At 46.3% G+C, this 124277-nt stretch overlaps 5 protein-coding genes across 9 annotated transcripts; 2 read left to right on the forward strand and 3 right to left on the reverse strand.

Moving 5' to 3' along the window:
* The first annotated feature begins 27029 nt into the window (after window positions 1-27029).
* On the forward strand, window positions 27030-39666 carry Nelfcd (negative elongation factor complex member C/D). 2 transcript variants are annotated; one of them, XM_006976026.4, is made up of 15 exons: window positions 27030-27206; window positions 31098-31213; window positions 31772-31881; window positions 33073-33182; window positions 34015-34122; window positions 34533-34685; window positions 34829-34959; window positions 35525-35690; window positions 36105-36239; window positions 36601-36740; window positions 37420-37534; window positions 37858-37953; window positions 38498-38638; window positions 38940-39069; window positions 39151-39666. In XM_006976026.4, the coding sequence occupies exons 1-15, from the start codon at window positions 27120-27122 to the stop codon at window positions 39183-39185; spliced, it is 1773 nt and encodes a 590-aa protein (XP_006976088.1). In that variant the 5' UTR covers window positions 27030-27119; the 3' UTR covers window positions 39186-39666. The 2 variants fall into 2 exon arrangements, with proteins under 2 accessions (XP_006976088.1, XP_006976089.1); XM_006976027.4 differs by having other exon boundaries at window positions 27043-27206; window positions 31101-31213.
* Window positions 39654-51618, reverse strand: Ctsz (cathepsin Z). The gene is made up of 6 exons (XM_006976028.4): window positions 51333-51618; window positions 50737-50900; window positions 45394-45573; window positions 41155-41305; window positions 40650-40815; window positions 39654-40044 (listed from the first exon to the last, which is right to left on the reverse strand). The coding sequence occupies exons 1-6, from the start codon at window positions 51479-51481 to the stop codon at window positions 39934-39936; spliced, it is 921 nt and encodes a 306-aa protein (XP_006976090.1). The 5' UTR covers window positions 51482-51618; the 3' UTR covers window positions 39654-39933.
* A 10948-nt stretch (window positions 51619-62566) lies between these two features.
* Window positions 62567-75044, forward strand: Tubb1 (tubulin beta 1 class VI). The gene is made up of 4 exons (XM_006976029.3): window positions 62567-62739; window positions 68069-68177; window positions 70964-71074; window positions 71180-75044. The coding sequence occupies exons 1-4, from the start codon at window positions 62683-62685 to the stop codon at window positions 72259-72261; spliced, it is 1359 nt and encodes a 452-aa protein (XP_006976091.3). The 5' UTR covers window positions 62567-62682; the 3' UTR covers window positions 72262-75044.
* A 394-nt stretch (window positions 75045-75438) lies between these two features.
* Window positions 75439-78543, reverse strand: Atp5f1e (ATP synthase F1 subunit epsilon). Its single transcript, XM_006976030.4, has 3 exons — window positions 78384-78543; window positions 76886-77012; window positions 75439-75587 (listed from the first exon to the last, which is right to left on the reverse strand). The coding sequence occupies exons 1-2, from the start codon at window positions 78413-78415 to the stop codon at window positions 76889-76891; spliced, it is 156 nt and encodes a 51-aa protein (XP_006976092.1). The 5' UTR covers window positions 78416-78543; the 3' UTR covers window positions 75439-75587; window positions 76886-76888.
* On the reverse strand, window positions 76981-88036 carry Prelid3b (PRELI domain containing 3B). 4 transcript variants are annotated; one of them, XR_013050987.1, is made up of 7 exons: window positions 87875-88036; window positions 83850-84018; window positions 82821-82910; window positions 81808-81878; window positions 81603-81705; window positions 80278-80489; window positions 76981-77774 (listed from the first exon to the last, which is right to left on the reverse strand). XR_013050987.1 is itself a non-coding variant. In XM_006976031.4 (6 exons), the coding sequence occupies exons 1-6, from the start codon at window positions 87904-87906 to the stop codon at window positions 80367-80369; spliced, it is 588 nt and encodes a 195-aa protein (XP_006976093.3). In that variant the 5' UTR covers window positions 87907-88036; the 3' UTR covers window positions 79706-80366. The 4 variants fall into 4 exon arrangements, 2 of the variants coding, with proteins under 2 accessions (XP_006976093.3, XP_076427437.1); XR_013050986.1 differs by lacking the exon at window positions 87875-88036 and adding an exon at window positions 87361-87510; XM_006976031.4 differs by lacking the exon at window positions 76981-77774 and having other exon boundaries at window positions 79706-80489.
* Between the last annotated feature and the right edge of the window lie 36241 nt (window positions 88037-124277).

Below are 124277 nucleotides of genomic sequence, written 5' to 3' on the forward strand. Positions count from 1 at the left end.
CTCGGATCCCTGCTTCTTTTTTCTTTTCTTTCTCTAAGGTTTGGGCACTTTTCTGCTGGAATTTTACTGAATGGGTTTTCTGTCTTTAGTTGGTGTCTTAGCCCCTCCTACTCATTATATTTGTGCTCACTCTTGCTGTCTCTTCCCATCTTGCTTGCTGTGTGTCAGGCTGACTCAGAACATACCATGGAACCCAGGCTGGCATCAGTCTCCTACATCAGTCTCCCGATTGCTGGGTTTGCAGACATGTGCTACCATTTCTGGCAGGACTGGTCTCTTGACTATCTCCCAGAGTTCTTGAAAGTTGTGATCATGCTGGGATATTCTTGTCTTTGTTGTTACCTGAATTCAAAATTCTTTCAACCATGCATTCCATTACTGGTCTCCTCTAGTCTGCTTATGTAGTCTGTTGATGATATGTCCAACATTTCCTTTTGTCTTCGATCCAGAATCTTCCTATCTCTGAGTTTCTCATCCACATTGCTGCCTTTCTCATTCAGGTCTTAAACTGACTTCCTTAACCTGTCTGTTTATTTGAATCCCCTTTGAAGTCACTTATTTTAAAAATTAAACCTGCAAACTCCATGCCTTGTATTTTGACCATTTCGGTGTTTTAGGGTTCAGTTATTAAGAAGTCATGAGGTTTGGAGGAGTCCTGTCACCTTGCCTTTTCTTGTTTCTTGCATTTTAACCCTGGAATTCATGCTCAGTGTGAAGTGCGTCTCCACTGGTTTAGCCTCAGCTGGCCTGTGAATTGTGGATAGCGCTTGCCACCCAAGCGAGTCTGTCTGTGGATCTGAGCTCAGGTCCCAACCAGTTTCCTGGTCCCAAACTGTTCTTTGGATGGGTGCTCATTTAGTCAGGGGAGGATGCAAAGGCCTTTAAAGTTTGGAGACGTAAAAATTCAGGGAGTTCTGATTTTTGTGGCCAGGAATTTTGACTGTAAGAGCTGTGAAGGTGAATCTCTGGTGAGCACCATCAAGCAGGCAGGGGCTCTTCTCTGCATCTGCAGCCTGGCCACCTTAACCCTTACCTCCACAGACCTGCCACCTTAACCCTTACCTCCACAGACCTGCCACCTTAACCCTTACCTCTGCAGACCTAACACCTTAGCCTTCACCTCCACAGACCTAACACCTTAACCCTTACCTCCACAGACCTGCCACCTTAGCCTTCACCTCCACAGACCTAACACCTTAACCCTTACCTCCACAGACCCACCACCTTAACCCTTACCTCTGCAGACCTAACACCTTAACCCTTACTTCCGTAAGTGCCTGTCCATGTGCCTATGGTTCTTCCCCGGCTTCTCCTTCTCTCTTTGGCTTGCCACCCAACTTAGAAAAATTCCCTTTTTGCTGTAGTTTTGCCTAATATCCTATGTTAGGGTCTGTGTTTCCTTCAGCAATGTAACGTTCAATATCCCTGTCTTCTTCCAGGTGTCTAGCCACGGCTCTGCCTCCCATCTCCTTTTTGTGCCACCCAGGGCTCCCTGCAGCCACAGACTTCTCCTTTTATTTCAGATTCATGAAGATGTGAAAGGGCAGGGTGTCTGATCTACCATCCTACCCCGGGGCTATTTTTAAATTGAGCCATTTGTCTTTTCACTCTGGAGTTCTCCGAGTTCTTTCCTGCCCTACACAGCAGACCTCGACAGCCATGCTCCCCAGGAGTGCGATTAGTGGCGAGCCAGGCCTCTTTGTGGATTGGATTTCCATTTCCTTGGTTCTGTTCTCTGAAGCACTGGAGTTTTCAATTAGGAAGTAGAGTTTAATGATTTTTCTGTAGCTGATTGTACTTTCCATATCATGTTTAAGATGCTGACAGCTAGTCTAATTTCAGAGCAATTCATATCTACATTTTCTCTGGAAAATGTCTTTGTTTTAGCCCTTGCATAAGGGTGTCAGATCAATTTTGAGTTGACTATTATATATGGTGTAAAGTAAAGAGCTAATTTGTTTTTCTCTTTTTGAGAGAGGATTTTATGTAGCCCAGGCTGGCCCCAAACTCTCTGTGTAGCCAAAGACGACTGAGTTTTTGACCCTCGTGAAGGATGGACTATAGGCCTGCACCACACAGCTGATTCATGTGTGCTAGGGATCAAACCCAGAACATCATACATGTTTTGTAAGCACCTACCAGCTGAGAGACATCACCAGCCCATGTCTCCAGGTCCTGCTCTGTTTGGCAATGAACTCCACTGAACACTGTTTAGTGGTCTGTTAATCATGAGAGAGTCCATCCCATTCTTGTAATCAGAAAACCCCCCAGTCTTTGCTTGGAACCTTGCTTCTTCTAGTGAGTCATACCTTCAATAATGCAGAAGGCCATTACTCAGCTCTAGCCTTCACTCCCTTCACGTACAGAGCCTCCAGGTGAGTCAGGCTCAGAACTGGGAGCCTCCTCGGGTCACTCTTGCAGGATATCATAGCCTCAGGCACATGCACAGCCCTGGACATGTGCTGTTCAAAGCCCGTGAAGCTGCTGGCTCTAGTTTCTTCCTTCAAGTTTTTGGTGAGCCTCAAAGTTAGCACCCACTGTTGCTGACTTGCACAGGCAGGAGGTGTCACAGCCTCTAATTGTTTCAACAAATGCCCTGGAGGACAAAGCTTTCTGTAAGAGGTGCTGAGTTCCTAGTCAACACAAATGCAGTCTGTCGGAGGCAGGATGGTGGCTGTGGACAAGGATGGGGTACTAAAGGCTTTCTGGGAAGGCCTACTCTCTCTGCTCCAGAGGCTCCTGTCTTCATTGGTTCATGGTTACTGCAGAGCTGGGGAAGGAGACTGGAGGTACTGCAGGCTAGGATGCAATGCCATCGACCTTAGCCAGTCCAGCCATTTTTCTTCCCCAGTGAACACTTTCCAGGGTGCTGCAAACTGGATCTAATTTCCTGAGTTCTAAGGATGCTGGTTCTGCTGGTTCAAAGTTTTCTCTTTTAGGAAAAAAAAAAACTTTGAAATCTTTTAAATGTCCCTCCTGCCCATTCTGCTAATATCACTGCCTTAAACTTTGCTAAATTTTTTGGTTTTAGTTTTAGTTTTTCAAAACAGGGTTTCTCTGTGTAGCCCTGACTGCCCTGGAACTCACTCTGTAGCCCAGACTGGCCTCAAACTCAGAGATCCACCTGACTCTGCCACCTGAGTGCTGGGATTAAAGGTGTGTGCCACAACTATGCACCCACCTCCCCCAAAATAATCTTTTGAGACAAGATTTCAGGTAGCCCAGACTAGCCTTAAACTCACTGTCTCACTGAGGATTTCCTTGAACTCTGAAGGTTTGTGCCATTGTGTCTGGTTTTATACAGCCTTAGAGTTCCAAACTAGGGTTTCACGAATGACAGACAGCACTCTACCAAGTGAGACACATCCAAGCTTACTTTTAAAATGGATTCAGTACTGTCTCTCTATCTCTCTGTCTCTCTCTCTCTCTCTTTCTGTGTGTGTGTGTGTGAATGATGTGTGGAGTTGGTTCTCTCTTTCCACATTTCTGTGGTTCCTAGAAATTGAACTTTGGCCACACGGTTGTACAGTAAAATGCCTTTACTCTGGGAACCGTCTCACTGGCCCTGAACCCTACTTTATCCCCTAAATTTAAAAAGTGTACATTTATTTACTTGTGTGAGTGTGTATGTGTGTGTGTGTGTGAGAGAGAGAGAGAGAGAGAGAGAGGCAGAGAGAGAGGCAGAGAGAGAGAGAGAGAGAGAGAGAGAGAGAGAGAGAGAGAGAGAGAGAGAGAGAGAGTGCTTTATCCACTGAGCTATGTCATTGGTCCTAAACCTTGATAGGAAATATTTTAGGTAAACTCAAAAATGTTATATAGTTATTTAAAACATAAAAAAAATAAACTACAAAAAATTTAAATGATATTAAAAAGAATCTAATAATCATGTTTTAAAAAGTTTTTCCATTCAACCAGTTGAAAAGAGTGAAATTCTTCAGTGTGAGGCACCATTTTGCTTCAGTGATTGAAGGCAGTTCTTATCATGACCCACAGACAACCTGATCTCTTCATGCTGATGCTGTGTGGTGAGGTTTGGTGTATTCACCTATGAAAGTGCACTTTTCTGGTGTACACACCTCATGTGTGATTTCAGTTGAGCGTACTCATCATGTGAGGGGTGAGGAGCATTCACATGACTCTGTTGCAGCCTTTTCTTGGGGTCTGGCTTTGCTGTGTCATCCCATTACATATTAATCACTTGAAATTGCATATTGTACTGAGCTGCCTCTGTTGAAAGTTAACTAGGTTTTTTGTTTGTTTGTTTCTCGAGATAGGGTTTCTCTGTATAACAGAGTCCTGGCTGTCCTGGAACTTACTTTGTAGCCCAGGCTGGCCTGGAACTCAGAGAGATCCTCTTGCCTCTGCCTCCCGAGTGCTGGGATTAAAGGCGTGCGCCATCATGCCTGGCTTATTAACTAGGTTTTGAAGCACATAAATTTCTTCTTATCTATCAAGTTCTGAAAAACACTACTGGTCCCAAGGTATGAGCTCCACAGATAATTTTATTGGGATTTGTGTAGGGATGGAGAGTTTCCCTACACAAATTCAATTATATGTATATATTTTATATATTATATATATTAAATATATATAATATATATTTAATATATTTTATATATTAGATTTATTTATTTTATGTTTATGAATGTTTTGCCTGCATGTATGTATGTGAACTATGTGCAGGTCTTCAAGAGTGTGTGTGTGACTGGGAAATGAAGCCAGGCTTCCACAGAGATCAGAAGAGAGTGTCAGATCCCCTAGAACTGGAGTTATGGATGATGGCTAGGAGGACTGTGTGGGTGCCTGGAGCTCAACTTCAATCCTCAGCAAGAACAACAAGTGCTTTTAACCACTGAGCCTTCTCTGCAAGCCCTAGTTTAATTTTTTAAGTACATTTAAATTTTATTTATTTATGTGTGGGTGGGTGTATGTGTATGCATATATGTATGTGCGCATGTGCATGCTGGTGTGCATCCATGTGTGTGCATATGCACATGGAAGCCCATGGTTGATATCAGGTATCTTTCCTCAGTCTCTCACTGAACCCAAAGCTCATCTGTCTGACTAGAATGGCTAGCCATGAGCTTCAGGGTCCCTCCTGTCTCTTCCTGGCCCTACAGCAAGGCCAGGGTTACATGCTGCCATGTCTGCCCTTGTTGGGGTGGGGGAGGGGGATTGTGTGCATGCATGGCTGTACATCATATCTACGCAGTGCCCTGAAGGCGGGAAGATGTTGAGTCCTATGCAACTGGAGTTATAGATGGTTGTGAGGCACCATATGGATGCTGGGAACTGAACCAGGTCCTCTGCAAGAACAAGTGCTCTTACACACTGTGCCGTCTCTCCAGCCCCCATGCCTGGATCTTTACATAGATGCTGGAGCTCTGAACTCAGGTCTTCAGGTTTGTGCTGCAGGCACTTCAGTGACTGAGGCATCTGCTGAGCCCTGTGTTTAAGCTTTCATCAATGTGGAAAGAGTACAAAACAGCTTAAAGTGACTTGTCAGTCAAACAACATCAGTAAAGTCAATATGCCTTTGCCACAATATGGGTTTGCATATACGCATGGATTTGCCTTTCTAATGAGCCTGGGGTCATTGAAAACATTTTAAGTACACAGTAAAATCCAATCTCCAAACATTTATTATAATAGCAAGTGTGTAAGAGGGCCCTTCTTGTTTAGAGAAATTTGTTTTCTCTCTGAGCTCAAAACATCTCAATGAAACTTGAGAACATTAACAAGCCCTCAAAATCTGCATGGTGAAATGAGTCGAGATGTCTTGCCTGGTTTGGACAGAACATCATGGTACAGATTGAAGTCCACAAGAGTAAACCAGTGTTGGCAGTGCTGGCTCAGCGCACACTGGAACGGTTCGGACATTCTCCTGAAAATAACCACTGATAAATGATACAAGTTCCCTTAGGCTTAATGAACGGTTCGGACATTCTCCTGAAAATAACCACTGATAAATGATACAAGTTCCCTTAGGCCTAAGGTCCTCACACTTCTGCGGATGTCATGTGCTCTCTCAGCTAAGCCTGCTCTGTTGCCACCAGCTGTCACACATCTTAGTGGAGACCACTTCCAACCATATCAAGTGATGTTTTTTCTCAACCCTTCTCTTCCTCTTCATTTTGAAGCAAGCTCTTACTGTATCGCTCAGGCTTGTATGAAACCACTGACTGAATCCACCCTCGTCTTCAGTTTTCCGATAGCTGGGATTACAGGCATTCAGCAGCATGCCAGGTCTTCAAGTGTGTGTGTGGTACTGGGAAAGGAAGCCAGGCTCCCACGTTCTTCACCAGCTGAGCCCAGCCCCGGCCCCTCTTCAGCTTCTTTAAAAATACTCTCACCTGTTGTTGTTCCGTGAAAACTATTCATAGAAGCAAATGCTTCAGCCTACACTTCACAGTCCGCGTGGACATCTAAGGGAACAGCTGGACATCAAAGTGGGCCTTGTGTTTAAAGGACTTGTCACCATGCTCAACGTGTGCCTGATATTTTCAAACAAGCTTCTTTCCTTCTGGATACACTTATTTGGCTCTTGCAATCAAATATTTTTCCATGAACTTAAATATATCAGCAGCCTTCTTTCTTGGCTGGCAAATAGATGTTTGCAAACTCACTCTCAAAGGGGAGCTTGATCATTTTAGGTTGTGTGTTTCTTTATGATGTGCATGTGTGTATATGTGTGTTTCTGTAAGATGTATATGTGTGCATTTCTGTGTGATGTGCATGTGTGTTTGGTGTGCATATGTTTGTGGTGTGTGTATGTATATATGTGTGCATGTGTGTGGATAGTTGTGTGTGGTATGCCTATGTGTGTGTAGTTAGTGTGCATGTTCATGTGTGTGTGTGGTGGGCATGTGTGTATGATATATGTACATGTGTGTGGTGTGCATACATGTGTATGGTGAATGTGCATGCTTGTGTGTGTGATTTGTGTACATGTGTATTGTGTGCACGTGTGTGTGGCTTGCATTTATGTGCATGTGGTATGTGTGCATGTATGCAAATATGTGTAGCTGTACTTGCTAGTATGGATACACATGGAAACTAGAAGTGGTCAGTAGGGTCTCTTCCTCAGTCTCTTCTCATCTTATGTCTTGAGGCAGGATCTCTCACTGACAGAATCTGGAGCTTGCTCTTTCTGTGAGTCTGGTTGGCCAGTGAGCCGCCAGGGTCCAGATGTCTTTGCTCCACCTAGTGCTGGTGTTGCAGGCATGTGCTGCCACACTCAGGTTTTACCAGGTGCTGGGGATATGAACTCAAATCCACATGGTTGACCTGTTAGCTTGTGACTCCCGGAGCCATCTCCCCAGCCCTCATTTTTAGTTTTTCTGAGGAAATCCCACCATGACATGATCTTAGATGCTGATGTCTCCAAGACCCACTTGTCCAGCTATGACATCATTGCAAAAGAAGCACATGTTCCTCCATGACATCCCATAATAATGCAGGCCATACTGGGGATGCTCTGCAAGCACAACAAAGCCTACTTTGGTCCTCTGTTGTTTTGAAGTGAAGGATACCTGCTCATTTTTTGTATCATACGTGGCACCCAAAATGCTGTTGGGTCCTTGTAACCACAACAGTTCCAGTGGCTATTACTGCACATAATCAAATCAGGCAAAACCCCAGCATGCAGGGGGCATTCTCAAGTCCCGCCCATAGCTGAGAAGCTACTGGCAACTGGAGGCTGCTGGGACAGTTTTCTTTTTCAGGAATGTGGGCCTGGGATGGAACCCATGCTCCAGGAGACTGTCCTACACTGTGCACATACAGCACTAAGGAGACTCAGTGGGTGTTAAGGTTTTGAGTGGGGGGATATGAAGTCTGGAGGAAAAAGTTGGGGTGATAAGGGAAGAACTGAGGGTGAGAGAGTGGGAAAGGAGACCAGATTCAAACATATGAAATGCATCTATGAATATTAAGTAAAACATTTAATTTTTAAAAAGCCCTTTCTACCAGATAAACTATTTAAATAGACCAATAACCCCTAAAGAAATAGAAACAAATTAAAAGTCTCCCTACCAAAAAAAAAAGCCCAGATGATTTCAGTGCAGAATTCTACCAGATTTTCAAAGAAGAACTAATTCCATTACTCTTCAAATTGTTCCACACAATAGAAACAGAAGGAACATTACCAAACTCTTTTTGAGGCTACAGTTACCCTGATACCCAAACCATACATAGATGCAAGAAAAAAGAGAATTACAGACCAATCTCCCTCATGAACATTGATGCAAAAATACTCAACAAAATATTGGCAAACTGAATCCAAGAGCACATCAAAAATTATCCACCATGACCAAGTAGGTTTTATCCCAGGGATGCAAGGATGGTTCAACATATGAAAATCTGTCAATGTAATACACCATATAAACAAACTGAAAGAAAAAAAAAACATATGATCATCCCATTAGATGCTGAAAAAGCCTTTGACAAAATCCATCACCCCTTCATGACAAAGGTCTTAGATCAGGAATACAAGGAACATACCTAAAAATAATAAAGGCAATTTACAACAAGCCAACAGCCACCATCAAATTAAACAGAGAGAAACTTAAAGCGATTCCACTAAAATCAGGAACAAGACAAGGCTGTCCACTCTCCCCATATTTATTCAATATAGTACTTGAAGTTCTAGCTAGAGCAATAAGAAAATAAAAGGAGATCAAGGGGATAAAAATTATAAAGGAAGAAGTCAGACTTTCACTATTTGCAGATGATATGATAATATACATAAGTAATCCTAACAATTCTACCAGGGAACTCCTACAGCTGATAAACTCCTTCAGTAAAGTGACAGGATACAAGATTAACTCAAAAAAAAAAAAAAAAACAATCAATAGCCCTCCTATACACAAATGATAAAAGGGATGAGAAAGAAATCAGAGAAGCATCATCCTTTACAATAGCCACAAATAATATAAAATACCTTGGGACAACACTAAACAAGTGAAGGACCTGTTTTATAAGAACTTTAAGTCTCTAAAGAAAGAAATTGATGAAGATATCAGAAAATGGAAGGATCTCCCATGCTCATGGATAGGTAGGATTAACATAGTAAAAATGGCAATCTTACCAAAAGCAATCTACAGATTCAATGCAATCCCCATCAAAATCCCAACACAATTCTTCACAGACTTGGAAAGAAAAATACTCAACTTCATATGGAAAAGCAAAAAACCCAGGTTAGCTAAAAGAATCCTGTATAATAAAACAACCTCTGGAGGCATCACCATCCCTTACCTCAAGCTCTACTATAGAGTTATAGTAATAAAAACAGCTTGGCACTGGCATAAAAACCGACATAAGGACCTGGAATTGATTGGAAGACCCTGACATTAATCCACACACATGTGAACACCTGATTTTTGACAAAGAAGCCAAAACTATACAATGGAAAAAAGAAAATATCTTCAACAAATGGTACTGGCATAACTGGATGTCAACATGTAAAAGATTACAAATAGATCCATATCTATCATGATGCACAAAACTCAAGTCCAAGTGGATCAAAGACCTTAACATAAATCCAGTTACACTAAACTTAATAGAAGAGAAAGTAGGAAGTACTCTTGAATGCATTGGCACAGGTGATCACTTCCTAAATATAACACCAGTAGCATAGACACTGAGAGCAACAATTGATAAATGGGACCTCTTGAAACTGAGAAGCTTTTGTAGCGCAAAAGACACGGTCAATAAGACAAAAAGACAGCCTACAGAATGGGAAAAGACCTTCACCAACCCCACATCTGACAGAGGACTGATCTCCAAAGTATATAAAGAACTCAAGAAACTAGACATCAAAATACTGAACAATCCAATTAAAACATGGGCTAAAGAGCTAAACAGAGAATTCTCAAAAGAAGAATCTCAAATGGATGAAAGACATTTAAGGAAATGCTCAACATCCTTAGTCATCAGAGAAATGCAAATCAAAACGACTCTGAGATACCACTTTACACCTGTCAGAATGGCTACGATCAAAAACACCAATGACAGTCAATGTTGGAGAGGATGTGGAGCAAAGGGAACACTCCTGCACTGTTGGTGGGAGCAAACTTGTACAACCACTGTGGAAATCAGTATGGCAGTTTCTCAGAAAATTGGGAATTGATCTACCTCATGACCCAGCCATATCACTCTTGGGCACATACCCAAGAAATGCTCAATCATACAACAAAGATACATGCTCAGCTGTGTTCATAGCAGCATTATTCGTAATAGACAGAACCTGGAAACAACCTAGATGCCCATCAACTGAAGAATGGATTAAAAAAATGTGGTACATATACACAATGGTACATATACACTATTCAGCAGAGAAAATGACGGCATGAAATTTGCAGGCAAATGGATGGAACTAGAAAATATCCTGAGTGAGGTAACTCAAACCCAGAAGTACATGGTATGTACTCACTCATAAGTGGATTCTAGATATAAATCAAAGAACATTCAAACTGCAACCCACAGAACCAGGGAGGCTATATAGCAGGGGGGACCCTAGGATGACTGTGGCTTATAATAAGTGTTGGTTTTACCCAATCACTGGGCAAGCTTCAGTGAAACATTTCACTATTAGGATAGGAATTTGTACTGTACCAAGCTGATAATAGAAATAAAATAAAATAATAATAAAGAATTAAAAACTGAAAAAAATAAATGAATAAATGAGAAAGCCCTTTCTAACTGGAAACAAGTGGGTTTCAGATGACTGAAAACTGATCTGCCTGGACTTACTCTACAAGTAAGTCTGTATGGATCACAGCAGATCCAATGGCTGGATTTCACATCTGAGAGAAAACCTGTGGTGTCTTTCTTTCTGAATCCAGCTTATTCGGTTAATGTGGTGACCTCAAGTTCTACCCCTTTTCCTGCCACAGTCACAGTTGGTTCTTCAGAGCTATGGTTGAAGAAGAGAGGTTGACAAGATGGAGCACCTGAGGACCAGAGCCCCCCATCTTCTGGGTGCTTTTCCTCAGGAAGGAAGAGAACCATTTTCCCACACCCTCCTAGCCTCATCTGTGTTTGGCTATAATGAAAATCTGATTCACCATGGTTCCAGAGAGACAGGCACAGTAGAGAAGGGAAATTCAGAGTTATATCTTGAATGAAGAGAAGAGTCTCCTACTCTACTCATAGCTCTTGGATTTGCTTGGGAGACTGGACTTGGAGGGAAGCATTCTCAGACAATGGTCACTGAGCTGGGTATATCCTCATAAGGAAGAATGAGCAGCTGTCTTCACACTTTGCAGTGTGGATTGATTGAAAGCATCTCTGTTCAAAATGGCCTGGCAAAACCCAACACGCTTTGGCTTAAGATAGAGAAAAGAATCTGAAGACGTCAGGAGTTGAGCATGCCAAATTGGAACTGCCCTGTGCTTCTCACTCATCCCACAGCCCCCACCTCAGTGTGTCTCCCAAAAGGGGGTTGTCCTGCCTGTTTGCCTTGAGTACTTGATTGGTAGGCTATGAAGTAGGCTCTGATTGGCAATTCTTTTACCCTGGGACACTGGAGATCATGTCACTAACCTCAGTGTAGATGTGTAGAATGGGTAACTTGACCCAGGGGGCCTTTGTCATGTGCCAGGAGCAAAGTAGACCTAGTTATCATGATTGGCAACAAGGCAAGCAAGCTTTTTGTTTTCACAAAATGGTACAATGCCCAGAGAGCTTCCACCATGGTTAATTAATTAGAGAGTTCCCAGGAATTAAAGCCACAGGTGGCCCATGTATTCTTCTGGCCACAAAATAAAGTCCAGATCAACTGAAATGAAGCTTGGATTGAGAAACTCAAAACAAAGAAGCTGGGACCTATTGTTTAATCCCTTGTGATGGGTTTCTTTAGTGTCTGTTCAGTGTCCTGTCTGTGGCCCTTCAGTCTCACTATGTGTCAGGAACCCTTGACATCCACATGAAGATAAAGCAATAGCAGTGTGTATCTGTGTGGGAGTGTGTATCTGTGTGTGTGTATCTGTGTGTGAGTGCATGTGTGTGTGTATGAGTGTGTGTGTGTATCTCTGTGTGTGTAGGTCAAAGGAGAATCTTGGATGCTGATCTTTACCTTGCACCTTGTTTGAGGTAGATTCTCTCTTGCTCACTGCTGCTAGCCTGCATGCTTCCAGGATCCCTGTATATTCACCTCCCATCCCACTGTGGGAGCGCTGGGGTTGCATGGATTCCGGAGAGCTCAGCTCAGGTCCTCACACTTGCATGGCAGCACTTTACCCACTGAGCATCTGCCCAGCCCCAGCTGCCGTTCTTCTTCCTCACCTTCCTCCAAAGAGAAACGTGCTCAGGGAGACAGGCATGCTCTGGCCTTAGGACTACTGAATCCTAGACTCAAGTAACTGCAGCAGTTGGGGTCCTAGGAGTCCTGAGATCACCATGATCCACCATTTAGAGAGAGGTCCACCGAGCTCTAACACGAATGGGTCAGGGTCAAGATTGCCAATGGTAAACCCATTTTGAAGTTGTTTTTGCAGATAGAAACAGCTGGCCTTTCTGTTAGGGAGAACAGTTAGGCCTTTCTGTCACTGTTTTGCTAGGATATGGAGTGGGTAGGACCATTGCAGTCACTGCTAAAAAGAGCCTAGAACTCCCTGATCCCTCCCTGCTGGGAGCATAGGGTGGTTTTGCTGGCCACTGCTTCTGGAAAACTGTCACCTTCATCTACAGTCAGAGGACACTGCAGAGCACCTGTTCCTCTCGCCAGAGCCGGGCCTAGGACAAGTGAGCCCCATCGCAGGAACATTTTAGATGGAAAGATACAGAAAATCTCACTCAATGCCCCATGGAGGGAGACAATGGTGGGGCCTCCATCAAATACTTAGTACAAAAACGTAATATAGTCAGGTGTGGGGTACACACCTGTCATCCCAGGAGGTCAAGGTCATCTGAGGCTATATAGTGAGACTGAACTAGCCTGGGATTTACAAGCCCTGTCTCACAAATAAAGCAAAAACAATTAAAAAAAAGCAAAATCTGCATTTATTTTTCAAGTTTGTGTGAAGATGACCAGGTAAATTCATATTCCAGGAAATAAAACAAACACCAACAAATTTAAAAGATGCAATGATGTACACCAGACTGGAAATTATTAAGAAGACATTCAGAATATTTTGCAATGATATGTTTTGTAAAGTTAGAAGTATCTCTTTGGGAATTAACATGTTTCTACTTAACCCACAAGTCAAAGAAAAGTCACTTGGGAATTATGAATATTTTCAAATAATTAAAGTGAACATATAAGCTGTCTGTAGTTGTAGGATTCTGTTCAAAGCTCAGGGGGCCAGAGAGATGGCTTAGTGGATAAAGACACTTGTCACCTTTATCCTGACGACCTGAGTTCAATCCTCAGAGTCCACATGGTGGGCCTGAGTTCAATCCTCAGAGAAAGCTGATTCTGTCTTCATATCTCCATGTGGGGGCATGTGTGCTGTGGTGTGCATCATGCCCTCTCCCACAATAAGTGTGAAAATTTCTACTTTAAAAAGCAGTGCTTAGAGGAAAATTGAGAGTATTAAAGTATAGTAGAACAGTATCTATCCACTGACCTTAGCTGTCAACTTACAGAACTATGGAAATAGTAAAATAAACCCAAAGTTGGCAGTGAGAAGTAAATAATAAAGAGTGGAATTCAAGGAAATTGACAATAGAAAAAAAAAACACAGAGAATCAATCAAATCCAAAACTTGTTCTTGGAAATACTGATAAAGTCCATAAACTCCTGGCATGGCTGTCAAGACAAAAGAAAACATGGCTGTAAAGAGCATTAGCAATGAAAAACTGTGCACCTTAGATCCCAGCTGCTAAGGACCAGGGAACATTTGCAGCAAAATCAGATGAATTAGAGGAGATGAGACAGTTCATGGGAATCCATGAACTTCCCTAGCTCCTTAAGAGAAAATAGATAAGCTAAGTAGTCCTATACATGTATGTCAACGAAATTTAATTTGTTTTTTTGTTTTTTTGTTTTTTTTTTTTTTTTTTTTTTTTTTTTTTTTTTTTTTTTTGGTTTTTCGAGACAGGGTTTCTCTGCGTAGCTTTGCGCCTTTCCTGGAGCTCACTTGGTAGCCCAGGCTGGCCTCGAACTCACAAAGATCCGCCTGGCTCTGCCTCCCGAGTGCTGGGATTAAAGGCGTGCGCCACCACCGCCCGGCCTTAATTTGTTATTTTTAAAAGTCCCAATAACAACAAAAACTCCTCCAGGCCTGGCTGGCTACAGTGATGAGTCTATTAAACATGGAGGGACCAAAGAACACAGATTTTCATGTAAATTTTATGCACTCAAAATGAATATTAGGGGACTGGTGGGATTGTTGAGTGGGTAAAGCCTGCTGCTCAAACCTGATAACCCATATTTGATCCCTGGATCTCATGGTAGATGGAAAGAACTGATTTGAAGGTTATATTCTGAGCTTTGCATATGTGTTGTGGTGTGTATGCACAACAATAAAATAAAAAACAATTTTTTGAATTAGATTAGAAAAAGCACACAACTTACTGGAAGTTGGATTCAGAAAAAGCAATGCTTAACAGAAAATTGGTCTTATTAAATATGTATTAGGACATCATAAATTCTTCTTATAAGAATATTAGAAAGATAGGAAATCAATGATCTTATAAATTCTTCCAGAAAAATCAAAGAGAACAAAATGCTCATCAACCTATTTTATGAGGCTATTACACAAATGTCAGCCAAAAGGTAAATGCGACAAGAAAAAAATCCTTTAGACCATTATCCCTCATGAACACAAATACAAAAACACTCAATGAAATACTGACACGTTAAATTCATCAATCCATTAAAAAGGACAAATACAGGGCAAGTGAGACGGGTGTGTGGGTAAAGGTGCTTGCGGCTAAGGATGACGGCCTGAGTGCAATCCCTAGATCTGCAGGGTGGAAGGAGAGACCCAACTTCCTATGGTTGTCCTCTGACCTCCACATTTGCACTTTAGCACTCATGTGTATACACACACACACACACACACACACACACACACACACACACCAAACAAACAAATAAATAAATATAAATGCAGGCACTTGAAAACTATTAAGTACCACGTCAAAGTGAGAGCAGTTATGTCAGGAATGCAAAATTGGTTCAATATTCAAGAATCAACTAAAGTGTTGGGCGGTGGTGGTGTATACCTTTAATCTCAGCCCTCGGGAGGCAGAGGCAGGTGGATCCCTGTGAGTTCAAGGCCAGCCTGTCTATAGAGCGAGTTCCAGGACAGCCAAGGCCACAACTAATATAATTTAATTGACCAGAAATGGGGGAGGGACAGGTGACCATCTCAACACACACAAAAAAAAGAAAGATAATTTAGCAAAATTAAACATAAATTTATTATAAAAAAAAAACTCTACAAATAAGGAATAGAAGTCCCCAATCAAAGAAAGAAAGGAAGAAAGAAAGAAAGAAAGGAAGGAAGGAAGGAAGGAAGGAAGGAAGGAAGGAAGGAAGGAAGGAAGGAAGGAAAGGCAACTGTAAAACCCCATATTTTGTGGTTAAAACAACAACTAAGAAATTGTTTTCTAAGATCAGGAACAATATGAAGAGCCTTGGAAAGGAGCTCACTGTGCCAGAGCTTCAGGTTGGTTCATTCTCAGCACGAGAAAAAAGCAAAGGCGCTGTCTTTGTCAACACTGCTCACCTTTGTGACTTGTGTTAAACATGGTACTGGAGATCTCAGCCATTTAGTATAAAGAAAAAAAAACCCAAACAAACAAACAAAAAGAACACTATAATGATAAATGTTTTAATTTATAATGGTAAATAACACATTTGCCACATAGACTGGTGATCAGTAAACTCCTTGATTCACAGATAACATGACTGTTTACATAAAAAACACCAAGAAGCTTGCCTTTCGAAGCTTCTAGAACTGGTACATGTATTTATCAAGGTCACATTATGCAAAGTAACTTCAGTTAGCTGAATTTCTATTCAGTCATGGTGAATAACTAGAAAATGAAAATATGAAGTACCATTTCCAACAACTCTGGAAATAAGGGAATACACAGTCTAAATCTAAAACTGAAACCACTAGACATTGATGAATGTAATACAGTGCGGTGTAAACATTGGTGGTGTTCTTTTTCTTCAAAGAAGTCTAACTTCGCCTTTTTTTTTTAAAGTCAGGATCTCACTGTGTATCCCTAGCTGTCCTGGAACTCACCCTGTAGACCAAACTGACCTGGAACTCAAAGAGATCCACCTGCCTCTGCTTCTCCAGTGTTGGAATTAAAGGCTTGCACCACCATGCCTGTACTTTTCTCTGTTATGGGTTACTTTCTTGGTGGTGTTATACTTTGTCAATTTTTCTTAAATTGTAGTCACTAAGATTTGGTCTGCTATCATGAAAGAGATAGTCATGATTAGAATATTTTCTTAAAACTCACATAAATAAAAAATAAAACTCACATAAAATAAAGTTAGGGGACTCAATTCCTTGATCTCAAAAGTTACTTTCAAGCTCTAATTAACAACCCTGCAAGCTACTGATGTAAAGATGGGTGGGTGGATGGATGGGTGGGTGGATGGGTGGGTGGGTGGATGGATGGGTAGGTAGGTGAATGGGTGGGTGGGTAGATGAGTGAGTAGGTGGGTGGGTGGATGGGTAGGTAGGTGGATTGGTGGGTGGATGGATGAGTGGGTAGGTGGGTGGGTGGATGGGTAGGTAGGTGGATTGGTGGGTGGATGGATGAGTGGGTAGGTGGGTGGACAGATGGGTAGGTAGGTGGATGGGTGGATGGATGAATGGATGAGTATGTGCATCAATGGATGGATGGATGGATGGATGGATGGATAGATGGATGGATGGATGGATGGATGGATGGATGGATGGACAAGTAGTGGGAGAAGATTGCACAGAGATTGCCAATTTATTTTTGACACAGATACAAAGGAAATTCAATGGAGACATGTTTGCCTCTCTAACAAATGATGCCAGGATAATTAGAAATTTTATGAAGAGATATGAAACCTGAGCCAGATCTTATGCCATAATGGAAATTTAACTCAAATCGATTGGATAGAATCACAACACCCAAAATTACAAAAGTCACAGAAGATGTAGGAGAAACTGTATCTTTATAACAAGGAGCCAGACACAGAGCACACAACCTATAAAAGAAGGTGGGACTCCATCTTTCTGTCAACTTCCTGAATGACTCTTAAAGAGGTCACCACAGACTTTAGGATATATTTGCAATGCATATGGTAAACAAAAAAAAAGAAAAAGAAAAAGAAAAAAACTTTCTTGGGGATATATTATTTTTAAGCTCTGTCATTTTTTTTATTAATAAGAAAACAAATTCCCCAATATAAAAATGGACATAATATTTGAACTGAGTGCTGAGATTACAGGTCCTGTACTACCACACTCAGCCCATTGCGTCCACCTTGTTTCACACGCTTTGACTTCATCAACAGAGGCTGGTGGATTCATGTACACTAACAATCACGTCTCCCTCACAAACCTGTTTTCATTGTAACTTGTTGTTGAGTCTTCAATTCTACCTTGTCTGGCACTCATACCCAATCTCTCTTTTAGCAATGCTCCATTTCTGTAATCCTTGTATCTTTGAATTTTCTGGTTTTTCATTACAGACAGCATACTGTTGGGTCTTTGCATTTGGGGGCATTTGCTATACTCACTTTTAATAAGAATCCTGATGTGATTGGATTTATGCTACATTTGGGTCTTTGTTTTTATTTGTTGTGTCTCTTTTGTTCTCCATATTGCTTTAGTTCATGTTAAATGTTTCACGAGCCACTTTGATTTAATTGTTGAGTTTTAACTATTATTTCAGTCTTTTCATTAGCGAGTCCTCTAGAGATTCCAACCTTAACTTAGAGTGAGCTCATTCAGAACAATGCAAAATTAATCTCAGTGAGAAATGGAAACTTTTCTTTCATACATTTCATTTCATCCTGCGCCTTCTTAATGGTATACATGAAGCAATACAGACTTACATTTAATGCTGTGTCCAGCATTCATATATGCCATTTCTGGTATTCTTTACCTTCTTGTGAATTGAAGTTAGAACTTGAAGAATTGCCTTGTTGTCCTTGTAAGATGGGACTCAGCACCTCCTTTCCATCTCTGTTTATCTCAGACTTATCTATGAAGAATCGCCTTGTTGTCCTTGTAGGGCCAGACTCAGAGCCTCCTTCCCATCCTTGCTTATCTCAGACTTATCTTTTCTGCCTTCAGCTTTGATATCTGTTGGATATAGCATTTGGCAGGCAGCGTCCTTCATCCAGAGTCTGATGCAATGCACTCCTCGGCCTTTAGCCTCTGATGCTTCTGTGGAGAATTCACTTTCTCATCATCTAATCCTCTATGCTTTCAAGACAAGGAGCCTGTGCAGACTACCACACCACCAAGCCCCACTGTTTCGCCTTGAGTTTTATTTGGGGGAGGGGCAGTGCCTCAGAATGTGTATGGAGGTCAGAGGGAACCTTTGAGGAGTCAGCTCTTTCTTTCCACACTTATATGGGAGGAATCAAACAGGCCACTGGGCCTGAATGGCAAGCACCTTTACCAACTGACCCTCTCACTGGTCCCATTTACATTTTCTTGCTTAACCTTTAGTGATTTTGATGAATTAATGATTCTCAGTGTGAGGTGCTTTGGTCTACCCCTAGAGGTCCAAAATGCCAAGTTTTGAAAGTTTCCCCTTGTATTTATTATTGCTGATTTGGGGAGACAGAATATGTCAACCTTACTGTATTCTGCCAGGCAGAGAAATGGTTTGTTTCTTCCAAGTGAGATAGGGAAGTCACTGAGGTGAACTTAGCACATGGACCATAAACTCACTGATGGTTTTTGCTGTGGGATGGTATGTATGTCAAATGCTCTGATTGGTCAATAAATAAAACACCGATTGGCCAGTGGCCAGGCAGGAAGTATAGGCAGGACTAACAGAGAGGAGAATTGAGAGAACAGGAAGGAGGGAGGAGACACTGCCAGCCGCTGCCATGACAAGCAGCATGTGAAGATGCTGGTAAGCCACGAGCCACATGGTAAGGTATAGATTTATAGAAATGGACTAATTTAAGATGTAAGAACTAGATAGCTAGAAGCCTGAGCCATTAGGCCAACAGTTTAAACAATATAAATCTCTATGTGTTTACTTGGTTGGGTCAAAGTGGCTGTGGGACTGATGGGTGAGAGAGATTTGTCCTGACTGTGGACCAGGCAGGACTGGAGAAAACTCCAGCTACAGGTTTTTGTCTCTCTGTTTGCAGTACTGGCATTGAATTTATGGGCTCATGTGGATAGGCAAATGCCCTATAACTGAGCTATAGTCTCAGCCCCCAAACTGTGCTTTATTTAACATTTTATTTATCATTATTGTTGCATTGTGCATATATATGTGTGAGAGTGGAGGCACACATATGCCACAGAACCTGTGTGGAGGTCAGACGATAGATTCGGCAGGGTTCTCTAAAGTAAAGAAACCTGTAGAATGAATATCTCTCTCTCTCTCTCTCTCTCTCTCTCTCTCTCTCTCTCTCTCTCTCTCTCTCTCTGGAGATAGATATATAGATATAGATAAAGGGGATTTATTAGAATGGCTTACAGACTGTGGTTCAGCTAATCCAACAATGGCTGCCAATTTAACAGAAGATCCAAGAATCCAGTAGTTGTTCAGCCCACAAGGCTGGATGTCTCAGCTGGATGTCTTCACTACATGCCAGAACCCTGAACAAGTATGCTCTAATACCAGGGGAGGAATGGACTTGCTAGCAAGGACAAGAGCAAGTGGGGGGGAGGGAGGAGGGAGAGACTGAGGAGGGGGAGGGAGGGAGAGAGAGAGAGAGAGAGAGAGAGAGAGAGAGAGAGAGAGAGAGAGAGAGAGAGAGAGAGATTGAGAGATTGAGATTCCTTCTTCCATGTCCTTTATATAGGCTGCTAGCAGGTGTGGTACAGATTAAAGGTGGATCTTCCTAGCTGGAAAGATCTGGATTAAAGGTTTATCTTCCTATCTCAAAGATCCAGATTAAAAACGGGGCTTCCCACTTCAACTTATTTCATTAAGAAAAAAATCCCTCACAGGTGTGCCCAGTCATTTGGGTTTTAGTTAATCCCGGATGTAGTCAGGTGAGGACATCTTAGAGGACAATCCTTGGCAGTCAGTTTTCTCCTTCCATGGTGGTTCCTGGGATTGAACTCGGGTCATCAGGCTGGTAGCAAGCTCTTGTAGCCACTGAGCCATCTTGCCTGCTCTGTGGTTGGTTTGTTTTGAGACAGCTTTCACTATCTATAGCCCAGTCTGACCTTGAACTCACAGTGAGCCTCCTGTCTCAGACTTCTAAATGCTGTGTTACAGGTGTGTGCCACAATGCCTGGCTCTGATTTATGTTTTGTTTGGAGTATAGGTGGGGGAGGGGTTCAGGGCAGGGTTTCTCTGTGTAGCCCTGGCTGTCCTAGAAGTAGCTCTGTAGACCAGGCTGGCCTTGAACTCAGAGATTTGCCTGCCTCTGCCTCCAAAGTACTGGAATTAAAGGTGTGGGCCACTACTGCCCAGCTTCTTATTTATGTTTTAAACAAACACTTCAGATACTCATGTGAGTAAGTTATTGATACATAAGAAATTTTCCATAAATTTATGTTTAAAATAAATATTTTATTATGTTTTTTTTTGTTTGTTTGTTTTTCTGTTAGCCAGGAATTTGCAAAGCATGCCAACTGGATGGCTCTGGTTCAGGGTCTCACGAAAGTGTAGACAAGATGTCAGCCAAGCCTGAACCAGATGTGGAGACCTATCTCAGGCATGCTTAAGAGTAGGAGGCTAAACTTTCTGGAAGCTTCTCAATAGGGCTTTTCATGATTGCATCTGGCCTCCTCTGATGTGAATAGTCCAAGAGTCAATGGCCAAGAGGGAGGTCACATGTATGTATATGACCCAGGCCTCAAGTCTTCTAAGGCTGTTCTTTACTCCAAGGGCAATTTCAAATCAGCACAGGTGAAGGAGACCAAGATTGAGTTCTATCTCTTGAAGAAGTGGGTAAGGGATCTCATGGATCTAAGTTGTAAGTCACCGTGTGGCTGTGAGGAGGGTGGGATGCAGTAAGCCTAGCTTCTCCTTTCTAATTATTTCTTTCATTTCTTAGATTACAATTTAATTATATCATCTCCCTTTTCCCTCTCCTCTTTCCAAACCCTCCTGTGTACCCTCCTTGCTCACTTTTAAATTCACAGCCTCTTCTATTCATTATTTGTGATTACATACATTTATGTATACATATATATATTTCTAAATACATAAATACACCCTGCTCAGTCTGTATAATGTTACTATATGTATGTTTCCAGGGTTAACCATTTGGTATTAGATAACCAATTGGTATGCACTTCCCTGGGGAAGACTGTTTCTCCCTCTCTCAGCATTCTGTAGGTGCCTAAAGTTCTTTGTAGAGGGTTGAAGCCTTCCTGTCCACTCTGGCTTATCTATTGCTGTCTCTGTCAGCTCATGTCTAGGCAGCCATGTTGGTGAGACTTCATGGGTGCAGCTTCTTACATTATTAGGAGATACAATCTCACAGCAACTTCCCTGATCTTCCGGCTCCTTCATTTTTGCTGTCTCCCCTTCTGAAATGCTCCCCAAGCCTTAGATGTGGGGTTCTTTGGTAGATGTATCTGTTGGGACGAGGAACCCAGTTTCTTAAGCTGTAGTAGGAGATTCTCTACCAAGGGAATCACATGACTGAATGTAGGCACCATGAAAAATAAGGAAACAATAAAAGGTTTCTGAGGATACAATGACCAAAAAATGAAAGCAAAATCAAATTTCTAATGAAATTTCCCATAGACCTCAGCCGTACTGCAGTCTGTGGCATCAATTTGGCCTTGATTCTCAACACAGTAGGCACCTCGTCTGCCACTGTGCCATGCATTACACAGACGTGCTGCCTCCAACACTGCACCCCAGTTTGAGACTACTGCCTCATGAACTGCAATCTCTTCACTAGCCATACAAAGCTTTCTGCTTATAGAAACATAGTGGTTTAATTAAGGAAAATAAAAACCAATATTTTTCTATGAACATTTCTCAGCCTGTATCAGGTTAGCATATTTGGGGTTTGTATTGTATTAGAGTGTTTGATTTTTAAAAATTGGTGCTTAAATTGCTGACTTGAGTCTCTCTCTCTCTCTCAAACACACACACACACACACACACACACACACACACACACACACACAAATGATTTTTGAGTTGGGAATAAGACAGAATTCACTACAACTTCTGAAATGGCCTTAAACATACTTCCGCCTCTTTGTACTTATTTATGCGAAGTGGTGTTCTTGGCATTGAAAATTATAAAATCAAAATATCAATCAACTCTGGAAACACTTAAAGATGCTCTACATCCTGTAGGATCAAATCTTCAGCTAAGATTTCATTTCCTATGCAAAAATTAACAAGCACAGAGGTCTAGTTAGCATGCAAATTTGTTTTCATCTTTAACAAATGCTAAAATCACATGTATACCAAAGGATTTTTTTTTTTTGAGGCAGTTTCTCACATAATCCAGGATGGCCTTGAGCTTGCTATGCGGCCAAAGATGACCTTGAGCATTTTATTCTTTTACTTCCGTCTTTCAAGTACTGGGATCACAGGCTTGTGCTGCCACACCCAGTTGATGTGCTGGGAGTTGAATCCAGGGCTTCATGTAGGGCAGGTAAGCATTCTACCGACAGAACCCCATCCCTGGGGGCTTGAGAAGTGATGTAAGAGGATTCTGTGTCACTATCAGTGACTGGTGTGCACACCTATTTTAGGCTCTGCTGCACTCAGTCTTTTTCTTTCCCACCAGCCAGCTCCCAAATAATGACACCAAGACTTATTATTAATTATGAAAGCTCAGCCTTAGCTTAGGCTTCTCCCACTCACTCTTACAACTTAAATTAACCCATTTTTTTTTATTAATCTATGCTCTACCATGTAATCTTTACCTTTCTCCCATTCTGTGTGTCCTACTTGTTCGGCATCTTGACTCTAGTTCCTGTTCATTTCTCTGCCTGGAAGTCCCGCCTATCTCTCCTGCCTAGCTATTGGCTGTTCAGCTTTTTATTATACCAATCACAACAATACATCTTCACACAGTGTACAAATATCCCGCAACTGGGGGTCATGTAAAAATGTCTCAGGTGAGAAGAGGTGAGGGGTGAAAAAACTTAAGAAACCAAGTTAACAGAGCCAGGAGCTGTGTACCAGATCAGTGTGAGCTACTGTAGTCACTCAGGTGAGAGCTGGTGTGAACCTGAACTGAGGTAGTGGCAGTGAAGATGGAGACCTGCTTTAACGTGGGACCTATGTAGTGTTTGCCTTTGGACTGCACAGGAATGGCAGGGATCAGAGGTGGGGGGTGACTTCCAGGTGTCTGATGTCGGTGACTGTGGAGGTAGCCACATGGCCATCTGAAAAAGCAAGAATGCAGATGAGTTTAGCTTGGGGTTCCCATGGAGATGCTGCAGCAATGCCCTTGGGGTCCCTAACATTGAAGAAGCAGTTTGTTGATGAAATACTCAAGTCCAGACACCTAAGAACACATGAAAATACAATTGAGAGATCACAGCCTATAGATGGTTTGGAGGATGAGGAGCAGGTGAGATTCTCCAGGAAAAGAAGGAAGTGGAGGAGAGATCTATGTCCAAGTCTCAGGCCCAAGGAGCTGGACATCAGGAAGAACCAGTGGGGACCCAGGGAGATGGTGCTGCAGGCACTCTCTCCCCTTCCTCCTCAACATTCGGCCATTCTTTCTACTGCAAACTTAATTGTTTAAATGTATGTGATTTGGGGGGTGGGAGGAGGACAAGCCGTGGATGTCATTTCTTTCCTTCCACCACGTCCTCAGGCTGGTGATGAACCCCATCTGACTGGGCACACATTTTCCCTCTTTGCTTTATTCTCATTTTAGCCTTCACTTGAAGACCGAGGTCTCAACATTTCCCTGGAAATCCTCTGCATAACCTGTTTGGGGTTTCCGCTTCTCTTTTCTCGCTTATTTTTCCTAGTGCTTGATAGGCTCTGTGCCCAGCTCGAGTAGATCTTAGTCCGGGACACCCAAGGGGAGCTCAGTAAAGATTTCTTTAATGGATCACGTGAATCCATGGGGCGTCTCCATCAGAGTTCTTAAACAAGGGGACAAATAATTTTGGAGGATTAATCATAGGTAATGAAAGCTAATGAAGTCATTCTGGATGAGTCCAGAAAACAACAGGTCAATAGTATCTCAGGGGGCAAGACCTAGAGATCAGTTATTCCAACAACAGTGATGTAGACCAAATGCAATGCTTCCATTAGGGGTTGTCTATTAATCCAATTCATAAGTAACCTTCTACTTGAAGGAGAAGTGAATTAGATGATCCCTGGCTCTGTAGGTACAATTAATTATTCATACATTAATTTGTCTGCTTTCTACTCAGGCAGTATTAGTTTTTTTAAATCTAAGAGGCATAGTAGGAGTTTAATAGCCACTTATTATTCCCAACATTTTCAGAAAACAAATAAAAATGAGCCCCAAACAAGCCTACAGCAGGGCACCCACGAGCTGAAAACACCTTTGTCATGTGAGCTGGATCTAGATCCTCTGACTTGGGATCTACAAACTGCCCCCACCGCCACCCACAAGGCAGCTCCCCAGGGTTGCCTCCAGTCCACCAGGTTGTAGCCTGAGCTCAACAACCATTATCTTTGGCAGAAACCTACTCTCCTGCTAGGCCACCTGTGGGTACCAAGACTGGAAGTCCAGGTAGCATCTTACTAGACTCTGTTCCTTGCTTGCCCTCCCCCCTCTTTTTGAGGCAGGGTCTTTCTACACAGCCCTGGGTGTCCTGGAACTCACTATGTAGACCTGGCTGGCCTCGATCTCACAGAGCTCTGCCTCCCGAGTGCTGGGATTAAAGGCATTCGCCACCATGCCTGGCCTCCTCGTCCCTTCTTTAGCTCCAACACTGCCAAATGCTCTGCACTTTGCCTAAGTCTCATAGGCCGTGTCACCCCTCGCTGTTCCTAGGGACTTTTTTGGGGGGGTGGTGGATTGAGACAGGCTTTCTCTGTGTAGTTCTGGAGCCTATCCTGGAACTCACTTTGTAGACCAGGCTGGCCTCGAACTCACAGAGATCCGCCTGCCTCTGCCTCCGGAGTGCTGGGATTAACATGTGTGCCACCACTGCCCAGCCCCAGGGCTTCTTAACTAGGACTCTGACCTCCTCACTCCCCTCAGTTAGTCCTCCTCAGCTGTCACAAATGGCTAGACATTCCAGCTGTATCCATCCCATCACTCTCCTTAAACAACTGGGAATCCAGATGAAATTTTATAACAGTTAATATTCACTGATGACCTGCTAACTCTGTGTCTGATGCTTCAATACATCATTGAGTTAGACCCTTGCAAGTGGCCTGTCGTGGCTAATCTTGCTTGTCAACCTACATGGGTCTGTAATTAACTAAAATGCAAGGTGCCACAAAGTCCTGCCATCAGATTATGTGAAATGGGAAGGCCCACCCTGACCACCTGGGGAAAGTCTCTTCTGTCATTACAGAGTATTGGCACTTGCCTCTACCTCTCATTATCTCATTCCTTGCTAGCTCCCTCGATGGAATGTAGGTTGCATTGTGGCAAGGATCATGTCCAATGTATGCATCATTGAGTTCTAGGTGTTAGCTAGGTGTGAACCAGGCACTTGGGAGTTATTCAACAAATACTTGTTGAGTGGTGGGTATGGTGGTATTTTATTTGTGCTGAACTTTTTGGAGAGGTCTCTTGACTGAAGAGGCTAGCTGCAGCAGGCGGTAAGGCTCTTAGCTCTGATCTCTTGGCTTTCTTCTTTGCATTGGTTCTGTGTTTCTTATTTAATAAGATGGTTGGTTACATTTACAGGTGGGAGAAAGGAATGAATAAAATAGCCTCTCAACCACCTCTGCAGACAGTGGCTGATGTCTGTACTATAGGGCTCTTTTGTCTAGACCAGTGGTTCTCAACCTGTGGGTCACAACCCCTTTGAGGGGAGGGGTCAAATGACACTTTCATAGGAGTTGCATACTGGATATCTTGCATATCCGATACTTACATTAAGATTCATAACAGCAGCAAAATTACAGTTATGAAGTAGCAATGAAAATAATTTTATGGTTGGGGTAACTACAACATGAGGAAATGTATTAAAGGGTTGCAGCATTAGGAAGGTTGAGAACCAGTGGTCTAGATTCTCACCATCAACATCCAGAGTCCATGGTGTTAATCTCAAAGCTCATTATTTGGGGCCGCCTGCTAACTGCCAGGAATCCTCTCCAGTAACCATTAGCCTTGGTCTCCAGACTCATCAATGCAGCCAGCCAAGCTTGGAGGAGTTTTTAAAATAACAAACTTTTTAAAATAACAAATTAATTTTGTTTTGTTTTTGTTTTTTGAGACAGTGTTTCTCTATAGTTTTGCGCCTTTCCTGGAACTCACTTTGTAGACCAGGCTGGCCTCGAACTCACAGAGATCTGCCTGCCTCTGCCTCCAGAGTGCTGGGATTAAAGGCGTGGGCCACCACCGCCCGGCTATTTTTTTTTTTTTTAACACACGTGTATAGGACTACATGACTCCAGGCTTCAGTCATGGCTTTTGAAAGCTGTAGGGTCTCCTCCATTGGAAAAACGTTTTAAGTCATGCTCTGCACTACACCGAGTACTTTTTGCCCGTGGTAAAAGACATTTCCGTGAGCTCTAGACACTGTCCAAGGTAGATTGGTGCTCAGTTGGCAGTTGGTTCGAGGTCTTTATAGCAAGTCGAGGCTAACTTGCACTTACGGGTGAGACCCTGTCTCAAAAAGAATTAAAAAACAAAACAGTGACTTGTGTTGGAAACTTCCTAAAAGCTCTGAAACTATACCAGTTCAGCTCTTGCGACATCCTGCAAGGCGTTCCCTCAGCCCAGCAAGCCAAAGCACAGGCCACGCCCCCTCTATGGCCACGCCCCCAGCCATCTCCGCCTCTCCAGCCTTGCTTGAAGGTAGGGAGAGCGGGCCAGAACCACGCATGCGCTCTTTCATTTGTCGCCTCCCGCGCAGGCGCAGTGAAGACGTACGGCAACTATGGCGGGCCCAGCGCCGGGTACAATTATGTCAGAAGACTACTTCGGGAATGCGCCGGAGTGGGGCGAAGAGACAGACGGCGGCCAGGTGAGAGGGCAGTAGGCGTCCCGCCAGGAAGCCGGTTCTCTGCCTTGTCCTCGCGGCGCCCGCGCCGGCCAGAGCCGGGTACAGGGGGCGTGAAGGCTGGGGTCGCAGCCGGCCTGTTGACCCTTGACTCCCTCCCTGACCTCCGACCCCTGAAGGCTTCGGGCCGGTCCTGCCCCTTTTGGGGGCCTCAGTTTCCCCATGTGCGTTGACTCCAGTGACTCCTGGGCTGACCTCTGCCAGGCAAGAGCCATGGTGCCTCCTGGTCCGAGGGAGACGAGGACTAGAGTGATGAGTGAACGAACTTTCTTTTTTTTGGCTTTCATACAGTTTTGTTTCATTCTGATATCTGGGTAGAACCCAGGTCTTTATGTATTCTAAGTACAATGAGCTACTGAGCTACATCCCTAGGCCCTCAGTAGGACTTTGAAAAAAGATACAAAGTAAAGAAACGGAACACTTCCCTCAAAAGTAGTGAACAAACTCTAAACGCCACACTCCAGCATCCCGGGGGCTGGGGGGTGGAAAGGAACTCTGGTGTTGGACAAACCAACTTTTCCCCCACATTCGGGTTGATTTCATCCATCCTTAGAGGACAGGACAGGAGCGATCTTGCAGCTTCGACTGTCCAGGATTTGGGGTGAGAGGGGGGAGTGGCACCATTCAGTTTCCCGGCAGAGACCTGGCCAGGTGTGTGGTGACATAAGCTTCTCAGGTGCTTCTGGACAGCGTGCAGGGGAGCCTGGGGGGCCTGGGGGTCGGCTTTTTTTTTTTTTTTACAGGAAGCCTGATGAGCTTTGAATGAATTTAGGATGCCGCGAGGTAGACCAGCGGTATAGTCGGTTGTGCGGTGAGGGCGATGGAGAAGAGGAGAGGGATGCTGAAGCTGAGGGAAGGCCTGTGTGGTAGATGGTGGAACTGGGGCTCTAGTCACTGGACACAGCTTCCAGGGCTCCTGGAGAGCTGCTGACCAGAAGGGCTCGTTTAAGACTCTGGGCATCTGTGTGTGTGTTAGAGCATCCCGCAGCCTGTGGGGCCTTTTGGAGGATATAAGAAGTCAGAGTTACCTAATATGGAGCTAAGTGCTTTTGTGTGATATTTCATTCTATGGCTCTGGAGTTTGGCGAAATAAGGTAGAAAGACTCAAAACTCTGCCCAGGCCCATAAAACAAAGGAAGACACAAAGTGATGCCCTTTATGTCTCCTGTCACTTAGGTGACTTGTCACTGAGGTGGTCCAGATGAGAAAAATGGAAGGCGTGGGAGATGGCTCAGCAAGCAGTGTGCTTGCCATAAAAGCATGGGGTCCTGAGTTCGGAAACTGGAGCCCACATAAAAGATCAGGCACAGCAGCACTTGTCTGTAACCTCAGCACCTGCGGGGGGGGGGGGGGGGGGGGGGGGTGTCCCTGGAGCTCCCTTGCCAGCCAGTTGAACCTAATCAGTAAACTGAGTCAGTGAGAGATCAGAAAGTAAACTGGAGAGTGACTGAAGAGGGCACCCAACCTTGACCTCTAACCTCTACACACAGACTCCGTACACACAGGAACACATGGGTAGCTCACACAGACACAACAAAGTATACTGTGGATTAGTTTGGTCGTGGCTCTTTTCCATGTTTTGTGTATGTTGAGGGTTAGGAGTCACAGTCTGGCCTAGATTCCACTGAATTTCAGTCTTTTTTTTTTAGTTTTTTGAGATGGGGTTTCTCTGTAGTTTTGGGGCCTGTTTGGGAACTCACTCTGTAGACCAGGCTGACCTTGAACTCACAGAGATCTGCCTGCCTCTGCCTCCTGAGTGCTGGGGTTAAAGGCGTGTGCCGCCGCCGCCGCCGCCGCCGCCGCCGCCGCCGCCGCCGCCGCCGCCACCACCACCACCACCACCACCACCACCACCACCACCTGGCTTGAATTTCAGTCTTAATGACCCTGGTTTGGCTCATTGACCCTCTTGAGTTCTCCGTGATGAGAGTGATGAGCTATCAGGGTGTCCAATCTGTGACTGGGGTGTCCTGAGAGAATTATGTCACTCAACACACTCATAGATGAGAATGTTCTAGTGCAGTGTGAAAAAACTGGACACCTCTGCAGACTGCGCATACACACATGCACACACTTGCTTCATCTCTCCTTGGCTGTGCTTGGAAGGGAGAAAGTCCAGAGAGTCGGAGGACAGTGGCATGAGCTGGGTCCTCTTTGAGTCCAGATGATAGAAGCTGAGAGCTATTGGTTGACAGACACATAGATTAGTTGGGCTGTAGGTTGTGCTTGGGATGACGGTAGGTGAGCCTGGACAGGTAAGCAGAGTAGAGTCATACTAGATCTTAGATGTTTTTCCCCTTGAAGGAGATAGGAAACTTTAGGCAGCTAGATCGGATGTGTGACTTAATGAGGGTAGCACGATTTCAGGGGATGACAGACGGAGGCATGTGGAGGAATTGCTACAGTAAACATACAAGAAAGAAGGGCCAAACCGGACCCTTGTATGGGAGATGGAATCCGGGGTCTTGCTGGCAGGCTGTGGGAGGGAAGTGAGGGGAGGAAAACTGAAGGTACTTCCAAGGCTTCCGGTGACAGGTGGATGGTGGGAGCAGTCCTTTATTAAAATACCATTTGGTGGGCAGATCTGTTTCCAGGGAAAGACAAGATCAGTTGGACTTCAGGAGTTTGGAGTCCTGCTGGAATGCTGAGTGAAAAGAATAGTGTTGCATGCTTGAATCTGAGCAGTTGAGACAAAGGTCCAGGTGAAGGTGTAGATGTGTGAGCAGGGGCATGGCCTGGTGTCAGAAATATTGTGGGGGTGGGGACAGGGTAGAAGCCTGGCAGTGTTGGTACATGTGAGTGGCTCTCAGGGTGAAGCACAGCCTGCAAAGCACCCTTTACATATGCAGTCAGAAAGAATACATACCAGTCCTCAGAACGAAGTCATCGGGGTCTGTCTGCGCACAGCACATTGCTTTCAGAGAGTCCAGGCCAGTGGGAGCAAAGTTTCTGTAAAGACCACATAGTAAATACCTTAGGGTGTATGGGGCTGTGCCACAGCTACTTAACCAGATTAGGGAAATAGTCATGGGTAATAGTACATGACAGTGGATATAAGCGTTTTTCAATAAAGCTTTATTTACAAGAACAGGAAGAGGGCTCAGTTTGGCTGTTGTTTGCTAGTCCCTGGCCTGGCTTCTACCTCATTATGTCAGTTGCCTGGAGGTTGGTCTCCTAGTTTGTGAATTCCTTCCATGGAAAAGCTTTGTCTTGTATTTTCTAGATTCCCAGCCTCCATGCAGTCATTGTTACAGAGCTTGCTGTTATGATGGCTTTGCAGCCAGGCAGACCTGGGGTCACACAGTCCACCATACCACGTAGTTGTCAGCAGGTCAAGCAGCTTGTGTGGATTCAGCCCAAGACTGTGTCCAGCTCTAGCCAGGCCTGCTGACTTGAGGGTTAGTGATCTTGACTTTCTAAGAGTGACTTGGTGGCTCCTACCGTCAGGATCACTTTATCGGTCTTTGCTGGAGAGCATCATCGGGTAGTCCATGTGGAGTAGCAATGGGGACTGGCTGTTGAGCGGAATGTCAGTTGTTATTCTTGACCCTCCTGGAGCTCAGCTTGTGGAATCCTCACACGTGTTGACTGGTATGGCATCATGAGTGCCTTTGTTTAAAAGGACGCCGTGCATAGTGTACCTGGGTCACCACCATGGGCTGGCCATACAGCCTGCTTGGTGCAGTTCCTGACCCTTTGATGTCGCTGCTTGTCCAGCCCACATCATGAGGTTGTTACAGAGTCAGATGAAACCACCTGTGGGACACTTAAAATGGATGTCATTACACATCATTGAGGCAAGATTGCAGGGCATCTGTATAAAGGAACACCTCTCTGGGCTCTTGCCTTTCCCAGCAGCAGGAAGATGATTCCGGAGGAGAGGATGATGCTGAGGTGCAGCAGGAATGTCTGCATAAATTTTCCACCCGGGACTACATTATGGAGCCCTCCATCTTCAACACTCTGAAGAGGTGTGTGAGTGCAGTGTGCATACACAGGGGCTAGAGGTGTGTGAGTGCAGTGTGCACACTCAGGGGCTAGAGGTGTGTGAGTGCAGTGTGCACACTCAGGGGCTAGAGGTGTGTGAGTGCAGTGTGCACACTCAGGGGCTAGAGGTGTGTGAGTGCAGTGTGCACACTCAGGGGCTAGAGGTGTGTGAGTGCAGTGTGCACACTCAGGGGCTAGAGGTGTGTGAGTGCAGTGTGCACACTCAGGGGCTAGAGGTGTGTGAGTGCAGTGGCACACTCAGGGGCTAGAGGTGTGTGAGTGCAGTGTGCACACTCAGGGGCTAGAGGTGTGTGAGTGCAGTGTGCACACTCAGGGGCTAGAGGTGTGTGAGTGCAGTGTGCACACTCAGGGGCTCGGGAGAGGTTTGTGTGCAAAGAAGGTCATCTTAGAATGGAGGCTTGTAGAGTCCCATGGCACCTTGGAAGAACCTTAAACTTGCCCATGCCTTCCTCCTGCCCTCCTGTTCACCCCGGCTCCTCTGTGTCCACTCAGTGGAAAAGCCGCTCTTTTGCTCTTCCCAGGTATTTCCAGGCAGGAGGGTCTCCAGAAAATGTCATCCAGCTCTTGTCTGAGAACTATACAGCGGTGGCCCAGACCGTGAACCTGCTGGCCGAGTGGCTCATTCAGACAGGTGCTTGAGAGGGGGTCCTTGTCCTGGCCTCTCATCCCTTCTGTTGTTTCTTCTTCTTCTTCTTCTTCTTCTTCTTCTTCTTCTTCTTCTTCTTCTTCTTCTTCTTCTTCTTCTTCTTCTTCTTCTTCTTCTTCTTCTTCTTCTTCTTCTCTCTCTCTCTCTCTCTCTCTCTCTCTCTCTCTCTCTCTCTCTCTCTCTCTGTGTCCACGGCACATGTGGGTGTGTATGCATGTGTGTGTGTGCATGTGGAGGTTCAAGGTTGATTGTGAGAGTCATCTTAGATTGCTTTATTACCTTACTTGTTAGAGTGGGGTCTCAGTCAGTGTGACGATGTGGCTAGTCTCACTAGCCAGCTTGCTGTGGGCCACCATGCCCACCTGCTGTCTTTAAATGGATTCTGGGTGTCCACACTCTGCTCGCAGTATTTGCATAGCAAGCATTTTACGCAGTCATCTCCCCAGATCCTACCCATTCCCCTTCCAGGGGCTGTTAGGTCCTTACAACACTGATAAGTTCTGAGCATTCTTGGTCTCCAAGACCCAATGGCAGAAGGACTGACTCCTCCTGGTGTCCTGAGCTCTGAGCTATGAATCAGTCGCTGGATTTGCAGGTAGCCCGCTAACGGAGTTCTCACCGAGCTGCTTCCTCAACCATGGAATTACAGGTCACACAGTGTGTGCTCAGAGTTGCCTTTCAAGAGGCCTGTTAGAGCCAGCACTAAACGATGGATAATTTAGGACTGGCTCGGTGATGGCTTTTAGCTAATGTGATCAAAACAGAGCCTTACTGTAAATCCACTGAACTGGGTGCAGTGACGTCACTCAAGCGCTGTCCGGAAACCAGCTGCCTCGCCGCTGTCAGGGTGCCTGGATCCAAGTGTGGCTCTTGGCTGCACCTGCTCTCTCCACAGGGGCAGAGTGAACTCTCCAGCTCCTCACCTGTTGGCTCTGGCCCTCTGTCTTTGATGAGTGAGAGTCTGAAGATGTCCCTCTCCTAGCCACACAGAAAGGGTAGCCATCTCATGGACTCCTACTGTTTCTTTTAGGGTCTCACCACTGAATAGATCTAGAGACCATGAGGCGTCCCCTTCGCCACTGTTGTGGTTGGCAGCATCTCTGCGACACTGGCAGGCTGGCCATGCTGTTTCTGTGGGGGGATGGGACTGCGGGTAAAGCTTCTGTCTTCTCTCAGGTGTTGAACCAGTGCAGGTACAAGAGACCGTGGAAAACCACCTCAAGAGTTTACTGATCAAGCATTTTGACCCTCGGAAAGCAGATTCTATTTTCACTGAAGAAGGAGAGGTGAGGAGTGCTGAATTTGACAGCACACCCCAGGGCCTTTGCTAGTTAGTTCTCAGGAGTGGGGTGCTTGCATGGGAGGCTGCCAGTGTGAGGCCAAGAGAAGGCCCATTGCCTCTCAGCAGCTCCTAGGTGCAGGTGTGGGGTCAGAAGGCGGGTAGGGGTCCTCCAAGAAACAAGCACTGATATGGCACTGAGCACACTGGAGATCATGGTGCAGGCCTTGTACAGAGTGTGATAAATACTGCAGGAGACTGGGGGCGGGGGATCCAGGCTATGGGTCAGCCCCCGACGGTAGAGGGCAGGGTAGGAAGGAAGGTGTAAGAAACATCTCAGACTATGCTGCAGCTCTCAGGCCTTCCCTCAGGACCAGCAAATGGTCTTAAGTGGCATTGCTGTGGGAGCCCCACTGTGCTCAGACAGTGGCAGGCAGCAGCCACGAGAGCCCGGTCATGGCACAGCCCATCGCACACGCAGGGGAGCCAAGGTACACCTTTCCATGAGCGGAGCCACCGGAACCTTTCTCCTGCCGAGGGCATTGGGCTTGGCAAGCACGAGCTAGCTGTACATGATGTGCCCACGCTCCGTGGGACTTTCCATGTGTCTCCCAGAAAGCATGTTTCCGCACCCTTCCGAGAAGTTAGGCAGATCTTTCAGAAGCTGTGAACAGGCACCCAGGAAGCCTTCCATTCAGCTAACTGTGTGACCATGGCAAGCCCTGCTTCCCCAGAGCTGGGGACACCCCAGGGTCTCTTCCAGTTGGAATGATTGCTAATGCAGCACCGACTTCCGAGACTAAAGTGAGGTCTGTGGCCCGGCCCTTTGTCTCTGGCAGACCCCAGCGTGGCTCGAGCAGATGATCGCACACACCACGTGGAGAGATCTGTTTTATAAGCTGGCCGAGGCCCATCCTGACTGTTTGATGCTCAACTTCACGGTGAAGGTAGGGAGAGCCCTAGAGTCCAGGAAAGAGGAGGAAGGGTACGCTCTGCTGTCTTGGCAGAGTTCTGGGTGGCTTTTCATCTTCTCGCTTTTGTCAGCCTCGCACAGAGCAGGGGAAGCAGAGAACTGGTGTCTGCTTCGATCAGCATTGACTATTTCAAGGTTGGGCACAGTGGAGCTTAGATTGTACGTGTGTGCTCAAGGGCCTCGGGCAGACGTGACCTATCTGCCTCTTCAGACACCAAGAGACTGAGTCTGGCCAGTGAGCACCTCGCTGGTCGCCCAGCAGGAGGCACAGGCAAAGCTGGGGTCAAGACCAGTGCTCACTTGGCTCACTCACTACAAACTGGTAACCACTCTGAAAGGTGGGGAGCCCAGGTGCTGACCCTTGGCTTTCGGGTTATATGGCAGCTCATTTCTGATGCGGGGTACCAAGGGGAGATCACCAGCGTGTCCACAGCCTGCCAGCAGTTGGAAGTGTTCTCCAGAGTGCTTCGGACCTCTCTAGCCACAATCTTGGACGGAGGAGAGGAAAACCTTGAGAAAAATCTTCCTGAGTTTGCAGTAAGCCCCTGTGAAAGTCAGGAGGAAAGGGGCTGCCCCGGGTCAGGCTGCAGGAGATGCCCCCTCTAAGCATCTCCAGGTCATAATCCCTTTTGTCTGCATTTATCACTATGACTGACCTTGGTCTCCCTGCAATCTTCTAGAAGATGGTGTGCCATGGGGAGCACACATACCTGTTTGCACAGGCCATGATGTCCGTGCTGGCCCAGGAGGAACAGGGTGGCTCTGCAGTGCGCAGGGTCGCTCAGGAAGTCCAGCGCTTCGCCCAGGAGAAGTAAGATGTGCTTCTGCGTGCCCTGCTCTTCCTTCTTCCTCAGAAAGACTGTGGTCCTAGTCCGCCACGGCTCAGGCTCCAGCTCAGTCAGTTCTAGTCAGTTCTTAGCCGTGCAGCTGAAGTCAGTGTAGCTTCTGGTGCTCCGGCCTAGCAGAGTGCTGTGCTGATGGCCCTTTGCTCCAGACGTGGTTGCTCTGCTTGGTTGGGTGTGCACTTGTACTTGCGTGTGCTAGGAGACCTCGGCAGCAGACTAGCCCTGGCCTGATCTCCAGTGCCCTGCTTGTTCACGGAGTCCACGGCGCTTCATTTCCTGCTGCCGAGTCTTTCCTAATGAGGTGTGCAGGGTGTGTGGTATGCAGGGTGTGTGAATCCCCGTGGAGGTTACAGCTGCATCCAAGTCTCTCGCAGCTCACTGTAGCTGTTGGTCCCAGGGGTCAGTCAGTCAAAAGGCGAGTGACCGAACTGTGGGAAAGCACAGGGTTCCTGCCCGCTCAGCATTGAACATTTAAAAGTGAAAGGAAAGAGAAAGCTCTTAGTGATGGTGTGTGTGTGCCTTTCCAACCAGAGGCCACGATGCCAGTCAGATCACGTTGGCCTTGGGCACAGCTGCCTCCTACCCTCGGGCCTGCCAAGCTCTCGGCGCCATGCTGTCCAGAGGAGCCCTGAATCCTGCAGATATCACAGTCTTGTTCAAGATGTTCACCAGCATGGACCCTCCTCCTGTGGAGCTCGTAAGCTGCCTACACTTCAGTGAGGCCAGGCACCCCACATCAGGTGTCGGGTGGTTTGGGGAGGCCTCTGAGTTCCCTTCATTCTCTTAAGGCCTTGCTTGCTGGTCCCAGTGAAAACGGTTTTTATTGATGTCGTTAGAGACGAGGTCTCACTCTGGCCCAAGCTGGCCTCACACTGGGCCAGCTATCTTGCCCTAGCTTCCCTGAGTGCTGGGTGTTATAGGTATGGCTACACCTGGCATAAGCCCTCCTCCCAACCTCTCTGGCACTACTGGAATTGAAGCCAGGGCCTGTCTCGCTCCGGGCACATCCTATGCCATGGGACTCTGAGTTTCCATCCTTCCCTCAGCCTCACCCTATCAGCACCCGACAGCCTCCCTCCTTGCACCCACTCCTGAGTGTCCCTCCTCTTAGATCCGGGTGCCTGCCTTCCTGGACCTGTTCATGCAGTCGCTCTTCAAGCCAGGGGCCAAGATCAACCAGGACCATAAGCACAAGTACATCCACATCTTGGCCTATGCCGCGAGCGTGGTTGAGACCTGGAAGAAGGTACTGTCGGTGCTGAGAATGTGTGGGCCTCAGACAGACCAGGGGCCTCCTGGGCTCTGGTGCTGGGTGGGGAGTTGGGCTGCAGGAACTCTCAAGGCTGGCTGCCCAGCACTGGCAGTGTCTTCACCACTGTGCACGAAATACCGAAAGAGCTTGGGGCCTGCAGGAATTGTGTGGCACCTTTCACACTGGGACTGACGAGTGGGATGAATCTGACTCCCCTGAGCCTCCCAAGCAGCAGCCTATGATTCCTGGCCTCATGGGCTGTGTGACTATGCAGTTGGACAGTTGATTGACTTTTGACTCTGGACAGGGAAGGGGCCACACTCCCGTCCTCACTCACCAGCTTGTGTGGTTTCAGAACAAGCGGGTTAGCATTGGCAAAGACGAGCTGAAGTCCACGTCGAAGGCTATAGAAACTGTCCACAACCTGTGTTGTAATGAGAACAAAGGGGCCTCGGAGCTGGTAGCCGAGCTGAGCACACTCTATCAGTGCATTAGGTGAGTGTGACACTCCCCCAGCCGGTCCCCGCAGTGCCGAGTCCTCATGTTCCCGTGGTTAGACTGTGTGTGCTCATGTGGAGAAAGCGAGAAGAGCTTGGGTTTCTCATTCCTAAACATACGTGGAGAACTGTAAGCAGCTGTGGCAGCATGGGTGCTTTTCAGGTGCTTTTTGGCCAGAAAAATCTGTTCAGCAGACCCTCACAGAGTAAAGAAAGGACATCCAGAATTAGAAAAACTGAGTTAAAGAAGTGTTCATTTGTGGTAAAAATGTTAAGCCAACAAGCATTGTCTGGACAGAAGTGATTTGTGATTAAGTACATAAGTGTGTCTTGGGAACTGCAACCTCTTAGGCTCATTTCTTGGGGACCGAGAAAGGGTCTGAAATAAAAGTAACCGTGAGCCCGGGCCGCCAGGCGCCATGCTCTGCATTGATGATTGTTTCCTTTGTGATTAGCGGAGTGGTTTGAAGGAGCTGAGAATCAAATCCCTTGAGAGGAGCTGGTCTCATCAAACCACTTCCGCCATGAGCCGCTCCTGCAGGGCAGAGGGAAAGGAGTATCGTGTGTCCCCAGACTTGGTCTGTTCTTGCTTCCCGACCCTTTATTGCTCCTTGGTGTATTGCGGCCTCATTCCCCCACTCTTGGTCAAAGGAATCCTGTACCTTGTCTGCCTGTAGGTTTCCCGTAGTGGCGATGGGTGTCCTGAAGTGGGTAGACTGGACCGTGTCAGAGCCAAGGTACTTCCAGCTACAGACTGATCACACACCAGTTCACCTGGCTTTGCTGGATGAGGTAAGAGGGCGGGAGGACCACCTGAGAGGTACACAGTGGTCTGTGTCTTGGACCTTTGTCCCGATGTGAGGTTAGTAGATACTCTCTTTGGAGCTGGTGTTTGTGTCCCATGTGAGGCTATCCTTTTAAGGACCTGGTTTCAGTGACTGCAGATGTGTTTATCAAGTGTTATCAGAAGAGAGTCCTAGAAGCTGACAGGTGCTGTCCCCATCAGTGGTAAGCCACCTTGGGTGGCTGTGACAATCCTGTACATTCCCCGTGTGCTGCTAGTAAGCCCAGAGAGCCAGCAGGTGCCTCAGTGATGCGACTTTGGCTATCCACAGATCAGCACCTGCCACCAGCTCCTGCACCCCCAGGTTCTGCAGCTGCTTGTTAAGCTTTTTGAGACCGAACACTCTCAGCTAGACGTGATGGAGCAGGTGAGCTGTGTAGATGTAACCAACCGTCTTATTAAATAAGAAACACAGAGCCAATACAGAGATGAAAGCCAAGAGGTCAGAGCAATGGCTAAGAGCTAAAAATCTTACCCTTCACTGTCGCTGTTGCCCTACCTCTCCGAAAGAGACCCACTTCCTGTGTCTGTCTTTTTGTAGTGTTTCTGTTCTGCCTTCTCATTGGTTGTAAACCCAACCACATGACCTGCTAGTCACTGCCTGTCTGTATAGACCTCCAGGTCTTCTATGGTTGGTATTGAGACTAAAGTGTGTCTCCAATGCTGGCTGTATCCTTGAACTCACAGAGATCCGCCTAGCTCTGCCTCCCAAGAGCTGGGATTAAAGGCATGCGCCACCACCACCCAGCTTCTGCTAAGGCTTGCTATTAGCTCTGACCCCAGGCAACTTTATTTATTAACATACAAATAAAGTCACATTTCAGTACAAATAAAATATCACCATAGAGCTGAGTGTCAGGGCTAGGAGAGTGCCAGCTCTGATCTGCTCCTTTGACCCTGCTCTTCCACAGCTCGAGTTGAAAAAGACCCTGCTGGACAGGATGGTTCACCTGCTAAGCCGTGGCTATGTGCTTCCTGTGGTCAGTTACATCCGCAAATGTCTGGAGAAGCTGGACACTGACATCTCACTCATTCGCTACTTCGTCACTGAGGTCAGTGGCACCTGGGCTTCAGGGGTTACTCCTTCCACTAGCCCAGCCCTTCTGCCTTGACGTCATTCGTGTGGTTCTCAACTCTGAAACCCATGTTGACACTGATGATCTATTAAATACATCTCACCTGTGGGACCTCGGCTGTGTCCCCTGTCCTTGGAGTTGGAGGCTGGGGTGGCTCCAGAGAAGCCCCGGGGTAGGGAGGGCCATCTCACACTGCCTGCCACCTCACTGCCTGCTGTCAAGTGCCATGCCCCACACCAGCAGGTACAGTAACCCTGAGGTCGGTCTCCCTCACTAGGTTTTGGATGTCATCGCCCCGCCATATACCTCGGACTTTGTGCAACTTTTCCTCCCAATCTTGGAAAATGACAGCATTGCGGGCACCATCAAAGCAGAGGGCGAGCACGACCCTGTGACGGAGTTCATCGGTAAGGCTCCTAAACACCCTTTACCGTGACGGCCCGCCCCGCTCCTCACCCTTCTAACCCAGTGCCCGTGTTCCTGTACAGCGCATTGCAAGTCCAACTTCATCGTGGTGAACTGAGAGCATCCAGAGCTGAAGCAGAACCTGCTGGGCCCAGCTCAGGAGGACCAGAGACCTGGGTCAGGATGCTGCTTGTCAAGAGACTCAATCAGCCTCCATGAAGGAAGCGGGGTGTGCTGGGAGGGAGCAGGCAGCTTTTCTTAAAAGGACTGTGTTCACTGTGCCCAGGAGAAGCCACTAATGGTGGGCAGCCCCCTCTTTGTTGTCAGTGTGGCCCTGCACCACGTCACATGCAGGAGTCAGGTGTATGCACCCCCGGGAAGGAACCCAGTAGGCCTCGGGGTAGTGAGGATCCAGCAGCTGGGACACTTCCATGAATCACCCTTAGGGTTTTTATGTAAGTTTTCTACCAATGACCCAGGTGGTTGGTTGTTTTATTGTTTCAATTTGCCAAGAGCAATGATGGGTTGAGCTGTGCGTGTCCTCCTATGCTGTTCCCATGTAAATAAAGCACACAGGCTCAGTGCCTGGGGGGAAGCCAGTCACTTTATTCATCACTTAAGTAATTTAGAATTGTTTCCCTCTCCCTTGGATTCCAGCGTGACATCAGAACTGTTCTTGACCATGCTGTCTTCTCCAGGTGGCTGAAGGCAGGATGAGATGTGGTCCCCCTTACATCTCTTCTTGGGTTGGCTTCTGCAGTCCACACACTCTGGTCCTCGTGTCCACAGCACTGCTTCTAGCTGTCCAGTGTCCATAGTCACCCCATCCCTATCATGGTTACAGTGTTGCGTCTAGAGACGTCTACTTAAACAATGGGGTCCCCATATGTGCAGGCCTCCTCGATGGCGAGGTTGTAGCTGGCACCTACCCCTCCCTTGTAGGTGCTGGTCACGATCCTCATCCAGCCCCTCTCACCCTGTAAGAAGCAAGAACGTGGCATTAGTGCCTCGGGACACATTCCTCTGCTCACCCCTCTGTTTTGCAGACCCAGGCCCTGCCCTGTAAAACCTGCGAGTCCAGACAAAGCTCTGTGACTCAGTCCTCTCGGTCAGTACTTAACCATGAGTGTTTCCCTGTTAAGACCCCACTTGTGGCCATTTAGTAGACATGGCCGACACCGCATCACTTCAGCGTCTTCCCCTTGGCCCTGTTTCAGAGTGTTCCTGTGCCTGGAATGGTTAACAGTTAACACTGTGTCCTAAAAACCACAACCTGCAGTTTTCCTCCCCTGGACTTCTGACCTAACTCAAAAGTATTCCTGAAAAAATGTGGCCGATCACCATCATCAGGACCACTTGGCCCCAGCCTTGGCTGTGGAGTAGTTGGGTTGCTCAGGCTGGGGTTTGGGGAGGAACTCGGGATGCAGAATACTCAGAGATGCACAGGGCAGCAGTAGCCCTGCACAGCTCAGACCCCAGAAGTAGCTTATGTTCTGATGAGAAAGCTGGAGCTAGCCCTTGCTCAGCTGCTGGGGAGAGGTGTGGACTCTGATCTGACCCTAAGAAAGGGAAACTGTCTTACCCAGGGTTCGCCCCACGAATTGCGGACAATCCAGTACTCAATCCCATCACTGCTAACACCCCAGCCAGCCACGGAGATGATGTGGTTGATAAAGGTCTGGTCCTGATGCTCAGCATAGATGCCTCCGGAATAGTTAGCCATCTTCTCTGTTACCATTATCCCGCAGCTGTGAAAAACCATCGGTCAGTAATGCGGGAAGCACATCCGCACTTGTGGGTGGCACTTGGGTCACAGTAATCTGAGTCCTGCGGTAGTGATCCCACCAACATTCCAGACTCACCACAGCCAGGCGCTTCTCTACCTAACTTACACAAAGCTCCCTGGAGCAAGCAGACTGGCTAATAGCTCAGGTTTACTTCTGTAAAGCCAACATCTGTACAGGCAAAGAGGGTTATGTGGTGCTCAAGCTAGGGGATCAAACTGCCAGGTGGGAAGGGTGAACAAGACACAGTTGCATGCATGTGTACAGACCCGGATGTGGTCTCACTGAGGACCTCTCGCTCACCTGATGGGACCATTGGCGTAGATCTCTGCCATCATCTTCTCCCTACCTGAGAGGGAGCCATAGTCACCCACTCTCCAGAGGGTGTAATTCTGGATGGTGTGACACTCCTTGAATTCGGTGCAGGTTCCACACTGGTTAAACTTGTCACAGTCTAGAACACAAGAAGTCAGCATGACACTGTCCCCTCATTAACCCACTAATGAAGCCTACCCCATTCTCTCCACTTTCTAATTTAGCCTGGCATTCATTAGCTGATAGCGGAGGCCATCCCGCTCTCAGGTGCCGTTTAATTACGCGCTCCTCTCAACTGCAAGGAGTGGTGAAAAGCCTCCCCCGGGCTGTGGCAGAACAGAAAGAACAGACTTTGATTAGTACATAGTAGGCACTCTGAAGTTGCCCTTCTCCTCTGCTGTAAAGGCTGGGAGGAGGACCTCACAGCATGCTGTAATTGAAAAACGAGTGCAATCACACTATTAAAATGTAACCAGATGATTCCACCGCTGGCTAGTGACTAAATAGGCCAATACACTTGATTTAAAGAAATGCATCCTCTTGGCTTCAGAAATATCAGAAATATCAGAATTCGGGTTACAGGAATAGCCAAAGCAATCCTAAGGAGCAAGACCATTGTTTGAGGCGTCTCAGTACCTGACCTCAAATTGCACTACAGAGCTAGAGTGACAAAGACTGGTGCTGGCGTAGAAACAGCCAGACAGGCAGACAAGATAGAACCTGGGAATACCTGACAAAGCTATGCCCCTGAATTCATGACAAAAGAGGCATATATTGGAAAAAGCCTATTTAACTAATGGTGCTGGGAAAACTGCATATCCACCTAAGAAAAATAGAATTAGATTTGTACCTTTCATCCTGTACCAAATCCATTCACATTGGATCAAAGACCTTAATTTAAAACCCGAAACACAAAGTTCTAGACAAAAATATAGGGCATACCCCTCAAGATATTAGGGTAGGCTAGAACTTTCTGAATAGAACACCATAGCATAGGAATTAGCCCCAAATAACAGATGAGACCACTGGAAAAGAAAATGTTTCTGTACAGCAAAGGAAACACTCAGCAGAACACAAAGCCCACAGGAGAAAATCTTTACCAGCCCAACTTCAGAGGAGGGGTTGATACCCAGAGTTTACAAAGAACTACAGACTAAATACCAAGGAAGTAAGACTGCCAATCAACAAATGCTGTGGGCTGGAGAGATGGCTCAGAGGTTAAGAGCACCGACTGCTCTTCCAGAGGACCCCGGTTCAATTCCCAGCACCCACATGGTGGCTCACAACCATCTGTAATGAGATCTGGCTACACAGAGAAACCCTGTCTTAAAAAAAAAAAAAAGGATTTTTTTTTTGGAAAAAAGGAACCCTTATTCACTGCTGGTGGGGGTGCAAATTAATACAGCCATTATGGAAATCAGCTTGGAGATTCCTCAAAAATTAAAAACAGAACTACTATATGACCCAGCTGTTACACCCCTGCACATAAACCATGAGAACGCCATCCCCACCATGGTGACACTTGCACGTCCATGTTTATTGCTGCTTTATTCACTGCAGCAAAGAATCGGAATCAAACTAGTTGTTCATCAACAGGAGTGGATAATGAAAATGTGGCACATATAAAACTCAAATACTATTCTGAAGAAAAACGAAAGCACAAAATTTGCACAAAAAATGAATGGACTTAGCATTTATTATTTTAAGCAAAGACCCAAACTCAGAAAGAAAAAACAAAACAGTTCACCTTCAAATGCAGATCCTAGCCCATAATGTATTCAGGTATGCAAATAAACAAATGCACATGTGTACAACATGTGGAAAGACAAGAAAGAATTTAAAAAGGGCAAAATGCTTGCTAGTGGCATCATATCTATAAGACATTTTGTTTAAGTCCTTTGAATGTCCTTTCAAGGAATCACACATTTGTTTTTTGTTTTTGTTTTTTTCTTTTTCGTTTTTTCAAGACAGTTTTTCTGTGTAGCCCTGGCTGTCCTGGAACTCACTCTGTAGACAAGGATGGCCTTGAACTCACAGAGATCCTCCTGCCTCTGCCTCCTGAGTGCTGGGCGTGTGCCACCACCACCAGGTGGAATCATACATTTTAAATACAAAAATGTGCCCTTGATAGGCAGCATCCTCATGTGATTTCATAAGGGGCCATTGCCTCACTGGGGGATCTGAATTGTAAATTTTATTTTGTATTGAACACTCCTGTAGGGCATAGTTCTTTTATTTAATGAATACCAAACTTGTATTCATTAAACAAGAATTTTAGTTGTCCAAATAACAGAATGAGAAAGTTGCTAAAAGTATGTTGATAGCTGGGCGGTGGTGGTGCACACCTTTAATCCCAGCACTTGGGAAATAGAGGCAGGCAGATCTCTGAGTTCCAGGCCAGCCTGGTCTACAAAGTGAGTCCAGGACAGCCAAGGCTGTTACACAGAGAAGCCCTGTCTTGAAAAAACAAAACAAAAACAAAAAAGTTGATAATAATCCTAATTTTATTTATGAGAATGCCTGGGAATAGTGATTTATTGTACCAGAATCTCAAAGAGTAATATGCTAGGAAGTTGGAAATACTCAGAAACCTGCCATTTTTCCACTGTATGTTATAATTTTAAAATGTATCACTGTTGCTGAATAAATGAACTTGGTTTTTAAAAATGAAGGAAAAAAAAAAAAAGAATTAGGTTTAAGGACTGGGGAAATGCATCAGTAAAGTGCCTGCCATGGCAAACTTGAGGGCCTGAGCTTGGATGCTCGTGAAGTGCCCACATAAAGTCAGCCTGGTGGTGCTTGTCTGTAATCCCAGCCCTGGCTGGTGAAGTCTTGTGGCTCTCTGAAGTCTGCTTGCCAGTCAGGTTAGCAAAATGGATGTGCTCCAGGCTCAGTGAGAGAACGAGGTGGAGCGTGACGGAGGAAGACACCCCTGAGGCTGACCTCTGTGTTGTAACTATACATCTGTCCAGACCCTTCCGAGAGGACAATAAACTTCTTGAGGATTACATCATCAGTTCCATTTGTCTCTCAGACACCAGTGCTCAGTGTGAGGTACACCAGGAACATGGCGGCCCAGGGGCCACATCTGTTCCTACAGACAGAGACTGATGAGTGGTTCTAATGAACCCAACCACCTGTGAGTCTGGGGAGGACCAGAGGGACCTAGCTTCAGCTGGATGACACCAGTTTGGGGTGGAGGAGGAAGGATAAGGCCCCAGGGTCATTTCACAAAGCAGTCCTCTGCCTTCCCTGCACCCTGCATCTGTTCCCCTGGCGGGGTCTCTGTCACTTCTGGGTTTACCCATCCTTGACAAAAGACTCACCCAATCAGGCCAGAGAATTCTTTCAATTCTTGGTGGTGAGGCAGCAAGGTCTATGAGGTAGGCAAGGGAACACCATCCACACGGTGGTGAAGAGCGGCCAAGTGCCCTCCAAACCTGAGTCCCTCACAGCATCCTGTTGCAGCCATGAGGGAGGTCTAAGGATCAAAGCTTACAGCCACAAAGGATGGATTTGGGTCCAGGAGTTTCCTTTTCTTTGGTTTCCATAGAAAGTAGCCCCAAAGGGGTGTACCAACCATGGATTTCTGGGCCAGACTGCTCTGCCCATTCATGATCTGTCCAGGACTGCTGGGGCAGGAACCAGGCTGGTGCTACATTTCAGCTGGGCAGGCTAACGGCAGCTCAGAAAGCATCCACCTGCTCTCAGCTCCAGATCGTGGGAAAGGGACGCTTCCTTCCATCAGCTGCTTACCTGTACCGCCCCCTTATAAAAGGCCCATAGAACCATCCAAATGCCATGTATGAGAACACACACACCATATCCAATCCTGGCTATAGGGGTGTTGCTCTGCTTATGTATTTATTATCAATCCTGGAGACTGAGCCTAGGTCCTCATGTATGGCAGGCAAATGCTCTCTCATTGAGCTACATCCCTAGTCTGGAGTGCTGTTCTTCTGGTTTATCTCCATGATGAACTCAACAACTCAACCATGGGCTCCAACTTTCTGTTATCCTAACGCTAACCCACCAGGTTCAGAGTGGCATCAGATAACCCTGGTGTCCGTGCCAGGAACCACCCAGCTCTTCCTGGGGGCTTCAGTCTCCACCCCCACAGCATCCCAGCCACAGTATGACAGACGTGGCATACATGGGCTCTCAGCTACTTTCTCGGAAGAGGAACATAAAGGTGTACAGCAATGTGGGAGCCCGGGCAGAGCCTACCTTGGTCTTTGGCCTGGTAGTTGTTGCAGGTCTCATCGGGGATGCCGTGCTTATGAGCATAGGCCCACACCGGGAGGTCGTTGCCTCCCTCACAGGAGCCAGCATTGCCGCAGTCGATGACGTTCTGCACTGAAAGCAGGGTGGAGGGCCACGCGCCTTTCCTCTTGATGTTGATGCGGTCTGCAACAGTCAGCACCCTGGTCAGCACCACCCAATCTCCCCACAGGCCACAGGGTTCTGCCCACTGGTTCTTCTATTGTGGGGGCCTCAGCTCAACTGTGGCTTCAAAACCATGCTCTGGTCTTCCTTGGGCACCATGATGTCTATGTCTGCAAGTGTCATGAGGCAGGGCCAGATCTGGAAGTCCCAAGAAGCACCTGCCAGGGCACCACTACAGGATGGCAACAAGACCACTTGTGTAAGGAGGCTAGAGACCAGATACAGAAGGCTGGTGTGGGCATCCCCAGGGAAAGGCACAGCCTAGGGAGCCAGATGAGTCCCAGTGAGGGCCAGACATCAGAGCTCAGTGCTCATGTGCTAGGCCCACACACTAAGGGGCAGCTAGAATCATCACAGCATCCACTAGGGGATAGTGACCTGCATCCTGAAAGACCACCTTGCTCTTCACTCTCAAGCTCTCCACACAACACACACCAGCCACGCCCCCCAGGCCTTGTCTCCTCCAGCCTCCTCCACTCACTCCTCCCCTGAAGCCAAAGTCTATCTTTGTTTTCCCTCCATCCTATGGACTTCAGCTCTGAGTCACCTCCCACACTCTCTTCCACTCTAGTCCTGCTCCACAAGGCTGCCATCTAACAGCACAGAACCTTCTAGAACCAGCCCTCATACCCTGCACACACACACACACACACACACACACACACACACACACACACACACACACACTTGATGACCTCAGAGAGCATATCACTGAAAAACTCAAAAGCAGATCTTGTCTTATCACCATTTAGACCCATTTCTATGCCCAGAATGTACTTCCTGTGCCAACGACAGGCAGGCTCCCAGCTGCCCAAGGCACATGGGCCCATCTCCTGTCTCCTTACCCCAGCTTGGCTCCCTATAGCCTTTCCCGGGCACATCCCCAGCAACAGTTCACCTCTCAATGAGGGGCATCCTCAAGCCCACAGACCTGCCTTCTCCAGAGTCCAACCCAAGGCCCCAGGACTTTATGCCTTGCCTCAGCAGCATGAGGTGGGATCCACACTGTCTGTATATCTCTCTTTGGCGGCCCAAGCTGCTCTTGTCCAGGTCCCTATCTCGACACCACCCATCCATCCCAACCCCTCTCCACCCTCATCTGACTGCCTCTTCCAGAGGGTCAGCAGAGGGGCCACTCCAGCCTTCTGGAAGTACCTGGGATGTCTCTTCTGCATTCAGCCCTAGCAGTGTGTTTCTTAAGGCCTTCTGAGAGCCCTTTCCTCCTCTTCCCAGGTCTTTCCCTTCTGGTGACCTCAGCTAAGGCCTGATGGCAGTGACTGGCTGGATAGCCTCAGGCCTGGCGTCTTCTACATTTGACGTAATGTCTAGTTTCAACCTGACCAACTACCTGGCTCCAGAATTTGCAGGCTTCTTGAGATGACCTTTCTACACAATCTACCCTGCCTCTTCTGACTTGGCTTCCTTTTCATTATCAAATTTCCATTCACACCTTCTGTGTGCTGAGCACTGTTCAAGCCATAGAAGCAAGCCAGCAAGGGCAAGCTCTGCTCTGTGGACTTGTGCCACGGCACAGGAGAAGGCAATGGGCAAGCAGAACAGTACAGCAAGGAGATGTTCTGGGGAACATCCAGGGGCTAAGGTATCATGTACACAGGGCAGCCTGGGAGAAGGCCTACTGTGGTTTGAATGAGAATGGCCCCCATCTTCTCACATATATGAATGCTTGGTCTCTTGTTGGTGAACTGTTGGGGAAGGATTAGGATATGTGGCCTTGTTGGAGGAGATGTATCACCAGCCGGTTGGTGGTGCAGCAGCAGCAACAGCAGCAGCAGCAGCAGCAGCAGCAGCCCACGCCTTTAATCCCAGCACTTGGGAGGCAGAGGAAGGCAGATCTCTGTGAGTTCAAGGCCAGCCTGGGCTACAGAGTGAGTTCCAGGAAAGGAGCAAAGCTACACAGAGAAACCTTATCTTGAGAAAACCAAAATAAAAAACAAAAACAAAAACAAAAAAACCCCACACAAATCCTTCAAACACTCCTCCACTGTTGGTGGGAATGTAAACTTGTACAACCACTGTGGAAATCAGTATGGCGGTTTCTCAGAAAATTGGGAATCGATCTACCTCAATACCCAGCCATACCACTCTTGGGCATATACCCAAGGAATGTTCAATCATACCACAAAGATACATGCTCAACTATGTTCATAGCAGCACTATTTGTAATAGCCAAAACCTGGAAACAACCTAGATGCCTGTCAACTGAAGAATGGATTAAGAAAATGTGGTACATATACACAATGGAGTGCTACTCAGCAGAGAAAAGCAACGACAGCATGAAATTTGCAGGCAAATGGATGGAACTAGAAGATATCATCCTGAGTGAGGTAACCCAAACCCAGAAGGACAAACATGGTATGTACTCACTCATAAGTGGATTCTAGATATGAAGCAAAGAACAATCAGACTGCAAACCACAGAAGCAGGGAAGCTATATGGCAGGGGGGGACCCTAGAATGACTGTGGCTTAGAATAAGTTTTGGTTTTACTATAACTAACTAAATAAATAAATAAATAAAAAAATAAAAAAATAAGTTGTTAAAAAAGAAAGAAAAGAAAAAAAAACAAAATAAAAAAATAAAAAGCCCACATCAAGCCCAGGTCTCTGCCTCATGTTTGTGGATCAGATGCCTCAACTACTGTTCCAGTGCCATGTCCGCTGCCATGTTCTCCACCATGATGGTCATGGACTCACCCTCACCCTCTGAAACTCTAAGCAAGTCCCAATTAAATGTTTTCTCAGTTGCCTTAGTCATGGTGTCTCTTCACAGCAAGAGAACAGCAACTAAGATGCCATCCAAGGAGAGAAGTGTGAGGACATGAGGAGAAGAGCAACTTGCAAAAGAAGGTACCTATGCCTCACCTGCTGGTGTGAGGACAAGATGGAGGAGGAGCCAGACTGCAGGCTTCCGAGGTCAGAGAAGGACCTTGTCATTGGTCTAAGTGGAATCCTGAGATGGTGTCAAATAAAGAAATGCGACGGAACTCAGGTTTAACAGACTTATTCTGGGAATCTCTTCTCTGAGACCAGAGAGGAGCAGGGTGCTGGGAGAGACACCACCTAGTTCCTTCATTAGACTGGTGGACAACCAAAGGACCCGTGACCGGTTTGTAGGAGCAACACAAGATGAGAGTCAGATAACCTCTAAGCTTCTCCTGAGTATCCTCAGGGCAAGGATGGGGTGTTGGTGGGTAAGACAGCAAGGATGGCCTGAATGTCTGGGGCCAGCGGATGGGAGCGGATGGGCTCAAAAGCGAGTCTGGGGAAAGGCCACACTGGGAACAGAAGTCAGATGTGTGGGCAGTGAGGAAGGAGGTAGGGAGGCGGAGACAGGGAGTGTGAGACAGCGAGGGTCCGACTTCACCCAGTGGAGGAGGCCGGGGTACACTGACTCCTGAGTCTCGAAAGATGACAAAGGGTGGAGTGGAACTGAGGCAGATGAAGGCCCCAGGGCAGAGAAGAGGAAGCGGGAGGCCCCAGAACACCCAACAGGAGCAAGCAATGGGATGGTCACCTACTGGAAGTGACCGATGAAGGGATAAAGATGACCTCCAGTGATGAGGACAGGTGACCTCATAGAGAGAAGCGTGGATGTTTAGCCACCCAGAGATGGCCAGAGGCAAACTGGTTCCACCGCTGCCCCGCTGGCACTTGGCCAGGGCCCTGTGGAAGTCCCCTTTTGGTGTCTGCTCAGAGAAAGAGGAAGTAAGGCCTTGCCTACTACTGAAGAAGATGTCAGAGATTTAGGAAGAAAGGATGAAGCAGCCATTTTCCCCGAGACACTCCACTCTAGTAACGGGAAGGTGCACCCTCAGCAGGGCCTCGAATCCACCTAAGAGGTCCACGCCCACCAGCCCCCAGCCATCCTCCCTACCCTGCATCATTCTGCACCCTCCTCAGGCACCACAGACCTGCTGACCTGTTCTGCTCCCCGTCACCCTCACCCCGCCCTGTGCTCTGCTGAGAAGGTCTTTTCACTTCCCCAACGCCAGCCCGCGACCCCATTCCTAAGTGCTCCGGACTTTGCTCTGGTCCTCCGCTACGGCCTTCCCCACACGCCCTGCCTACCTGACGAGCACCTCTTGACCTTCCCACACTGAAGCTTCTCGGGCCTCTTTCCTTCTGCCTCCTTCTCGGGGGTTGGCAGTGCATCCCAGACCCCAGAGGTGACTCCACAACGTGACACAGCTACACCTGGCTAGCTCTGCACCCTCAGTCTGGGAACCCCTCACCCTAAAGAGAGTGTGCAAGCAGATGGGTAGAACCCCAGCTGTCACTCATTTCACAATGGAGTCTGGGAACTGAGAGCCAACTGGCAGGCAACAGGACTACATAAGCCCTGCAGGCGTGGGTGCTGCCATTAAACCGTTACTAATCCTCAACCTAGGCTCCACCTACAGCAGGCCAGGCCAGAAAGATACCAAATCAAGAGAGAGGACACTGCCTGTCACACTCCCGCCAGGAGAGTCCCTTCCCAGGGGCTTCCAGGGGCCACCTCTGCAGATGGCAAAACTGAGTCTACATGCTCGAGGCTGAATGGCACTTCCTGGCTCCTGCTTCCTCTACCAAGGAAGGGCAGGCACAGCAGCCCTCTGTGCAGTCCTCAGTGGGGTTCTCTCTTCCTCCTGCACCTTCTTCTTGCCCCTGTGGTGGCCAGGCTAAGATTTAAGGGAGAGAGCTGGCCATTTCAAGCTGGGGACCGTCAATCCCAAATACCAACTGCCGGTGAGAAGCAGTTTCACTTCCGTGACCCAATGCAGGCCGTCAGCTCGGTGATTTTGCAATGCTGCTTCCATCTCGGTGGCTGAAGTCACAAGTTCTGGGGGAGGGGGGTACCCAGGAGCCACTTGTCACAGGGTTCCAGTCCAAGCCTGTTCCACAGAGGCCCTAAGTGGGCCCACAGGACAGAAGTCCAGAATGACACAGTCACATCACTCTGGCAGAGGAAAAAACCCAGCCTGAATCCTGGTACAGATTCGCAGGGCCCTGGAGCCCTGGGCTGTGGCTATCATGGCTCACCTAGAGGCAGCTCCGATGGTGAAGGGCAGCCACCCGCCCTGTCGGGGCCCTGCCCTGAGCTTATCCTGGAGCCCCAGGCCACCCACCTGCCATGGCACTGGTGCTACCGTGGGCCCAGCAGGAGCCACAGTACTGTGGGATGTGCTGGTTCCTGGTGACGCTGACGTAGTTGACACCATCCACATTTCTCCAGTCCCAGGACTTGGGGAGATCCGAGGGGGACAGGTACTCATGCGGCCGAGGGTAGGTCCTGGGAAGAGGTTACCATGATGAAAATCAACCCCGGAACACCTGGGGCCTCCCCTCCCCCACCGGGGCCACAGACCCAGGCAGTCCTCCTGGGACCTTCTTCCCTTTCCCCAAATGTGGGAGTTTCAGAGCTTGTCCCTTCCATCACCAGAAGGGCCACCAGCAGAACTCAGCACTATTGGAGGCTGACGGTGACAGGGCATCTCTGAAATACCCTAGTGCCTACCAACTAAGGCCAGAGAGGTAAGGATTGCGCAATCCAGCAAACACCAAAGCTCTCCGGATGTGAAAGTCATCCCCAAAGGAAGGGATGAGATTTCCCAGGCCTAAGGAGGCAGGGTGCCCAGAGAGAAGCAAGGTCCCGGGTGGCAGGGGGCGCGCGCCTGGCCCAGAAGTGTGCCCTCTTCCTCCCCAGACACAGCCCGGCGCCCACCTTCGCCCCAGCTGGGCCAGCTGGTCCCCGCGCAGGGGCCTGTAGCAAGTCTGGCCCGGGCGGAAGTAGAGACTGGCCCGCGCCGCGCCCGCCAGCAACAGCATCAGCAGCACCAGCCGCGGCTGCTGCACAGACCCCGACGACGCCATGCTCCTGCTCCTGGCCTAATTGGATCCTGGATCACGCGCCGCACCTTCGACCCCTTGACCTGACCTGAAGACCCACGCGCTCCGGCCGCCCCGCCCGGTCCTTTAGGAGGCGCCCTAGTTGGACACACCCCGGGGGCGGGGCCTTCCCGCTGCTCCTGCCCCGGCCCCGCCCGACAGCCCCCAGGGCAGAATCTACTCCCCAGGGATCAGCCTGATCAGCAGAACTTGGGGCCATGAAGGAGGTCCTACAACCAGACCCTGGATCTGACAATGTCACCGGCCACTGTGATCGCTTGGACTGACTGAGCACAAACTTAAAGAGACCCAGGCATTCCGAAGCAGGATAGGGCTCTGCAGGCTTCCATGGCCCACCCAGCCCAAGATTCTTCTGTCTCCCAGTTGGGGAGTGATGATGCAGTTTTAGGCTAGACCTAGAAACACACAGAGATTCTGCGAATCCCGAAGAACGAGGTATGGGTCATCCCAGTCTGGACCCTAGCCTGACTTTCTGAATCCCACTCCCCCAAAGGTTCAGGCTCTTCTTCACAGAGAGGGAAGGCATGATCCTTCTAGAATTATTCTTAAGGGAAATGTTCACTTGGCACATATATCGTGAGCCCCTGGGGTTCTGGCAAAGGGTCCCCGTAGCCGGATTCTTCCAAGATGAGGAACCGAGGAAGAAGTGGAAGCAGGGTCTGGGTTTTGTAATTGAAGAATTTCCCCTTCCTCCTGTGCCCTATGAGTTATAGTCAACAGCCCCAGGCCACAAAGCCATCTCCTCTTTTCTAAGAAAAATCTGCTAGGATTTTAGCTCAGGATCTCTCCAGACAGTGGCTGTCGGGTTCCCAGCGGCCAGCCATGACACCCCCGTTCCTCTGCTTGGAGGCAGTCAGAAATCAAAATGGCTGCTTTGCTGCCTGCCTTTCCAGATCATCAAGAATTCCAGCAGGACTTAGAAAGAAGCCTGCTGGATACCAGAGCAGAACAAGGTCTCACAGGCAAACTCGGGGCTCCCCCTGAACAACACCGGAGTTTGGGTCCCTGTCCCTATAAAGTGGTCTTTGAGGCAAAGTGTGGATACTGAGATCAGTCTGTTGATATCTTTCATCTTGGGGAGTCATGATAACGTTCCTCCTCCTCCAGGTGACAGGCAGGATGGTATAAATGAGGCCCACTCAAGACCCAGCCAGAATCACTCCAGTCTGAACCCCCTAAGGCAGTTCTCCCCAATGTATTGACCATGTATTGACCTCCCAGCCCTGAGATCCACTCTGATGGAGGGAGGAGGAAATGCCATCTCTCACATTGGTTCCACGTGGGTTCTCTCTTGCCTTCATGACAGAAGGAGACCCCAGATTCACAGGAGTGGGAAAGTCAGTCTTGGTGATTCGATGATGTCATTCAGGTAAGGTCTTCTGAATTGGGAAGGGATTGTTGCCCCGGAAGAAAACAACAGAGGTTAGAGATATAATTCAACAGGAGAGTATGTACTTAGCATGCTCAAGGACCCAAATTCAATTCCTGGCACAAATAATGAGTAAAATAAATGAATAAATTAAAAAATAAAGACTTATTTTGATTTTATGTGCATTGGTGTTTTGCCATGGCTGCTGGGTTCCCCGGAACTGGAGTTACAGAGAGTTGTGAGCTGCTGTGTGGGTGCTGGGAATTGAACCCAGGTCTTCTGGAAGAGCAGTCAGTGCTCTTAACCACTCAGCCATCTCTCTAGCTCAAGACCTACTTTTAATAATGTGTGTGTGTCTATGTGTTCTATGTGCATGTGAGTGCAGGTGTCCTTGGAGGTCAGAAGAACATGCCTAGCACCATGGAGGTGCAGTTACAGGCAGTTATGAGCTAACAGATGTGGGTAATGAGACCCCAACGCTGGTCATCTGGAAGAGCAGTCTGTGCCCTCAACCTCTGAACTAATTAATTAATTAATTAATTAAGAGAAAAGAAGGAAGGGAGCAAGCAAGCAAGCTGAAAACACTGTCTGTGAGCGGCAGAGGTTGCCATCATCCCCCGGAAGGCAGCCAGGGTCTTGATGGTGCAAAGTCCACCCCCACATTCCAAGGCACTGCAATCAGCTTGGAGTTATCGGGCAGGCAGGCCTAGAGCTGAACTCCCGTGCTTACAGGCCTCACAATGCTGTAGGCACACACCCTCAACTTATCAGCTCTTCTGGCCACGTGATGTCAGCAGCCCTGGGGTGCCGTGAGCATGCCCTGGCATTGTCACAGTACCCCACTGCACTTAGAAGCTGCCATGAGGACATGGGACTCCGCAGTCTTGCAGGGCCCCAAGCTTGAGAGGGCTCACTTTTCCCTGGCCCCAGAAAATTGAACAGCGGGTATGTTGATCGTGGTGTCATTTGCCTGGCCTGCGGGAAGTCACAGAGGCTAACGGGCACCCAGGGTCTTGTCCTCTAAGCCTTGTCACAGGTTTTCTCACTAAATGCTGCGTAAAGGGGTGTGGGTAGGAGCTGCAAGATTACAGGCTAGTGAGGTGTCGCACCCCAGATAGTTGAGCTGAAGCTCCTCAGAGCTTCCCTAAGACAGAACTCAGGAGGTGATGAAAAGAGAGGTAAGTTAGAGAGAAGGGGGGCGGAGCTCAAGATTTTCAAGCCAAGAAGGAAATGGGGCCGTGACTCACTCCCTGTATGTTATTTCAGCCCCTTGTGATGGGTCAGACTTGGCACAGCGGAGCTGCCAGGGCTCTTCACCTCGAAGTCTGGTGCCAATTGGGTGGTAGGTAACCGCCCTGCACCTGCAGTCAGACCCTACCGGCCACCCTGCTCTGTCATTTTCTAAGTCCATGATAGGAGAACCCTTCCCACAGTTCTTTGTTGTTTTTGGTGCATGTGTCTGTGTCCTGTTGCAGGGACAGCCACCGATCAATCAAAACTCCGTTTACTGCTGCTGCTCCTGAAGGGCCTTAGTGTTCTCTGAAGGGCACATGCATAAAGGGACATGGCTGCTCGGACCTGGGAGGTGTGGGGCATGTGATCTGCCTCTGCCTTGGTCCCATGCACACTGGAGGCTGAGTTCATCCCTGTGGTAGTCTCTCTCTCAAAGCACTGGCCCGGCAGCACAGAGCCACAGCCTGAAAGGTGTGTCCCCTTTTGACATCACCTCAGGTGTCAAGGAGGTCATTTTCAGGGTAGTGACTCATCTTCTGATCTGAGCCTGAAAGGAAGAAGCTCGGGCAGGGCCTGCACCTTCCTGCCTTGGAGGCCCTACTTACCCACGTGTTGCTTCTAGCAGCTGTTTTATGAGCAGCCGTGTGTCTCTGCCACCCAGGCTTGGGGCACAGTCAAGCAGGTGTTCATGAACTGGGCATGTCTCCGGAAACTACTATACAGTTCTTTGCCTGAGTGACTGGCTGTGTGCCCTGGGTTGTTCTCAGAGGGAACTGAATCATTCTAGTTCCAGGTGTTGCTGGAGCAGGTAACTTAGTCCTTCAATTCTTCTTCCTTTCCCGAATGGGAAGGGGTAGATACATGTGGGAGGATGGCACTTCCAGTGAGGTCAGGACTTAGCATGAGGCTTGAGGGTGCAGATCTGAATCTGAGGGGGTTTTTTTGTTGTTGTTTTTTTTAAATATTCCATAAAGTCTCCTGGCAAACACATGATCCAAGGCCACAGACACAAAAGACTATTCATTTCTAAAAATAAGGTTGATTTTCCCCTCGTCCTAATAAAGAACAACATGCATATTTTTGAGTTAGGCCAGGGTCAACCCACCTTCCTAACCCACTGGGAGGGTGGACTAGAGTTCGAGCATGGTGGAGTGGCCTCAGGATCTCTTCTCTCCTTCTTCCTTTGTGCGGTATTGTCTGGCTCCCACCCTGGCGAGCTGCAGACATTTCCTATTATTGCACATTCCTGAGTGGGGCCACATCCTGGAGACAGCGTTTGTTTTGATGGCTGCTGACAGTGTTCCAGAAGCAGACTGGTTTTGCAGGGCACCATGGCTTCCTCACCAGCCACAGGCCTCCTCTTTATTCTCTCGGTCAATGGCCAGAAGCCTGTGCTAACTCACAGACATCCAGGCCGAGAAGGCCTTCTGATCCGGTGGTTCAGCTTTGTCATGGATCCTGCCACTGTCCCCAAGACCATCTTGCTTCATATCCTGACCTGCTGTCGGCACGTGCTTGCCATGAAAGCAGCTTCCTGGAGTCATGTTCATGAGGTTGGCTTCAAGGCCGTTATTCCGGAACATGCTGCCTGCAGTCGGGCACCTAATATATGAATAGCTGATACAGGAATCCACCCTTGAGATCTTTCAAAGGGGCACTTTATCTTTTGTGGGATAGAAGTCACTTGCCCTCTAAAGGTGGGACACCAGAACCTATTTGGTGACTCTCTTTTTTTCTTTCTTTTTTTTTTTTTTTTTCCGAGACAGGGTTTCTCTGTGTAGCTTTGCGCCTTTCCTGAAACTTGCCTTGGAGACCAGGCTGGCCTTGAACCATGCCCCCCACCACCTGGGCTGGCACATGGTAAGAGTCACCTTAGCCGGGCAGTGGTGGTGTACACCTTTAATCCCAGCACTCGGGAGGCAGAGGCAGGTGGATCTCTGAGTTCGAGGCCAGCATGGTCTACAGAGCGAGATCCAAGAAAGGCGCCAAGCTACACAGAGAAACCCTGTCTCGAAAAACCAAAAAAGAAAAAAGAAAAGGTAGGCCGGGTGGTGGTGGTGTACACCTTTAATCCCAGCACTAGAGAGGCAAAGGCAGGCAGATCTCTGTGGGTTCAAGGCCAGCCTGGTCTACTGAGTGAGTTCCAAGGCAGCCAGGGCTATTTCACAGAGAAGCCCTGTCTCAATAAACCAAAACAAACAAACAAACGAAAGTAAGGTAGATGGCACCTGACCTCTACACATCATCTATTCGTGCACACACACTCATACCATACACACACACACACACACACACACACACACACACACACACACGGAGGGTAGCTGAAAGACTGGGGTCTTCTGCAATCATTTTCTTATCCTATGATCTGAGATTCAGTGATGAGGCCATAGCCACCAGCTCTTCTGGAGGGAGACTGATGAAAAGAGAACAGTGTGTGTGTCCAGGCCTTGGTGCATGGAAACAGCTGGCAGCTGTCATAAAGCAGAAGATGCTTGGGGGAGGAGATCTCAGAAGAGTTATCAGAGCACCAGGCTACAGGGAAGGCCCCTGCCACCTCCCACTGCCACCTGAGTGCCTAAAGCCACTTCCACCAGGCTTGTCCATCACTCTTCTGGCTTCTCTGTCCCTCTCCACATCTCCCCACTCAGAGGACTTCTTATACCTGTCTCACAACAGCAGTGCAAGGGTCGGCTTACCTCATGCGATGGCTAATCTTGATTGTCTACTTGATATACCTGGGCAGAGTGAACCTCAGTTGAGGAATTGTTCTGTGGCCATGTCTATGGACCCTTTTCTTGGCTACTAATATAGAAATGTCCATGAGCCCAGAAGCAAGCCAGAAAAATGTTTCTTCATGGTTTCGACTTCAAGCTTCTGCCTTGAGTTCCTTCTTTGGGTTCCCTCCATGATGGACAATAATCTATAAAAGGAAATAAACTCCTTTCTTCTCAAAGTGTCTTTGGTCACGGTGTTTATTCCAGCAAGAGATACCAAACTAAGACATCCCGGTTGTCACTAGTTTCAGGAGAATGGTTGAGAGGACCTGGTAACCGATGAGGAAGGACACAGTCTACTGAGGATTAATTTGAATGCCATGTACGGGAGGGCTGTTGGCAGTGGATGAAGGCATTACTTGGAGAGGTATGGAGAAAGGGCAGGATGCAGCTGTTCATCAGAAGGCAGGGAAGCGTGCTGAGAGAACTCAAGGCTCCCAGGATGTCTGACTGGAAGCCCTCTCTCCAGCCAGTCTTCCCATGCCTTGGACTGAACCCTTGGCTGCATGAGTCTGAAGACCTGCCAAGCTATTCTGAAGTTGGGGTGAGTCAGTTTCTTCCCCCAGCCACCACTTCTGGGCTGCAGCAGAGAGAGGAAGCCCATGCTCCTGTCAGCCCCCAAGTCCTTGGAGGGCAGGGCCTTTTCTAAGGTCCCTCTGATAATATTTGCTAAGTAAATAGATTTTTTTCTGAGACTCATACACCAGCTCATGCAGACAAACCCCGGAGCTTGAAGAACTCTATATTTTTGTTTGGTTTTGGCTCCCAGGTGCTAACGGCTATGAGCTTATCTCTGTTCCCACCACAGATCATTGCTTATCAGTGGCTGCACACCTTGAGAGATGGAAAATGCAATTGAGAAGGCTCGGGATCCATTGCCTTCAGAATCACAGCAGGGCAGGGAAAGTAGTGTGTGTGTGTGTGTGTGTGTGTGTGTGTGTGTGTGTGTGTGTGTGTCCCCTCACATGTCTGACTGTTAATGAGAGAAACCTTGGCTCATGAAGCTGGTGTCAATGTACTGAAGAGGTGACCAGGTTTCTTCATGGGCTGGGGCTGCAAGCCAGATGAGGAGGAGTACCACATACATTTCAGTCTCAGGGGAAAAAGATGGAAGGCTCCTTTGTAGAGCTGGGAAGCCATCCACATCTTCCAGCCCCTCTCTGCTTGAAGTGACTTAGTCCTCCTCGAACTTTCTTTTCGAGTTAGAGACACACATGGAAGCAAGGTGCAGCAGAGTGGAACTCAGCTCATCAGAGGGGCTGCCCACACCCACTGAGTCACTCATAATGGCCTCTCGCATGCCATTTTCCTGCTAAGACATTAGGAAAAATTTCTGCTCCTGAATCACAATCGAACACTATAATTCAACAATCTTCTCTTGAGTTCTTCAAGGAACTTCAATGCATCCGAAGTGAAGAACCAGGGGTGAATAATCAATGAGCGCTCTGAGCACTGTTTGCTCCGCATTAAGTTTCCTTTGCCAAGTGGGAGTCAGGGCGTTCCATGTGACCCCCCGGGACAGCTCCTGGGAGGGAAGTCTGAAAGTGGCTGATTGGGGGCTTCTGTATGACACTGGTGTTTTCTTATCTTCTTGGTTCCATTCCCATAATAGACCCCAGAGTCATCCAGGAAAAGGCTTGCTACAACCATTTTCTTGTGGCCTGCTGATTGTGACAGCCTGTAGGGGAAGGTGCTGCCTGGGAAGGGGTGACCGCCCCTGTTTAAGAATCTCTGTGTCTCCGCTTGGCCTCTCCCTTGCATGTTAAAAAGAGCCCCTGCTTCTGCCCTCTGTGCCCCCGGAGCAGCACCAGGTGAAGCTGTGCGCTTGAATTCAGTCATCGCTAACCTGCCCTTGCCATATCCCTTCCCAGGGGCCAGAGAACGATTTGCCATTCATCACAGAGGGCCACCCTTCATCTCTTGCCACAGATCAGGGCTATGGGGTCACGTTCAGCCTGGCAAGAGATCAGACCTGAGGATGACGCTGTCCTCTCTGGGGACACTGCTCGCCTGCATCTTGAACAGGGCAGTTCTGTTGGTCTGAGGTGTGGCCATATAATCACCCCTTGACTGGCATGTAGCAAATTGGCAATGAAAAGCTCTCTTCCCTAAACAGGTATCTTCATGAACAAGGAGCTGAGATAAGACGCTCGCTCTTCAGAAGTTGTGTGTGTGTGTGTGTGTGTGTGTGTGTGTGTGTGTGTGTGTTCCTATCTCTGGCAGTGTGACTCAGAGATTTGGACCCTGACCATCAGGGATGGCCAGGAGGCTGCATCCACAGGTGGTCTCCATTCAGAAAGCTGCACCCCATTATCCATGAGCACTTACCTCTGAGGTGTCAGGGTCCATCTCACTGCACTGAGGTGTTGGGGTTCATCTCACTGCACTAACTTCTCCAAAGAGATTTGTGACTTTGAGACTGTTAATCCCAGCTTTGCAGATCAAGAAATTCTCAGCCAGGAAGGAGATGGGCCCCTCTCAGGGGCAGCCCTGGGGACCTGCCAGCCCTCTCCTGCCCAGCATCTACCCCCACCCCAGCCTCCCTACAGCCCAGCATCCAAAGTTGAGCACTGGGCCGAGACTGAGTAAACACTGCTGATGATACAGGAATCAAAGCAAACAAGGCCTCTCTTTTTGCCAACTGCCCCATTAACAGAAAAGCCTTTTAAGGGCCCATCTGGAAGGCAGTCTTTCCCCTCCCTAAGCAAACTGAGATGACCAGGAGGAATGTGCTCAAGAGAGGGCCGCTCTGGGGGGACCCAAGCACACTGGGGCCTGGTCATACAGTGAAGAATGAAGACAGGGAAATCAAAAAGCGTTGTTGGAGTCAGTCCTGAGGTCTACACAGCAAGCAGCATGCAGCCACACGGGCCCCTTTCAAGACTCCTGTGCAGAGGCCAGGGCCACCACGGACATGGCTTCCCACAACAGCTCACTGTGGCTGGCTGTTCCCCGCCCAGCTGTGCCCGTCAGCCAAGGTTCTTGGAACACTTTCTGCTTTCAACTTAGACCACCTCTCAGGGGGCGGAGGAAAGCGTCCTTGAGCACTGTGTCCCTACACACCATTACAAGGACACACTCCTGAATGAACACATTATGGGCTTTATGGAAACCTGCCTTTCTGAGCCGGGTTGTTCAAACTCACCCAGCTGTTGGTGATCACTTGACAAACACTGCTGAGGCCCTGCTGTGCGTCGGGTACTTCAGGGTCTCAAAGCTGATATGAGACCGGCAACCCCTGGCTGATGAGGAGATAAGGCATGCATCTGAGTAATTAGCAAACAACTGCCCGTGAGCATTGCACACTTCTGCGCTCTGATCCTAAGGATGTGAGGGGCTTCGAGGATAAGGCAGTTTCCTCTGAGCCATCAGGTCCCAAAGGCAAGGAGGCCGTTGACCGTGAAGTAAGAGGGAGGTTAGAGGGTGTGCTGGCTTCTGAATTGACCTTCCCAGTGCACTTTTTAAATTAATTCTATTGTATAGATTGATTTGTGTTGGAGGACACATGCCACAGTGCATGTGGACATCAGAGGACAATTCGTGGGAGCTGGCTCTGTCCTTCTAGCACATGGGGCCTTGGGGATTGAGTTCAATTTTCAATCTTGATGGATAGTGCCTTCACCCGCTTGTCTATCTCCCTGGTTCTCATTCCTTTGAGACAGGACCTCACTATGTGGCCTAGGCTGCTTGGCCTCTAACTTGTGGTAATCCTCCTGGTTCAGCTTCCCCAGTTGATGGGATGACAGGTGTGTGTGTGTGTGTGTGTGTGTGTGTGTGTGTGTGTGTGTGCCAACACGCCAAACTTGTATGTATTTTTCTTCATTTCCCCCTTTTACATGTATATGGATGGGGGTACATGTGTGTATATGCTTGTGTTCCTGTGTGTGGGTGCACATGTGTGTACATGCTTGTGGAGGCCTGATTTTAATATCAGGAATATTTCTCCATTGTTGTTCTATCTTATTCTTTGAGGCATGGTCTCTCGGTCTAACCCAGAGCTTACCAGTAGAGCTGGTCTTCTTCTCCAGCTTGCTCTGGAATCCCTAGCTCTTCCTTTCAAAGCTGGAATTACAGTTGGGTTTCCACACCCACCTAACACTTTCCATGAGTTCTGAGGATGTGACCTGTGGTCCTCTCGAGTACACAAGCTCTTTAACTGCTGAGCCATCTCCCATCCCCCGTAGCTGTCAATGCGTGAACGATGCTGAGAAACACACAGAAGTGTTCACCTCCCGAGTCTGCACATTCTCCTTATCTGGGGGGGCAGATGGTTGGGGCCGGAACATCTGGAAAGCATGTGGTCATTCCGACAGTGAAGTAGCCTCCAAAGCTGCGTGAGTGGGGCCTGCACTGACTTTGCAGAGAGGCCTCTCTTCAGTAGCATCTTGACGGATCTGCTCAGTGTCCCCTACACATTGTCACTTCTGTGGTCAGCTTCGTACCTGCGACCCAGCGGACGGTCACCTCAGCCAGAGTCAAGACACAGAATGTTCCATCCAATATTCACAGTCCACGTTTGAGTTTTGTTGGCAACCCCAAGTTCTCCCATGACAGCAGCTCCGTCTCTAGCTGTGGAATCCCACTGGGCTTGGGGTCCGAGAGTGGGTACCTTGGTCAGAATGAAGAATGTGCACTTGACCTGGCCCTCTGGGGACAAGGTCTTTCACACAGTTTCTCTTTGGTTTAGAGGCCAGGCCTTTCCACAGGCTGATTCAAATCCTGTGGAGGAAGAGGCTCTTCTCCTGTCTCTCCCTTCTTAGTCTCCTCTCGGGGCATCTGGGGCTCCACTGAGACTAAAGAAAGTTCCTTGGAGACGGCCCCTGCACGGGCCCTGGGAAATAGAGTGTCAGGGTTTGTCCCCTTCAATGTCACTGGCCTAATGTACTTCCAGCCTTAAATCCAGCCTTTGGCTCCCTTGGGTCCGCATCCTATGAGATGGCCTCTCTGGCCTGTCACATCATCAGGTTTCTGAGGCTCAGTCTCTGAAAAAGGGGGCTAGAGGAGATTTTGAGAACAGGTATCACAGGCTGGCCTTGAATTCACTACGTAGCCAAGAATGATCTTGAACTTCTGATCCTCCTGCCTCCACTTCCATGTGCTAGGATTATAGAGATGCACCATAACCCCTGGTTTATGCAGGGCTAGGGATCCAACCCAGAGCTTTATGCACACTAGGCAAACACTCTAACAAACTGAACCAAAGCCCCAGCTCTGAATTTTCTCTCTTAATGGTGATATTTTTCTGTTTAAAAGATTTACTTTATTTTTAACTATGTATATATGTGTATGTGTCTGGGGAGAAGGGGTATGTGCATGTCCCCAAGGCCACCTCAGTGCTGAGGCTGTTTCCCAAATTGTTCTGTAGGTAACATGGCTGAAAATAGGACAAGTCACGGATAGGCAAAATGGTGACTTGGGTGGGGAAAGTCCTTTTGGGGTGGGTCCCGGTTGCCCCTTCAGCCATAACCCATGGATTTATGTCAGTGACACCACCATAGCCCAAGGCTGTTGAGACCAGGTCTATGAGAGGGGCCTCAGTCCGACTCATATCTAGGAAATGACTGGGCGGAGTTCAGGACAGACAAGCACCCCTCTTACCATGACTGTGGAAAACAGGGAAGGCCTGGGGTGGGGCCTTCATCCAGACACACCCTTAGGCCTATTGGGAGAGCAGCTGGGTGGGCTGGTCCCACCAGGGCCATGAAAGAAGCTGCACCCAGCTCACACTGACAATCCAGACTCTCCCAGACTCTGAGACCTAACTAACCCTTGGGTTCAAGGCCAGGATGCGGGAAATCGTGCACATTCAGATTGGCCAGTGTGGTAACCAAATTGGATCCAAGGTAGGTGAGACCAGAGCAGTTTGCCACAGGTTGCTGCCAAATCAGACAGACGCCCAGGTTCCCAGGAGGAGGAGGGCCCTGCAGGTTTGCAAATACTTGCTAAATAGACGGCTTATTAAACAAGGTCTTTTAGCAAAACCATTAGAGTTAGAGTGTTAATTAATGTTAATTTTGCCTGTAATTATATGTGTAAATGGGTACGGGAGCCATTTTGCTTTTAGCATTTTAGAAATGAGCTTTCCACATCTAAAACCAGTAATTTGTTTCAAGAGTTTTCTGAAGCTTTTTGGGAATTTTTCTTAATTTAAATTGTGTATATTATAATTTGTGGTGTGTGTATGGGGGGGGTATGTGGGTGTGTGTGTGGTGTGTTTGTGTATGTATGCTGTATATGTGGTGTGTGTGTGTGTGTGTGTGTGTGTGTGTGTGTGTGTGTGTGCAGGCACCATGTCCCAGCATGCATGTGGATGTCAGAGGACAGTCTTCTCAGTCGCTCCTCTCCTTCCACTGTGGCCACAAGATCGAACTCAGGTCATTAGGTTTGACAACAAGCTCCTTTACCTGGTGAGCCATCTACAAAGCAGTACTTACAAATATTCTTTTGGGGGGCTGGTGAGATGGCTCAGCAGTTGAGAGCACTGGCTACTCTCTCAGAGGACCTGGGTTCAATTCCCAGCACCCACATGGCAGCTCATAACTGTCTGTAACTCCAGTTCCAGGGGTCCTGACACCTTCATATAGATATACACGCAAGCCAAACACTAATAAACATAAAATAAGTATAAATAAATCACTAAAAGATGCTTAAAAATGTTTTTTTGAATTGTGTATTTGGGAGGGTGGGTGCATGCTACTGTGCACTAGTGATGATCAGAGCACAACCTGATGGAGCCGGTTCTCTCCATCAAGGGGTTGACCTCGGGTCATTAAGCTTGGTGGCAAGGGTCACGTTGCTGAGCCATCTTGCCAGCCTTACTTGAAGGTTTTTTGTTTTTTGGGTTCTTTTGTTAATACCCGAGCACTCTAGAGCCTTCCACCTCCCAAACGTTCTTTTTCAAATTTATTCTTTGGCAATTTTAAAATTTAATCAATCAATTAATTAATTTGGTTTTTTGAGTTTCTCTGTGTAGTCCTGGCTGTCCTGGAACTAGCTCTGTAGACCAGGCTGGCCTTGAACTCAGAGATCCACCTGCCTCTGCTTCCTGAGTGCTGGGGTTAAAGGTGGCGCCACCACTGCCTGGATTATTCTTGGGCAGTTTTATTCATGTATATATTGACCAGATCCACCCTTACCTCCCTCCTACCACTACCCCTGGACACTCTCTAATACATCCATCTCCTACTCTCTCTCTCTCTCTCTCTCTCTCTCTCTCTCTCTCTCTCTCTCTCTCTCTCACACACACACACACACACACACACACACACACACACACACACACACGTCTTATAACTCACTGAGCCCAGTCAGTGCTGCCCGTTGGGCTACTAACGAATCTTAGCTTGATGTCCTACAGACAGTCACAGATTCTGTGAATTTGAGTGCAATGGTCATTCAGCGTCTGGAAGACATTTCACAGTACCCTTCACCACCCTCTGACTCTTACATTCTTTCTGCCCCTTCTTCCTCAATGCTCTCTGAGTGTGGTAGGTAGGGCGCATGCTTATATTACAAAGAACTTTTAGTATGCAATAGAAAATTACAGAGATAATTACTTATCTCAAGCACAGAGATAAGTGATTAAAACATTCTGCTCTGTAGATGAGTTTTCCTCTCAACTCTCTGTTCCTCCTGTTGAAGTTCTGATAGAGGCTCTTGACTCCTTCCCCAGGGACACCAGAAAGGCTGGCTCTGGAGGTCAGGACTGGCACTCCTAATTTTAAGATCAACAACGGATCTGTAGCACCTGTGAGGAGAGCGTCCTGTGTTACTGTGGAATTATTGTCATGTGTATGAATTATGGGTTTAAAAACACCATCATGAAAGACCTTTGTTCCTTCATAGCAGTATTGCTAACCATAGCCAAAAGGTGGGACCAGGGGCCAGCAAGATGGCTCTGTGGGTAAAGATGCTTGCTGCCAAGCCTGACGACCTGAGTTCAAATCCTCAAGACCCATGTGGTAAGAAGAGAAAAGCGATTCCTACAAGCTACACTCTGACCTTCACTTGTGTTCTATGACACAAGTGTGCATCCTACCCACAACACAAACAAATAAATAAATGTTAAATAAATGTAAAAAACACATTGTAAAGGTGGAGAAACCCTGAATTTATATAATAGATGAACGCAGTGCATTTTATTTGGCCTGGCGGTGGTGGCACATGCCTTTAATCCCAGCACTCGGGAGGCAGAGGCAGAAGGATCTCTGTGAGTTCAAGGTCAGCCTGGGCTACAGAGTGAGTTCCAGGAAAGGCGCAAAGCTGCACAGAGAAACTGTCTCGAAAAACAAAACAAACAAACAAACAAACCCGATGCATTTTATTCATTATCCTATTATTTTATTATAATGAAACATTATGCAGCTTTAAAAAGAAATTCAAAAGCTTTTGGTGTGGTAAGATGCATGTTGTGAAATTTTTCCTTCTTTGTCATTTTTTGTATGCAAATTAGGTAGTATTGAGTATGCTGTGTAACCCACCTTCAAAATATCTTTCAACTTATAAAATGGAAACTCTGCCCTGTTGAAACTTGACTTCATTCTTCTCTCCCTTCCCTGACAGCTGCCATTCCACTTCAGGTCTTTGTGCATGTCTACCCTTCTAGAGGGACACCTGGAGTAGATCCACGTGACAGCAGGCTTGGGGTCCCCTTCATTTTGAACTGAGCAATACCCTACCATGAGTATGGACCATGTAGTGTTTAACCAAGGGATGGGCTTCTACTGTAAGGAACACAACTGTGAAAAAGTGAAGAAGGTCCCTTCAGTTTTTCTAATTCTCTTTATCTACCTTTGCATTTTCATTCAGATCTACATTGTATCCCTAGTATCCTTCTCCACCCCACCCCCATTTACCCCTTTGCTTCCCCAGGCCAGTTTTACATCTACTTTTACTTTATGTATACATGCATGATTTTATATGACTATATGAACTCCAGGACACACACATGAGAGAAAACATGTAAGATTTGTCTTTGGAGACCAGCTTAGTCTTCTTAATACAATGGTCTCCAGTTTCGACCATTTTCCAGAAAATGACAAAACTTTGTTCTTTGTGGTTGAAAAAAAAATCCCACTGTGTATAATTACATTTCCTTTATCTAACACTTTACTCAGGGAATGGCAGGTGGATTTTATTTCTTAGCTGCTGTGAACAATGCCACAGTCTACAAGGATGCACAATTATCTCTGTGCTGTGTTGACTTGGAGGCCTTCCGGTGAAGGAACACCCAGGAAAGTTAAAGCTGGGTTGCCTTTAGCTGAAGGTCTTTGAGCTCTGGGCAAGACATTATCACTACCTGTCAAACATCAGTCACCTCACGTGCCACAGGAATCAGACCTTCATAACCACCAGAGAAGTGCAGTGGGGAGGGGTCAGGGAGACTGCTCTGACCTTAGAAGATAAGATGGAGAGAGGTCTCAGGGAGGAAGTGCGGGGAAGGACAGGGGATCATCAGCTCCAGCTGCCTTGGGATTGTGCCGTCTGGTGGCTGGAGTCCCGGCCATGACTTCTTGTGGGGCCCCTAGAAAGAGCGTTAAGAAACGTTCTAGGCTGAAGAGCCAGCTTAACTGGTAAAGTTTTTGCTGTGCAAACAAGAAGACGGAGTTTAGATCCCAAACACCCATGTGGAGAACCACATGGGTAATCTCCCAGGCTCTGGGGAGGCAGAGGCAGGCAGCTCCTTGGAGCTTGCAGGCCTGACCAAAATCAATGAGCTCTGATCAGTGAACAGCCCCGTCTTCAAGAGTAAGGTGAAGGGTGAGCGAACCACCAGACCTCGGCCTCTGGTCTCCACACACATACATGCAAGTGTATGTACACCAGCAGGCACATGTGCACACCATCGTGAACACATATACACAACACCAAGACACATTTCATCTGCACTGTCTCAGAACTTCTTTGTACTTACTCTTCCAGTCTTCAAAGCCCATTGTAGCACTGCGCTGCTTTAGTAAGAGTGTGGCTGGAGCAGAGGTGCCGCTTACGAAGTAGGCTAGGGAAAATACCCTGGGAGATTTTGACTCAAGGGAAGGTATTTTTATTGCACTTTAATATGAGAGTTTTCCAGAATGGTCTAATGAAATCATCCCAGTAGCTTTCTCAGTGTTAATAAATGCTGTGGGCCAGCAAGATGGTCCAGCAGGTAAAAGTGCTTGCCACCAAGCCTGATGGCCTGAGTTACATCCCCGGGGCCCACATGATAGAGAAAACTGACTACTACTGATTGCTTTTGCACACATTAACAAACATGCATACAGACATGAATGAATGAATAAATAAATAAAAGGAATAAAATGATTTTCTCATCAGGGTATGATGGCGCACTTAGGAGACAGAGGCAGGCAGATCTAGTCTACATAGTAATCTCAAATGCTGTATGCATGATTGGGAGCATAGAATATCCCAAATAGTTCCAAGACATCAGCTATGCATAATTCTGAATTGTGAGTATGTCTGATGGTCAAAACTCACATTATGTCAGGTTGTGCAGGAGGGCCCTGGGTATGGACTTCTGAGGTGAAGTTCATGGGGAAAAAAAATCCCCAAAGTGAAAGGAGATACTATTGTGAAATCAAATAAGAATTTAGCTTATTTTCTTTTTCCTGGGATCAGCACTTCTCCAGCTCAGGCCAAAGCAAGGTGAAATTTGAGCTCCTTCATCTGAAGTGAGATTCTAAAAGGACCCGCTGTAACGCACCAGGGTTAATAGCAAAATCCAATTTAATGTTTTCTGTGTTTGACATTTCGCTTCAGGAGCTCAGATGGGTCTAAAGCACAGTCTTCATAGTCACACGTAGCGGAGGCAAGAAGAGGAAGAAGAAGAAGGAAGTGTTGGGCAGGGTCAGGCAGCCTCCAGGGCAGCAACATCCTCACAGGAGCCATCCCACTCTTTCTAGTACATTTTCCTTATTACATCTATTTATTTATTCATTTATTTGTTTGTGTGTGTGTGCATGCAAGAGAGAGTGCACATGCCGTGTGTGCATGTGGTGGTCAGAGGACAATTTGTGGGAGTTAGTTCTCACTTTCCAGCAGGTGGGGTCCCAGGGATTGAACTCAGGTCATCAGGCTTGGTGGCAAGCCCCTTTCCCGGCTGAGCTGCTGGGTCACCCCAACGGCTCTTCCTTCCCCAGGTCTCTGAACTGATTTCTCTCCTTCTGCCCACAGTTCTGGGAGGTGATCGGAGAAGAACATGGGATTGACTGTGCTGGGAGCGACCGCGGGGCTTCGGCTCTGCAACTGGAGAGGATCAGCGTGTACTACAACGAAGCCTACGGTAGGCAGAAAGGCAGGGCTGCAGAGTCTAGATAGCAGGTGCCCCACTCCAGTGCAAGGGGCACAAGGGAATGCCATCGCCGATGCTAGCCAGCCATTGCCCACGGGAAGGGAGAGAATCCATGCTCTTGGTGAGATAATGAACCAAACACACAGTAATGAGAGAAGTGGAGTTTTTAAAAGGTATTTTAACAGATTTGTGTCATAGTAGTCTGGGTCAGGTATGATCAGGTATAGATATTAAAATGTCTACCTACCAAAGGCCTCCTTCTAGAACACTTATGTTTTTTGGATCAGTATCCCAAGGATCCATTTTGAGGAAGCATCACATTTTATCTATCTATCTATCTATCTATCTATCTATCTATCTATCTATCTATCTATCTATCTATTTATTTATTTATTTATTTATTTATGGTTATTCCCAAGACAGGGTTTCTTTGTGTAACAGTCCTGGCTGTCCTGGATCTCGCTCTGTAGACCAGGCTGGCCTCGAACTCACAGAGATCTGCCTGCCTCTGCCTCCCTCGTGCTGGGATTAAAGGCCTGTGCCACCACCGCCCTGCTTTTTTTTTTTTTTTTTGAATACCGAATGCTGTTTATTGAAGGAGGGAGGAGGTCTTTTTTTGTTTGTTTTGTTTTGTTTTTTGAGACAGGCTTTCTCTGTGTAGCTTTGAGCCTTTCCTGGAACTTACTGTGTAGCATAGGCTGGCCTCGAACTCACAGAGATCTGCCTGCCTCTGCATCCCGAGTGCTGGGATTAAAGGTATGTGCCACCACTGCCTGGCTGGGAGGAGGTCTTAAATACAGGCTTACAGCACAATGGGATAATCCCAGAGGGCAGAAGTTTGCTACCGATGTTTTACAATCTTGCATCTAAGCTGTTAATGCCCAATATGCAGGATACACAGACAAGGAACTTCCCTTAAGCATTTAGGAGGGTGGAACCCAGCAGGGAATTAGCATAGGGAGGACATCAAGGTCAAGGTCAGCAAGCAAGGCAACAGTGACCCAAAATGGGGGCCAGGACCCTACAGGTCCCTTCTTTTACTAAAAAATGAGCTTCTGACTTAGGTTGTGTGGGACGTCGGCAGGTCACCTTACCTGTGATGGAGACACCTGCCCAGGCCACACAGGCGCTCTGTCTTAGGTTGGTGAGGGCCCTCCAGGCATTACCCATCTCTGAATACTCATTATCATACAGGCTCAATCATGTGTGAGCTGCAGAGTTAACTGCTGCCAAAGATCTCAAAGTGGCACTGGGCTTGCAATCTGTGTGTTTGACACAGAAAAGACCAACAGAAGTCCTAACCCACCCATAGCCAGTAGGCTAAAGGCAACTGAGCCATTCCCTTCCTTAATGAGCCTTACTGCAAATTGGAGTCCTTGTAAGATGGTATCCAAAAAGCAAATGGAACTTGAGTTTATAAGTTTATAATTTTCAAAGCCAATCAAAATGTATATAACTGTTGAATTAAATTCATCATGCCCAATAGAATGGAAGATTAACTAACTGTGGTAGCTACTTTTGCTGCCAGGGTCTCCATTATGCTAGCTGTAGTAACCAATTATGAAATGGCAATTCCAGAAACAGTAGCAGCAGTGGCCGCCACTGCTATAACAGCAATAATGGCAGCAGCGATGTCAAATTCTCTTCTGGAGTGTGTGAGCACCATCTGTGTCTTACTGCCATGGCCCACTGGCATGGACACAACTCCAGGAACATGAACAACCAAGGCCCATTTTTCTTGATCCCAGCATGACTTAAGCTGGCAGCTCTGCAAAAGAACAACTAAGAACCATAAAGAAAAAACAGGCAGCTCACAAGGAGCAGAACTAATGGTCTCATAATGGCTACATTCAGCCTCACAAATTTTAAGATATCTTCAAAGGGGACTAAATGAATTTCAGGAGGCCAATAAATGTTGCACAGAGCCACTCCTGAAAAGTAGGTACTACACCAGCTTGAAGAGGGTTGCAAAATGTGAAAAGGCTTAGCTGGCATGCTGCTGTTAACAAATGGAGGTCAATGACCTTCAGGGTTATCCTTATTCTCTAAGGTGTCTGGGTGACACGTTCTCAAACATACTTGAAAAAGCAGTTACCATACATTACCTTCTGGAGAATCCAACCACATGGCTACAGTTCCTAGACTTATGTTAATGCTTGCCAAAGCTGGCCATATTGGGCTCTCAATCCCGATTGGCATCAGAAGGGGAGAGTTTTTCACGAAGGCCCAATAGGTCTCTGCCATGTTGGGCTTCAGCAGCAGCCACAGGGCGCACACAGTGCTCAGGAACCCAAAGAGGAACCTCATTGTCCCGAGGAAAGACATAAACAGAACCCCGGGCTCACACCAACACCAGATGGGGTCCCCTCTAAGTGCCAGTAGAAAGATCCTTCCTTTGCTCCAGAGGGTGATTTGCAACAGGAGCCCTCCAGTGCTTATCTGCAGTGGATACTCCAGCAGAATCCACCGATAAAAAATTTAAAATATATAAAATAAGGGAAAGAATAGAATGTGGAGAGGAATGAGAAGCATCACATTTTAGAAAAACAATAATATGCAGCCAGTGGTGGCTCACGCCTTTAATCCCAGCACTCAGGAGGCAGAGGCAGGTGGATCTCTGTGAGTTCCAGGCCAGCCTGGTCTACAGAGTGAGTTCCAGGACAGCCAGGAATGTTTCACAGAGAAACCCTGTTTTGAAAAACCAAACAACCAACCAAACACTCCCCCCCCCCAACCTCCACAACCATATGCTGAGTTCTTCCTATTAATCTGCACAGGTAAGAAGTATGTGCCCCGAGCTGTCCTTGTGGACCTGGAGCCCGGGACGATGGACAGCATCCGATCCAGCAGACTAGGAGCTCTCTTTCAGCCTGATAGTTTTGTTCATGGTAGGTTTTTTTTCCAGAATCTTCCAGCAGGAAGAGCTGAGGATGTCTTCTGGTGGTGCTCTGCTCACCTCACCTTTCCCCCTCCCATCCTTCTCCTGGTCATAGGTAACTCAGGAGCTGGTAACAACTGGGCCAAGGGCCACTACACAGAGGGAGCAGAACTGATCGAGAGTGTCATGGATGTGGTGAGGAGGGAGAGCGAGAGCTGTGACTGCCTGCAGGGTTTCCAGATTGTGCACTCTCTGGGTGGGGGCACTGGCTCAGGCATGGGCACCTTGCTCATGAACAAGATCAGAGAGGAATACCCAGATCGGATCCTGAATTCCTTTAGCGTCATGCCATCTCCCAAGGTGTCGGACACGGTGGTAGAGCCCTACAATGCTGTGCTGTCCATTCACCAGCTGATTGAGAACACAGATGCCTGTTTCTGCATCGACAATGAAGCACTCTATGACATTTGCTTCCGCACCCTGAGGCTGACGACACCCACCTATGGGGATCTCAACCACCTGGTGTCCTTGACCATGAGTGGCATCACTACCTCCCTACGCTTTCCTGGCCAGCTCAATGCAGACCTGCGCAAACTGGCCGTGAATATGGTGCCCTTTCCTCGCCTTCATTTCTTCATGCCTGGCTTCGCTCCACTCACGGCCCAGGGTAGCCAGCAGTACCGAGCCCTCTCAGTGGCTGAGCTCACCCAACAGATGTTTGATGCCCGCAACATCATGGCTGCCTGTGACCCTCGCCGTGGTCGCTACCTGACTGTGGCCTGCATCTTCCGGGGTAAGATGTCCACTAAGGAAGTGGACCAACAGCTGCTGTCCGTGCAGACAAGGAACAGCAACTGCTTCGTGGAATGGATTCCCAACAATGTCAAGGTGGCTGTGTGTGACATCCCACCCCGGGGGCTGAACATGGCAGCTACCTTCCTAGGTAACAATACAGCCATCCAAGAGCTCTTCACCAGGGTCTCCGAGCACTTCTCAGCCATGTTCAGAAGGAGAGCCTTTGTGCACTGGTACACCAGTGAAGGGATGGATGTAAGTGAATTTGGGGAAGCTGAGGGTGACATCCACGACCTTGTGTCTGAGTACCAACAATTTCAAGATGTCAAAGCAGAGCTGGAGGGAGGAGAAGAGGACAGGGAAGAGGAGGCAGAAACGGAGACAGAAGATAAAGAACATTAGCCAGGAGAGAAGCTATAGGGCAGCCATTTTTCAGAAATTTCTCCAAAGATTGGTAGCTGTCCTGAAATCCTTGGTACAACCAAGGGGTAGGATTACAGGTGTATGAGTTGGTGATGGTTGGGAGTGGCAGGGCCTTTACCCACAGTTACTAGCCAGGGCTCGACAGCCATTGTAGGATTTTTCTTCTTCTTTTTAAACAGCAAGTGAATCTACTGTAGTGAGCCCCATTTATTTTTCACTAACTGTAGGTAGACATCCAGATGAAGTGTGGAGTTTGCCAGGAGCCCTTTGCAGCTGATGGCCCCTCTTCACCCCTTAGCAGCATTGCTGGGTACCAATAACTAGAGCAGCTAAGATGCCTCACTGAGTCCCTCTTTCACAAAGCCAGCAAAGCTGGGCGGGTGTCTGAAGAGCGTGTGGGAGGTTCAGGGCCAAGGGAAGTGTGAGTCCGCCTCCATGATTGCACTGTGTAGACCTTATGTACTAGTCGACAGGCTGACTGGGAAAAGACAAAGGGAAGCAAGAAAAGCCACGTCTCTCCTCTCAGCTCCCCCCGTCCAAAAGACCAGCAAAAGCAAAGCATTCCAGTCCTTGGACCTTTGTTTCCCAGGAACTGGCTTCCAACGTATTTCTGTGTTTTAAGGTTCTTATTAGAGCTAGATGCCAGTAATTCACTAATGATTGTCCCTGGTTTTCCTCTTAAAGGCTGTTTGTAGATGCCCTTTTCATTTTCCCTCAGCACTCACCCCTGAAGCTCCCGCACAGTCTCTCCATTTTCTGGGAAAGGGCAGGAGGCACACTCAGCAACCATTTGAATGCAGGAATGTAGCCGCAATGCCGCAGTGTCCTCCTTGGTGACAGAGGACATGGTCTCATTAGGGAACTTTTATAGTTCAGATTAATTTGCAGAAGTTGCCATGGACGCTTGCAGGATGACACAGCTTTAACCATTGCATGGCTGTAATCTCACATCACAACAGGACTGAGCACACAGGAGCCAAATCACCCACTCGTAACCTCTTGATTATAGTGTGCCTAGGTCTGAGGTGCATGGGGTCTTAATGGTCTGCTGAAATCATCAAGGAGCTCCTTGACCTCTCCAAAGGGAGTTATTTGCACTGAGTCCTAGTGTCTTAGTTTGTCCCCATGATGCTAGTGATGGAACCCAGGGCCTTGGGGTATGCTAGACAAGTGCTCTGTCACCAGCTCTGTACTCTCTTGGGCCCATTTATAATCAATACTAAAGTGGCAGGTGGACGGCACTCTCCTATGTGCCCTGTGAGGAAATAATTACAATTCATATCTAGAGAAAATCAAGCCCCATTGTTGTTATGACTGACCAGGCTCCTGTTTATATAATCAAAAAAAGCACAAAGTATTTTCAATACTTTCCACTTTGGTATGGATGGAGAAGCACTAACTGTAGTGAGGTATGTACCTTTCCACTCTTTAGATGCTAACAAGGTTAGCTTACAGCCCATGACTCTGCAGGAGTCAGCTGCATGCTTACCTGGATACCTTCATTCTAAACCTCAAAAGGCAGTCACACAGGTGCAAGAAAGATTTACATTCTTCCTAAATCGTTTTCTACATTTATGACTGTGAAGACTTGTTCATTAATAATCATTGAAGTGCAAATAAATTCCATTTTACACAACTAAGTCATTTTATCTCCGATTCAGCAAACTCCTTTTCTTGGAGTCTGACCACTCAGACTGATATCAGGTCTTACCCCTAACTGTTCTAATGGCAAAGTAGATTAAACCACCAACTGACTAAAAGCCCAGGGACACTTGGTCCCTTCAGTGGTATGGTTGCCATAGTGACATCAGTGTAGCTGAAATCGACAGGAGCCCTAAGATTTCAAAGCTCCCTGGATCCCTTTGCTCTGTCTCTGACACCACTGGGTAGTAACAGGCCAGTGAGGGTCTGGCTGGGGAGAGACACCTCATCGCTTGGCAAGTCCTCCTGTCATCCTGAGGTGCTGAACCTGAGTTATTTCATCCCAGTGTTGACTCAGTTTTTAATCTTATTAGATCAGAACGAGTTTCAGAATCTTGATGGAAAGTCAATTCTTTTATTTGGTTATTTTAATCCTTATCCTCAAGTCTCATCTCTAGTCACCCCAGTGGCTCCCCTAATAAACGATTTCCCAAACCAGAAATCCCTTAGCCCTTTGCTTATTAGTTAGCCTAGTTATCCATGGCCGTGAGTCAGCTGTTGCCATCTCTGGTAATGGGAGATGCTTCTTGGGACCTTATCTTGGACAAGGAGGTATGGCTGTAACTTCCTAACTACAGGACTTCAGCCCCAGGCAGATCCCAGGGCAAACCTTTCAGGCCCACTACTGCCTCATTCTGTTAATGTCCCTTCTTGAGCAACCTGTGCTGAGAAGCCAATAAAACTCGCTGGTGAGGTGTATGGAAGACAGGAAGTAGTCCTTGGAGACGAGAGCATCTGTCTTCAACCGCATGTGAGCTGAAGCTCGGATTCCAGTCCTTTCTCTGCTCTTGAGAAGTTACGACGTGCAGTCAACTCTGCAGTGACTCTACTCAGCCAAGCGTATCCACAGAAAACAAAACACTTTGTTCCTGAACACTTAACTAACGAATGAATGGCCATTCAAACATGATCCGACTGCCCTACCCACTAGACTGGCCATTAGGAATCACAGGTTTTAACTGCAGTTCAGCCATCAACACAGGACACAAGGTATTGACCGGCTCTGCCTCATTCCCCGTGAGAAATGCACCCAGAAAATAACTAATAAAAGGAGAAAAGCATTTTGTCTAGATAAATTCTAATGTTAATGGCTCCGCTCTACAGGTTTGTGTGAAGTGAGATGAGTTACACAATTTGTCCCTCTAATGTGTGTTCTAATTGTTTTCCCTGGGTTACGGGCTAATCGGAACCACCTACAGCCACTGCTTTAATGTGAATGCGATTCAGAGACTAAAACAATACAACCTCCATGACAGTGCCAATTTTCATCAATTAGCCACGACAAACAGAACATTCACTGTGATACATTTAAACAGTGGTCCTGGTAGTTCACTGGTCCTCAGATATTCAGCCCTTTCATCCTTTTAAGAAACTCTGGTTCATATGTTCACACTCATATGACTATGTGGAAAATTCCTATTTAAAAAAAAAATACAACAGAAACAAAACCCAGCAGAGAGTAAACCATGTCAATTTATTGGCATAGTCAATTTATCAACAAGGGCAGTTTTGTCCCCAGGAAGTGAGGTTGATTTCAATCTGCTATAACAGGTACCCACATGTCTTCACCTTGACGATTCAGCAGTTCATGCTTCAGTCAGGGCCTAGGCAGAAAAGAGAAAATGCAACAGTTGCTAGTCTGCAGTGCCTTCTTCACATCCACCATCAACGAGAGAGCCTGCATGCGCAGCCTGCAGCACAACAGTGGCAGCAATGGTACGGGCTGCCACAGGCACACGGCCCGCCACAGGCACACCCGAGTCAATCGCTTCTACTGGGACAGCTCTGTCCTACGGCCTCCTGCCCTCATGCTGGCAGACATTAAGATAGGGGCCACACTTTGTTTTCAGGAGCCACACAAGCCTCTCTGACCCCGAGGCTCCCACAGTCATAGGAGTCAGCCACAGACGGCACAATGTGACTGCAGGTGAGATGTTATCAGCTCCCCGTGGAGAAGGAACAGCCCAACATAAACGAAGTTTTACGGCTCCAAATTCTCAGACGAGACAGACCCAAGAAAGGGGCTCAATTTAACACATGCACTCCCTGGTTACAATAAAATATTTGTAATTCAAGATGAAAATGAAAAGTGCTTAGGGGAGAGAGTTTCAATCAGGCACACCGCTCACAGCACAGGCTTTGGAGCATGAATGTCACGGGCTGGGCTGCTGCGGGGCTGACACATTTCAAAAGCAAAAGCAAATGAAATCTAAGAACATCTCTCCCAAAACTTGCCTTGCTTATCTTTGAAATAACAATGTAAATAAAGTAGCTGGGAGATCAAATCGGTCTGGAGAACCAGTCTGAACTCCTCGACTGTGCAGAACCACTTCGGCATGGCAGATGACTGCACCTTCACATTCCCAACACCTCTGCACAGGTAAAATGAGCCAGGCTCTCTGAAAGCATAAGGAACTCAGCAGAACAGGGCTCATCCAGGGCGAGCAGCCCTTCCTGTTTAATGAAACGGCAAGACCCTGCTTGCAGGTGTGCCCGTATGTTCAGGAAGAAGGGATGTGTGAGGGCAGCAGCAGCCATGGGGGAAGGAGCATGCAGAGAACAGCCATTTCTCAGTCTCCTGACCCATTACATAACTCCAACAGCAATTACAATTATTTGATTTTGTGCAGATAGATGAACCAGGTTTAATTAAAATAAGGTGGTTCTCTATCCGAGGATTGCTAACTGCACCGAAAATCAATGTGCCAATTATTCTGCTTGTCAGGGCTGCACAGGGACTCTTTCATCATGTCAGGAGACGTCTAAGACCTGTGCACTCCAAATCATTGCTGAGTAACCCATGTCCAAAGCCGCCAACTGGGAGGCCGAGTCTCAAACTAAAGTGAGTTTTGGTAAGCTCTCAAAACTTGAAGAGGCGACCCCTGACAAAGCAGGGACTCACCGGCTACTCCTTCTTCACTTTCACGATCTTTACGCTGCTGCCGGAAGTCTTCTCAGCGTTGGCTTTGAACTCAGTCTTCAGGGCATCCCTCACTGCTTTTGCACAGATCTGGGAGAACCGGATGTAGCTAGCAGAGTGAGAGAGGATACAAGGCTTATTACCAACAGCTAGACGGAGGTGTCATTATGTGTGGTCTCTTGGATTTCTTCCCATACTCTTAGTTTTGGCTGGTTACTCACTATGGCAAAATTGGATTGAGAACTGGGAAATACCAAAAATAATCTATACAAAGGAGACAATCAGAAATGTGCCCCCAGATTAGCTGGTATTTGACTTGGAGATCCTAAGTTTTCTTCTTGGCACTGTATCTTTTCATATTAATTTAAAATGAAGGATTTTTTTTTTTTTAAATCCCACATAGTAGGAAACAGAGCAAAATGTGAATAGCTCTCACATGAATGTTTCCCCAGCTCATTTCTGTATTTAGTTTTACTTACATTATTCTTACAGCATATATGCTGTAATTTATATATATATATATATATGAAAGAAAACTTTTGAATTAAAACAGTGCTTTTTATGGTCAATTATCTAAAGGCATTCTTGAAAATATTAGATTTTGTCTCTTGTCTGTCACTGAAAATACCTCCTAATCAAGGTGTCCTAGCTGAACTGAAAGTTCTCAGAGAACGTCAACCAGCAAACGGCAAACAGGCAGCTCCCGTGTGACAGACAGACTTCGTCTGTCAACACCTTTCTCTTCCAAAATAGTACTTTTCACTTTTCACACTTTCTGCAATCAGGGACGGGTGGTGGCTGTGTCTCCTGCTTTGGGATTTATTTGAGGGGCTCAGGAGCCAAGGGCTTAACCTTCCCCTTCCTTGTGCACCTGCAAAGCAACAGAATAAAAGTAACACCTGGCCTGCAGGGGGCTGGGAGGCGGAAGGCGAGGGGTGCAGGTGTATGGACGCCATGGGCGCTGGCTGTCCATGTGGTACTACCACCGGCCTACCATCTTTCCGCTCTACAAAACTTGCTCGACTCTGGCGGGGCCCTGAGAATGACTTTCTGCAAGGAGACCATCAAGGTGTATGCACTTCCTGGAGCAGGGAGACCCAGTGGCACACCTGGCCCACGGCTCCCATCACAGACGGTGGGCGCTAACACGGGCTGCTCCCCAGTTTGGGGGCTTTCACTTCTCTTCACGACTGGGGAAGGTCACTGTGGTCACTGTGCCCCTCCTTCTGTGCAGGTGAGGGAGACTCAGGTCGGCGTGGCCGGCCCCGGGGTGCTGCGCACGCGGCCTTCACGGCGACCACGCAGGCACCGCAGGCTTCCTCCCCCGAGGAGCCGCGACCTCAGTTTGGGGCCCGTGACCCCGTGACCCCGCGGCATGCCTTGTCCACGGCGACGCCATCTTGGCGGGCGTCCGCGTGGCTCGGCCGTCGCGCCGGCCTGCTGTGGCGGGCCGGGCCTCCCCGACGCTGCCCGGGCCTACCTGAGTCCAGCCTGCCGCCAGTACGCCACCATGGTGTCGCGAGCGGGGCGCGTCGGGCCGAGCCGCCGGGTCGCTTCAGAGTCGCCTCAGCCGGGACCGGCCGCAGGAAGGTCAGGCCGCTTGAATAGCGGAAGGGGTGGGGCGCGGACCCGCCAGTCACTGCCTCACCCCGCCCTTCTCAGGGTCGGGAGCCAATAGGGGCACCGGGCGCGTCCGCCCATTGGCCGAGCGGCCTCCGGAAACCGCGGCCGCACGGACAGCTGGGAAAGCGAGGCCGCTGCGTCCCGGTCACCTTCCCAGGTGTAGTGGAGAGGGCGGGGCCTCTCGAGCCCGCGGTCAGAGAGCCCAAGAGAGTCTGCAGGTCAGGGCCTAAGGGGCAGGGCGGTGGCCTCCCCAACTTCGCTGGCTGTGCATTTGTATTCAGACAGCCATTTAAGACGGAACTGTACTGCAAACTGAAGTTGTATATAATTTTAAACTGAAGTTTAAATAAAAAATCATTAGGGTATCAGATCCTTTCCAGAGCAGGTGTGACTCATAGAAACCACACCAGATTCTTTGTCCAACACTAACATTTAGTAGTGTTCTGCTTAGCTGGAATGTTATTCCACTTGTCAAAACTAGCTTCATTTAATTCATTATATTTAACCTGCTTTTATAAATGTCCAAAGAATTCTTAAGCTAAGCAACCTTTTAAAGTAGGAGGACAAGAATTTTAAAGCCATTTAAAAGTCTCTGTGGTTTTGCATGCGTATTAACTAGTCTCTCTAGGAAAACTAAGAAGCCCGTCCCATAAAAGTCAAAAGGCAGCCACCCCTGACAGACAGTAGGCATCAGCGCCAACACCAGCCCAACCCAGATCGACAACCTGAGCCTTTTTTACAGCCATCCTCTCTCTGGCAACCCAAACCAGCATCAGTCTCCAGGTGTCCCTCAGGCCACTGTGTTCCCCCACCCCTTCTGTCTCACCCAACACCCTGGTGTTAAAAGTACTGCTGATCTAGGTGACAGTGATCTAGGTGACATTTGAGTCTCAAATGATGGACAGCTCTTGCGTAAAAAAGATGTTTTGTGGTCATAATTACCCCCCAAAGTAATTATATTCAAATAACCTGACATATCATGTCTTAGCAATTACAAAACCATGATTTTGACATGTGGCAATTTATAAGTTAAGTAAATGTGAGATGCTAAGAGATGTGCACAGCTGCTCTTTTGTCTCAGGCTTCTCTTGAAGAGTGATGCCACACTCAGGTAATGACTTTATTTTCTCAGTTAACACAACCAGCCCGCAGTACAGCATGCAAATCACCAAGTACAAATTCAAGAAGGGAATGCCTTTACTAAGTCACAAAACTTTGGCAAATCAATACAGTACCCGTTAATACAATAAAAGACCATTTTTGCTGGAGTCAGAGATTACCTTAGTGATAATTTTCACTCCAAAAATATCATTTAAATCCAAATCCAAACACTGGTTTCCAACAGGGCAAGTTATTTTATACAAATTAATGTCATTTGAAATGATACAATTTCTCTTTTTAAAGGGAGTTCCTCATGCAGGTGGCTCTAGTTCACCGCATCAGTCTTAATATAGACGCCAGGGCAGCTGGACTGTGTTCTAGTTGGTCCGCAGCCAGGTAGTTTTCCAGTACCTAAAAGGCTCTCAGATTCTCCCTAAGGAGACTCGATCAACATGGATTTCTTCTAAGTCCTTAAACAACAACAAACCCGTTAACTGTTCACATGGACACAAGACTCTCCTCCAGTCAGTTCCCTCAAGCCCTCCCACCACAGACGATCACTTTAATTTAGAAGCTCTCCATCTTTTGATCAAAAGTCACAGCCTTACCCCAGCTCATTAAAAAAAAAAAAAAAAAAAAAAAAGATCTACCTAAAATAGCGGTATCTTTTAAATAACATAAATATGATGTCAGCCTGAAGAGTCCTGGGGGCCCTGTAGCTGCACACCAATTTCCACTGTCATTTTTCTACCAACGCTGCTGCGGCCGCCATTGGTGTCCTTATGCTTCCTCTTGCTGATGCTGTCAATTCTTCAATTTCGGCGTTCAGTTTGTGTATCACCCATTCCATTGCTTCTCGGCCCTTAGGAAGTGCAGGAATTCATTGTTATAAGAGCAAAGGTATATGAAACAAAGATGGCAAGCAGGATGAGGGGGGGCTACAGGTTAAACCTCAAGGACAGATCTCTGGCCCTTGCTTTCTTTTTCTTTTCAGTTATTATTTACCAGATACCAAAGGCCTTGAGCAATTGGCTTAATCCAGAAGCCAAATTTTATTTTGTATGCAGAAGATGTTCTAGAAGAATGTCAAGGTTGGATGGCAGGATGTCTCAATGGCTGTGTGATTGGAGTGGCCAAGCCCTTTTCTTTGGATCAACACTGCAGATCACTCATGCACACACCCCCGATCTGGCCCTTGACCCTGCCCCCACTAGCCCTCTTCCTTCCCGAGGCTCTACAGTTTCTTGAGGAATGAAGCGAGAGCACTTCAGGCTTCCCGCTGAAGGCCTTTGCACGTGCAGCTCCCCCACCCCAATGTTCTTCCTGGATGCTGCTCGCACCGCCTCCCTCCCTCCCTCTCAGCACCGGGCAGAAACACCAATTATCAGACACTCATTAAGCACTCCCGCCTGCCTTTACTTTTCCTTTCCTAGCGGAGTGCTGTGTGATTAGTGCTGCCTTCCTGAGTCCTCTGGTGGCAGAGCACATCTGTTTTGCTGCCTGCATATTGAGCGTGCCTTGACAGAATGATTTGATGAAACATGTCAAAGAAACAATGTGTTGGGCATCTTCCCCTAAACTTATTGTTTTAACAAGGGGGTCATTCCAATGGAGTAACAAGTGGGGGGGGGGGCTCACTATTTTATGTACAAGATACACATGTGGCACGTGTATCAGATAATTTCATGATGGTGGTCAGAAGTAAAAACGTCTAAAACTGATGGGCATCACAGACTACTGCCGAGGACCAGCACTTCCAGCAGACACAGCACTGTTCACATGCAAGCATGTCTACAGTAGGCCAGGCCTGGGCTCATCTCGATGCTGGTGTGTCGACAGACGTGTGCTGGACTCCAGAGCCCACACAAACACTGCCTAACGTTCTGCCTCTCCCTCCAGAGCGGGCAGTCAGCTGCTTGACAGGCAGTGAGCCTGGGGTGAGGAGCACCGAGGAGAGGGTGCCTGGCCCACTTACTTTGTTAGCGTTGGAGGATATGGTGCTTGCCATGAGTCCTTCAAGGTAGCTGCTGAGGCTGACCCCTTTCACGGTGATGATGGCTTCCTGGGTCAGGACAGTTCTAGCAAAACAACCCACAGCTTTAGATGACTCGTGGTTGATTTTCAAAGAGTAAGACACAAGAGCGCTTCACTGAGTCAGACCACCACCCCGCCTTACTCACTTCTCTGGGTCCTGGGGGTGCGGCCTGTATGTGAGCCTCTCATCTACAGAGACCATATTTGTAAATGAGATCTACAGGGGAGAAAAAAGTCAGGACACTTTGGAAACCAAGATTAGAAAGATTTCTAAAATCAACATACAACTCTAAATCTTATTTACTAAATGCACACACAAATAAACCCTTAAAATAAACCATCTTGGCATTACTAGGAAACTATAATTTAAATTTCACTATTTAAATTTATACTTAAATTTCATCAAACTTTTATTTGGACAGGGAGGTGGCTCTACAGGTGAAGAAAAGTGTTTCCCCTAAGCCTGATGACTTGAGCTCTATCTATCCCCTAGTAGGAGAGAGCTGACTCCCATGGCAAGCTGTCCTGACCTTCACATGGTTTCCTGAGCATGCCCCTCCCCTATACTCTAAATGTAAAAAAAGAAAATGAATTTAGGAAGTTTAGGGCTAGGGTGTATACAGTACCTCCCCTCCTTTATTATTATTTATTTATTTTTAACTTTGGGATACTAGGGGATTGGACTTCGGGCCATCAACATGCTAGGAAAGTGCCCTAGCCTTTAAAATAAATAAGCTGAATGGTGGTGGTGAAGCCTTTAATCCCAGCACTCCAGAGGCAGAGGCAGGTGGATCTCTGAGTTCAAGGCCAGCTTGGTCTATAGAGCTAGTTCCAGGACAGCCAGGGCTACACAGAGAAACCCTGTCTCGAAAAACAAAACAAAACAAAACAAAAACTATATATATAATATATATTATATATATAATTATTAAAGGAGCCTTTCTTTATATTGCCCCAAATAGCCCTGAATGCAATCTGTAGTCATGCTGGCTTTGAATTTGTGATTCTCCTGCCTCAGCCGTCAAAGCAGCTGGACTACAGGCATATACTACTATGTCCAGCCAGACACTGCCTTTTGATAGCATATACTCATGTATATATTTCATTTGTCATCTTAGGTCAAAGAGTGAAGAATTAAAACAAAGAAGGCAGGACTCACGTTAGTGGACTTGAGCTCCATCGTCTTTCTTACCGGGTCAACTACAGAATGCTCTTGCACGTACGTTTTTGTTCTTGCGGCACCAATAAGCTACAGGCAACACAACAGTTAGTAACCAGAGTTTCCAGTCAAGCACATCCATCTTTCACTTTAAGGTACAGATGTGTTAATTATGCTGAACCAAAACCTATTGGAGCTAACAGGGACTTGCACACAGAGGAAGCCAAGACTGCCATATGCCCTACTTAATGACTTCACCAGAGGCAATCAGTAACCAGCTCGCTGATACTGTGATGTTATACTCGCCATGGTGTGATGCTGACGCAGGGAAGGGGACATCTGGAAGCCAGAAGACCCCGGGAAGCACCCTGTCTGGCAAGAATTCCACATCAGCCAGTGTCTCAAGCAGCCCAGGGAGAAGCCCTGCCCCACCCCGATTGGCTAGATAAGAAAGTAGGCCTCACAGCTGAAGGGGGTACATCCACAACAAGTACCCCTCCATGGGTGCGTTCCAAGCCCACCCTCCTCTGCTGTGGTGGAAAGCAGGCTCCTTCCTCTTCTGAATAGAGACCCAATACAGAAGCCTGGATCCAAGCGTCACCAGTGTATCACACCAACTGGCATTCTCGTTTGTCACTGGCTCACCAAAGCTTGATGGTTTGTCATAAAAACAGAACTACTTTTACATGAGAGAAAGGACCAGACCATGGCCTAAACGTTGAACAGCAAGCCAAACACAATTCTTGTCCCTTAATGTACACAACCTACAAGGGCCTAATGTCACCTAATAGCTAGGACCCAACCATTGTAAATTCCATGACAGGCCTTAGACTGGAGCAAAAGCAGGAAAAGATGTGACCCTTCTCCACTGAGCCAGCCTCCTACAGCCATGGTACCTTTAGGAGGACTGAACAGTATTTCTAATTCACCACACATTCCTAACTCCTTTATTAGAATGTAATTTCAACATGGCATCTGAATGGAATATGGTAGAAGGTTCCAGCACGTTCCCAGGCAGGGCATACTTACGGACTTCACAATGGAAGGCAGGCCCCACTCTGTGCTGAGGAGTCTATGGCTGTGCAGCTTTCCAGAGGGATCAACATGTCTGTCTAACACGTCAACGCCAACCACGCTTGGGTTCATGGGGTTTGGGTATTTCTGCATTGCAGCTGTGGTGACCATTTCCCATGGGTGGCTGCAGACAAACCAGAAATGGCCGATGAGGTAAGCCATTCTTCTACCATAGCGAGGTGTGCTTTAGAACGGCAGCAAGTTATGCTGGGAAGTAACTTTTGGAGACACTGAGCGATGATGATTTTTCAATGTGTACAGACTTTAGTGTGTCCAGAACACAGACTGTACGGCACACCAGATGCCTAAGAAGCAAACCCTTAGAGAGGCATGCCTCTCACTCAGTCCTTCCTTAATCTCTCCTACCTACCACTATCCACAGGTAAGAAGAATTAACAACCTAGAAAAAATGTATTAAAAGATGATGTTTAATCTTGTGTCTGACCACAGTTCTGTTGTGGGACATTATTTTAAGGTTTATCACTTTGGTTTATGTTGTATTTAACTCTGTGAAGCTGTGTTACTGTGCTCGTCTAAGACATCCGATGGTCTAATAAAGAAGTGGCCAATAGCAAGGCAGGAAAAGGACAGGCAGGGCTGGCAGGCAGAGAGAATGTATAGAGGGAGGAATCTGGGAGAAGGAGGAGCCAGAGAAGGGGAGGACACCAGGGGCCAGCCACCCAGCGACACAACTAGCAAGCAAGCCCCGGAGTAAGAGTAAGATTTATGGAAGTCAGAGAACAGGAAAAGCCCAGAGTCAAAATGTAGACGGGATAATTTAAGATAAGGAAAGTGGCTAGAAACTATGCCAAGCTAAGGCCAGGCATTCATAATTAAGAATAAGCCTCCATGTGTGACTTATTTGGGAGCTGGGTGATGGGACCCCAAAAGAGAGAAAAAAAAAAAAAAACCCACCAAAAAACACCAACCAACCAACCAAACAAAAAACCCCATCATACCATCGATTTATGATTAAGCATTTTCTGTTTTGTTTTGTTTTTCTTTTTAAAACGGGATTTCTTTGTGTAGTCCTGGCTGTCCTGGAACTAGCTCTGTAGCCCAGGCTGTCCTCGAACTCAGAGATCCACCTGCCTCTGCCTTCCAAGTGCTGGGACTAAAGGTGTGGGCCACTGCCACCCAGCTGATTAAACATTTTCTTTATCAATATAAGTAGCACTGCCCGTTGTCATTATCTTTCCTCCATATCTGGCTTCAGTTCTGAAAAGGCCACTCACTAGGAAGTGCCAAGGCTGTAATGACTTCGCATAAGCACCTGCCCATCACTCCAGTGGCTGAGAACTTGTAGCTGCTTTACTTTCTTGAAAAAGGCCACAAACCTATTCCAAATGTGCCACACTCACACCTGCCTTCTGGGCATAAAAGGCACTCACTTTTCAGGAAGCCCAGAAGAACCCAGTCAGTTCCAAAGCTGACTGGTCCATCTGTAGTCTGACCCCACCCCTTTCTATACTATTTATCTGTGCCCTTGCTCTCTGGAGATGGATTTCAAGCTACACCCTCGGCCACAAACCACATTGCTCTTGTTAATCTAAAAGCAGAGCAGGTGGGCATTAATCCATTTCAGTTTTCTGGAGAACCAGGCTGACAACTACACCTTGTCAACAGAAGAACACCTCAACCCCATTCATTTTCCAGAACCATAGACAACCAGTGACATGGGTTTTAATGTTTTCATTTGGTCAAGAATATCCTATAAATAAGCCTTAATTTCTATTTCATCTCAAGCCCCATTCCAGCCAATGCAGGTCCGCTTCATAAATCGAAGCAGCCCCCAATGGCAGTGATTTGGGCAAGCCCTGACTGTCACGGACACACGGCTCTCCAGGCCAACTTAAACAGCACCGTTGACCTAACTCAAACCTCACCAAGGGCACACACCATGATCACTAGTGTTCCAGCAATGAGTTTTAGCTTTATTAGTAAAAACATGACTATGTGAAAAAGACCCCGGCAGACATTCACAGAGCACCAGAATCCTGGCCACAGCTGGCTGACCTGTCCCATCTCACCCCTGTAAATGGGAACACTGTTAACTGACAGAGGTGGCAACAGTTATTTTGGACTCTTATAAAAGCTGTGCTGGGACATACTGTTCACACAGATGCTGGAAGACTCAACAAGCGACTCCACACTGAGTGCTAATAATATGCCACGCCTCAGAAGTGCCCGAAAAGTCCAAGATGTGTGGATGAAGAATGACTCGGGGTTCTGCTTGAGAGCAACCTTCTCAACATGGAACCATGGAAATGGACAGACATCAGGACTGCACCTCAGGAGGTGAAGTCAGAGGCTCGGGGCTCCTGTGTTTGCCATTCTGTTTGCGAGACTCCACCTGCTAAGCAGTCTGGGCTGCTAGGCACATACCATGCAGTTCTATGTTCAGGCTAGTCTCAGACTCATGGCAATTCTCCTGCCTCAGGCTCTGAAATGTTAGGGTTATAGGCATGCAGCACATCCTGCTTGAGATATAGGGGTGCCATAAGTGTGTGTGGGCTGGGCCCTTGATTGGGTGGCTCGGCTATCTGGAGAGAAAGCAGTGCTGGGTCTCTCCCAGGGTACTGACAGCATTAATTTGCAGATCTATCTTCTAGGAGACAGGCACTGGGGTGACAAAAAAAGACTAAGATCACGCATGAAGATTAAGACAGGAAGGCCGAGGACCAAATTTCATGGAACACACACACTGGTAGAAAGGTGAGGAAAAGGTTCAAGGGCAGAGGAGTGGAGAGAGGAGACAGGCTGAGGGAAGAGCGCTGAGGACTGAAAGGGAGGAACCAGTTCTGCACATGGGACTTGTTGTCAGCAACTCTAAAGCATTCAGATCCAGAAGAGGACAGGGGTGTAGAATCCCTTCTGAAACAGACCATCAAAGGCTGTGACCAGGTTAAAAAGCACTCCAAGGACTACAGCCCTATGGCCCCACAGTCCCAAAAGTGTTGATTCCCTTTTGGTTCCAGTATTCTGTCCTTATGGGGCACAGGACACTATCCACTATGGAAAAATGTTCACAACTTCTTTTAAAATTGCCCTCAATTTTAAAAGTATTGGCCTGCCGAGATTAAAACACACCACAAAGCTATACTATTAAAACAGTGTGGCAACGAAGGCGCCCAGATCATCTGGAAGTGAATTCAAATGTTAAGTCAACGATAATTATAAGGTGACATTTTACAATAGAGAACAATGGGTCAGTTAACCAAGGAATGCTGGAACAAGGGGTTGGCGAAGGGGTAAGGCCCCGTGGTATCTTGTAACTGTGAACCTGGGTAGTGTAATTCCCGACACACCACAGTCTCTGGTCCTGTTTTCCATTACAAGTTCAGAGAACCCTAAAGGTATGACTGGGTGTGACGGCAGAGATGGCTATTTGCTCAACTGTCATGGCTCATGGAACGGGAAACCAAGGTCACAAATGATCTGGAAGCGCAAGCCCTGGTCTCCGGACCTCTGGCTGCCTCTCGGGCTGACTGTCACCAAGGTTGGCATCACGGTGGCATTGACTGAGTTCATCAGGAAGGAGAACGTCCACCTGGATGGACGGCTGCCTGGATGGCCGTGGGAGGTCCATGAAATGGGGGGCCTCAATCAGGCCACCCCGGCCACCCCGGGTTCAACTGGGATACCCCAGGCCGCCGTGAACCCGTCGGGGTTCCGTCAGGCCACTCCAGGCTACCACGAGGCAGTCGGAGCTCAGAGCACCCTCGGCCACCATAAGGCCGTCGGGGCCCAGTGCTCTGCGACCCCTGCCGGGAGTCACTTCCGGGTCAGGCCCGACGGCCCGCTCCTGTCTTCCGCCAGTGGCGGGGGGCCCCCGCCCGGGGTCACGGAGGCCCTAGCTCGGCTTGGGGTCGTGACCTTGGCGGTCCCCGGGTCCGGGGCTCAGCCCCGCTTGTTCCGTCACCCCCGATGCCAGGAAGCTCCCCGACGGCGCCGGAAGCGGTAGCCGCGCCCGCACTCACTCAAAGACGTGCTCCGAAGTCCAGATCTTCATGGTGCCAGCCGCCGGCCCGGTGTCCCGCGGCGTCCCGGGACGATGAGGCACAGAAGTTCACCGGCCCCGCCCCGTCCCGGCCGGCCGGCCTCGCAGCGCGCAGGCGCCGTCGGGCCCAGCGCGAGGGCGCCCGGAAGTGCTGTCCCGCGGCCCAGCCGAGCCGGTTAGGCCCCGCCCCTCGGCACAGCCAGGCCCCGCCCCTCGCGCGCGGCACAACTAAGCCCAGCCTCCGTGAGGGCTCAGTGCGCCGGCGCAGAGCTGGAGAGCTCGGAGGCCGGCGGGCGGGCGCCGTCCTGCGCATGCGCGGACCTTGGCGGCGGGATGTTTTGCGTTTGGCGGGTTCCTGAAACATGTCAAGTCTTCTCTTTGGACGTGGCCAATCCTGGCGGCGTTCACCAGAGCACACTTTCGTGATGTTGTCTTAGAGAGTTCGTCCCACCTTTTACTTAAAGCTAAACGATTGTGGGTCGCAGTCAGCGCTGTGCCTATTCATTCTCCTTGCCAGCCCCAGGGGTCGTGACCCTTGGTGGGACAGGTTGCCCATCCACCATGCAGGGACCACTGTCCCGCCACGGGAGCAGTCCGAGCATGGAGGCCTAGACAGGGCTGGAGCAGGGGCCACCGGCCCAGGCAAATTACTCTAGGGTCATAGGTCATCCCCAGCACCATACCTCATTGATGCCCACGCCCTCCTGTGCATCCACAACTTCCTGTTACATATTTCTTAGCAATTACCACTGTGAGATCATCGTGTTTATCTGCTTAACTCCCACCAGAAGTCAGCCCCAGAATGCCAGCTCTGGCCTGTCTCCAGGATGGCCCTCGGCGCCTCTGGATAACAGAGGTTCAAAGGTTATTGAAAAATGCAATAATTATTTGAGTAATGAATTAGTTAAGCCATCTCGTTTATCTGCTTGACTTCTAGTCTGTAGGCACCTGAGGGTGAGGCTCTTGCTAGGCTCGTTCAGTGATTTCCTCCCTGTACCTACCTAATAATTACGGATGACATTCGTGAGTGAATGACTAAGTGAGGGGGCAGGAGCGGATGGCATGTGGTTCTATTCAGAGATTCACCGGGTAAGGTGGACGAACTGGCTTGGGTTTTAGGTATAGCTTCCCACCTCTGCTCATCCTGTTCCCCCCATCATGTGCCTCCCAACTGAGCAATTTGCTATTTGAAATGATGGTTGGAGGGAAATCTTGGTACTTAAGGAGCTCCTTCGAATTAACTGTTTCATTTTTGTCCCTAGTTTGTTCAATTGTTAAAAACAAATAAAAGGTTCATTTAGGAGGGCAGATCATTCTTTTTTAATAGCCAACGCCATTTAAATAAAAACAAAACAAAACAAAAATTACATTAGATGGGGAGGAAATAATATGGTTGGCAGCTGCTAAGTGCAATTGGTGGTACCTGGGCTTTTTTTTTTTTTTTTAAGATTCAGTCCCTTGAGTGGTTTCTTGGGGAGGTGATGCTTCAAGGGCTGCTGAGAGTGGCTCAGCCGTGATTAAGATGTGTGGATGTGTGAAGTTACCGTTGCTGGATGTTACTGGCTCCGGAACCATCAGTACAGAACAGTGTCCCTGATGCCCTGGAGCTTTGTGAAGCTATTCTCCAGAAAGCAGTCCTATCTTTTCCTTCCTTCCTTCCTTCCTTCCTTCCTTCCTTCCTTCCTTCCTTCCTTCCTTCCTTCCTTCCTTCCTTCCTTCCTCCCTCCCTCCCTCCCTCCCTCCCTCCCTTCCAAAGGAATGTTATTTTGTCCCATAGTTCAAGATTTTTATTTGTCAAAGTCATACTAGAAAAATGACTTCTTTTCCACTGCACTCCTAAACACCACTGTACCCGTCTACTGATTTTGCTTCCTACATCTGGAGTGATGGGGATGGAGGTCTGAGGCCCAAGGGTCTTTTCTGTGTCTCCCTGTGGTAAAAATGCTGGCAACTTTTTGGAGTTTGGAGAACAAGAGCTTCTGTCACTACATCCTAGAGACCTACTAAGAGGCTCACTGAGGGAGCAAAGGAAGGTGTTTAGACCCCTAAGCACTATATTATTGATGTACTTCTTACTGAAAGAAAAGTCACTAGTAGGTCATTAACTTGATTTGAAATGAAGTGTTTGGCTCCTGTGAGTCTGGCCCAGGGATGACACCGGTCCCCAATCCCTTTGGTGGGATACCCTGCCCAGGCTGTGGCTGGGAGGAAGAATGCAGATGTCATTCCCAGTTGTTAGGAGCTTCATAGCTGTAGTTTGGGGAGCCAACTACAAGTCAAGAGAAAACTAGGTGTCTGGAGAGAAAGCTCTGCACTGGGAGCAGTAACCTCAGGCCCTACTGAGATTGGGAAGGGGGGCACCAGACGTTGGCTTTCGAGAGGTTTGTGCAAGCACTGGTGTTAGTGGATCTCAGGGACAAGCACTGGTGTTAGTGGATCTCAGGGACAAGCTCTGACTGCCTCTGGCTGAGTCTTCACTCCTTTGATCGCTAAGCTTCACTCATTTGCCCTCCATGTTCGACATTTTGCATCATCCTTATTCCATCTGATCCATTGTTACTGAATTTTTTTTGTATCAGTGTGGTATACAATAATCCATCATTACCCACAGTTTTGTTTTCTGTAATTCTTCAACCATCCATGGTCTACTATAGATAGTAAATGAACATTTCCAGAGGTAAATAATCCATGAGATTAAATTGCATGCCATTCCAAGTAGCTTTCTCTCCAGATACCTAGTTTTCTCTTGACTTGTAGTTGGCTCCCCAAACTACAGCTGTGAAGCTGATGAAGTCTTGTGCCAGCTCACTCTTCCCTACCTTGGACATGTGCCAGGTTGTTGTACAGAGTGTCCATGCTGTATGGACCACCCACCAACACCAATCGTCCTTCTCCAGTGTATTCATGCTGTGTATACTACCCACTGATGTAAATCATCCCTCTCTACTGGGTCCATGCCGTGTACACCATCCATCTGTGGTCCAGGGTTCCACTGTGGGTCTTGAAACACATCTCAGAGGACAAGAAGCCACCATTGTAATTATATATGTATTTGGTTTATGTCCCATCTCTGTCACAGAACTGACACCTTGTGATTTCCTGAGTGATAGGAGTATCTTGCCACAATGGGTTCCTTTAGATGTCTCAGTTCACAGCAGAGATGGTAATGAGATGATGTAGGTGGCATGGCACTCGCTTCAGAATGGGGCCAGACATGGGAAAGGACAATTGAGGGCCAGAACCTTTATCCATGCGCCCCAACCTCCAAGGCAGAGCCAGAGATGGAGCTCTACAGCATCATGGACAAGGAGATCTGATGGGCTTTGGGTTGGTGAGTACATTCCCAGGCTGGGAGGGTAATGTCCCCGAACTCCACAAGGATAGAAGCTCCTATGTCCTGGACCCTTGTGAACCCTACCGCGTGAACTTCTCCATCTGACTGTTTGTCACTGTCCTTTATTTTACATGAAGGATGTTCCCCTGAGGCCTTAGAGACATCAAGTAGGGCATGCCCCGAGACAGTTTATAGCTGGTCACCCAGGAGTGCAAGTGACCAGGTGGAAGCTGAGATCAGAGATCCAAAGACAGCGGAGGTGGGGCAGTCTCAAGGGACCAGGTGCTTGGAGCCTGCTTCCAAGTAGAGTGTCCTCTGGAAAACTGCTGCAGGCGTGTGACCCCCCCCCCCAAACCCAGTGTTTGTGGGGGAGAGCAGTAAGAGGTGACTCTGAGAATCAGCTCTTTTGTGTGACTACTGTGCTTCCAAGAGATGGCTGGTGTCCGTGCCAGCATGGGCTAAACATGTGCTAAAAGGTAGCAAGGCCCACACAGGCTTCCGAAGTCCTGCCATAGGCTCTCGAAGTGCCACTCACTTTGGGATAGACTGGTGCCCACCTTCACCTTTTCTTCTGACCCTTTGGGCAATGACCTTTATCTCTAATTGCCATGAGGGGTTGGACTTCCTTCCCTGTCCTTTAAAATGGACATGTTATCTTTAATCCTATTTCATTGTGTGTGTGTGTGTGTGTGTGTGTGTGTGTGTGTGTGTGTGTGTGTGTGTGTAGGTCAGAAGACAACCTTGGGTATTATGCTCAGGTCTCTCATTGGCCTGGAGCTCACTAATTAGGTTAAGCTGGCCAGCAATTCTCCCATCCCAGGAATCCTCCTGTCTGTGCCTCTGCAACACTGGAATTAGAAGTATGCACATCGCCATGCCTAAAGTGTGTGTGTGTGTGTGTGTGTGTGTGATATTTCCGTGTATGCATGTGTGTTTGTGTGCAGAGGTCAGAGGTCAATGTCAGGTATTTTTCCTCTATCATTCCCCATACTTCTTTGGAGGCAGACTCTCTCACTGAACCTGGAACCCACTAATCGGCTCTGCTGTTTAGCTGGGTGCCGAACATTTTTACATGGGGTTGGGAGTTGGACTGGGTCCTCATGCGTCTACAGTAAGAACTTTATTGACCAAGTGTCTCTTCAGCCCCTTGATTCACGACAGGAATTGCTCCTGATGGACTCCAGGCCATTGCTAGCCTCATTCCCCACATGAACTGCTCTGGGCGGCTTCCCCATGGGGCACGGGGCAGTTCGGAGACATGGCTGGTCGCCTCCGCTGGTAGTGCAGTTGCTCTTGGCGCCCAGTGGGCAGAGGCCAGGATGGCTGCTCACTATCTCCCAAGCACAGCATGGTGACAGCCACCTCAAGACAAAAAAAGAATGTAGCTCCAAATGTCAGTGACATCCCAGGGTAGAAACCCTGGTGTGTGGCTGGCAGGCTCTGGTAATCCGGTCTGTTTCCCTGGCTAGCTTGGATGCTCTGTCCTGCTTTCCAACACCACTGCACTTGACTGCAGTTTGAGCAAACTGACACCTGTGGCCATATACTTCCACACCCTTGGACTTCGAGCCTGGGTTTTCTGCTCCCTGAATGCACTCTCCCTGTATTTACTCTCAACAATCTTACCTTTGAAGTTCTGTTCAAATACTCCACTCCTTAAAGGCCTCTTGGAGGCGTCTTTCGTGGAGCTCTGCACCAAGCCCACTCTGCTGGTACATTGCCTGTCATCATGCAAGGACCGCACTGTCCACAGCCGCAGTTTAAAGGACACGGAAGTCCTTCTTACCCACTCTTCATCTTGGAGTCCTGTTGTCCACATGGTCCCACAAGGAAGCTAGGATCATTCTGACATGAAAATATATTCGCTACCAAACAATTGCCAGCTTGCAGCCTGGCGGAAACCCAGCCTAGACCCTCACCTGCCGACTCACTTTTCTCACTGCTCTGATCAAGGACTCATAAGAAACAAACTAAAGGGAGCAAGGGCGTTTCCAGTTACAGTCCACGTGGGGACAAGCCACACCCTCAGGAGTGAGGCAGCCAGTTACATTGTATCCACAGTCCGGAAACGATGAATGAACAGAAACCTAAAAAGGGGCTGGTGAGTTGGCTCAGCAGGTAAAAGCGCTTGCTTCAAAAGCCTAATGACCTGAGTTTGGTCTCTGGAACCAACAGGCAAGAGCCAGCTTTGGTGGGTTGAACCTGTAAAACCAACATTCTATGGCAAACTGGGAAGCGGAGACAGGAGAATTGTCCAGAAGCTTGTGGGCTAGCTAGCTATCTTAGCCTGAAGTACATAGCAGAAACATGAGAGAGCATGCCTCAGCCAGGTGGAGGATGAGCGTGAGCACCTCCTGAAGGTTGTCCTTTGACTCCACATGCCACATGAGCACTATGGCATATGTGTGCGTGCACACAGAGTACACACATACACAAATAAAGAGCAGGGAGCAATGGATGCTTGCGTTCAGCCCACTTTCCCCTTTTCATGCAGGATGAATGATGCACCCACAGCGGACAGGTCTTCATACCTCAATTAACCTAATCAGTCTCTCAGATGATTCTAGATCTCCTCAAGTTGAAGATCACTCCAGAATTCTGTTGTCCTATACCAAGCTGGCAGTTACTACTTGAAGAGGAAGATAATAGGGTCACCCCACCCCTACTCCTATGAGGGACAAGATTAGCGTGCCATGAAGCAGTGACTTGAATGATGACTTGGGAGAGACCTTTGGGGGGAGGGAATCAAGTCCTTGGATGTTTCTGCAAAGACATCCATGACTGCGATCGGCCTGTGAAATGCAAATGTACTGGAAACACACCTTTGCAATTGTGGGCGGTACAGATTATGGCAGAATGAGCCATAATCTTGACTCATGAATGTAATGCATACTTATAAAGCTATAATTCTAAGTTTTATTTGTTTATATATTTTACCTATGTATACTATAACCCGTACCACTACATGTATGTATATGTACATGTAGAAATATACTACCATAATTTTATACCTCATTTTTTTCATGTTAAAGTCTCAGCTAGGACTTTTTTTTTTAAACAAAAGTTAACTGTAGCAGGAATCTTAAAAGTTCTTATTAATAAAACCAAACCTGAGGCCAGTTATGGGGGTGAATGCTGGAAGATCAGAGAAGCAGAACAAGCTACAGCTTCCTCACCTCGCCTGATCCTGTTTCCTCAGACTGGAAGCCTCTGTGTCCTCATCCAAATGGATCTCAGCTGAACTGCTTCTCAAAAGCCTGAAAGCTTAACCAGCTAAAAGCTTCTAGTTTCTGGTCTTCACGCCTTATATACCTTTCTGCTTTCTGCCATCACTCCCTGGGATTAAAGGCTCGCTTTCTGGGATTAAAGGCGTGAGTCACCATGCTTGGCTGGATCCTTGAACACACAGAAATCCAGGTAGATCTCTGCCTCTGGAATGCTAGGATTAAAGGTGTGTGCTACCACTGCCTATCCTCTATGTTTAATATTGTGGCTGTTCTGTTCTCTGACCCCAGATAAGTTTATTAGAATGCACAATATTTCGGGAAACACAATACCATCACAGCTAATTCTTTTCATTATTTGTTTTTGAGGTTAGGTCTCACTATGTAGACCAGACTCATAGGGACCTACCTGCCTCAGCCTCCTGATTGTTGGGGGTAAAGTGTATACCACCATGCCTGGCAACAAAAATTAAATCTAAAACCAGTATACGAAAGAATCTTCATTACATTTCATATGTACACATCTCTGTGCCAGGCTCCTACTCACCCTTCACTCTCTTTCCTGCCATACTCCCTTAGAAGAGTTCATATTCTGCTTTCATGCTGTATATATGTTCCTGTCTAGTTAAATCTATTGTATTAATCATGGTTCTCCAGAGGAACAGAACGTAGAGAATGAATCTATACATACATATAGAAAGGGGATTTATTAGAATGGCTTATAGGCTGTGGTCCAGCTAGTCCCTCAAGACTGTCTACCAACAGAAGGTCCCAGAATTCACGGTTTTTCAGTCCACGAGGCTAGATGTTTCAGCTGGCCTTCAGTATACTTCAGAATCCTGAACAAGAAGGCTCTAATGTCAGTGAAGGAAGGGACTTGTCAGCAAGAGTGAGGGCAAGCAGGCAAAGAGAGCAAGCTTTCTTCTTCCATGTCCTTTACATAGGCTGCCAGCAGAAGGTGTGGCCCTCATTTTAAAGATGGATCTTTCCAACTCAAAAGATCTGTAATAAAAGTGGGTCTTCCCACTTCAAACGATTTAATTAAGAAAAAAAAAAACCTCTTACACATGTACACAGCTGCTTGAGTTTTAGTTAATTCCAGATGTAGTCAAGCTGACAACCAAGAATAGGCATCACATCTGGTTTCTGTATGTGGGAGAAAATGTGATGTTTTTATATTTCTCCCTCTGTGATGGCTGATCTTGGTTGTCAACTTGACCACATCTGGAATCAACGAAAACCCAAGCAGCTGGGCAAACCTGCAAAGCTGTGAGAGTTTTCTTGATTGAACTATTTGAGGTGAGAAGATCTACCCTAACTCTGGGCCACAATTTCTGGGGGCAGCCTGCATAAAAGGACATGGATAAGGACCCTTTTGTTTGCCTGCTTGCCCTCACGCTCACTGGCAAGTTCTTCTACCCTGTTGCTGAGGCACTCCTTCCCTGGTATTAGAACCTACTTCTTCAGGATTCCAATGTAGACTGAAGTCCAGCTGAGACATCCAACTTCATGGACCAAATAAAAAGCCAGGTTCTTGTCCTTTCCATCAGGAGACAGCCATTGTTGGACTAGCCACACCACAGCCTGGAAGCCACTCTAATAAATCTCATACGTGTTCTTTCCATTAGTTCTGTCCCACCTTCCCATTGTTCTCTTCCATTCTCCTCTTTAGGCCCATCCTCCCTCTCATGATCCCAGAGCTACTCCCATATCATATATGTGTATATAATATCACCCATGCTATATGTACCTATGTATTTAAATCTAGAGTGCAGGAACGAGAAGAAACATGGTGTCTGTCTTGCCAAGTCTTGCTTGTTTATCTGGCCATGGTGCTCTTAGGGTTTCACAGATGAATAAAACTGCCAGCTACTCTTTGTTCATTTGCTTGCTTGCTTCTACTGTTCACTTGAACTTTTGGTTTTGACTTTGAATGAATTCATTTTGGAAGGGCTTCTTGGGTACCACTTTCATACCCCAAAGGAGGCTTTCCCTTTCTTTCTTTCTTTCTTTCTTTCTTTCTTTCTTTCTTTCTTTCTTTCTTTCTTTCTTTCTTTCTTTCTTTCTTTCTCTTCTTTCTCTCTCTCTCTCTCTCTCTCTCTCTCTCTCTCTCTCTCTCTCTCTCTTCCTTCTTTTCCTTTCCTTTCCTTCCTTCCTTCCTTCCTTCCTTCCTTCCTTCCTTCCTTCCTTCCTTCCTTCCTTCCTTCCTTCCTTTCCCTCTTTTTTATTTATTCTTCTCTCATATATTACATCCCCCCTCCTCTTCTCCCTGTCCCTCCCCTCCCCCTCCCATCTCCCCCAGATTCACTTCTCTGTTTCCCTTCAGGAAAGGGCAGGACTTCCAGGAATATCAACCAAATGTGGCATAACAAATTGCAATAAGACTAGGAATATATCCTGAACATTAAGGCTGGATGAGGCAACCCAGTAGGGGGAAGAGCCCCAAAAGCTGGCCGAAGAATCAGAGACAATCCCCATTCCCACTGTTTGGAGTCCCACAAGAACACCAAGTTATCCAACTGTAACATATACGCAGAGGACCTAGGTCAGACACATACAGGCTCCCTGATTGGCGGCCAGTCTCTGTGAGCAGCTAGGAGCCTTGCTTAGTTGATTCTGTGGGTTTTCTTGCTGTGTCCTTGACTCCTCTGGCTCCTACAACCCTTTCTCACCCTCTTGTGCAGGATTCCCCAAGCTCCACCTAATGTTCGGCTGTGGGTCTCTGCATCTGCTCCCATCAGTTGCTGGATGATGGAAGCCTCTCTGATGATGATTGTACTAGGCTCCAATCTAGAAGTATAGCAGAGTTTCATTACGAATCATTTCATTGACTTTTTCTTTTTCTTTTTCTTTCTTTCTTCCTTCCTTCCTTCCTTCCTTCCTTCCTTCCTTCCTTCCTTCCTTCCTTCCTTTCTTTCTTTCTTTCTTTCTTCCTTCCTTTTTTTTGCGCCTGTCATGTTTGGTTCGATCCTAGGTTTCTGGGCTATCCACCCTTTGGGTCTTGGTCCTTCAGGCAGTTTCAGGTGTGAGCTCCCTCTTCTGGCATGGGTCTCAGGCCGGACCAGTCATTGGCTGGCAACTCCCACAATTTCTGCACAACCTTTACCCCACCACATCTTGCAGGCAGGACAAATTGTAGGTCGAAGGTTTTGTGGCTGGGTTGGTGTTCCAATACCTCCACTGGAAGTCTTGCTGGTTAGAGAAGATGGCCAGCCAGTTCAGGCTCCCTTCAGTAGGAGTCTTCACTAAGTTCACCCTCATAGTTTCCTGGAAAATACTCCTCCCCAGCAATTCCAGTTGTTTCTCCTAGTACTCTCTCCACTCCGACCCGATTCCTCCTGTTCCTATCCCTACCTGCCCCTAGTCCACCCATGAAATCTATTCTATTTCCATGCATCTCCCCTTAAGTTCTCCTTGTTACTTAGCTACTCTGGGTCTGTGGGTTGTAGCATGGTTATCCTTTACTTTACAGCTAATATCCATTTATAAGTGAGTACATACTATGTTTGTCTTTCTGGGTCAGGGTGATTTTTTTCTAGTTCCATCCAGTCGCCTGCAAATTTCATGATGCCATTTTTTTTCAGAGCTTAGTAATACTCCATTGTATAAATGTACCACATTTTCTTTATCTATTCTTTGGTTGAGGGACATCTAGTTTGTTTCCAAGTTCTGGCTATTCAAATAAAGCTGCTATGAACATACTTGAGCAGGTGTCCTTGTGATAGGATGGAGTGTCCTTTAGGTCTTGAGGTAGATCAATTCCCAGTTTTCCAAGAAACACTATGTCGATTTCCAAAGTGTCTGTACACGTTTGCACTCCCACCAGCAATGAATGAATGTTCCCCTTGCTTCACGTCCTCTCCAGCATGAACTGTCACTTGAGGTTTTTATCTTAGCCATTCTGACAGGTGTAAGATGGAATCTCAGTGTCATTTTGATTTGCATTTCACTCTGAAGGAATGAATGGCTGAGGATGTTGAACATCTTCTTAAGTGTTACTCAGCCATTTGAGATTCATTTGTTGAGAATTTTGTTTAGATCTGCACCCCATTTTTAAATTGGATTATTTAGTTTGTTGATGCCCAGTTTCTTGAGTTATATATATCAGCCCTCTGTCAGATGTGGAGTTGGTGAGATCTTTTCCCATTCTGTAGGCTACCGTTTTGTCCTACTGGCCATGTCCTTTGCCTTACAGAAGCTTTTCAGTTTCATGAGGTCCCATTTGTTAATTGTCCTGTGCTATTGGTGTTCTGTTCAGGAAGTTGTCTTTTGTGCTAATGAGTTCAAGGCTAGTCCCCACTTTCTCTTGTATCAGGCTCAGTGTATATGGTTTTATTTTAAGGTTTTTGATGCCCTTGGGATTGAGTTTTGTGCAGGGTAATAGATATGGATCTATTTGCATTCTTCTACATACTGTTTGGCCAGCACCATTTATTGAAAATGCTTTCTATTTTTCATTGTGTATTTCTGGCTTTTTTATAAAAAAAAAAATCAGTTGTCCATAGGTGTGTGGATTTATGTCCGGGTCTTTCATTCAGTTCCATTGATCCACCTGTCTGCTTTTATGCCAATACCATGTGGTTTTTATTACGATAGCTCTGGAGTAGAGCTTGAAATCAGGGATGGTGATACCCCTGGAAGTTATTTTATTGTATAGGATTGTTTTAGCTATCCTGTTTTTTTTTTTCCATATGAAGTTGAGAATTGTTCTTTCAAGGTCCTTAAAGAATTGTGTTGGGATTTTAATGGGAACTGCATTGAATCTGTAGATTGCCTTTGGCAGGATGGCCATTTTTACTATGTTTATCCTACTGATCCATGAGCATCGGAGATCTTTCTATCTTCTGATATCTTTTTCAGTTTCTTTCTTCAGAGACTTGAAGTTCTTGCCATCCAGGCCATTCACTTGCTTGGTTAGAGTTACCCCAAGATATTTTATATTATTTGTGGCTACTATAAAGGGTGTTGTTTCCCGATTTCTTTCTTAGTCTATTTGTTGTTTGTATATAGGAGGGCTACTGATCTTTTTTTTTGGGGGGGGGGTTAATCTTGTATCCAGCCACTTTGCTAAAGGTGTTTATCAGCTGTAGGAGTTTCCGGGTACAATTTTATGTATACTATCATATCAATCTGTGACTAATGATACTTTGACTTCTTCCTTTCCAACTTGTATTCCCTTGATCTTCTTTAGTTGTCCTATTGCTCTAGCTAGAAGTTCAAGAACTATATTAGATCGATATGGAAAGAGTGGAGAGCCTTGTCTTATTCTTGATTTTAGTGGAATTACTTTGAGTTTCTCTCCGTTTAATTTGATGTTGGCTATCAGCTTACTGTAAATTGCCTTTATTATGTTTAGGTATGTCCCTTGTATCCCTGATTTCTCCAAGACTTTTATCATGAAGGGGTGTTGGATTTTGTCAAATGCTTCTTCAGCATCTAATGAGATGACCATGTTTTTTTTTTTTTTCTTCCAGTTAGTTTATATGGTGGATTAAATTGACAGATTTTTGTATGTTGAACCATCCCTGCATCTCTGAAATGAAGCCTAATTGGTCATGGTGGATGATCTTTTTTATGTGTTCTTGGATTCAGTTTGCAAGCATTTTATTGTGTATTTTTTTTCTTCTGGAGCTGAGGACCAAACCCAGGGCCTTGCGCTTGCTAGGCAAGCGCTCTACCACTGAGCTAAATCCCCAACCCTGATTGTGTATTTTTGCATCAATGTTCCTGAGGGAAACTGGTCTACAATTCTCTTTATTTGTTGAATATTTATGTGGTTTGGGTATCTGGGTGGCTGTGGCCTCATCAAAAGAATTTGGCAATGTTCCTTCTGTTTCTATTTTGTGGACTAATTTGAGGAGTATTGGTATTAGATCTTCTTTGAAAAACTGTTAGAATTCTGTGTCCTGGGCTTTTTATTGATGGGGAGACTTTTAATTCCTGCTTCTTGTAGTCAGACTTTCCTTGGCTTGCCAGCCCACAAATAATGACCCAGAGACTTATTCTTAATTATGAAAGCTTGGCCTTAGCTTAGGCTTTCCCCCAACTAGCTCTTATAGCTAAAGTAACCTGTTTTTATTAATCTATGTTTTGCCATGGAGCTCAGTTACTTCTCCTCTGTATCGTATGTCCAACTTGCTCCTAGTCTCTGGCATCTCCACCTTTCTTCTTCCCAGTGTTCCTCTCTCCCAGAAATCTTGCCCATTCTCTCCTTCCGAGCTATGGGCTGTTCAGCTTTTATTAAACCAATCACAACACATCTGCACACAGTGTAAACAAATATCTTACAACAGCTTCTATTTCCTTAGGGGCTATAGGTCTATTTAAATTGTTTATCTGATTTTGATTTAACTTTGGTAAGTGCTATCTATGGAGAAAATTGTCCATTTCTTTTAGATTTTCCAGTTTTGTGAAGAACAGGCTTTTGAAGTATGACCTAGTGATTCTCTGCATTTCTTCGGAGTTTGCTTTTATGTCTCCCTTTTTTGTTTCTGATTTTATTAATTTGGATATTCTCTCTTTTCCTTGTAGTTAGTTTGGATAAGGGTTTGTCTATCCTGTTGATTTCCTCAAAGAACCAACTCTTTGTTTCATTTTTTTGTATTGTTCTCTTTGTTCCTATTTTATTGTTTTCAGCCCTCAGTTTGATTATTTCCTGCAGTCTAATCCTCTCAACTATGCTTTCTTCTCTTTCTTCTAGAGCTTTCAGGTGTGCTGTTAAGTTGCTAGCATGAGATCTCTCCAATTTCTCTTTGCAGGCACTTAGTGCTGTGAACTTTCCTCTTAGCACTGCTTTCATTGTGTCCCATTGGGTATGTGGTACATTCATTTTCATTGAATTCTAGGAACTCTTTAATTTCTTTCTTTATTTCTGCCTTAACACAGTAGTCATTCAGTAGAGAGCTGTTCAGTTTACATGAGTTTGTGGGCTTTCGTTGTTTTTGTTGTTGATATCCAGCTTTAACCCATGGTGGTCTGATAGGATAAAGGGGGTTATTTCAGTTTTCTTGTATCTGTTGAGACTTGCTTTGTGACCAAGTATTTGTGTTCGAATTGAGAGAATGTTGTTGGAGGTTTTTGCTCTTTTTTGGGGGCATGCCACCTAGCTCCCAAATAAATCACACACAGAGGCTTATATTTAATTATGAATGCCCGGTCTTAGCTTGGCTTAGTTTCTAGCCAGCTTTCCTTAACTTTAAATTATCCCATCTACCTTTTTTTTTTTTTTTTTTTTTTTTTTTTTTTTTTTTTTTTTTTTTTTTTTTTGGTATTTCGAGACAGGGTTTCTCTGTGTAGCTTTGGAGCCTGTCCTGGAACTGACTCTGTAGCCCAGGCTGGATTCGAACTCACAGAGATCCACCTGCCTCTGCCTCCCGAGTGCTGGGATGTGCGCCACCAACGCCCAGCCCATCTACCTTTTGACTCTGGGCTTTTCCCATTCTCTAACTCTGTAAATCTTACTCTTATTCCGTGGTTTGCTATGTAACTGGGTGGCTGGCCCCTGGAGTCCTCCTCCTTTTCTGGTTCCTAGATCTTATATCTCTCCTCCCAGTTTTCTCCTTCTATATATTCTTTCTGCCTGCCAGCCCTGCCTATTCTTTCTCCTGCCTTGCTACTGGCTAGTTCTTTATTAGACCATCAGGTGTTTCAGATAGGCACAGTAGCACAGCTTTAGAGAGTTAAACAAATGAAACATAAACAAAAGTAACACACCTTAAAATATTCTACTACAGGAGAATCTTCCGTGAGGTGTTGAGAAGAAGGTGTATTCTTTTGTGTTTCGGTGAAATGTTCTGTAGATATCTGTTGGGTTCATTTGATTCATAATGTCTGTTAGCTCCAGTATTTTTCTGTTTAGTTTTTGTCTGGATGGCCTGTCCATTGGTGAAAGTGGGATGTAGCTGGAAGTTTTTCTGTGCCTGCCTGGCTCCCGCGGCCTTGAGGTCCCACAGCTGCTCAGAAAACGAACACACAGAGGCTTATATTAATTATGACTGCATGTCCATGGCTCAAGCCTTTTGCTAGCTAGCTCTTATATCACAAATTAGCCCATAACTATTAATCTATGTATCGTCACATGTTCCGTGGCTTTACCTGTGTCCCATTACATGTTGTTCCTTGGGTGGCTTGCTGGCAGCTCTCCCTATCTTCTTCCGGGCTCTTTCTTTGAATTTCCTGCCTGTCTCTAAGCTGCCTTGCCATAGGCCAAATGGCTTTATTTATCAACAAATCAGAGCAACACATATTTGCAGCATACAGAAAGACATTCCCCCATCAGTGTGATATTGAAGTCTCCTCGCACTATTAATGTGTGAGGTTTGATGTGTGATTTAAGCTTTAGTAATGTTTCTTTTAAAAATGTTGGTGCCCTTGCATTTGGGGCAAATATGTTAAGAACTGAGATGTTGTCTTGGATTTTTTCCCTTTGATGAGTATGAAGTATCCTTCCCCATCTCTTTGGATTAATTTTGGTTGGAAGTCTATTTTGTTAGATATTAGAATAGCTACATCAGCTTGCTTCTTGGGTCCATTTGCTTGGAAATTCTTTTTCTAACCCTTTACTCTGAAGTAATGTCTATCTTTGATGTTGAGGTGTGTTTCTTGTATTCAGTAGGAGGATGGATCCTGTTTTTATATTGTTCTGTTAGTCTGTGTCTCTTTATTGAGGAATTGAGTCCTTTGATATTGAGAAATATCAATGACCAATTATTGTTTGTTCCTGTTATTTGTTGTTGTTGATTGTGGTGGTAGTGTGTGTGTGTGTGTGTGTGTGTGTGTGTGTGTGTGTGTGTTCATGCAAGCTTCCCTTCTTTTGGTTTTGTTGGTGTGAGATGATTTATTTACTGCCTTTTCATGGATGTAGTTAACCTCGTTGGGTTTGAGTGTTCCTTCTAGTACCTTCTGTAGGGTTGAATTTGTGAAGAGATATTGTTTAAATTTGACTTTGTCATGGAATATGTTGTTTTTTTCATCTATGACAATTAAAAGTTTTGCTGGGTATAGTTGTCTGGGTGACATCTACGGTCTCTTAGTGTCTGTAAGACATTTGTCTAGGCCCTTCTGGCTTTTAGAGTCTCCATTGAGAAGTTGGGTGTAATGCCTTTAGAAGTTACTTGGTCTTTTCCCCTTGCAACCTTTTTTTTTTGAGACAGCTTTCCTTAACTTTAAATTATCCCATCTACCTATTTTTTTTTTTTTATATTTCGAGACAGGGTTTCTCTGTGTAGCTTTGGAGCCTTTCCTGGAACTCACTCTGTAGTCCAGGCTGGCCTTGAAATCACAGAGATCCCCCTGTCTCTGCCTCCTGAGTGCTGGGATTAAAGGCATGTAGCACCACTGTCCGGCTCTCCTTGCAACTTTTAATATTCTTTCTTGTTCTCTATGTTTAGTGTTTTGGTTATTATGTGTTGGTGGGAGGCAACTTCCTTTTCTTGTACAATCTATTTGGTGTTCTATAACCTTCTTGTACTTTTATAGGCATCTCCTTCTTTAGATGAGGAAAATTTTCTTCTATGGTTTTATTAAAAATATTTTCTGAGCCTTTGACTTGGGATTTTCCTTCTATTCCTATTTTTCTTAGATTTGGTCTTTTCACAGTGTCTCAGATACCCTGGGTATTTGTGTCAAGAATTTCTTAGATTTAACATTTTCTCTGACTGATGTATCAACTTCTTCTGTCATATCCTCTATGCCTGAGATTCTCTCTTTCATCACTTGTATTCTGTTGGGATGCTTGCATGTGTAGTTTACTTACTTAGATTTTTCCTTCTCCAGTATTCCCTCCATTTGTGTTTTCTTTACTGCTTGATTTCTATTCTGCCTTAGAGTCTTAAACAGTTTAATTTATTGGTGTGCTTGTTTTGGATTCTTTAATAGACTTGTTCTTTTCCTCCTATCGTTCATTTGTGTTTTCCTGGATTTCTTTAAAGAATTTATTCATTTCCTCTTTAAGGACCTCTATCATCTTCATAAAGTTGGTGTTAATGTCATTTTCTCATAATTCTACTGTGTTGGAATATTCAAGCCTTACTGTAGTGGGACGGCTGGGCTCTGGTGGTGCCATATTGCTCTGGCTGTTGTTGATTGTGTTCTTACACTGGTGTCTAGGCATCTGGGTTTGGGATGAATATAGGTCTAGGAGCCAATTTCTGAGTTTGTCTTTGTTGGATGGGTGTTTTGTTCCATGGTTTCTGTTTCCTCTTTGGTCTTCTGGTCTTTGTGGTCTGTATTTCTGGCAGCCAGCAGGGACCACTGGTCTATCTGGGAGTCTCTATAAGAGTTAGGGGGCTGGACTTCTGGCAGTTAGTGTACCCTTTGCTCCAATGGGGGGATGGGGGTCTCTGTTCTTCTGACTCCAAAGGGGGCTCTGTAGGGGTGTCTCAGCAGTTAAGGGCATTGACTGCTCTTCCAGAGGACCCAGGTTCAATTCCCAGCACCCAGATGGCAGTTCAAACTGTTTATAACTTCAGTTCCAGGTGATCTGACACCCTTACACAGACACACATGCAGGCAAAACACAAATGCACATAAAGATAAATCATTAAACACAATATTCAAACTATGTATGTATATTACTTACATGTATTGTAGATACTTTTAGGTAGATAGCTAACAGTGTTATTCATTATGATTTTTTGAAGCATTCTTATTGTTATTTTACCCCCTTCTCTCCTTCTGAATTTATCGCCCTCCTAATTAGACCCCTCCCATTTTTCCATTTCTCCATCAGATCACTTGAACCCTGCTGTCCCCCTCTCCATTGCTTTTTGTTGTTTGTTTCACTCTTTGCTCTTTACTCTTTGGGGGCCCACCACCCAGCTCCCAAATAAATACACGGAGACTTATTCTTTCTTATGGATGCCAGTCTTAGCTTGGCTTGTTTCTAGCCATCTTTTTAAAATTTATCCCATCTATCCTTTGCCTCTGAACTTTTATCTTTCTCTTATTCTATATACCTTTCTTTCCTTCTTACTCCGTATCTGGCTGTGTGGTGGGGTGGCTGGCCCCTGGTGCCCTCTCTCCTCCTCCTTTCCTTTTTATCTTGCTCCTTGATCTTCTCCTCCCAGATTTCTCTATTTATTCTTTCTGCCTGCCAGCCCTCCCAATCCCTTCCCCTGCCTCACTATTGGCTGTTCAGCTTTTTATTAGACCAATCAGGTGTTTTAGGCAGGCAAAGTAACACATCTTTACAGAGTTAAACAAATGCAACATAAAAGAATGCAACACATCTTTCCATCATTAAACAAATGTTCCACAGCATAAACAATATGACAAATCTTAAAATAATATTCTACAACAATTGCTCCTCTGCCCCACTGCCCCACAATGGTTCCTTTTACTTTCTTGGCTTCTGCAGTTACTCCAGGATATGGACTCGAATCTGAAGATTTGGAGCTTAGAGCCTCATAAGAGAAAACATAACATTGGGTTACCTCACTCAATAAAATCTTTTTTAGTCCCATCCATTTACGTGAAAATTTCATTTTTCTTCGCAGCTGAACAGTATCTCACTGTGTATACAAACCACACTTCATTGTCCATTCTTCAGTGGAAGAGCATACCAATTGGTTACCCAATACCAAATGGCTAGTCTTGGCAACATGCGTATACAAGTAACACTATACAGACTGAGCACATTGTGTTTATGTATTTAGAAAACACACACACACACACACACACACACACACACACACACACACACACACACACATTGTATAACAACAATTAAAGAAAGAGAAGCCGTGAATTAAAAGCAAACAAGGCAAGGTACATGGGAGGGGTTGGAGGGAGAAAGGGGAAGGGTTAGGGAATGATGTCATTGTATTATAATCTCAAAACAAAAATATTTAAGAAAAGTCCTATGGCCTGGTGGTGGTGGCACATGCCTTCAGTACCAGTACTTGGGAGACAAAGGCAGGTGAATCTCTGTGAGTTCGAGGCCAGCCTGGTCTACAGAGTGAGTTACAGGACAGCCAAGGCTACACAGAGATAAACAAAACAAACAAAAAAGGAAAAGCCCTAGAACACTTAGTTCATGTCAACTTGACACAAGCTAGAGTCATCTGAAAGGAAGGAACCTCAATTGAGAAAATGCCTCCATAAGATCTGGCTGTAAGGCATTTTCTTAATTAGTGATTGATGGGGGAGGGCCCAGTCCATTGTGGGTGGTACCATCTCTGGGCTGGTGGTCCTGGGTTCTATAAGAAAGCAGGCTGAGAAAGCCAGTAAGACCCCTCCATGGTCTCTGCATCAGCCCCTGCCTCCAGGTTCCTGCCCTATTTGAGTTCCTGTCCTCACTGCTTTCAGTGATAAACTGTTATATATAGAGCTTGGAGTGAAATAAATGCTTTTCTCACCAAGTTGCTCTTGTTCATGGTGTTTCATGATAGTCACCCTGACAAAGACAAACCCCAACAAGTAGGACTCTGGAAGGAGCAGTTAGAAGGAAGTTGCAACAAGGACTTCGTGTGAGAAGCTTGGAGTGTTGAGCCAAAGGGAAGGATGGGAGGGCAGCCATGTTTAGGAAGCCATGTTTAGGAAGCTTTCCTGCAAAACCCTGGACCACTCTCCCCCTTGCACTTCCTGCCCCAGGTGGCCTTCATGAGATGCTGCCAGAGTCTCTCTGGCCACTGAGTGAGTGACAGGAATGCCAGCAGAATGCAGGCACAGACCACAACAACCCTCTGCTCTTACTTGAAGTGTTCAGCTAGCCAGAAGGGGTGACCAGAGCAGAAGTCTCAGAGGTTTCGGTCCTTCCAGCCCTGGGTTGAGCCCACAAGGCCTCTGTCAAGGAAACTCATTTACCAGAAGACTCTCACATCACTTTGGATTTAACAAGACTGTGGTTCAGGGTTTGGGAGATGGCTCCGCAGGTGAAGGCACCTGCTGCCAAGCCAGATGACTTGGGTTTGATCCCCAAGACCCACATGGTTGAAAGAGAATACTGATTCCCAACATTGTCCTCTGACCCCTACACATGCCCCCCAATAGATAAACAGATAACTATTTTTTTATGCAATGTGCAGGCCTGTCGACAACCTAGATCATTATTTTTCAAGTACTGTTCACTGTGTTTTTGAGACAGGGCTCTCTCTGGCCTGGGGCTCAGGTTGACTAGGCTGGCTGGCCAGTGAGCCCATGGACCACCTTGCTTTTACCTCCCTAGCATAGAGGTAGCAAGGGGACATGCTCAGTACTTTTCCCCCTTCAAACACAGGTTCTCAGGACTAAGCTCAGGTTCTCATGTTTGTGAGGCAAACCAGCTCTCACTCTCACTGAGGTATCTGCTTTACTCACAAAGGGTGATTTTTTTTTTTTTTTAAAGCTGAGCCAGTTTGCCTTGTTAGCAATCTCCCATCACCTGGTGGTGCATCTACCTAAATTACTTCCCTCTCTTTCTATGCTAAAAGCATTTTCCATGGAGAGACTCTTTCACACAGGGGTATGCAGTTTGGCTAAAAACCCTTACCAGATGCTGAAATGTCATCTTGTATGTGTGCCCTGAAGGAGTTGTTCCCAAACCCTTTTGTCTCTTATTCATCTGATTGATGTTCTTGGTCCTTATCTCCTCAGAAGAACACAGGGACAGGAGGAGGTCCAAAGCCAGCTGCCAGGCTCTGGAAGACCTGAGGAGGTGCAGAGAAACACTGGGAGGGGCGTGAGTGAACCCTGCCCTTTCTTTTCTTTTTTTCTTTTTTCTTGTTTGGATGATTGGAAGTCATCAAAGGATGGCCTGCTGTTTGATGGCCATGGTCCACATGGCTGTAGGTCTTTCATGCCACCAATGGGGAGAGCATAGCAGTCTGTGAGCCAGGATTCATTCTCTTTGTGAGAGGCATAATTAGGTTTGCCCAAGGGGACAGAGGCTGCCTCTTCTGTGGAACTCGGCAGTTCTCTCCACTTGACTGGAGGCAAGGTAGTTCTCTAGCTATGCTGGAGGAGAATGGACCAGGCCTGGAACAGACTTGGGCCTTGCAGGGGGCTCCCCTTCAGCCTCCACAGGGGTCTTGGAAATAGAGACATTTGCAGCTGCATGTTGCCTAGGGACAGGCTCAGATGGCTTCTCTTTGGGTGGCCGTTCTTGCAGATATTTACCTTGATGACCTGTGAGATCTAACTCTCAGTGTCCAGTGGGCTGACGGGACAGTGAGAGTAACTACAGATCCATTTGCTGAGAGGGGTTCAGCTGCCCACAGTTTCCAAGGACCAAACTCACCTCTTTCACTGGCAAGTGCCTGGGAGCCATCTGGGCCGAGCTGACATCTTGTCTTTGTCTACAGTGGCTCTAAACTTCCTATCTGTCCCCTCATTGGCCAGCCTGGGATCTAGCAACTAGGAGAAGTAGAGACTATTATTCCCACATCAGAGGGAGGAAGTGGAGGCAAAGAGCTGCAAGATGACTCTGTCCAATTCCTGGCTGGATCCTTTTGTCACTGGGTTGTTGACAAGACTAATTTGTCACTGGGTTGTGGGCGAGACTAAGGTGTGAGTCAACTACAACATGAATATTTATGTCTTATGCACTTGGGTGATGTGCTCCCCTTCTACATTCTGAGGGCCAGGCCAGCAACAGTAAAGTATAGCTGCTGGCAATCGGGGCCTGGCCTGCTGGGTACCCCTTACTTGTTACTGGGTGAGATGGTCCATGCCAGACAATGTCTGAACCTAAGTGGCGCGTGGCAAATACTGGGTGGATTCTATTTGGCGAGATGGCTCAGCATGATAATGTCAGTTTGAGTCCCAGATCCCACACGATTGAAAGAGACAACCAATACCTTGTCCTTTTATCTCCATACACATGGTATGGCATGCATGTGCCCTTCTCCCAATAAGTAAAAATGTTTAAAAAAAAAGAATTTGGGGTAAAGTTGGTGTTTTTGCTTTATTGTGGATTTCCTGAGAGCTCCCTTGGAAGAAGCATTCTGTGTATGTTTCAGAAATTATATTTAAAAGGCTTGAGGGTGGGGCTTAGTTGGAAGAATGTCTACCTTGCACGTGACGAGGCTATGGGCTTGGTCCCCAGTACCACATAAGCTGAGCATGGTGACATAAGTCAGTAATTCTATGTGGGAGGTGGAGGCAAGGAATAAAAAGTTCTAATATCATCTTTAGCTATGTAACAAGTTTCAGGCTAGTCTGGGCTCTCTGAGACCCTAACTGAAGCAACCCAAATAATAATAATAATAATAATAATAATAATAATAATAATAATAATAATAATCCAACAGAGAATAAAACAAAGAAGCAGCATATAAAGGAGGAAGGGTGGAAAGAAGAGTCAGTTGTCTGCCATGAGTCATCTTGTAAGGCCTGGCCTGACACCTTAAAATGTAATAGCATCCTACAGACAGAGTCCCAGAGCAGGGCAGCCCGGCATGTGGTGCCATTGGAGGTAGAAGGTTCTTGGATGAGGCCTTCAAAAATAGTTCTTTTCCAAGGCCCTGGGGATCAAGATGCCCTTGTGGACAGTTGGCTGCAGGCTTAGCAGGCTGCCAAGCAAGGCAAAGGCAGCTAGCACAGGCTGTGTCCCACTGCTGTGCCAAAACCCTGGCAGAAGCACCTAGAGGGACACTTTCCCTTGGCTCATGTTTGCTATACAGTTCATCATGGTGGGGAAGGGGTGGAGGTGGGAGCATGAGATGCCAGTCATGTGTCCACAGTCAGGTCAAGAAGCTGAGAGAGAGAGGGCGAGAGAGAGTGGGGCGGGGGCTCAGCTCACTGTCTCCTTTTCATTTGGTCCAGGACTCTAGCCTATGGATTGAACTCCTCACATTAAGGGTGGATTTTCTCAGTTAAATCTCCCTGGAAACACCCCACAGACATGCCCAGGTGTGGCTCCTAGGTGACTGCAAATCCAGTTGTGTTGACAGTCAAGACAAACCATCATAAAGACTAAATTGGATTACTGATGTCCAACTTGGAAAGCAGACCATGGCTGGCCAGTGCCTGCCAGCAGGCTGCACAGCCTTTGAATACCCAGTGTCACCTGGAACAACACGTAGGAAGTAACAGCGTGAAGATATTATCTTCCACTCCTATTGTCTTAAACATTGTTCTCTTGTTATGAATAGACACCATGACCAAGGCAACTCTTTTAAAAGAAAGCATTTAATTGTGAATTTGCTTACAGCTTCAGAGGCTTAATCCGTTATCATAATGCAGGCAACCATGGCACTGGAAACTGGTTGAGAGCTACAACCTCAGAGAAGGAGACAGAGAGAGAGAGAGAGAGAGAGAGAGAGAGAGAGAGAGAGAGAAGAGAGAGAGAGAGAGAGAGGAGAGAGAGAGAGACTGGGCCAGTCATGGGCTTTTGAAACCTCAAAGCCCATCCCCAATGACACACCTACTCCAATAAGACCACTTCTAACCTTACTAAGCATTCCGATATCTGAGTCTATGGGGGCATTCTTATTCAAATGACCACACCCATCATATGTTCTCTCAAGGCAAACAGGACCAAGCTCACATCCTTCACAACTGTCAACTTCTCACTCTGTAACTTGTCCATTTTGTTGGCTGCTCCAACAGTGTGCTGGAAATGCGCCAAGAGGATTTTTTTAAATAAAATATCCATCGATAGCATCTGGACAATGAAACAAACTGAACTGGATTGGAGGGATCCAGAAGCCTGCAAGAGTCCAGGGTCTTGGTCTTCTCAGGTCTGCCTGAGACAGTATGTGGAGAGGGAACACCAGGCTGCCCGCCGGGAGAAGATAATCTCTGTCACTGTCATGTATGCTGACAAGTTCCTAGCACAGTGCTGGGCACAGAACTGCTACTCAGCAAGTATTTATCAAATACTAAGGGAATCAACACAGAGTCAGCTGAGCCATAGCGTCTAAGCACACCCAGTATCACTTAGCAGTGGGGCTCAGCAGGAGTGGGAACAGTTAATGAACCTAACCAATTTACAAAATTTGGAACTTGTAAAGCATGCTGCGAAGGTCCCTAAACCAGACTGAACACACAATTATAGGCAGAGGACCAGGAGGCACTCAGATCCAACCAGGGGCCTCACCAGCTAACTCCCTTGGACTCAAGAGCTCGTCTAAGAGCTCGTCTAAGGAGATCAGAGTTGGGAGAAGCAGGGCTGTGGTCCAGCAGGCTGCTCAGAGCAGGTCTCAGAGGAGGCTGTGCCCACAGCCCAAACTGCCTTCAGTTGAAAGAACAGCTGCTGTGTTTGGGTCCAAGGCCAAGATAAAAAATGCTGATCCATATGTCCTTGGTAAGCCAATTTATGTCCCGATTAGAAGTGTTCAGAGGATAGATTGAAAAGTTCCCAGCCAGCCCCTGAGCATGGCCACACAGCTGCAGGTAAGTTCAGTTTTGGCCTGCACCAGCATGTACCCAGTTCCTTCTGCTTCCAATTTCATCAAGGAAATATTTGACAAACAGCTTTACTGTATCTTCTGGGGAAGCCAGGGAGTAAGGGAAGTTCTTAAGAGCTAGAACTCAAAGTGAAACAGAAATCCAACCAGGATATCCCCTTTAATGGATTGTATGTTACATTAACAATGCGAGCTCGCCACAGACGGTGACAACAACGATGATGTTGGAAGATGATTATGACAATGTTGATGATGATGTTTGTGCCAGTGCATTCATATGTGTACACATGTGAGAAAGCCAGATGGCAAGCTCAGGAGTCTTGTCACTCACTTCCTTTGTGACAAGATCTCTTACTGGCTTGGAGCTTATTGATTAAATTAGGCTGACTGGCCTGTAACCCTCAGGGATGTTTCTGCCTCTGCTTCCTCAGTCCTGGGACCATAGCCATGTGCCACTACCCCTGGTGTGGTGGTGTGAAAGAAAGTGGCACTATTAGGAGGCGTGGCTTTGTTGCAGTAGGCATGGCTTTGTTGGAGGAAGTGTGTCACTGGAGGTGGGCTTTGAGGTCGCCTATGCTCAAGCTGTGCCTAGTGTCTCAGTTCACTTCCTGTTGCTTGAGGATCAAGATGTAGAACCCCTGGATTCCTCTCCAGTACCATGTCTGCCTGCATGCTGCCATGATGATAATGAACTAAACCTCTGAAAATGTAAGCCACCACATTAAATGTTTTTCTGAAACTGCAAACTAGCTCCAATGAAATGTTTTCTTTTGTAGTAGTTGCCATGGTCATGGTGTCTCTTCACAGCAACAGATACCTGACATTTTATGTGGGTTCTGTGATTGCACTCATGTCTTCATGCCTCTAGGGCAAGCACTTTAGTGAATGGTTTACCTCCCCAACCCCATAATGGTACCTTAAATCTACACAGATCTCTGTTCTAAGCACATATACAAGGACAGCTAGAGGATGGGAAAACAGCCACTGGTATGCATGTGTTGAGGCTCTTTGGAATACAGAGAAGGATGGAAGACCACAGTCGATGCCTAGTCTTTTTCCTTCACATTTTCAGGTTTCCCAAGAGTGATGCAGGAAGCAAGGTTGTTCTCATGTCTTCAAATGGCATCTGTGATGGTTCATGTCGATCATCAACGTGATGGGACTTAGAATAATATGGAAACAGATCTTTGGGCATGTCTGTGAGAGATTATATCACCTAGATGGGGTTAATGCAAAGCTACAATTATGTTTATATAGCTCATTTAAATTGTAATAGATAATTAAAAAATACATATTAATAATTGTCTTCCATGATAGTCAAACTTATAGTCATGTTAAGTTTTCTAGGTATATATAGATATAATTCAATTAGGTAGGTAATCTTCAAACACTTCAAAGATCTACAAAATATGGCATTTAAAATGTCTTAAGAACTTAGATTTTTCTGGACAATGAGATGAATCTGTTCCTGGCAGCACCAATTTACTTCAGAGAGGAGGATGGCCATCAAAGACACTCTATATGGAGTTTATCTTCTTCTTGGTAAAAATAGCCATTTGGGCAAGAAACTGTTCTTGCCTAGACTGCTTGACAAAATGATGCATCAACTAGACATGCAGGACCCACAGGAAGGTGACCACTGAACTTTGCTTGACAAAATGGTCCTTCAGGTTCCTGCTTCTCAGAGGAAACTGCCAGACATTCTACAGGACACAGAGAGAAGTGACTGAGAGACTCTAGGCCTGTGGGCTGAAGACAGATGTCCCAACTTTACAAAGGAACATTAGGTGACTGTCCAGGCTGCCAGCTGTCTCTGTCTAATCTCGCAAGACTCCCAAAAGCTGCTTGCATCCTTCTCCCATTTCTCAGGTAATATTGTATCCTTCTGAGATCTTTGATGTAGTTGAAGACCAGATAGTTATAATTTTCCTTTGTTATGATAAAAGATAAATTAGATATAAAACTTTAGACTCACAAATATAGGCTAGATAGAATATTTTCTTTAGTTTTCCCAAATACAAACAGACTGGATATTATAACTGTAATTCTTGCTTGATTACTGTTTTGTTATATGTAATTTTATTATGTTAAAGTTAAATCCTTTCTTTTTGATTAGACAGAAAAGGGATGTGGGATGTTCTGTATGCTGTGGGATGTTCTGTATGCTGTGAATCTGTTGCTCTGATTGGTTGATAAATAAAATACTGATTGGCCAGTAGCCAGGCAGGAAAGTATAGGTGAGATAAATAGACAAGGAGAATGCTGGGAAGTAGAAGGCTGAGTCAGAAGATGCTGCCAGCTGCCACCATGAGAAGCTCTATGTACAGATACTGGTAAGCCACGAGCCATATGGCAAGGTATAGCTTTATAGAAATGAGTTAATTTAAGATGTAAGATCTAGCTAGCAAGAAGCCTGCCATGGCCATACAGTTTATAAGTAATATAAATCTCTGTGTGTTTACTTGCATCTGAGTGGCTGCAGGAGCCGGGTGGACACAGGAAAACTCCATCTACATTTATGTTTTATGCACAATTAATTAAAAAACTCAAACTTGACACATTCAGTTCATACAAGCAATGACCACTTGTAAACATCAGATACAAAATTCTGTTCAAAATGCGGATTTTCTGGAAGAAAATCTTAGCAAGAGGCATATAGGCTCTAAATCAAAGAAATCAGAAGCACTTTCTTTTTTAATAGATACATTTTTATTATGTTTATTTCTCCCTGTGTATGTGTTGTGTGTATGCACATACACAAATGTGAGCATGTGAGTGCAGGTACTGTGCGTATGCACATACACACATGTGAGCATGTGAGTGCAGGTACTGTGTGTATGCACATACACACATGTGAGCATGTGAGTGCAGGTACTGTGTGACATGTGAGCATGTGAGTGCAGGTACCAGAGGAATGCAGAAGAGAGTGCCCGAGTCCCTGTAGCCAGAGTGACAGGGGCTTGTGAGCCTCCCAGTGTGGTCCTGGGAGCTGAGCTCTGGTCTGCAAGAGCAGCGAGTGCTTTTGACCATGGGGCCATCTTTCCAGCCCCAGAAACACTTTGAAGAGAGTGTTATAAGAAACTTGACTGTAGTATACCATGCTACTGGGCAGAAAGAGCATGTTTCCTTGTTGTCCACTACCCCTAATGAGTTTAATGAAACTCCAATAAAAATCTCCATAGGACACTCTAAGAACCTGACAGAGTGATTCTAACACTCATTAGGAAGGCTAAAGTGAGGGGGATCATCAGGAACTCTCTGAAATGACAGAGAAGGTCCTGACTCACTGGATGACACCATGGGATGTTGTCACAACTTTGAAGACACTGCGATACTGGGTTAAAGAGAGAAATGGGTAGCTGTCAAACCAACCTCAGTGTGTGCGGCATAGTGGCACTTGAATTTGAGTCCAAAGGGAGAGGAGGAATCGGGGAGTGAAGTGCTGGGAGAGGCAGCTAACAGCCTGGGGTAAAGGGCATGCTGGATTACCTCAGGCAGTGTGTCAAAGTCAACCCTCATCAACCAGAGAGAAAACGCTAGAGCCCATTGGTCTTGTACAACTAAGTGAATATATAGGACAGATATATATTCAGAAGCACGGGAAAGCATAAAAAACACTGAAAGGGAAAGAGAATGTGCAAACAGCACACATGAAGCATTAAGAATCCATTTTCTTAGTTTATTAAAAGCCATACCAGCCACCAAAAGCCTACTAAGTTTTTTAGAAAAGAAAAACTCTTTAAGCAGACAGTTGACTGAAAAGGATTCCATTGTGAATTATGTGACTCAGTGCCCCACTCAGTGGGAGGCATCAAATGCAAATTAAAAGAGCATACTAGTTTGGGGCTTCCGAATTATGAAATCAAAATACACCATGTGTCCAGAGCTGGCACCTGTGAGGTGACACAGAGATTTCCATGTACTTCTACTCAAAATATGGACTGACGTAACCTTTCTGGAGGGTGACTAGCTGGGTAAAGTCTCAAAGGTTCCTATTGGTCCTGGTGATTCCTACTGATGGAGCTCTCTGCAACTGAATATCCAAAAAACTGAACAAAGATGCAGACCACAGAGTTGTCTGCAGTGGTGTAAAATTGAAAACAGAACCAAACATTCTCTAGTGTTCAAAACACTGTCTGTTAGTTGGCTCATGAAGGAAAGAAGTGTTTCCTGGGGCTCTAAAGAGAAAGAAGGGCCTGGGGGTCAGGAAGGCACGTGAAGAGGTGCCAAAGGGGGCTGGGGACAGTTGTGCACTTGGAATGGCTACCTGGTCTTCACATTGGTAGGAGACAAGCCAAACTCAGGATTTGGTGAAGGAGTCTCGCTCCCGCAGAAGGATTTATGGTGTGAGGACTCTGTTGGCCATCTCATGTTCCTATTGGTGAGAACTGAATGTTTGCTGGGAAACAGAGAGACAGTTCATTCAGATGCTGAGTGTGTTGAGTTCCATGTAACAGGGTTGAGGTATTATCACAAGCTCTTGAAGACCCAACAGAAGTTCTTAGACAGTTGGCAGAGATTCTTCATAGGGAAGTTGGTCGGTTGTGTTTCATGACATTCAGTAGATGGTGTTTCCAAACAGCTCCATTTGGACTTCAGTCAGTAGGGGGTGCACTGATGCTGGGAATGCCGACATTAACCAAGAGTAGCACTTGCGTGTTCATATTCTGGGCCTTCATCTCGGTGACTATCTATCTCCCCACTCAGTACTTGCTGCTGTTTTCAACGTTCAATGCCATGTGCACCATAATTGATAAAACTTTCATCTAAATTGGAGTTAATTTAGGGTTGCTGTTAATGATGTTGTCAAGAATGTGATGCCTTTGAGAAGCCTATACTGTGTGGAGAACAACTTCAATTGTGCTTATCGTTCTTTTCCTGACAAGTTTTCCATCGTAACAAGGGAGAAAGTACTAGAAGAAAATTGAGGTAAACGTTCAACATTTCACATGGATGTTAACCAAGAGTAGTGGTGACCTTTAGATAAAGGATATTTCATGAAGTGTTCATTAAAAAGGACTTAACTGTCGAAATTTTCTTTTTTTCAAATTTCTTCATGAAGTATAATTAATGAAATGCCATGGTTTATTAAATTTTAAGGAGTTGCATAGAGGAACTGAGAAGATAATAAAACGAGGTGGGTTGGTAGTATTTTGGGCACAAAAAAGAATTTGAATGGCATATTTAAAATTTGACATAGACAACAATATCGTAACAGAAGAAGGATCAAATAAGCTTTAGGCTCAAAACATGAAAAGAATAAGCATTTCAGAAGAGATATAAAGAACTACAGAAGCAAAGAAAGCTCCACTAAGGCAGAAAAGTTGCTGTGTTTGTCAGGGTAGAATGTGGAATCCAAGAGGCGTCTACATTTCATTTGATAATGCATGCTCATGTGACATGATGATATAGTGATTAGCAGGAAGTTTCTTTCTTTCAGGCTCTTTAAAATACTTACAAGCTGTATTAAAGCAGAAAAATATAAGCTATGAAAATGGTTACTTGGGTGACTTGAATTCAATCAAAAGTCTAAAAGCTTTATGTAAGAGAAAAAGAATAGAAGTCAAATAAAAATACTATTGAAACACCCATTACAAAGCAAAAATGTTCAGTCTAATTTCTAAAATATATTTCAATAGTATGCAGAACATGAGAACATATTTTTTAAAAAGTCACAAAGTAACCCAAAATTAGAAAATACAATAGATATACAGCTGTGATAATAGAAAAAAGTAAAGGTGGCAGTCATTCAGAGAGAGCCTGCAACGTGAAAGAAATCGATGGTTACACAAGACCAACACAGAACACGCTGAAGATTTAATAGCTGGATCTATATGCACCCAAAAATATATCAACCAAGCACACAACGAAAGGATGCATGAATGCAGTTAGAAACTAACAAAATTCAGCTTGAGGGAAGTGTTAAAATGCTACCCCAGACAAAGCAGACAAAATTCTAAAGCCTAAGAATGAAACAATACATAATTTTTTTAGAATTATTCAAAGAATATTTACTAATTTTATCACTTGCTGTTTTACATCTAACTAAAATTTTATAATAAAAGCCTTGACAAAAACCCGAGAGATGGCTCAGTGGTTAGAGCACAGGCTGCTCTTCCAGAGGACCCAGGTCCAGTTTCCAGTACCAACATGGTGCCTCACAAACACCTGTAACTCCAGTTCCAGGGGATTCTTTGCCCTCTGGTCTTTGCAGGCTCCTGCACCCACATGGTGCACATAAACTCACACCAGCACACACATACACATGAATACAAAACAAAAATCAATAAATCTTTAAAAGAAGCAGGCACATAAAATCAAATTACAAGTTACAATGTTGTTTTTAAAATATTCTTCTAAAAACCAGCTAGGATGATGGGGGGAAATCAAGAACCTGATAAAAGACATTTAGAAAATAACAAAAATGGACATCCAAGTACATTAAAATTAAGCTTTACCGAAAAAGCCAATGAAAGCACCTAATATTTCTGTCTTCAAAATGAAAAAGAGAAGGTACATTCCTTCTCAGTAAACATCGCAGAGAAGAAAAGAGCACAGAAGAGAAGCGAAAACTAAAGCTGTGATTAGGAAGAAAGCGAAACAGAACAAAAAATACAAAAAACATAAATGCTAAGGAAATCAAATTCCCTGAAGCTTTAACATAGATAAAGAGATGACAATCTGTCATCAGAAGTCAGACAGGAAGAAGTTACAAGAAGTGTTTGTACATACGCTACTGTATTGGTAATTCTCTCTACACCAAATTAAAGTTCTTAAACTTGGTTCAAGATAAAGGACACCACTGCAGATTGATTGGTAAGGGAGGAAATAAATGCAGAAACTCATTGGGGAACTAATAAGTTTCAAAAAAAAAGGACTCTACATTGAATTTTCAATAACAGTTTTTGGGAGGAGGTGAACAGTATGTTGCAGGAAGTATCCCTGGCTGACTGCTGAGGGGAAGCAATTGGAGGACTGGATGAAGTCAGGAATACAGAGGCAAAGTCCTAAAAGCCACCCAAAAGACATTGTATCACAGAGAAAATGGAATCCTTGAAATGCAAGGATGGTTCAATCACAAAACTAATAATATAAGAAGACATGAGCAAATTAAATGATGATCCAAAGGTACACATCTCCTTGGATTTTAAAAATTAACATGATAAAATTCCATGCATTTTATGAGTCAGGACTTTGAGCACAATTTCTTTATACATAAATTCTAAAAATATATATTATTATATTATATTATATTATATTATATTATATTATATTATATTATTATATATGTAAGCAATTATAGAGATATTTCTCTGCAAGAAGGATGAAATTGAAGTCTAGATTCACTTAATATTGTTGTGGGATAATTAAGACACAAGGAGAACACAGAGGGCTCACAGGGATGGGACACAGTGTCTGGCCATATTCAGGTGATGGAAGTCCAGTAACTCAGGAGGGTTTCCATGCATCAGCACCAGCGCTCACTAAACCCATCAAGAAGGTCCAGCAAAACCTTCCAAACAGGCTCCACAAGCAACACGCACATGAAAATGTCCTGGAAACTGCCAGAGATTTTATTGACTATGAGCCACGCTGTTCTCTGAAAGGGAAATTTTTTTCCACCCTCCAGCCCTGCCCTTTCTCCTCCTTCCTTCTTCTCCCCCCCACCCCCGGCTTTCAAGGTTTGCTTTGGTTGGCACACAGAATAGATTCATGATAACATTTTCATACACTCGTATCAGCCTGATTATGGCCCTCCCCAGTCCTCATCTCCCCTTGTCCCCCTCATGGTAATCTCTGCTCCTCCAACACATTTTTGGCAATTCTAGGGAGCAAGCCCTAGGGCCTCATGCCTGCTGGGTAAATACTTGAGTTTCTGCCCCTGCCCTGGAAGTGATATTTTCTGAGGATGGTAATTTCCTAAATCCAACTAAACACCTGGAAGACATCAAACTGAACAAACTAACTAGTTAAAGTAAATGACAGAAGACACCTTAGAAAAGAATGGATTTATGGAAATCTAAACTCTTCAGTGAAGCGTAGATGAGCCAAGTACAAGTGGCGGGGCTGGACCATCAAAGTCACATAGCTTGGCTCTGGGACATCGCTGTCACATCCTTCAGCACCTGGCAGAACTCTGGTCACATGTTCTCCAGGTTACTTGATTTTGTAAACTTTACAAAACTACATTTACCTTCCTCACGGGCCATTGCATACACTTCAGGATTCAAAGAGTCTACTATGCTAGATATATAATTATGTATGGTGGAGTGTGATGGTATATGCCTGTGATCCCACACCTGGGAGGCTGAGGCAGGCAGAGTCTGAGGGCCATGTAGCGAGACCCTGTCTCAAAACAATTTATCTCACAAGTTTCCAATAATTCAAAGATTACACAAGCTTATGCTGAATGTCCGACATTGGAAAAAAATACCCCAGCAAAGTTAAAAGCGAGGGACTAACAGAATATAAAGAAACAACAAAATATAAAAGCCTCAAGCTCAAACAAAATGATGCAAAGCTTTAAAGACTTAAGAAAGTGTCACAGAAACTATGGAGTTAGGAGTGAGTATTCAGTGGACAGTAGTGAGCACAACCCAGGCGTTAAAAAGGCAGCGTGGTCCGTGTCAGCATCTCTGCCTGGAGGAAACGACAGGTTCTGCCCCCCACCCCCAGCTGCTGTGCCGGGGGCCTGACTGGCTATCAGCCCCAGCAGCAGAGAAAGTGGAGGTGGCTGTGGTTGTCCCCAGTGCTTAGCTCCAGACAGCAACTGCATTCACCACAAGACAAGTCACAGAGAAGCCAACCTCCGTGCTCCCGAGGACCGAAGCCAGAAAGCAGAAGGTTTTAAAATATTTTACTTTTAAAATTAAATTAATATTTTAATGATATCTCAAAACTAAAAAGCTGTGGGATGTCAAGGTGATACAGCAGGGAAGGCCGCTTGCTGTCAACACTGGAGACTTGAGTTTGGTCCCTACGATCCACGTGAGGGAAGAAGAGAGCTGGTTCCTGTACTCCCGTGGTGATACGCACACTCCCCCCCCCCACCTCACCAGCCCCCCCCCCCCCCCCCCCCCACACACACACACCCCTACACCCCCCCCCCCCCACAATGTCATAAGGATCCCGGGGCTGGAGAGACCGCTCAGGAGCTAAGAGCACTCAATGTTTTCCAGAAGGTGCATTTGGGTCCCCAGTGCCCACATGGCAGCTCACAGTTGTGGGTACTTCAGTTCCTGGGGATCTTCTTCTGGCCTCTGTGGATGCCCTTATGAATGCATCTCTCCCTCACACACAGCACATATACACACACACAAATAAAATTTAAAAGTCACATAAAATTGAATATATGAACAGGCTAATATTTACTATTTCCACACATGCACAATGTGTAATGTTAAAGATTTTTATCTCTTCAAAAGTTTCTTGCTTTTATAATAGTTTATTGTTTATTATTATTATTGTTATTATTACTGAGGAGTAAGCATTGGTCATGCACTTCTGAGGCAGATGCTCTACCACTGAGCTGTATCCCTATCCCCAAAGTTTCCACTTCCTTTCCCTGAAAACTTTCCAGACCCCCTCTATGATTTTGAAGCGAGTGGCACATTGGCGTGGTCTGTAGTCACAAAGGACAGCAAACCTGGCCCTCTTGATCCATGTGACCACAACCCAGTGACCACTGACAAATCTCCCAGTCAGCTCTCAATTTCAATGAAATCTTTTTCTTTTTAAAAAAAATATTCTAACACAGACATCTGTGGTGTTGCACACCTTTAATCCCAGCACTCAGGAGGCAGAGCAGACCGATCTCTGTGAGTTTAAGGCCAGCCTGGTCGACAGAGTGGGTTCTGGGACAGCTGGGGCAAAGAAATCCTGTCTTGAAAAACAAAACAATGAAACAAAACCTGAAAAATTATTCTAACACAAGTGAGAAAAAAGTGTTTGTCTTCTGTGGCTGACTGATTTCTCCAAACGTAAGGTGAAATCATTGACATCCATGTGCTTGCAAATGATAGGATTCAATTCCTTTTTTATTGCTAAATAATATTCCATTTCAAAAACTAAACCAAACCCATTGGTAGTTAGGATTGCTCAACATTTTTAAAATACTGGGTCTCTGTAGCTCAGGCTGCCCAGGAAGTTGCTATATTCCTCAGACTGGCTTCAAATTTCCTATCCTCCTGCCTCAGACTCCTCAATGTCAGGATTACAAGCCTGTCCTGCCTAGTTTATATGTCATTTAAAAATATTTATTTATTGTACACATGTGTTGGCACGTGAGTGGAAGTTAGGATGGCCAAAGTCTGTTCTCTCTTTCCATTTGTGGGTTCTGGGAGTTAAACTCAATCTGCTGAGCTTCGTGACAAATGATGGTACCTCCTTGGCTCTGTTTGACATTCTTTCTTTATAAAATGGAAACAAAACCTCAAAGAAAAGCTTTAAATATGTGAGACTCAAATAATCCTTGATTATTTAAGGAAACTTCTTCAATATATAGCAGTTATGCAGAATTCAGTAAATACAGAAGTCATGAGTGGAGGGTATACAGAAGTGAAAGTTAGCAAACCTAAAAAGCATTGAGACGTTGGACTGAGACTATTGACAGGTGCAAAATGCTTAAAAAGACACCTATTGGGGCTGGGTTTGGTGGTGTATGCCTTTAATCACGGCTCTCAAGAGGCAGAGGCAGGTAAATCTCAGTGGCAGATCTTTGAGGCTAACCTGGTGTAAATTCCAAGTCAGCCAGGGCTATATAGTGATACCTTGCCTCCCCAACCAAAGAAATCTATTAATGGTGCCTGGGACTCGGTATACTGCCTACCTAGAATACACAAGCCTGGGCTCCATCACCAGAACTATATAACCAGGTGCTGTGGCACAAACCTATCATCCCATCCTTTAGGAGGCAGAGGCAGGAAAATTAGAAGTTCAAAGTCATTCCTGGTTATATGGAGAGCTGGAGGCCAGCTTAGGTTACATGGTGCTCTGTCTCAGAGCACAGAAGGACAGACTGCTGTCCGGTTGTATGGAGAGTTGGAGCCAGTTTAGGTTACATGGTGCCCTGTCTCAGAGCACAGAAGGACAGACTGCTGTTGACAGACTACAGTCACACGTACCCGGCATAACCAATGCTCTTATAAACAGAAATAGAAGAAGCCTGTCTACAAGTGTTTTCAGAGAATTTTACTGAGGAGAGAAGGTATGCCTTGGCTATGGGCAGCATCTTCCCACGGCCTTTGGTCCCAGACTAAAAAAAAAAGGAAACCATGGGAAAGCGAGCTGAGCAGCAGCATCCATCTCTCTCTATTTCCTGACTGTGGATGCATGTGACCAGCCGCCTCCCAGCCTGGCCACTGTGACTTCCCCACAACATCACCTTTAAACCATGAGCCAATAAACACATCCTTCCTATAATAAATAAAATACATCTGCAATGTAAAAACAGGATAACAAAAGCATTTCTGCTTCCTGGGCCATAATCCTAAGTCTGAGGAGAAAAGAAGTCTGTGGCGGGGAATACAGAGCTTGAAGTTGGGAATTCTAGATTCCAGTTCTGATTCTAATACTTCAGGGAGAGCATCCTTTCTTATAAAGCTGGGGTACCTCCCTCACAGGGTTCAGCTGAGGGACTGAAATGAAGTGTGGACAGATGGCATCCCCATGACACTCTCCTCTTCTGTAACATGGGACGGCAATTTTTTTTTCTCCCAAGCTTTTTGGGATACTTCAAACATTCTTCGTCCATGTTGTGGGTGCAGTGGTTGTGGGTGCTGACCAAGGGGCTGTCTGCTCTGTACAGACAAGGCAGATCCAGGCAGCTGGAGCTCGGAGCTCAGGGACACCTTCGACATATGGAGCCTTGCCTCAGGCCTTGGCAAACATAAAGTGCCCTAATTAGCTGGTGTTATGACTGTGCTGTCCTGAGCCCGCCCAGAGCTCCTCAAAGGAGGCTCTACATCTGCATTCATTTTTTAAAAAAATCCTTTCTATAGAACACAGGCTCAAATTAATATTCCCTCCCACGGATGAATTAATGAATGCTTGCATAAATGTTTACAGAAGGGTAATTTGTTTTAATGAAGAATCTGAAGTCACCTGAATGTCCAAAATAGGAAGAGTGGTGAAGTAAATTATTCTCCAATCATTCCACAGACAAGCTCACAACCATGACGATGGAGAATTATGAGAACATGACAAACAGACAAGTATCAGATATGACATTTGGCTAGGAACAAAGGCAGAATCCTAACCAGTGCACACTTCGTGGTTACAGCTCCATATCCACATTCAGAAGGAACAGCACATGTGTGCAAGGTCATTACAGGAAGGGGATGCTGGGTGAAGTGTACGGGCCCTTTAACATCTTGGAAACATTGTGTTAGTGGCAGGGCACACCTCCTAATGGCCATTGTTTAGAGAAAAAATGGGAGATGCTGTTCTGTGACACAAAAAGAACGCTGTGCACTGATTTGATCTTGACAGAGGCAGCGC

This window comes from Peromyscus maniculatus, chromosome 4, assembly GCF_049852395.1.
Source record: "Peromyscus maniculatus bairdii isolate BWxNUB_F1_BW_parent chromosome 4, HU_Pman_BW_mat_3.1, whole genome shotgun sequence".
Lineage (NCBI taxonomy): Eukaryota > Metazoa > Chordata > Mammalia > Rodentia > Cricetidae > Peromyscus > Peromyscus maniculatus.

What these genes read in the sequence shown, in the direction of transcription:
- Atp5f1e (XM_006976030.4), bottom strand. Translation starts at nt 78,415, where the DNA reads ATGGTGGCGTACTGGCGGCAGGCTGGACTCAG. An exon ending in TGGCGGCAGGCTGGACTCAG is followed by an intron (nt 77,013 to 78,383) that starts GTAGGCCCGGGC and finishes TCACTCTGCTAG; the next exon opens with CTACATCCGGTTCTCCCAGA.
- Tubb1 (XM_006976029.3), top strand. Translation starts at nt 62,683, where the DNA reads ATGCGGGAAATCGTGCACATTCAGATTGGCCAGTGTGGTAACCAAATT. An exon ending in GTACTACAACGAAGCCTACG is followed by an intron (nt 68,178 to 70,963) that starts GTAGGCAGAAAG and finishes TAATCTGCACAG; the next exon opens with GTAAGAAGTATGTGCCCCGA. An exon ending in GCCTGATAGTTTTGTTCATG is followed by an intron (nt 71,075 to 71,179) that starts GTAGGTTTTTTT and finishes TCCTGGTCATAG; the next exon opens with GTAACTCAGGAGCTGGTAAC.
- Prelid3b (XM_076571322.1), bottom strand. Translation starts at nt 87,425, where the DNA reads ATGAACTCAGTCAATGCCACCGTGATGCCAACCTTGGTGACAGTCAGC. An exon ending in AGCCCGAGAGGCAGCCAGAG is followed by an intron (nt 84,019 to 87,360) that starts GTCCGGAGACCA and finishes GTTTGTCTGCAG; the next exon opens with CCACCCATGGGAAATGGTCA. An exon ending in TGCCTTCCATTGTGAAGTCC is followed by an intron (nt 82,911 to 83,849) that starts GTAAGTATGCCC and finishes TGTTGCCTGTAG; the next exon opens with CTTATTGGTGCCGCAAGAAC.
- Nelfcd (XM_006976026.4), top strand. Translation starts at nt 27,120, where the DNA reads ATGGCGGGCCCAGCGCCGGGTACAATTATGTCAGAAGACTACTTCGGG. An exon ending in TTTTCACTGAAGAAGGAGAG is followed by an intron (nt 33,183 to 34,014) that starts GTGAGGAGTGCT and finishes TGTCTCTGGCAG; the next exon opens with ACCCCAGCGTGGCTCGAGCA. An exon ending in CCCTGTGACGGAGTTCATCG is followed by an intron (nt 39,070 to 39,150) that starts GTAAGGCTCCTA and finishes GTTCCTGTACAG; the next exon opens with CGCATTGCAAGTCCAACTTC.
- Ctsz (XM_006976028.4), bottom strand. Translation starts at nt 51,481, where the DNA reads ATGGCGTCGTCGGGGTCTGTGCAGCAGCCGCGGCTGGTGCTGCTGATG. An exon ending in TACGCCAATGGTCCCATCAG is followed by an intron (nt 40,816 to 41,154) that starts GTGAGCGAGAGG and finishes GGTTTTTCACAG; the next exon opens with CTGCGGGATAATGGTAACAG. An exon ending in ATTCGTGGGGCGAACCCTGG is followed by an intron (nt 40,045 to 40,649) that starts GTAAGACAGTTT and finishes TGCTTCTTACAG; the next exon opens with GGTGAGAGGGGCTGGATGAG.